The sequence below is a fragment of the Hyperolius riggenbachi genome, chromosome 5 (genome assembly GCF_040937935.1).
Source record: "Hyperolius riggenbachi isolate aHypRig1 chromosome 5, aHypRig1.pri, whole genome shotgun sequence".
NCBI classification, from domain to species: domain Eukaryota; kingdom Metazoa; phylum Chordata; class Amphibia; order Anura; family Hyperoliidae; genus Hyperolius; species Hyperolius riggenbachi.
The window spans coordinates 373,328,441-373,472,619 of record NC_090650.1 but is presented as its reverse complement, the minus strand read 5'-3'; the positions used below and the strand labels follow the sequence as shown (position 1 = coordinate 373,472,619).

The 144,179-nt window shown below is 44.7% G+C and overlaps 3 protein-coding genes across 3 annotated transcripts; 1 reads left to right on the top strand and 2 right to left on the bottom strand.

Annotated features, from left to right (window-relative positions):
* Positions 1 to 25,360: 25,360 nt before the first annotated feature.
* Positions 25,361 to 25,717, bottom strand: LOC137519433 (oocyte zinc finger protein XlCOF6.1-like). The gene has a single exon (XM_068238386.1). It carries the CDS (start codon positions 25,715 to 25,717, stop codon positions 25,361 to 25,363), a length of 357 nt encoding a protein of 118 aa, XP_068094487.1.
* Positions 25,718 to 25,933: 216 nt separating this feature from the next.
* LOC137519432 (solute carrier family 7 member 13-like) lies at positions 25,934 to 58,037 on the bottom strand. Its single transcript, XM_068238385.1, has 4 exons — positions 57,308 to 58,037; positions 34,828 to 34,959; positions 30,318 to 30,682; positions 25,934 to 26,216 (listed from the first exon to the last, which is right to left on the bottom strand). The coding sequence occupies exons 1-4, from the start codon at positions 58,035 to 58,037 to the stop codon at positions 25,971 to 25,973; spliced, it is 1,473 nt and encodes a 490-aa protein (XP_068094486.1). The 3' UTR covers positions 25,934 to 25,970.
* A 6,342-nt stretch (positions 58,038 to 64,379) lies between these two features.
* LOC137517811 (solute carrier family 7 member 13-like) lies at positions 64,380 to 141,155 on the top strand. Its single transcript, XM_068234864.1, has 5 exons — positions 64,380 to 65,075; positions 113,219 to 113,245; positions 123,208 to 123,339; positions 130,447 to 130,811; positions 140,248 to 141,155. Exons 1-5 carry the CDS (start codon positions 64,382 to 64,384, stop codon positions 140,491 to 140,493), a joined length of 1,464 nt encoding a protein of 487 aa, XP_068090965.1. The 5' UTR covers positions 64,380 to 64,381; the 3' UTR covers positions 140,494 to 141,155.
* Positions 141,156 to 144,179: the final 3,024 nt, after the last annotated feature.

Here is a 144,179-nt window from a genome sequence, read left to right as displayed (position 1 = left end):
AGAGGCAAGGCCCCCCTGAGGCCTAAACCTGTAAGCTTGCAGCAGCTGCCTGTCTCTAATGTAACACACAAGCTACTAACTAAAATACAATGTCTAACTAACTAACAACAATATAGGTGTGTATAGGAGGTGTATGTGAGCAAAAACGCTAGGTAAATGACCACAATAGAGCTCTTGCTAAGCCAAAGCACAAAGGAGCAACTCTCTCTCTGTACAAGTCTCAGGCAAGCACGGAGAAACGTAACATGGCGGCCGCTATTTATAGGGTAGGGGCTGGCCAGGGTCCCCCTCTGTGATTGGCTGCCGTCAGAGGGCCTGGGAGCCCTCTGATTGGCTCTAAGGACATCAATCTGGGCTATGACGCTATTCGAGCTCGGTACCGAGCTCGAATAGCGCCGGGTTGCTCGAATAGCTCGAATAGTGAATGGGCTATTCGAGTGTACTCGGATAGCCCATTCGAATAGCTCCAGCTATTCGGAGCTCGAATACCGAGCTCGAATAGCTGAAAAAGAGCTCGAATATTCGAGCTACTCGAATATTCGAGCTCTGCTGAGCACCACTGCTTGCCACCAGTTTGGCCATATTTCCGAGCTGCAACATCACTGGAGTGCCCAAAAGCACAAGGTGTGCAATACTCAGAGATATGGCCAAGGTAAGAAAGGCTGAAAGACGACCACCACTGAACAAGACACACAAGCTGAAACGTCAAGACTGGGCCAAGAAATATCTCAAGACTGATTTTTCTAAGGTTTTATGGACTGATGAAATGAGAGTGAGTCTTGATGGGCCAGATGGATGGGCTTGTGGCTGAATTGGTAAAGGGCAGAGAGCTCCAGTCCGACTCAGATGCCAGCAAGGTGGAGGTGGAGTACTGGTTTGGGCTGATATCATCAAAGATGAGCTTGTGGGGCCTTTTCTCGTTGAGGATGGAGTCAAGCTCAGCTCCCAGTCCTACTGCAAGTTTCTGGAAGACACCTTCTTCAAGCAGTGGTACAGGAAGAAGTCTGCATCCTTCAAGAAAAACATGATTTTCATGCAGGACACTGCTCCATCACACGTGTCCAAGTACTCCACAGCGTGGCTGGCAAGAAAGTGTATAAAAGAAGAAAAATTAATGACATGGCCTCCTTGTTCACCTGATCTGAACCCCATTGAGAACCTGTAGTCCATCATAAAATGTGAGATTTACAAGGAGGGAAAACAGTACACCTTTCTGAACAGTGTCTGGGAGGCTGTGGTTGCTGCTGCACACGCAATGTTGATGGTGAATAGATGAAAACACTGACAGAATCCATGGATGGCAGGCTTTTGAGTGTCCTTGCAAAGAAAGGTGGCTATATTGGTCGCTCATTTGTTTTTGTTTTTGAATGTCAGAAATGTATATTTGTGAATGTTGAGATGTTATATTGGTTTCACTGGTAAAAATACATAATTGAAATGGGTATATATTTGTTTTTTGTTAAGTTGCCTAAAAATTATGCACAGTAATAGTCACCTGCACACACAGATATCCCCCTAAAATAGCTAAAACTAAAAACAAACTAAAAACTACTTTCAAAAATATTCAGCTTTGATATTAATGAGTTATTTTGGTTCATTGAGAACATGGTTGTTGTTCAATAATAAAATTATTCCTCAAAAATACAACTTGCCTAATAATTCTGCACTCCCTGTAAATCCCTGGAGGCTGTGGTACAGTTCTCAATACAGTTATTTCTGTATTATTGCTAGTAGAAACAAAAAAGGAGAGAGCCTGTTTGGCATAATATTGCCAGGTAATGTTTGAAAGATAATGATGAGTAGAAAATATACTCCCAAATATGGGTTGCTCTAAGAGAGGCAACCACTTGTATGGGCATGTGGGGAGGTACCGCCCCACTCGGCCTGCAGGAAGAATGTTTTGGTCACTTCTCCCAAAAAGGTTCAAGCCACAGTCAAGTTGTGGGGTGAGCCCCCTACCAATACAGACTAATTAAGTAAGTAAACTTGTTACAACAGCAGGAGGCATACCAAAAATAGAGTATACTACAACTCTCAATGCAAAATAACAAATCCTGATCCTACCTTAAAAAGGAAGCTCGCCGTAGGTATTGTGTAAAAACGTTCTGATTTTTATTCAGCACTTAGGGCAATGCGTTTCACGGTCTAAGCCATTTCCTCAGGTCAGATAATGTGCCTATCTAATAAAAACGGCCATGCTGTGAAACTTGTTGCCCTAAGTGTTAGATAAAAATCGGAAAGTTTTTATATAATACTTACTCCTCCTTCTTAAGGTAGGATCAGGATTTGTTATTTTGCATTGAGAGTTGCAGTATATTTTATTTTTGGGCACCTCCTGCTGTTGTATCAAGTTTACTGTATTTATTGTATTACTACAGTAATTATTTCAGAGACATCTATCCTGAAAAATTGTAACGCTTCTCCCAGAGTAAAATGCCTGGTAAATTACTTTTGTTTAATGTTGCTGTCACTCATAGTAGGTAATAAAAAGTTGACAGGTTTTAGACTAGTCCATCTCCCCATGTGGCATTCTCAGTATTACAAAAGGCGAACACTTCCATTCCAGCGCAGGAGACTTGGGTGCAGCAGTGAGTAACTTCAGCGCTGTCAGAAGACGGAGCTGAAGTTGCTTATAAAACACTATAATTCGGCTGGAAGCCAAATTATTTCATTCCCCACCATCCATGAAGGCCTGGAGGGGGGAATAGTATTACACGGCCGGGAACTTGTGCAGCAGCAGGATCAGCCATATACCGGCTGTATCCTGCGCCCAAGTCTCCTGTGCCAATTCCTCTCGTACGCCACAAAAGGTGTTCCTGGACAGGATCCATACAAAGATGTCAGCCAGCTTTCCTACTCATTTGTAAACTATTTTTAGGAGTTGGACTGAGCAACTTCCATTAAGTAAGTGTTTTTATAATAGATAAAAGAAATATATAAATAAAAAAACACTAGAGAATCCCCAGTGATGAGATGCACTGGTCCAAAACCTGTCAGATTTTCAATAATTACTGTAATTGACAGTGACATAGGAAAAATGTAATTTATAGTACATTTTGCTCTGGGGAAAAAAATACTTTTTATACTTATGTATTTCAAAATGTACAATTTCTTTGTGATAGTTCTCCTTTAATATTCATTCATTATTTTATTTATTTATTCATTCATTCATTCATTCATTCATCCAGCAATAGTTATCCTATGGAGGAATTTTAGGAAAAACCACTGCCAGCAGCAATGATCGGCCATACTAATGGCCATGGCCAAGAAAACAGCACAAGGAACGGTGACAATGTGCGAGCTGCGAAAGCGAATGACAGGCAATCAGGCTGCAAACAGAATGATGTTGAATTAGAGAAAGATACAGTTGTAGCAGATCCACACGGCAGTCTCGTTTCAAGCTTCAAGGCACAGCTTTATTGCATCAGCAGGGCCACCATCTTTATGCTATACATGGATGCCTTGTTGATGCAATAAAACTCTGCTTTGAAGCTTGAAATAGGAGTCTGAAGTGCTGCGACTGCGTATGAATGTTGATGGTGACACCATCCATGAGAATACTGATCCTGCACCCAGCCTATGGACTCATCTTTTTATCTCAGATCGCTTGCGTGATGTGGGGTCACGTGCGTCACGCATGTTTGAATGGTGTGCGCCAGTTCCCTAGAGCCCGTTAGTAAGTGGACCGGCTTAACTGGTTGCTTTGAGTTAATGTAGTTTGTGCATTTTACTTTGACTTGTAATAAGCCTATAAAATCTTGTCATGTCACAGATTGCACTAGGAGAGCATTCTCCCTCCACCTCAATAAGCTAAAATCTCTATAATCTTCCACTGAAACCTTGTAGGCCAGGGGTCTGGAACTCTAATATAAAGTGGGCCGAAATTGAGCTCTGGGACCAAGTCACGGGCCAACCTCAATGTCTAGTAGCCACCTCTCTCCCTTATGAAGTTCACTGGTGTCTAATAACCCCCCTCCATCCTCTATACAGTTCCCTGATGCTTAGTGGTCCTCCTCCCCATCTGTACAATTCCCTGAAGTTTAGTGATCCTCCCCTATACCTCCCCAGGTGTCTAGTGGCCTTCTTCCCTCTCATATACAGTTCCCTGGTATCTAGTGCTGTCCCCCTCCCCATATGGCTTCCCTGGTGATATAGGGCTTACCCTCCAATATACTGTAGCTTCTCTGGTGGTCTAGAGTGGGCCAAACATAGTGCACAGTGGGGAAACCACTTGAGGGCCAAATCTGATGTCTCCGTGGGCCAGATGTGGCTCGCGGGCCAGAGTTTGACGTGTATGTTCTAGGCCAAGAGTCTCTGCGTGATTGAACTCATCTCAGTTGCACCACAGCACCTCAAAGCAGCAAACATTACTGATACTGTAGCATAGCTCCCAAGTGTCCCTCTTTTGGAGGGACAGTCCCTCTTTGGGAGCCCTGTCCCTCTTTCCTCCTCATTTGTCCCTCTTTCAGGACTTTGTCCCTCTTTTTCCAACTGCCAAGCAAGCAGCTCCCTGTGTGCATATACCGTATTTCGCGCCGTATAAGACGCTCCGGAATATAAGACGCACCCAGGTTTAGAGGGCAAAATCCAGGAAAAAAAAATAATAATACTAAACCTGGTGCGTCCATATTCCCGGAGCGTCTTGTACATGTTATCCCTCAAATGGTAGCCTCTTGTGTCCCCCATGTATCCTCCATGTCTGCCCCATGTGTCCTGTGTCCCCATGTCTCCCCCATGTGTCCGCATGTCTGCCCCATGTGTATTCCTGTCTCCCCCACCATGTCTCCTCCTGTCTCTTATGTGCCTCCCATGGTCCTCCTGTCACCCCATGCATATTCCCATCACCCCACCATGTCTCCTCCTGTCTCTTCCATCTCCCCCATGGTCCTCCTGTCACCCCCATCATGTCTCCTTCTGTCCCTTCCGTCTCCCCCATGGTCCTCCTGTCACCCCCATCATGTCTCCTCCTGTCCCTTCTGTCTCCCCCATGGTCCTCCTGTCACCCCCATTATGTCTCCTCCTGTCCCTTCTGTCTCCCCCATGGTCCTTTTGTAACCCCCGACTATGTCAGCTGCCGTGTCTTAAGTCCCCGCTATGGTCCTGACTCCCGCATGTGTCCGCGCCCCCCCCCCCCCGCGTGTTTCCGCTACCTCCCCTGTGTTGTATGTCCCCCCGGGTGTTTCCGCCCCCTCCCCTTGTGTGGTCTGGCCCCCCGGGTGTTTAGCGGCAGCTTCTTACCTCTTCCACCATGCCCGCGTGGACTGCAGACCTCCGGCTTCTGTGTGCGGCTTCCTCTAGTGACGGCTTCTAATGACGCGTCACAAGTCGGGGATTCCCTGCCTTTGCCGTATAAGACGCAGGGACTTTTTCTCCCCATTTTTTGGGGAGAAAAAGTGCGTCTTATACGGCGGAAAATACGGTACTTCAGACAGTGGTGGGGAACGAGCAAGCGGAACGCGTATGTACGCGCATTGCGGGGGGTAGCGGCTGTGACCTAGCACCCATTTTTTACTAGTATGTCTATATTGTGTAGTATATGTGTCATGTAATGTATGTATCGTAGCCTAGGGCCAATTTTAGGGGGAAGCCAGATAACGTATCTGTATGGTTTTTGGAGGAAACCAGAGTGCCCAGGGGAAACCCACACAGACACGGGGAGAACATACAAACTTCTTACAGATGTTGACCTCGCTGGGATTTTGAACCGAGTACCCAGAGCGGCAAGGCAAGTGCGCTACCCACTACGCCACCGTGCTGCCCGTCATCTGTATGGCTTATATTGGTGTGAAACTCCTCCTACAGTGTGATGCCAGGGCCATGCCCCTGACAGTTTCCTGTCTGTGAGCCTTGTTGCATTGTGGGAAATAATAGCTGTTTCCAACTGCCAAGCAAGCAGTATCTCCTTCTGTGCATAGAACTCTCAGTAAACAAACATTCTGTATAACATTCAGATTACCTGGCAGAACTAATGATGTCACCACCAGCGATAAATTTCAGAACATGAATCAGGGAGAGGAACAATTTTTAATGGTCAAAAACTGACTAAATAATCTATGCATGAATATTGTAAAATATAAGCCGTTTTATTAATTATGTTATTTTCACTACAGTTCCTCTTTAAGTTGTTCTTGGATTATATGTTTGTCATAGGGACTACCCTTTCACAGTACTTCACTTCTGCTCTGTATAACAAAAGCCTGGCATTGCACTCAATAATTCTCCCACCATTTTGATGGTTTAAACACCAAACCCCAGATCTCCAAGTGTGATCTTCCTAGGCAGTATAGGTAAGCAAGGGAGAAGCAGCCAGCCACCTATACCATGCACTTCATATGGTAGGAAATAGCTTCAAAGTGACACTTAAGTCAGGAAAAAAAAATGAGTTTTACTCACCCGGGGCTTTCCTCAGCCCCCTGCAGCTGATCGGTGCCCACGTAGAGTCGCTCTGATCCTCCTGGACCCGCCGGCGGCCACTTCCGGTTTCGCCGTCAGGACCCAACAGGCTGGGAACGCGAGTGATTCTTCGCGTTCCCAGCCACAATAGCTCCCCCTATACTGCTATTGCGGCCTTCCTTGCCTGGGGGCTGAGGAAAGCCCCAGGTGAGTTAAACTCATTTTTTTTTTCCTGACTTAGGGCCCGTTCTCACCTGAGCGGGAAACACGCGATTCCCACTCACGGCAAACCGCTAGCGGTTCTGCAAAAACTGCTACACAATGTAGCGAGTGGCAGTGTTCTCACTGCCGCGGTTGCGGTTAGCGATAGCTGCAACTGCGCTGCATGCAGCGGTTTGCCGGCGACGAGCGTTCCGCGATTAGCGATTGTCAATCGCGATCGCTCCAAAACCGCTGCAGTGTCCAGTGATTTTTCTGCGCTAATTGCAGGAAAATCACTCCCGCAACGGCGTTCTGTGATTATAAGTGTGAACTTAAGGTTACCTTTAATCAGATCCTACAATTATCTGAAACGTGCTCAAGACAACTCTTATACTCTCTTTTTTCCAACCACTTGTCCTCACTTCCTTCCTCTACATTATACTGCATAGTATGAGCTTATTGTTTACATACACTTGATAGTTGAACCTGTGTTGCCTTTTGTCTATCTTAACCCGTGTGTAATATCTATATAGCCTGGAATAGTACATGCGCAGTGCCCTGCAACCCAGCTGCATTGTGTGGACTTCACAGGAACACAACGGATTGGACTAAAACAGTATCAAGGGAGCTGATGGATTACATGGGGCTAATTGGAGCCCCAGGTAACTGTCTAAAGCCCCATCAACACCAATTTTTTGTGTGATTCGTTTCATCGATTCGATTCAATCCGATATGTCCGATCAGAATTTGATTCGATTTGACCGGTAGTGTGATCGATTTGCCATTGTTTTGCAATGACATTTGACCACACTAACGAATCGAAACGAATACCGATCGGACATGTCGGATTGAATCGAATCGTGAATCAAATCAAATCGCACAAAAAATTGTATGGTGTAGATGGGGCTAAAAATCCTTTTCTCCGATTCATCTCAGGTTTACTCTAATCGCTAATTGAGTAAGGTAACTCCTGGATGAGCCTCCCGACACCTCTCATCACGTTATTGGGCAGAAAGGAGGACAGAAATAGACAGACACAGTGCAGCAGGAACCCTTATGTGGCACTGTTTGCCGGGCCCCAGATTCACTCAGGCCCCATACAGCAGTCCCCCTCTGTGATGCCCTGAAGGCGGCCCTGTATGTGGCCATTCTGCAAATCTAATTTGTGGAGGCAGCAGTGGAGGAAATGTTCATAAAACTTTATAAACCCTCCATACACTTGAAAGAAAGCACTGTATCAAAATAGATAACTGTGGCCTCTGGTCAAGGCTAGAGCGGTATTGCTGCACACCCTGCAAACATTACCATTTTCATTTTCGGTGGGAGTGATTTGTTAACATTCCGTGCGGAAGATCTGGCCGCATGGTCGACTTTGGAAAGCAGCATGCCCCACTCGAAACTAATTTTATTGCATTCATTATCTGATCATTAGATTTTATTACCTGCACCTTCCTATTCCCGAAATGCTGACTTCATAGCAGATTTCATGCAATGAGCACTTATCACCCCGGCCAGTAAATCAGAATTATCCGGTCATGCAGCCACAGCCGGGCAGTTTGTTTCAACCATAGCTTGGATTAAAAACATCATTTTTATAGACCAAGAGCCATCAACAATTGCTGTCTACTGGACCATTGAAACCTCATTACCCTGAGTAGTGGCTTTTTATATTAAATTAAAAGTGCAACTTGCTCTGTCATTTTAATTGAGCTGTCCTCTTTCATTTTTCTGGGATATTAATAGTCGCTTTCAGTTGCTGATAGCAGCAACCTTTCATTTCCCCAGGTGAATATAAATATAGATTGTTTGGTGCCTCACAGCTGTCTCATGCACCATGAAAAGTTGCAATGCAAATGACAAAACGCGTAAGCACGAAATGAGAATAAAGATTTTACATTCATCAGAACGAAGAGCCACATGCTGAGAACAATGAGAATAACTCGCTCAGTAATTCGATGCTTATAGCTTTATTATGGTCTTTGATTTTTCCCTCCCCAAATAGCTGGTAGACTACGCATTTCATATAATGTAGAAAGCGCATTCAAGTCATGTATGAAAAATCTGTATTAAAAGTGAAAACAAGGGTGGGAGGGAGCAAAGGGTCTTCGGTGTGCCATTGCCTAAGGCCACAGTACCAAGTGGCCAACTAGCATAAAAGTCCACAGAGGCAGGCATCACCAATAGTAAAATTAATGGTAAATCCAAAGATTCGCACACTCACATGAAGACCAAGTCTGCATTTAATTCCATGAACATGACATAATTCCACTCCATGACCAACGATTCGTTTCAGGGCCCCGAGGGGCCCCTTTTGTTAAGGTAAGAACACAGAATGGCATTCTGTGTTCTTACCTTAACAAAGGGGACCCCTCGGGGCCCCGAAACAAAACGTTGGTCATGGAGTGGAATTGTGTCACGTTCATGGAATAAAAAGCAGACTTGGTCTTCATGTGAGTGTGCGGATCTTTGGATTTACCATTGACTGTTTGTTTCGGTTCTACGCCTCAACAGTGGTGTGCGGTTCTTCCTCGGATCACTTACAATAGTAAAATTAAGCGCTTTATTCAAAAAATTCTTAAAATTACATCCAAAAGTCAGTTAAAATGGCCCTCGCAAAGGCCCAGCCATTTCAAGCCCATATGCTCTTATTTATGCCGTTTAGCCCTACAACTAAGGGCTGGTTCAGACGGACGTTTGCAGAGCGTTTACAGCCAGCGTTCAGGGCTTGGTGTTAAACGCTCCCATTCAAGTGAATGGGAGCGTTTGTACCAAGCTTTCAAGCGCGTTTACACAAACGCGGCGTTTGGGTCCCGATTTTCCCTGGCGTTCAAGGAGCCCCTGGAAGCTACATGTAGCTTCCAGGGGAGGTTAACCGCGACGGCTAATGTCCCCCTAGGGGAAGAAAAAACGCGACCGCATCCAAACGCACACAAACGCTGCTGAACGCGACGCCAGCAAACGCAACGCCTTCAAACGTCCGTCTGAACCAGCCCTAAAACAGGGCAATAACCCCACCTGTAAGGAATTATGCTTTGCCTTCTCCTGCCTGCTGGTGGCAGTATTTACTTGGATTATGCTGGACTTTCCCTGTGCCACCAGCAGAGGGCTTTATGGATATACAGCAGCCCTGAAGTTCTGCCTTCCACCAGCAGGTGGCTGTATGCTGCCTGTACTAAGGACTTGCAATTCTTTGTCTGCCCTGCAGAGGCCTCTAATGGGACTTTGGTCAATTACCACCAGCTGCTTCCTGTTTGTTATGTAAGGCTGCCTCTTCCTCCAAGTAATTGCCAGAACTTCGTTCATTATAGGTCTAAATTCCTGTTCCTTGTACCTTGCTCGCTGATCTGTTTACCTGTTGCTGAACCTTTGTTAGTCCTGACTATGCCTCTGCTCATTCCTCTGTACCTTGTTCATATCTGATTTACCGCTGCTGACCCTGATACAGGGACGGATCTAGACCAAGTTGCCCCAAGTTGCGCCTGGGGCAAGGTCAGGTTTTGGCGCCTAAACTGCCAATCCCCATCCAAATTTTGGCGCCTTTTTAAGAATTACACAAACTGCGCCTGGGGCAAGAGACCCGCTTGCCCCCCCCTAGATCCGTCCCTGCCCTGATACTCCGTGTTGACCTGTCTTTGTCTGCTCCCTTTGATACCGCGCTAATGTATATATTATCCTATGTATACATACCTCCCAACTTTTTGAGATGAGAAAGAGGGACACTTAAGCCACACCCCTGCCACACCCCTGATCATGCCCCCACCACACTCCTAGTCACACATACCATAAAGATTTCATAAGAAAAATATGTTGTTTTATAATTCAAGCCACACTGATCCTTTCTATCCTGATTCATTTTCCTTCATATTAACATTTAAAAATTAGTAATTTATCAATTTAAAGGATGGGAATAAAGTTTAGAGTCAATCACACTCATTTTAAGTAGATAAATATATATATTTACATAGAAAAAGGAACAGAGTCCTTAAAGAGGGACAAATAAGGAGAAAAGAGGGACAGAGGGACAGGGCTCCCAAAGAGGGACTGTCCCTCCAAAAGAGGGACAGTTGGGAGCTATGTGTATATTTGCTTGGAAATAGTTAGTCAGATAGTCAGGGTTTCGTTGTATGTGTGTTTTGTCTGGTTTGTGGAAGTTTCACTGTATATATTGTGTTTGCATATGGCTTGCATCTTATTTGCATGATATGATTTATAATAAACACCTTTTGCACACTACAATTCCTGCCTCAGTGTCAGTATTCTGCAAACTGTGCTCATTCCGTGTAATACCTCTTTGTTCCGTAACACCGCCTTAGGGCCTGTATACACTGAAAATCACCAAGCGCAATCGCAAGCACAGTGCGATGCAATCATGTTTTTTTCAAAATTTTACTTGAGATTTGTGTGTGTTTGCGATGCGATTGCAATTTTGCTGATCTTATCCTGGTTTCTTGATTGTTTACCTCAAAAAGGAAATATAAATCGCATGCACTGCGTTTTCTTTGCGCTGTACAAACGCAAGTGCTCAAAAGGTGCTGCAGGTACTGCGATTGCAATTTTCTAAAATCTCATTGCATCACTGTGTACAGAACCTCACGATTTTCTTTATTTTCAAGAAGGCTTTGCGATTCAAAAATTTCAGCGCAAGGCAGCCAGTGTGTTCAGGTCCTTGTATAGTATGATACTGTAAGGATTCCTCCTGTGGTGTGTTCTGTTCGCTGTAGTGGAGCCGCAAATGGACAGTTCTGGCTTGTCTGCCTGCATTCGGTTGTGCATTTGCAATGTGTCACATTGTCATTTGCAATTGCTCTGCAGTTCTGGGCAGCTCAGGATGCTGTCATCATTTCACCAATTGCTTGTTGCAGCTGAGCTGCGGCCAGATAGCCCTGGATTTCCTGCAGGCATGTTGTTACATAATACTGCATGTATTTCCTATGGGAGACCTTTGCATTCACAACCAGCTAGCAAATGGTAATCAAGCCAGCTCAGGATTTTAATGATTACCGTTCAGCTGTGTGGAGATTTGCATGCTTGCATCCAATGGTCAATGCCGGCATAAAAGTCTGTCTCCCCTTTTAGACCTCGCCCATCATAGCGGTCAGCACGCTGTCTGCTGGGCACTGTGCTACTCTGTATAGTTCTGTTATTGTAGTTCAACGTGACCTTATTACTTGTGCTTTAGCTAGTTCTTGATAAATATATATGCAGACTTGCTAATATATATTTATCCATTAGTTGAGCCGGTTGTTATTTTTCTGTATTATTGTTTATTGCCTAGTTTCCATGCCTGATGGATGTTCGCTGCATTCGCGGTGGGTCAGTGAAGACCATTTACCTGATAGCTTGGATTCTGCCATCACCACGTTGGTGACTGGTAGTATTCCTGCTATTCTAGCTCTGGGAATGTAACTGATAGGCTGCGGTTGCTATTAGTTACGTTCTTTCCTGTAGTTTTGTCTGTGTGGATGCTTGCTGGTGACTGTTGTTAGCCTGCTTGCTCTGCTTCGGTGGACATGACTGTGAGCTGCGGTTGCTACTAGTTACGCTCCAATTTAGTCCTGTATTGTACCTGTCTGAATGCTTGCTATCGGTAAGGCAGCGCAACATCGCACTGCGCTGCCATTGTGTTTTACTTGTCTAGTTACACTTCAATTTATAGTCCTGTCTTGTACCTGTCTGAATGCTTGCTATCGCAAAGGCAGCGCAACATCACACTGCGCTGCCCAGTGGCGGACACAGCCAGCAGTGGGCCCCTGTGCAAAATTGTAATCGTGGGCCCACTATGACCTGCGGCGCGCTTAGCGCGCCGCGGCAAAAATATGGGCGTGGCTACAACCTGCGGCGCGCTAAGCGCGCCGCGGCAAAAAATAGTGGATAGAACCTGCGGCGCATAGCGCCGCGGCAAAAAAATGGGCGTGGCAATGACCGGATGAGGGCAGAGCTAACTGTAACTTAAAGCGAACCCGGGGTGAGGGTTTATTTCCTTTTAAACAATACTAGTTGCCTGGCGGCCCTGCTGATCTATTTGGCTGCAGTAATAAACTGAATTACACCAGCAACAAGCATGCAGCTAATCTTCTCAGTTCTGACAATATTGTCAGAAACCCCTGACCTGCTGCATGCTTGTTCAGGGTCTATGGTTGAAAGAATAAGAGGCAGAGGACCAGCACGGCAGCCAGGCAACTGGTATTGCTTAAAAGGAGAGAAATATGGCAGCCTCAATATTATTCTCACCTCAGGTTCCCTTGAAAAGTGCAACGCAAAGACAGTGGGCCCAAGTTTTGGTGACCCTTTCCCCAGAAAATTCACATAATTGTGCAGGTTTTCTCAAGAAAATACACATATATGCCCAGAAAATACGTGCAATCATGTCGGCAGATATGCCCAGAAAATACGTGCAATCATGTCGGCAGATATGCCCAGAAAATACGTGCAATCAAGTCGGCAGATATGCCCAGAAAATACGTGCAATCAAGTCGGCAGATATGCCCAGAAAATACGTGCAATCAAGTCGGCAGATATGCCCAGAAAATACGTGCAAACAAGTCGGCAGATATGCCCAGAAAATACATGCAATCAAGTCGGCAGATATGCCCAGAAAATACGTGCAAACAAGTCGGCAGATATGCCCAGAAAATACGTGCAATCATGTCGGCAGATATGCCCAGAAAATACATGCAATCATGTCGGCAGATTTGCGAAGAAAATACATGCAATCATGTGGCAGACCTGCCCAGAACATACACCTGCTAATATAAATAAAACAAAAACATTTACTCACCTGCAGCAGCAGACCTCCTGTCCCAGCCTCCATCCGGCGCGCAGCTCCCATGGGTGGTTGGGTGGATAGGTAGCCTAGTGGGTGGGTGAGTGGGTGGGTGGGTTGGTAGCCTGGTGGGTGGGTGGGTAGGTAGCCTGGTGGGTAGGTAGCCTGGTGGGTGGGTGGGTAACTAGCCCGGTAGGTAGGTAGGTAGCCCGGTGGGTGGGTAGGTAGGTAGGTAGCCTGGTGGGTGGGTGGGTAACTAGCCCGGTAGGTAGCCGGGTGGGTGGGTAGGTAGGTAGCCTGGTGGGTGGGTTGGTAACTAGCCCGGTAGGTAGCCGGGTGGGTGGTTAGGTAGGTAGCCGGGTGGGTGGTTAGGTAGGTAGCCAGGTGGGTGGTTAGGTAGGTAGCCTGGTGGGTGCGTGGGTAGCCGGGTGGGTGGGTAGGTAGCCTGGTGGGTGGGTTGGTAACTAGCCCGGTAGGTAGCCGGGTGGGTGGTTAGGTAGGTAGCCGGGTGGGTGGTTAGGTAGGTAGCTGGGTGGGTAGGTAGGTAGGAAGCCTGGTGGGTGGGTAGCCGGGTGGGTGGGTAGGTAGGTAGCCGGGTGGGTGGTTAGGTAGGTAGCCGGGTGGGTAGGTAGGAAGCCTGGTGGGTGGGTAGGTAGCCGGGTGGGTAGGTAGGTAGCCGGGTGGGTAGGTAGGTAGCCGGGTGGGTAGGTAGGAAGCCTGGTGGGTAGGTAGGAAGCCTGGTGGGTGGGTAGGTAGGTAGCCTGGTGGGTGGGTAGGTAGCCTGGTGGGTGGGTTGGTAACTAGCCCGGTAGGTAGCCGGGTGGGTGGTTAGGTAGGTAGCCAGGTGGGTGGTTAGGTAGGTAGCCGGGTGGGTGGTTAGGTAGGTAGCCGGGTGGGTAGGTAGGTAGGTAGCCTGGTGGGTGGGTGGGTAGCCGGGTAGGTGGGTAGGTAGCCTGGTGGGTGGGTTGGTAACTAGCCCGGTAGGTAGCCGGGTGGGTGGTTAGGTAGGTAGCCGGGTGGGTGGTTAGGTAGGTAGCCGGGTGGGTAGGTAGGTAGGTAGCCGGGTGGGTAGGTAGCCGGGTGGGTAGGTAGCCGGGTGGGTGGTTAGGTAGTTGGGTGGTGATAGCAGCAACCTTTCATTTCCCCAGGTGAATATAAATATAGATTGTTTGGTGCCATACAGCTGTCTCATGCACCATGAAAAGTTGCAATGCAAATGACAAAACACGTAAGCACGAAATGAGAATAAAGATTTTACGTTCATCAGAATGAAGAGCCACATGCTGAGAACAATGAGAATAACTTGCTCAGTAATTCGATGCTTTATTAACGTCATTTTTATTCCCCTCCCCAAATATCTGGAAGTCTACGCATTTCATATAATGTAGAATGCAGCTGCTATAGGACCTTCCAGCAGGGGAAGTCTAGGTGGCCTTTAATGTCTTCACCACTCTCTTCATTTTTCTTGAACCATCTGCCCTGTTGGATTACATCTCTGTGTCCATCCACGGCCGTATGTACGTACATTGCACACGATTTGCCATGTCCACTCATATGTATGGGCAAGATGTAATTTCTTAAGTTTGCCCAGCTCAGGGATCCCATCAAAATTCACTAAGGTGCCCCACAATTTCTATTTTTTTATATTGGATTAAATTAAATGATTGATCCTTGTCAGTGGCATTGCAACTGGCAGCGGTTTAACTACAATCCATGGGGCCCCCCAGCAAAAACGTTGATGCCCCCCTAATATTCCCTTCCCTTGCCTCCCCTTGGTGCCCTTCATGGCCTGGGGGACCATCTCACAAGGGTCATGAAACAAGTGTGGCCATCATGATCTTCATACCCATAACAAGTGTAGCCACAAAAACACCCGATCTGAAGTATAGTCCCCTGTATCGGAGGAAGGATAGTAGTTGCCCCCCCAACAGCTCTGATCCCCCCCCCCCCCCCTGCGATTGCAGGTGCTGCTCCTCTCTAGTTACATCCCTGGCAACTGGTATCACAGAGGTCACATTGATGAACAATCTTTCTGGTAGGATAGTATCACTCAAAGATGGCTGTGAGCCCGGCCCTGCTTAAATATAACCCCTCACCTCTGTAAGAAGGAATACCCAAAAAAGCTCATGGTCACTCAGAACTAGGTGAGTATATGGGGCTAAAAGAGACAGACAAGCCATCTTAGTAATAAGTGATGTTAAGTATAATTTTCCCTTCTTCCTCTATTTCCCTGATATCAGGCTCCAAGGTTGTATCAAACTGGCAGAAGCTTATACAAGACATGTGGCCCCATACAAAATAATTCATTGAAGGGTCCCAAAGTGGTGGCAAAAAAAAAAAGAAGAATACTGGTTGCACCTGGTACTTCCTCCTGCCCACCGTAGCCCACTAGGTCCCCCGGCATCCTGGCCCCTTCTGCGGTCCCGCTGGTGGCTCCGGTAAAGCGGAGACTTTGGGTGAAGTCGAACATGTGTGCCACCATCGCGAATCCATCGCACCAATGATGCGCAGGGTGCACGGCAGGGACGCGCAACTTCACCTGAAGTCGCCGCTTTACCGGAGCCGGCAGCGGGACCAGGAAAGGGGCCAGGAGGATACTGGAGGACCTCGCGGGCTACGGTGGGCTGAAGAAAGCCCCAGGTAGGTCTAGTTTTCTACTTTTTGCCACTGCTCAGGGTCCCTTTACGCCCAGGGCTTAGGCATATTTAAATGATGACTCTCTTTTTGCCTTCTTTCCCCTTGCATACAAGTGGATATGAAATTCTACTACCATGCCATCATGCATACAGAATGTGGATAGGGATATGTGTGGGCAATTTCCTCCCAGTTCGATAGTGATAAGTCTGACAGATACAGAGCCTGCAGGAAAGCTGTGTGGGGTAGCATGTTTTTAGAAAAAGTGCTAGTTTCTCTCATGTGCAATCATGTGATCAGTAGCATCACGTACTGCAGGGGAGGTAATGATGTGCAATATTTAAAAAAAAATGATCAACGCTGCTTCCCTCCAGGCTCTCTGCACACATACTGCAAATCCTCTTTGATCTACTCAACGAAATTTAAAAAACTCTGAAGAAAGTGTGGATCAAGGGTAGCTACTATTATAGCAGTATGGCCAGGGAACTATCTGATTAGTTTGTATGTGGCTGTGTGGGTTTCTTCTGGGCACTTCGGTTTTCTCCCACATCCCAAAAACATACAGATAAGTTAATTCGCTTCCCACTAAATTGTCCCTAGTCTACAATACATACACTATAGAATTCATACATAAACATATGACTATGGCAGGGATTAGATTGTGAGCCCCTCTGAGGGACAGTTTAGTGGACAGTGTACTCAGTACGGTGCTGCAGAAGATGTTGGCGCAATGTATATACAAAATAATAATAATATGGCCTTAGGTGTCCAGGCGGTCTGGTCTATAAGGTGTGGTGTGTGAGAGGATCCAGGAACACAAATGCACTATCACAAATTTGACAAAACGTAAAAAAGAATATGAACCCCCCCCCCGTACCCGTTTGGAGGCATTATGAGATGCATGCAGGTCTGGATTTACATCAAGGGAGCCTATAGGCACAGATGTCCAGGCACTCTTGACTCCGCCCTCCATGAACCTACAAACAACCGCCAAACTCCACCGCAAGTGTGCTGGCTGTCCCAGCTGTCACTTATCCCCTACTTCCCTTACCTGTCATAGTTAGCTACAGGTGCCCCTTAGTATTAGGTAGCCAACGGTACCCTCAGTATTAAGTAGCTAATGGTACCCCAGACTGATTGGAGATCTTGTCAGTGGAATTCCAAGAGCTGGGTGTGTAACCTCTCATTAACGCTCTGCTTGGGACTCTGTATAGGGAAGGAGGCACGAGGGGAGGGGAGTGCGTCGCTTTTCCATCATCAGGCACCTGTAGACATGTGTCTACAGTGCCGTATGGTAAATAGGGCCCTGGATGCATGCCCGTACTGCAGCGCAATTACGTTGGTTCGTGATAGGCAAAAGTGCAGTCTGCCATGACTGCACAAACTTCCTTCGCCATCAACATCTTATGTAATTGCTGCCCACAATAATACATATTCTGTACCTGTGTGATAAATGATCTGCAAACTTTAAGTCCCATTTTACACTTGCATTGGTATGTGTGTGTTCCATTGCCCTTTTATACCACAGGGTGACGCAACAGCAATGCAAGTGACTGGGGCCATTCGCACTTGTGGCGCTGTGTCGCGGTGCGCCGGAAGTATCCAATCCCCCACAATCCTGACGCACAGCCTGCATCGTGTTACCGCAAGCACCGCACTTAACACTCAGTGCTTGAGGCAATGGAAGTTTATGGGCAAGCAGGTAGTGTAAACGACAGAGCATGGTGCGTTGCGGCGCGCATGCGCGGATCAGTGGGAATCCCAGTGATGTAAGCACTGAGAGGGGGACGCCGCTATGCATATGACGCTGTTTGTGCATTCTGCCCACAGGGTCATATTATTGTAGTTGTTTGCGTTGCTGTGGAATGTGGCAGGGACATCGCACCACAACACAAAAAACAAGTGTAAAACCGCCCCCAGGTCTGGAACCTACTAAAGAGGGTTTTTTTTGGAAAGTTTAGGGAGTGCTTTCAATTGCTAGCGAATTCCCTAAGCTCTCTGCCAATGTAAATGGATGGGACAGATTCCACTAGAGCGAATGAAATTAAGGAAATCGCAATCGCAGGACATGCAGCATTTTAGGAGCGTTTCCATTCCAATGAATTGCATAGTAGCAGGGAAATCGCTCCCAAAATTGCTTGCAAAACGCTATCACAAATCACTAGCGATTGCGATAGCGCTTTGCGCTTTCTAGTGGGTTCCGGGCCTCAATGTCTTTTCCAAGCTGATAATGAAAAGCTGAATGCTTTTCCTAAGCATACTGGACATTGCAATTTTTTTTTTCCTATTCTATTTACAAACCCGGCTGTTGCTCTTTAATCTGCATTAATTTATTGCATAAAATGAATGAGTAGCGTGTCTCAAATGGTGAAATGGCTATTGAGTGGCACTCCAATCTCTCTTCAATAAATGTGTTGTGTAACGCACTCTGCATTTATGTGGGATCTACAGCCAGGCTTTTTGTTTACCCAAGAGTGAAATCCTGCAGTGTGCATTCCATTTACATCCAGCAGAAAAAGCTGCGCTGCTTTCTGATCCACAAAATTGCTTCATCTATATACAAAACTGCAGGCAGAAAACACTGAAGTCATGGAATGACTTGTATATTATTAGCGGGATTGAGTGCTTTGCTTCCCTGCTTAGGTAGATTGATGCTGGGCGCTGCTGTGTCACATTGATTCACACATGCCGAGGTGAAAAACAATATACAGCTTAATGAAAAATCACTAGCACTGAAGAAATAGAGCGTTGCTGGTGGAACGTAAATATGTTATAGACTGGAAGGGGTGATGGCTTTTTGTGTGGCCAGAGATACAGATGGGCAACCAAAGGATCCTGATGAAAATATTATTGGTAGCAAGTGTTAAAGCAAACCTAAAGCAAAAAAAAAACCATTATGATATAATGAATTGTATGTGTAGCATGGATAATGAATAGAACATTTGTAGCAAAGAAAAGAGTGTCATATTTTTATTTTCAGTTATATAGCTTTATTTATAATATTGCATCATATTGTCACAGTTGCAGTTTAGAAACCACACTCTGGCCCATATGCAATAAACTTTTTCTCCTAGGAGATAATTTTCATCTTCTTATTAAAGTAGCTTTTCAGCACTTTTTCAGCAGCAATTGAAAAAGTACCTAAAAGACGATGAAAAAGTACTATTAAAACTATTTTGAGTATTTTCTTCCTTGCTGATGGTTTAAATGTGTTTTTTTTTTTTTTAATAAGTGTAAAAATATCACCTAGGAGAAAGCTCAGGAGTCCTTACAGCACATTCACAGGCTTTGTCTCCTCTAATTCTCCCCCCCCCCACCCCCGCACGGAGTATGTCATAGTTCCGTGCATGGAACTATGATGTGCGGTGGGCGGGGGGATTAGAGAAGACAGAGCCTACGCATGCTCTGTAAGGACCCACATACGTAATTTTCTGGGTCACAGCGACTTTCTGTAAGAGTCGTGGTTTCAATACAATTGAGAGCAGGCATAGCGGGATGCAGAGGGATTAAGAGAGGGGCTGGTGAGTGTATACTCCTCCTCATATTGACAAAGGTATGCTTAAGCATGCCCAGTGACACTGCTCAGTGACACTTTCAGCAGTGTGCTCAATAAAGCTTTATTACATGCATTCTTCAAAACAGTTCTGTTTCAACGTCAGCTTCATGTAGTTTTTTTTAACTTGAACTCCGAGGGCTGTCTTGTGAGCCAACCAGGCTCTGCTGTTTGGCACTTTAGCTTAACTACAGGATAGTAAGATAGAATGATGACTCATCAATTGTTTTTTTAACTGGTCTCTGCAGAATCGAAATCCAGAGAGGGGCTGGAGCGCAAGTGGATTAGCGCCAATGGGAGCCTGATGCTTCTGATGGGGCTCTGGGATTGGTATACTGGCGTATCTAGCATCAGAATCATAATCAGAAACGTTTATTTCGCCAAGTATGACTGGGTCCTGCCTGGAATTGGGTTTGGCACAGTACATACGCAGCTCGAAAAAAACATGGTTACAAAAGATAGGTTTAAGTACGCAGTTAACAGAGCTAGAAAGGAGAAACAGAACAAAAATACAGTATACAACACAGATCAAAAATCACAGTATGCATAAAAAGTGCGCAAAAGTACACCAAAATCTGCATGGGGAAGATCGAACAGTTAGTCTGGAGAGCAGGTTGACTGGGGGGGGGCAGTATGTGAAGGGAGTTCAGGAGGCTGACGGCTGAGGGAAAAAAAGAGTTTCTGTGTCTGGTGGTTCGGGTTGGGATGGCCCGTAGCCTCTGGCCTAGTGGAAGTGAGCTGAAGAAGCAATGACCTGGGTGAGAGGGGTCGCTGGCAATCTTCACTTCACTAGTGCGCATTCTTGAGCTGTATAGGAGGGCCAGTGAGGGTAGGGGCATACCAATGATCTTTTCCGCCGACCTGATGACCCTCTGTAGTTTATTCCTGTCATCAGTGGTGGCTCCAGCATACCAGACCAAGATGGAAGAGCAGAGGATCGACTCGGTGGTGGCGGAGTAGAAGCATGTAAGGATCTCTTGGGTCATGCTGAACTTCTTTAGTTGCTGGAGGAAAAATAGCCTCTGCTGGGCTTTCCGCTGGATTGCCATGATTTTGGGTCGCCAGCTGAGCCCACTGGAAATAGTGGTGCCCAGGAGGCGGGCGCAGGGTACTCTGGCCACCTCAGTGCCGTCGATGTAAAGTGGAGGTGGGGTGTGGGCAGACATCCTGAAGTCAATGATCAGTTCGACAGTTTTCGCAGTATTGAGCACTAGCCTGTTCTTGCACCAGTGACAGATTCTCTCCACCTGCTGACAGTACTCCTGGACGTTGTCCTTGGTGATGAGGCCGACAATGGTGGTGTCATCAGCGAACTTAATGACCTTAACCGAGTCTGCCGTTGACCTGCAATTATTCGTATAAAGGGAGAACAGCAGTGGAGACAGGACGCAGCCCTGGGGTGCCCCCGTGTTGGTGACCATTTCTTGTGAGTAGATGGTCCCCAGCTTAACGACCTGGGTCCTATTGGAAAGGAAGTCCATGATCCAGTTGGGCAGGGTGGGATGAACCCCCAGTATGGCAAGGTCTTCCAGGAGAATGCGTGGGCAGATGGTATTGAAGGCAGAGCTAAAATCCAGCAGTAATATTCTGGCATATGTGTTTGGTCTGTCCAGGTGGTTGTAGATGTGCTCCAGTCCGATATTTATGGCATCATCAGAGGACCTATTTGCCCTGTAGGCGAATTGGAAGGGGTCTAGCAGGGGCAAAGTGGAGAGCTTAAGGATAGATAGGACCACCTTCTCCTGGGTCTTCATGATAACCGATGTCAGGGCCACGGGTCTAAAGTTGTTAAGGTCAGAGACCCCCTGTTTCTTAGGAACGGGTATGATGGTAGAACTCTTGAAACATGCTGGGACCTTTCCATCCTCCAGAGACTTGGAGAAGATAGCAGAGAGGATGGGGGAAAGTTGCAGTGCACAGGTTTTAAGACAGGCTGGAGACACGCCATCGGGGCCCGAGGCTTTCCTGGCATTTAGTGTGGATAGGAGGCGCAGGACATCGGCCTCGCTCGCCTCCAAAGAGGGTGTGCCGATGTACTCGGGGGCTGAGGAGGGGGTGGGTGGAGGCAGGTGTCGTTCTGGAGCTGCCTGGCTCTCAAATCTGCAGTAGTGGAGGAACGCAAATATGGTGGTGACAGGTACTGAGCTGGTGTCGACACAAAGACAAAATAGACAAAACCGAATAAAAAACTGATGTCACTGTATAAAAAAAAAACATTTACATGAAATATGAATCCGTTTTTCAATCCAACCTTACTTGTGAAGTCTGTTGGATCTGACTAGAGAGAATACAGAGCGTTACTACATCAGACAACATGTTTAAAATATAATAACTACAGTATATGGTCAATAAGGACATGGCAGACTGATGTTAATTTTATGCTATTCCGCTTTAAGCAGCTTCTAAATGTAATTCATTAAGAACTGTCCAGTCAGGACGCATTGCTTCTTTACATAGTAGAGGAAGTCCAGGGCTGGGAATAGTATCGACATGCACAGCGCCATTGGATTGGACAAGGGCTCTGGGGGAGAGGGGCTGCTTGGCCAGCCCTCTCTTCCAAAGCCCTCACATACCATGGACCATGCGGGCTGGTATAGCTAAGGCTGCGGAGCTCCATGCGGTTTGAGCTACGCAATCTGCCTATCCCAGTCTGCATTGGGGACAAGGGGTTAAAGAGCCTCCGGAGGGGGGAATCCACATGTGAGACATGAATAAAGACACTCAACGATGGGTCTTCTCTGATGTGTAAGAAAATCAGATTTCTGAAGGAAACATTTCCTTTGATGTGTAAGAAGAATAGATTTTTAACAGAAACATTTCCCACACTCTGAAAATAAATAAGGATGATCTCCTGTGTGACTTCTCTGATGTGTAAGGAGATCTACTTTTGGACTGAAACATTTCCCACACTTTGGACATATTTAAGGACCCTCATCTGTGTAACTTCTCTGAAGTCTACGAAAATCACCTCTCCAACTGAAACATTTCCCACACTTTGGACACAAGGGGCCATATGCAATTCCCTTTTTCACCTAAGTTTTCTCCTAGGAGATAATTTTTCATCTTCAATTTAAAATAACTTTCCAGCACTTTTCAACTTAAAAAGTACCAAAAAGTAGGTGAGAAAGTACTATTAAAATTATTTTGAGTATTTTCTTGCTTGCTGGTGGCCTAAAAGAAATTTTATTGGCAAGTTTAAAATTATCACCTAGGAGAAAACTCAGGTGAAAAAGTGAATTGCATATGGGCCAAGGGGCCATATGCACTTTTTCACCTGAGTTTTCTCCTAGGTGATATTTTTAAATTTGTCAATAAAATGCCTTTCAGGGCCCGTTTCCACTTGTGCGTAAAAATTTGCATGCGGATGCGAATTCGCATGGATGACGATATATGCAAATTTAACCATGGCAGTGCTGGTGTGTTTTTCCATTGTTTCTACGCGAATTCGCATTAAAATTCGCATACGCAAACCACATGCGAATTTCCTATTAACCACTTCAGCCTACAGCTTTGAAAATCTTATGCATCCGAGCAATGTTCACCTCCCATTCATTCGCTAATAACTTTATCGCTACTTATCAAAATTAATTGATCTATATCTCGTTTTTTCCGCCACTAATTAGGCTTTCTTTGGGGGTACATTTTGCTAAGAGCCACTTTACTGTAAATGCATTTTAACAGGAAGATTAAGATAGAAATGGAAAAAAATCATTATTTCTTAGTTTTTGGCCATTAAAGTTTAAAATTAATACATGCTACAGTAATTAAAACCCATGCATTTTATGTGCCCATTTGTCCCGCTTATTACACCATTTAAATTACGTCCCTATCACAATTTATGGCGCCGATATTTTATTTAGAAATAAAGGGGCATTTTTTCAATTTGCGTCCATCACTATTTACAAGCTTATAATTTTAAAAAATTTAATAAGATACTCTCTTGACATGTATATTTAAAAAGTTCAGACCCTTAGGTAACTATTTATGTAGTTTTTTGGTTTTTTTTATTGTAATTTTTTTTATTTTTTTTTTAATACAAAAATGTATTTGGGTAATTTTAGTTTGTGAGGGAAACTGCTAATTTTAGATGTAATATAATGTATTTTTTTATTTAATAAAAGTATGTGGTTGCAGTTTACTATTTGGCCACATTCAAAAAGTTACTGGATGCGAACAATGTCGCATCTAGGAACTAAAATGAAGAGAAAAAGTTTCCTGGGGGCAGAAATACCACGCTCTCTGATGAGAAAGCGTCGGTATTTCTGCCGGGGACTTAGATCGGTGAATGGGAATTATATTCCCATTCACTGATTGGGGGGGCAGCGGGAGGCAGTGGGGACGTGCGCAGGCGCGCGCCCGATCGCGCGCACCACACGGCTGCAGCACCACTACCTATCTGGACGGATATATTCGTCCAGATATGACGAAGTGGTTAAATACATTGTATGCGATTCGCATAGCGGTATGCGGCATGCGAATTCTGATGGCTCTGCCATGCAAATTTTTTCGGCACAGAAAACCGCAAAGGAATCCTGACAAGTGGAAACAGTCCCATTCACTTGTATTGCTATGCGAATTTGCATGCGAAAAACGCATGCGAAAAACGCATGCGAATTCACGATAGTGGAAATGGGCCCTCAAGCCACCAGCAAGCAAGAAAATACTCAGAATAATTTTAATAATACTTTAGCACTTACTTCTCAGTACTTTTTCACTTGAAAAGTGCTGGAAAATTATTTAAAATAGAAGATGAAAAATTACCTCCTAGGAGAAAACGTAGGAGAAAACTGGAATTGCATATGGGCCTCAGTACACTCTTCTGTGTCACTTCTCTGATGTGAAATGAGATTAGCTTAAAGGGAACCTAAACTGAGAAGGATATGGATTTTTCCTTTTTAAAATAATACCAGTTGCCTGACTCTCCTGCTGATCCTGGTTCTCGAATACTTTCAGCCACCGCCCCTGAACAAGCATGCAGCTCAGGTGCTCTGACTGAAGTCAGGCTGGATTAGCTGCATGCTTGTTTCAGGTGTGTGATACAGCCACTACTGCAGCCAAAGAGATCAGCAGGACTGCCAGACAACTGGTATTGTTGGAGGGCTCGTTTCTACTATCGCGAATCTGCATGCGTCCAACGCATGCAGATTCGCACATGTAATGCAAGTGGATGGGCCTGTTTCCACTGTAGCGTTGTTGAGGTGCGTTTTTTTCAGCGGTCAAAAAACGCACAAAAGAGCCAACGAATTCGCCTGCGAGTGGAATGCATGCGAATCGCCGCTAATGTATTTAATAGTAAAAACGCATGCGTTTGTTACATGCGTTTTTACCCGCGATTTCGCGTGCGATTTCGCACCTTTTTCAATTTTATTTTGCCCTGGCAGTGTCATGGTTAATTTCGCATGGCACCCTGCCATGCGAAATCGCACGCAAAATCGCGGGTAAAAACGCATGCGGAAACGCATCCGCATGCGTTTTTACAAGCGTCGGAATGCCGGCGAAATCGCGTCGCAACAGTGGAAACAAACCCTAAAAGGAAACATTCATATCCCTCTCAGTTTAGGTTCCCTTTAATGCCTGAAACATTTCCCTCACTCAGGACACAAATAAGGGTGCTCTTCCGTGTGACTTCTCTGATGTGAAATGAGATCAGATTTCCCACTGTAACATTTCCCACACTCAGGACATAACTAAGGACGATCTCCTGTGTGACTTTTCAGATGTATAATGAGATCTGCTTTTGGGGTGAAATATTTCCCACACTTTGGACATGAATAAGGACCCTCATCTGTGTGACTTCTCTGATGAAGATCACCTCTTCAACTGAAACATTTCCCACCCTCTGGAAACAAAACAAAAAAACACTCTTCTGTCTGACTTCTCTGATGTGAAATGAGATTAGATTTCCTGCTGAAACATTTCCCACATTCTGAATATGAATAAGGACACTTATCTGTGTGACTTCTATGATGTCTACAAAGATTGCTTCTCCAACTGAAACATTTCCCACATTCAGGACACAAATAATGACATTCAGGTGTGTGACTTCTCTGATCTGCAAGAAGGTCAGCTTTCTGCCTGAAACATTTTCCAAACTCGGGACATAAATAACACTCTTCTGTGTGACCTCTCTGATGTTTAAGAAGATCACATTTCCTACATCCCTTGTCACCCATGTAGGCTGGGATAGCCAGATTGCGGAGCCCAGATCTGTTTGCATGTACAGTATGTGGCGCCCAACTGTCCTGGTGGTACAATCAGCTGCTTTGTTACCAATTCCATATCAGTTCTGATATTCAGACAAAAGCACTGGACATTTGCATTTATGCATCATTATTTTATCTCACCTTTCTCTGTCACACAAATGAAAACAGCCTTAGTTCTGTCAAAGCTATTCTTTATATACATTTATTTCATAACAACATACATTTATTCAATTTTGGGGTCCTCATAAATGTCAGGTGGGGAGACCTCAAGCAATAGCTGCAAATAACAGGTGACTTTTTCAAAGTATGGGATGTGCAGTTTGAAGTGGACAAAAGGTATATAAACAAGGATACCGCTCAGCATAAATAGCAGAGCATAGAAGTATTGCACTTTTGGAGTCTGCACAATTGGAGCCAGGACCAGGAATGCTGAAATTCCAACAACTATATAGGCAATGGGAAGGAAGACCTGAAAAACAAAACAAACATTAGTTAGTTTATTCAGATAAGTGACTAGTTGGGATGCTTGATAAGGTATTTGAGTACAGTACTATTTCTTTATAGGCATGATGTACAGTAAAGGTAGCCATACGTCTAGCGGTTCAATCGACAAAGTGATGGACTTTATTAGCGATTGACTTCAGTATGGTTGATCGACTAGTGGCCCACACACTACAGGCGATAGCCTATGCGAATTACCTTCACTGATCGATCTGAGCAATGTTGGGTCTTCATGCTTCAAATGCCGAATTCGATTCAGAGTCGATTGAATGTCTTGTGAACAGTAGCCGATTCCTGTGCAATCAACCGATATCTTGCATCCGGCTCCATCGACTAAGCTGGTCGATTTGACATGATATCAGCCACTTTTCATCAAGAGGGCATATTGGAACACACTTGTTTCTCTCTCGATTCTATGAAATGATCGAATCAAATGGTCGATCATACAGTCGATCATACAGCCAAAGCGCTAGATGTATGGCTACCTTAACTTTTAATCCAACCAAGATGCATTAGTCTCAGGACATCTTGTCCTAAGTTGGAAGGACAGAAGGAAGGGAGTGATTTGCAGCTCCCACGACCTTTCGAATATTATTGTATATTCAAAAAGCGAGCACAAAAGTGATAGCAACAATCCTAGCCATCGAGATAGCTACACTGAACAATCAAAACCGAAATCCATGGCTATCACAATGATACTATGAAAACACCACTATGCAAATCCAAATGGAGAAATAAACAATAAATCTTTATTTAAAAACAATTAAAAAAGGAGAGCTACAGAAAGCACACACGGGAGAATTAATAAATGAAAAAAGAATCAGTAATACTGGCTAAACCCAGTAAAGAGTACCACAACAAAATGCACTAATGTGCAAAGAGAAAATCTTCCTGGCAACCAGTGCTGCAGCACCACTGGAATGAAGGGATATGTGATTGATGGCAAAAAATGTAGACACGTGGGCCATGGGCTGTGCTGAGCTTCAGATGACTGGGTCTGGAAACTGAGCAGTGCAGCCAGCATTCAGCGCATGTGTACAAACACCCACTGTGACTGGGTTACGCCAGTGGCAGCAGGAAATTCAAACAGGCTAACTTTAATGAAATGTTCCCGCTGGTGTAACCAGGCTGTGTCACCTTGCTGTATCATCTAGCGGAGTGTATAAATATAGACAGGGCCAGTGGGAATACATCAGTTTAGCCTCACAGCTCAGAGAGGATAGAGGTGGCCGCATATCTACAATCAGCATGAAAGACCGCAAGCCAGTGATGATTGTAATCAGCTAATTACAATTATGCCAAATTTTGCATACATTTTTTCTATTACGTCTATACGTAATTACGATTTGTAAGTTCAATTGATTTTGTGTAATAATTTATTAATTTGCGTACATTTTCGCGTGATTTTCCCATCATTTTGTGCCGACTTTAGCAGTGAGTAGCAAAGCTCCATACATGCTATTGACACCAAAATGTCTACATGTGTTAAAGGATACCAGATGCGAAAATAAAAACATGCAAAAGAGAGAGCGCTCTGAGTGACAAATAAATAGGAGCATCCACCCTGCCAAAGACAGGTCTCACCTGTTCAGAAATGGCTGCTCGTAGGACACAGCCTCTGATAGCGTTTCTCCCTTTAGGGGCCAGGGACCAGGCTCACGGTCCAGCTCCAGGCGGGGAATCCGGAGGGCCACCAGGGAGTCACGTACTCTGTTTAGATACTTCCAGGGAGGCTGTAGGCAGGCCAAACATTAGATCCTGGCGCACGCTCACCTTTCGGGAGGAAACGAGACCAAACAACGCGTTTCTCACAGAAAACGTTCTCTGTTTCATCAGGCCAATTGTTATTAGCCTGATGAAACAGAGAATGTTTTCTCTGAGAAACGCATTGTGTTTATTAATAAATAAGCCCCTTTTTATACCTTACTACCTCACCACTCTATTTTATTTGCGGCAAGTCACAGCGGTTATATCTGCTAGCCGCACAATACTACTCAGTACGCTACTGACATCACATAGGTGCCGCTCACTCTCGTTTGGTCCCGCAAGGTGAGCGTGTGCCAGGATCTAATGTTTGGCCTGCCTACAGCCTCCCTGGAAGTGTCTAAACTGAGAACGTGACTCCCTGGTGGCCCTCCGGATTACCCGCCTGGAGCTGGATCGTGAGCCTGGTCCCTGGCCTCTAAAGGGACAAACGCTATCAGAGGCTCTGTCCTACGAGCAGAACGTGACTCCCTGGTGGCCCTCCGGATTCCCCGCCTGGAGCTGGATCGTGAGCCTGGTCCCTGGCCCCTAAAGGGACAAACGCTATCAGAGGCTGTGTCCTACGAGCAGAACGTGACTCCCTGGTGGCCCTCCGGATTCCCCGCCTGGAGCTGGATCGTGAGCCTGGTCCCTGGCCCCTAAAGGGACAAACGCTATCAGAGGCTGTGTCCTACGAGCAGCCATTTCTGAACAGGTGAGACCTGTCTTTGGCAGGGTGGATGCTCCTATTTATTTGTCACTCAGAGCGCTCTCTCTTTTGCATGTTTTTACTTTCTCTAGTGGATACTGAGAGCTGCCTAAGGAGGATTGCCAGATGGCACCAACAGGGAACTGTCTACATTCCCGATTTGCAGATGCAAAAATAGTAAGAGAAACGGGGGCCGGTCTGCGCATTTCCTACGGCGTGCGTCGGTGGCCGGGAGTGCACTGCGCATGCGTATGACGCCATGTGAATGACGTAGTGATGTCATACGCATGCGCAGATCGCTCCTGGCCAATGAGCGCTCCTCACACTAACCCTCCCTCTATCAATGCCTATCCGATTCCTCCCCCCCCATTACCCCACCACAATATCCACTGATACCTGCGCCACCTTTCCTGCTGAATAACCGCTCCGCTGATATCACCTAAAACAAAAATTATCATGCATCACAGTTGTCCAAATTACCCAGTGGGGGCCGCTATAGCCACAATTAACATTGCGGTCAATGCAGCGCCCATTTAACCAAAGCGCCGCTGGCGCCAAAATTGCCTTCTTAACACTGGGCGTGCTGGCAACAAACAAGATGACATGATTCTAGCAACAAAGAAGATTTCTAGTAGGGCAAAGATTACCAATCAAGACAACGGTCCCAGAGAAAAACTATGAAGTGAATGACCATTTAGCAACATAATCCATCCACATAACTTCATCTTCTTTTAGGGCATTCCAAAGTGGGAATAAGTCGCAGTTTCTGAACATTGGAAGCTACTAGCTGTCAATCGCTGTCATCATCAACAGGAACATGAACTAAGAGGAAGCATCCTTTTGTAATATGGGTGTGGCCATATTATTATGCCCACTTCCTGCATTGCCTTACAAGAGGACTGGGCTGTGCTCCAAGATATCCAAATTCCTATGTGTTTCCAAAATACTAACTTTCTGACATACTGATCAAATTTAGGTTTGTGCTGCAAAATTCAATAATACGTTTTTCCTCTAAAGCAGCAGGGACAGCCATATTAACCAGAGACGAAGCACCCAGGAAAAAAAACACATACTGTATATAAGTAGATAAATACTTCTTTTACTTACATAACATTTGTACTGTACTGTCCACATTTTGATTTCAGTGAATTATATATAGTAAATAAAGAGAAAACTGTTCCTGGCATTTTCCATTTTTACGTCTTCTGACTGAAGCCAGTCCTAATGTAATGTACTCCCTTACTTTTTTTCTCTCCATGAAACTGCACTGTCATATCTAGCTTGTTTTGTAAACAAATGTGAGCACAGCATAGATCATATTTCAGCAGCTTTTCCCTTCTCAGCCTCGAGTCATACTGAACTGCCCTCAGCCAATCAGTGAAGAGCATGAATGTGGGAGGGGAGATGTCAAGCAATGTACCAAATAGAGCTAGGTTGACTGTGATAAGATTTATTACAGCAGAAACATTTATAATTAAATTAAAATGCTTGCAATGCAGGGTCGGGTTGCAGAATGCATAATAAACACAGAGAAATTGGTAAATGGAATTTGATTTTGTGGCTGACAATCCCACTTAAACAAAAACAAACTCTACTTTGCGTTATATGTTGCCTTACCTTGTAAGGCCGTTCCAAATTAGGCTCCCGGTGGCGTAGGACAATCAGGCTAGTGCATGTCAGTCCAATTATGAGCTGAGAGGCAAACCCAAAGTAGTTAGTCAATGCAATGAGATCAGATGGTATGACAAACACACAAGCTGTCAATGTGGAGATGATCATCGCAGGGGCTGGAGTCAAATAATGCACATGAAGCATTGAGATGAGGCCTGGCAAATGTCCCTCTTTGCTCCCGGCGTAGTTTAACCTTCCAAGCCTAAACATTCCACCGTTCAGAGAACCAAATATGGAGACGGCCACTGAGACCGGCATAATCCAGGCCCACGTTGGGATCATTCTGTCAGCCCAGGTGACAGACACAGCAGCTGCAAATAGAGAAGCACACAACATTGGTATACAACCAACAGTATTTCATTGAAATACAATGACATTACCGGTAGATGTATTTTGGTGGTGCTCATCTTCACGACTGTATGATTAGAATATGACTTGGAATGATTTGTAAATGTCATGTTATAGCACAATATAGCTAGTTTCTAGTAATATTCTTCCTCAAAAAGGGATGTTCTATTGGTAGCATACATATGTTTAAAGCACTGGTGTCCTCTGTAACTTGGTGAAGGATGCTGTCATTATTATTTGATATCACAATGTCCTGATTTTTCAGTCTTAACTCTCTAGCCCTTAGTCCCTCCAACTAGCCTACCCCCTGGCCTATGCTAAACTGCTCTGTTTAGCTCTTCCTAACCCTCTTTCCCCTGTAGCTCAAACTTTACTCTTCCACCTAAGCTTCAAGGGACCCTGAACTCCACTAAAAACGGAAATCTGGACTCACCTTGGGCTTCCTCCAGCCTCCAACCCCCCGCAGCCTGCGATGTCCCTCTGTGTCCTCTGGGTCCCGCTTGTGGCTCTGTTAAACTGGCGACTTCGGCCAAAGTGGCGTATGCACAACCCATCCAGTCTCAAAAGACTGAACTGCACTTGTTCAGGATGCTTATGGTGATGGGCGCATGATCACGCCGGATGCGCAGACGGGCCAGGCATGCGCTACTTCAGCTGTAAGGTGCCAGGGCAAAGGAGCTCAGGGGACACAGAGGACGTCAAGGGACCTCACAGGCTACATGGCTGGAGTCCCGGGTTGTTGTGTGTAGAATTCTGAGGAAAAAAATAAATCTAATCCACTTTGGAATAAGGTTATAATGCAAAATTTGAGAGTCCCATGAAAGCTGCTATATTTATTTCCCCTTAAAAATACCAGTTGCCTGGCAGTTCTACTGATCTTTCTGGTCAGTAGGGCCTAAAGGCCCATTTCAACTAGCCGGGAATTCGCACCACATGTCAAGGGAGTAGTTTCTATTGCATGCAAATGTTCAGATGTGATGCAATGCGACCCGGGAAAATTGTGGATGGCATGCTGCAGATATCCACAGCATGCATCCGATTCCCCTAGGCAGAAACAGACAGCCGCAGCCGCACTCCCGAAAGACAACTGGAAGTCACCCGTGGTGAGATGCGGCGCAATGTGATTGCATCCGGGCAGTGGAAACGGGCCCTAAATCACACATCTGAAACAAGCATGCAGCTAATCTTGTCAGATTTGTCATAGACATCTGATCTGCATGCTTCTTCTGGGTCTATGGCTTAAAGTGAACCAGAGACGAACCCCCCTTATGTATTTTACCCTATATATATCGGTGGGAACATAAGAGAAAACACGTACCCTGCTCTCTGTTTCATTCTTCACTGCTTAGCCTGCTTGTTATCAGCCCTGATACAATCCCTGACTGAGCATTCAGTCTGGCTTTGCTCAGGAATCATTATAGCTGAGTCTGTCTTCTCTGATATCTTTTCAAGCCCGAGCCTGCCCCCTTCTGGCTCTGCTATAATGACTCAACTATAATGATTCCTTAGCAAAGCCAGACGGAATGCTCAGTCAGGGATTTTATCAGGGCTGATAACAAGCAGGCTATACAGTGAAGAATGAAACAGAGAGCAGGGTAGGTGTTTTCTCTAATGTTCCCACTGATATATATGGTAAAATACATGAGGGTGCTTCTTCTCTGGTTCACTTTAAAGCATTAGAGGCAGAGGATCAGCAGAACAGCCGGGCAATGTGCATTATTTAAAAGAAAATAAATATGTCAGCCTCCATACCCCTCTTACCTCGGGATTCCTTTAATGTAACGTTAAAGGATAACTGTAACAAGAGGGATATGGAGCCTGCCATATTTATCTCCTTTCAAACAATACCAGTTGCCTGGCAGCCCTGCTGATCATCTGACTTATTGTCAGAACTGACAAGATTAGCTGCATGCTTGTTTCTGGTATGATTTAGACACTTCTGCAGCCACATAGACCAATAGGGCTGTCATGCAACTGGTATTGTTTACGAGGAAATAAATATGGCAACCTTCATATCCCTCTTGTTACAGTTGTCCTTTAACTCATAGAGCCACAGGAAGTCTATTATATTGAGATCTGTAAATGAGCTGTAAAGTACTTGTTCCAAGTTAGTACTTTACTTAGGAACCTGTTGTTGGTTAATATTAAAAAACAACACTGACGATAGAAATTACTTTAGTTGCTTATTGAGCTATAATAAAAAATAAACTAAATATTTCAAGGGGAACCTATCCCCACCATCAGTTTGGAATATATTTGAAATGCACAAGATATGTATTTCTGAGTATATTCATACACTTGGATTTACAGTACATCCAGTGTATAGTACACAGCCTAGCTAGTGGCACAAATTTAACGTACATTTAAAAAAGGTTAATTAGAGTGCAGGATCAGAACATATGTAATGTTGCTGATATTCCACTATTACCCTCTCTAAACCATTTATCACACTAACCATCCGCTACTTAGCGCAACACTAATCCCTACCACCTACTCCTAACACTAACCCCCCCACCTATGCTTAACACTAACCTTCCCACATCTATGCCTAACGCTAATTCTTCCCACCTACTCATAACACTAAACTCTATGCTAAGCACTAACTGATAGTCATTGCGGGGTTTAGCTACCTAATAGCAGAACATCTATTTGAAAAGGGCGCTTGGAAAAAAGGGTGCCTGGTATAGCCCATATATTCCAAATTCGGCTACAAAAAGGGCACCTGGTGTAGCCCATATACCAATTTCAGCTACAAAGGGCGCCTGGTGTAGCCCACATACCAACTTTGGCTATAGAGGGTGCCTGGTGTAGCCCATATAATCAAAATTCGGCTACAAAGGGCGTCCGGTGTAGCCCATATATGTCAAATTCGGCTACAAAGGGCGCCTGGTGTAGTCCATATATGTCAAATTCGGCTACAAAGGATGCCTGTTGTAGCCCATATACGCCATATAGTTTTAGTTTATAAAAAGGATGCTGTTATAGGCAACATTTTTTGGGCTATAAAAGGGTTCTAGATATAGCTGAGAAAAGTGATTACTATGACCTAACTCCTCCCTACCCTAACACAGAACCCTCCCCTAATGGTGCCTAACCCTTACCCTTCCTTGGTGGTGCCTAACCCTAACCCCTCCCTGGTAGTGCCTAACCCTAAGACAGCCCCTGGTGATTACTATGACCTAACTTCTCCCTACTCTCACAAAGAACCCTCTCCTAACCCTCACCCACCTGGTGGTGCCTAACCCTAAACCCCCCTAGTGGTTCCTAACCCTTAGACCCCCCCCCCCACCCCCGCTTGTGATGCATAATCCTAACCTTTCCTGCACCCATGAATCAAAAATATTGGCTATAAAAGGGTGCCCTTTTGTAGCAGAATCAAAAACCTTGTAGCCGAATAAAAAATATGGGCTACAAAGGGGTGCCCTACTGTAGTCGAAAAAATATGGGCTACAAAGGGACGCCCGCTTGTAGCCTATATCAAAACTTGTGCGCCCTTTTCACCACCTTGTAGCCCATATTTCCAGAAATAACATTGATGTCTATGGAGGCGCCCTTTTCATGCAGGCAGCTCAGGCGCCCTTTTCAACGGATCCCTTAGCTACCTGATAGCAGAACCCTGGGCCTTCTATTATTTATCTCTCCCACTGCTTCTGCTGATATCTAGAGTTCTTCTAAATGATAGCCAAACTCTATGCACTATTTACTGACCTCCACCACAACTATCATGTAGCTGAAACCCGACACTGCTTACAGACATCTGACACTGTTTGGAGTTAGGCTGTATGATAGCCAAACTCTGTGTTGGAACCACCGCTATCTCTGCCGGCATCTTGAACTCAGCTACTTGGTACCCAAACTGTGCGGCACCACTTGCTGATCTCCAACAATAGTCAGAGTTTGGCTATATAAAAGCTGAACTCTGATGCCTTCAGTGCCAAAGTTATATAGTGGGCAGCCTCAGTTTATGTACCCAAATTAACTGCTTCATGATTTGTTGTGTATTTTCACTATACTTTGTTCAGGAGCTCGCTAATGTCAGAGGAGGCCTACGCTTTTATTCGTGTCTGGACCTCTTTCCCAGAAAGCAGGGTTACTGGCTAAATAGTACCTGAGGATATGAGCTCTCTTGGAGTCAGAACAGTGAGATACGATATGTTCACCAGTAAGTAGAAGACAATCACAGTACATATGGCTGTCATTATGCTGCGAGGAATATTCTTACTTGGGTTTTTCACCTCCTCTGAAACACAGGAAGAAGAATTTTACAACATGATGCTACAAGTGATACAAAAGATCCTTTTAGTAAACTTTTTTTCATACTTCATCCAATTCAAAACCAAAGCATTATGAACATTCCCAGTAGGAAACTCTTTTATACTTCAAATTTCAAGCCCAGTTCTAGGAAATGTATTGAAAATCTCGGCGCACCTGCCGGGTCTCTCAGGCCATGCAGTGTAGCCCACTTTCACCTTTCCACCACATGGCCCCAGTTTCTTACCTACTTTCCGGCTGCTCCTACTTGTGTGTTCACACCTGTGGCACTTGTGTGATGTTGTATGCTATAGAGGACAAACACTAGGGGCACTGTGGCGCTATCCTTACGTGACCACAAAAGGCCTCCTGTATTTGAATTCTAGCATTTGGGACCTCACGCAGGTGCCTGGGACTTGGGATTGAAGAGAGTAAGCCAGTGGGGAGTGAAGAGACCAGAACAGATGAACAGGTGAGAATAGTGTTACCGCTCCCCACCTGGGCTCAATCGACCAAAACGCTCCATCTTGCGCTATTGACCGAATTGAGTGATTTGAGCTGATCGGAAATCATTTGCAGCATCGATTTCTAGCGGATCGAATCGGCTAGATATCGATACATCGATAAGTGTATGGCCACTGCAAATGTAACATTTGTTTTAGTTGCCTGAATTATAGTTATAGGACAAAATAACCAATTTTTGCTTTTGATTACATTCGAACTCTGGACATTCAAGGTTATAATGACTCACTCTTTCATAGTTTCTAGATAAATGTTACCCCAATTAATATGCACACAATTTCTTGCCTTGTTATAAAAAAACAGCAGAAAATTCCTTGAGATTAAGCACTTAGGTCTATCTGGACAGATATATCTGTCCAGATAGCCTGCACAGCTTCTGCGGCGCCACACACGCGATCCCACCGCCATCCGCTACCCCTGAGATCAATGAATGGGTATACAGATCCCATTCATGAATCTATGCCCCCCTAAGAAAAACCGACGGCTTTCTCTGAAAAGACGCAATTTTTTAATGTCCCACGTCACCCCTTCAGTTCCTGTAAGCGAGAGCTCTCGCTTACAGGATGAAAAATCAAAAAACCCCTGTGGCCATCTTGTGGCCAAATAGTAAAACTACATCTACATACATTTTTAAAAAAAATATATACACAATCAATTACATTTAAAATTACCTGTTTACCTCCCCACTACAAAAAAACCCAAATCAATTTTTTAATAAAAAAATGTAAAAAAAAAAAATTACAATTAAAAAAACAACAGAACAACATAAATAGTAACCTAAGGTTCTAAACTTTTTTAATATGCATGTCAAGCAAGTATATTACTATCATTTTTTTAAATTATAAGCAGGGCTGCTCAAATCCGGATCCGGGAGACATCCAGATAGTTCTATCTGGATATCTCCCAGTTATGTGGGCGAGGGGGTCAATCTTACCTGTCTGACGTCTTCTTCGGTCCGTCCCTTGGCGCCTCCCACGATGCAGTCCAAGCGGCGGTCATGTGATTACAAACACTTCCTCCTTCCGGGTTGAAGGAGGAAGTGTTTGTAATAATGTGACGCACGTGGAGCGCATCGTGGGAGGCACCGAGGGACAGACGAAGAAGACGTCAGACAGGTAAGATTGGCTCACCCGGCACAGGTTTACTGGGAGATATCCAGATAGCAACTATCCAGGTATCTCCCGGATCCGCATATAAGCTTGTAAGTAGTAATTGCTGAAAACTGAGAAATTAATTTAATTTTTTTCCATTTTCTTCTTAATATTCCCATTAAAATGCATTTAGAAAAAAATAATTCGGAAATGAAACGTCAAATAGTGTCTATAACAAAAAACGATATTTACACTTGTATTAAGCATAGTAATACAATGGTAAATTTTACAGGTATTTTACTGCAATTATACCAAACTGTAGGCTCTCTTTATCCCTATCCCTAACCCCTAGACCCCCCCCCCTTTTGTGTAAATATACATAATTTAATAAATTGTATATATTACAAATATTGTACTGCAACTATACCTATCCCTACTCTCACACAGCACCCTCCCTGTACCTATCCCTAACCCCTAGACCCCCCTGGAGGCGCCTAACCCTAACCACCCCTCTGGTGGTGTATATTGTACTGTAACTATACCTATCCCTACTCTCACACAGAACCCTCCCTGTACCTATCCCTAACCCCTAGACCCCCCTGGTGGTATCTAACCCTAACACCCACCTCTGGTGGTGCCTAACCCTAACCACCCCCCTGGTGGTGCCTAACCCTAACCACCACCTCTGGTGGTGCCTAACCCTAAGACCCCCCTGGTGGTGCCTAACCCTAACCACCCCCTAGTGGTGTATATTGTACTGTAACTATACCTATCCCTACTCTCACACAGAACCCTCCCTGTACCTATCCCTAACCCTTAGACCCCCCTGTGGTACCTAACCCTAACCACCACCTCTGGTGGTGCCTAACCCTAACCACCCCCCTGGTGGTGCCTAACCCTAACCACCACCCCTGGTGGTGCCTAAGGCCCGGTTCACATTAGCGGTTGCTATCCGGAATCGCCGTGCCGGAGCCGTGCCGGAGCCGGACCGCATGCGGACCGGACGAAACGGACGCACGGCATAGCAATGAAAGTCTATGCGACCGTTCACATGCGTCCGTTCCAACATGCGCTATTTTTTGGTCCGGCTGGTCCGGCTGACGTATCCGGACCGGAGCCGGAATGTTGCATCCGGCCAATGGAAACCAATGAGAACCGGAGAGCGCACAACACACTGGCTATAAAAACCGGATGTTATACCACACTTCCTATGCTGACTCTATGGTATGGTGGCCATTTTGGATGGGGAGCACATGGCACCAGCGTTCACAGAGTGGAGCAGCAGTGACTTCATGCTGGAGCTCTTTGGCAGCAACATGTCTGACGATATGTCTGATAACGAGGGGGTGAGGCCCTACACATCAGAAGACCTCATCCTACAGGTGCAGCAGGTACCAGCCCTGTGGGACAAGGGGGATGCGGACCACAGCAACATCAAAAAATGCAGAGGCCTGTGGAAAAAAATTGCCAAGCTGTATGTGGAGGACTTTGAGCACTTGAGCAAGAGACAGCAAGGCACAGAGGGTATGTTGACTAGAACTTTTTGGGGGGGCTTGTGGTTAGCTTGTGATGTATTCCACTTTTGCTATGGATTTGTGTCACCCACGTGTTGCCCACCCACCCGTGGCCCACCCACCTGTTCCCCACCCACCTGTACCCCACCTGTGATGTATCCCACCCACCTGTGATGTATCCCACCCACCTGTACCCCACCTGTGATGTATCCCACCCACCTGTGATGTATCCCACCCACCTGTGATGTATCCCACCCACCTGTGATGTATCCCACCCACCTGTACCCCACCTGTGATGTATCCCACCCACCTGTGATGTATCCCACCCACCTGTACCCCACCTGTGATGTATCCCACCCACCTGTACCCCACCTGTGATGTATCCCACCCACCTGTGATGTATCCCACCCACCTGTGATGTATCCCACCCACCTGTACCCCACCTGTGATGTATCCCACCCACCTGTGATGTATCCCACCCACCTGTGGTGTATCCCACCCACCTGTGATGTATCCCACCCACCTGTACCCCACCTGTGATGTATCCCACCCACCTGTGATGTATCCCACCCACCTGTACCCCACCTGTGATGTATCCCACCCACCTGTACCCCACCTGTGATGTATCCCACCCACCTGCGATGTATCCCACCCACCTGTGATGTATCCCACCCACCTGTACCCCACCTGTGATGTATCCCACCCACCTGCGATGTATCCCACCCACCTGTGATGTATCCCACCCACCTGTACCCCACCTGTGATGTATCCCACCCACCTGTGATGTATCCCACCCACCTGTGATGTATCCCACCCACCTGTACCCCACCTGTGATGTATCCCACCCACCTGTGATGTCTCCCACCCACCTGTGATGTCTCCCACCCACCTGTGATGTCTCCCACCCACCTGCGATGTACCCCACCTGTGCACATAAAACATACACAATGACCAATTATTAAACATCAATTTATTGTAAAAAATTAAGACATTTAAAATCACTTAAAAACTTGAAACTCCAAAATAAACACATTTCAACAAAACATATTAAAAACCAAACATTCACCCTCGTCCTGGTGGTGTGGTAAAATAAAGTCTCAGTTGGTCCCTGTTCCGCAGTGACACTACCCTTGGCCTGGTTGCATACCTCCGCAGGGGCATTAGTGGAAGCACATTCGGGGGTTCCGGAGTCTCTCTTTCCTCCTGCCGCACAAAGTTGTGGAGGATGCATGCTGCCTTCACCACGACAACTGCGTTGCCCGGTTTCAGCAGCATGGGCGTGTGGAACACCCTCCACTTTGACACCAGGATCCCAAATGTGCACTCCACCATTCTCCTTGCACGGCTCAACCGAGCATTGAAGTGTAGCTGGCTGGCATCAAGTCCCCTGTCTGGGTACGGACGCATTACATGGTCGGACAGGGCGAAGGCCTCGTCCCCCACAAACACATAGGGGTAGGCCGGTGCCCTTGTCCCAGGCCAGGGTCTGTCACGGGGGAGACGCAGTCTGCCTTCCTCCATCAGCCGGCAAAGGGTCGTACGCTGGAAAATTCCAGAGTCATTGGAACTACCGTACGACCCCACGTCCACGTACACAAACTTGTAGTCCGCATCTGCCACTGCCATTAGAACAATGCTGAAGTATTTTTTATAGTTGAAATAATGGCTGCCACTCCCCACGGGTTTCTGAATCCGGATGTGTTTCCCATCCAGTGCGCCAACACAATTAGGAAACTTGCACTCGGTCCAGAAGCCCTGGGCGATCTCCTCCCATTTCGTGGTGTCCGGCACAGGCATGTATCTGGCCCTCAGTCGCGTCCAAAGGATCCTCGAAGTCCTCACGACGATGCCTGCCACCGTGCTCTTCCCAATACGAAATGTGACATGTAGCGATGTATATGTTTGTCCAGTTGCGATGTACCTACAAGAGAAATAATCGAAATCAATTTTTCATGTCGTTACAGGAGAAAGGTTCAAGACAAGGTGGCGCAATATACGTGATGCATACGTGAAATGGCTACGGAAGAAAAAACTTGCCGAACGAAGTGGCAGTGGCGGGGGAAAGCGACAAAAAGACTACCAATTTGCCAAGCAATTGTCTTTCATCAATGCAAGCCTGGAACCTAGACTGTAAGTACCACTACTGTGGGCAGGAACTGAGAGCTCATTTTAGCAGACAACTACCATGACTTCGGCCATGTATTGCTATAAACTGGCCTCAATTCCCATGGCTAGCGAACTTTTCTCACAAGCTTTATCAAATGTTTGGTAGAAACGGTTGATAAAGTGTTTGCTATTGTTTGCTAGCTCTGTGAATTGACGCCACATGCTGTTTGGCACACCAATAAATATTGTTTTTATCTACAGGACTGAAGACAATTTGGAGCAAGAGGAACCGACCCAGGAGGCACGGTTCAGCAGTGAGGAGAGCTTGGTGGATGATGACGTCGCCGATGTAACCTATTTCCCCGAGGAGAGGAGTAGGAGGAGGGAGTCCTTAGCTATCCCAGCTCTCTCCTTTGACGATGACTTGGGAGAAGAGAGCTTGGATGTTGAGGTTGCAGGACCGAGTGTGGAAGAAGCTGCACCTCCACAATCGACCGCTATGGAAGCTCCAGGGGAACAAGAACAAAGTGAGGAGCACCGAGAGACTGCAGCACAACCAGCGCGCAGGGCAACCCCGACACAGGCCAGAGGACGGGAAGATGCTGCCACACCACCAGTGAGGACCACCCCACCAGTGAGGCGTCGAGGTACCCTCCCCCCAACAAGGAGAGAGACAGAGTCCGAGATGTCCGGGGCTGTCTCCGGACTTCTCGGGATTCTTCAGAGCCACCAAACTCTCATAACCCGGCAGTTGCAAGATGAGGACAGCGGCCATATCATGGAGCAGTACAAGTCCCACATCACTTCACTGCAATGTGAGCTCGACGCTGTACATGGTCACTACAGGGACGAGCTTAAAATGATGCATGAGATGCACAGAGGAGAAATCGACCAACTGCGTGCGCAGCATCATCAGTCGGTGGGCCAGCTGCAGAACATGATGCAGCAAATGCATCAACAAAGCAAGGAACTACTGAAATTGCAGGCACACCCGTGTTTTCACACTGTGATGTCTCTAATACCATATTTGGAAAAGGTGCCTTCCCAAAACATGATGGCGTGCCATTCCACTTTGCTGGAGGTGATCAAACAACACATGGACACGCCATTATTGCAACCACCAATTTTTAGACCCCCACAACCAACAGCGGTGCCTACCTGGCAATCATCACAGATGTACACCGGCTACAGAGGCAGTCAATATGGGCCACCGCTGTCAGGGTCCAGCTCATCCACGACCAGCACCCAAGAGAGTCCAGATTTCCAGGCAGCAACTCCCACCTTTTCTAGTAGTGGTGCCGATACAATTTGAAAAAAAAAGTCAAATTGTTCCTGGACATGCTCCTCTGAATACCTCCGATCCTCGGAGGAAGGATACCATCACAGGGCTTTTTAGCCCAACCTTTTCCCTGCCCCATCTCCTTCAACCAAGGTTCAGAGGTGTTCAGATGACCATGTCAGGGAACTTTTGTTTTTGCTGGACTTGAACTTTAGGGCCTGGTGTCCCCGAAAGACACTACCTGGGTCACAACCTTGTGCCTGTTGCACTGCACCTGTAGTCCTGCACCTGTGCCTTTGATTCCTCTTGTTCCTTACTTTGTTGTTCCTAATCACTTGCACAAGACCCTTGGAGCCATGGGTGAAGGACACCTTCACTGGTCGGTGAGAGGCCTAGCCTTTTCACTGACCTGTGTCCTTCATCCATGGCTCAGAGGGTCCTGTGCCAGTGGTTAGGTTTTTAAAACACTTCAATTTTAGGGCCTGGTGTCCCCGAAAGACACTACCTGGGTCACAACCTTGTGCCTGTTGCACTGCACCTGTAGTCATGCACCTCTGCCATCGGTTCCTCTTGCTCCTCACTTTGTTCTTGTTCCTAACCACTTGCACAAGACCCTTTGAACCATGGATGAAGGACACCTTGACTGGTCGGTGAGAGGCCTAGCCTTTTCACTGACCTGTGTCCTTCATCCATGGCTCAGAGGGTCCTGTGCCAGTGGTTAGGTTTTAGAAGCACTAATAATTTAGGGCCTGGTGTCCCCGAAAGACACTACCTGTAGTCCTGCTCCTCTGCCATCGGTTCCTCTTGCTCCTCACTTTGTTATTGTTCCTAATCACTTGAACAAGACCCTTGAAACCATGGATGAAGGACACCTACACTGGTCGGTGAGAGGCCTAGCCTTTTCACTGACCTGTGTCCTTCATCCATGGCTCAGAGGGTCATGTGCCAGTGGTTAGGTTTTTGAAGCACTTCAATTTACTAGGGCCTGGTGTCCCCAAAAGACACTACCTGTAGTCCTGCTCCTCTGCCATCGGTTCCTCTTGCTCCTCACTTTGTTCTTGTTCCTAATCACTTGAACAAGACCCTTGAAACCATGGATGAAGGACACCTACACTGGTCGGTGAGAGGCCTAGCCTTTTCACTGACCTGTGTCCTTCATCCATGGCTCAGAGGGTCATGTGCCAGTGGTTAGGTTTTTGAAGCACTTCAATTTATTAGGGCCTGGTGTCCCCGAAAGACACTACCTGGGTCACAACCTTGTGCCTGTTGCACTGCACCTGTAGTCCTGCTCCTCTGCCATCGGTTCCTCTTGCTCCTCACTTTGTTCTTGTTCCTAATCACTTGCACAAGACCCTTGAAACCATGGATGAAGGACACCTACACTGGTCGGTGAGAGGCCTAGCCTTTTCACTGACCTGTGTCCTTCATCCATGGCTCAGAGGGTCCTGTGCCAGTGGTTAGGTTTTAGAAGCACTAATAATTTAGGGCCTGGTGTCCCCGAAAGACACTACCTGTAGTCCTGCTCCTCTGCCATCGGTTCCTCTTGCTCCTCACTTTGTTCTTGTTCCTAATCACTTGCACAAGACCCTTGGAGCCATGGATGAAGGACACCTACACTGGTCGGTGAGAGGCCTAGCCTTTTCACTGACCTGTGTCCTTCATCCATGGCTCAGAGGGTCCTGTGCCAGTGGTTAGGTTTTTGAAGCACTTTAATATTAGGGACTGGTGTCCCCGAAAGACACTTGGGCAGCTATGCCCTGCAACTCTTCCAGCACAAAGTTGGTGGTTGGTGTTCCTTAAAACTGACCGGGCTATACCATAGATATGTTATTTTTTGTCTTCCATGTTGGAAGAATGTTTCCATGTTGGAAAGTGGTTGTTTTTGCAATAAAAAAATTTGTTTTTACATACCTCAGTGTGATGAGTAGTTGTTCTTGTGGTGTGACTGCTCTCCTGAACGTGGTATCCTTCTTCCTAAGGTCATCCTTCACCATCTCCAAAAGGGTATCAAACCTGTCAGGAGATGGAAAGGAAGAAGCTGTAAAGTATGTTGTGGGACAAGGTGTTGGGTGGAGGATGGGGGAGGTGTGTTTACAGAGGTTTGGGAGTGTTGTGGAGGGTGGGGGTGTAGTGTATAGCTAGGTATACAGGGGTGTGGGGGTCAGGGTGGTGTGTTTAGCTAGGTATACAGGGATGAGGTGTTGTGGGGGTGAGGGTGGGGTGTTTAGGGATGGTGGGGGTTGGTGTATTTAGGCCTAGATACTTACAGGGGAATAGACATGCGAGTGTAGCTGTAGAACTTCTGTGGGTGTCGTCTGAGGTCCCGGTAGAGGGCCTGGAACTCTCCCTTCCTCTGCCTCCTGGCTAGTAGAGGGTGCACCCACCATCTCCTGCAAGGAGCACGCCTTCTCCCCACATAGTAGTAGGTAAACAACAGGAAGGAGAGAATTCCCAGGTAATAAGCGTAAAAAATGACTGGATCCATGGTCCCAACTGCTGTCTCTGTATCCAAGGATGGTCTCCACACGTCCAGCTGTCTCCAACAATGACCCAAGAGCTTCTGCTGACCTCCCAGAACCCCAGGTATTTATACAGGTTGTTATCTCTTTAAGAATCCGGATCCGGACCGCAACCGTGTTCATACCGCACGGAAACCGTATGCAACCGGACCGGATCCGGACAGGAACCGTACGGTTCAGGTCCGATCCGGCTCCGGTGCGGTCCGGACATCCGGTGCGGTTTTCGCAAAGCCGCAAGTGTGAACGGGGCCTAACCCTAAGACCCCCCTGGTGGTGCCTAACCCTAACCACCCCCCTAGTGGTGTATATTGTACTGTAACCACACCTATCCCTACTCTCAAACAGAACCCTCCCTGTACCTATCCCTAACCCCTAGACCCCCTTGGTGGTACCTAACCCTAACCACCCCTGCTGGTGGTGCCTAACCCTAAGACCCCCCTGGTGGTGCCTAACCCTAAGACCCCCCTGGTGGTGCCTAATCCTAAGACCTCCATGGTGGTGCCTTACCCTTAATCTCCCCTGGTGGTGCCTAACCCTCTCCATCCCCCTGGTCGTGCCTAACCATCCCCACTGCACAAACACCCTTACACACATATAAACAAGAAGTTTTGAATCAGGATGATACCATTTATTGGCTAACTTAGAGATGGATAAACAGTGAGCTTTCGACTTATAAAAAGCCTTCGTCGGACTGGTTCCTGACCAGAACTGAAAAACACAGCTTATATACACTGACATACAGAGGAGAAACATTCTTTAGCAAACATAAATGTTTAATCCTTAAAATACTTCACTATAAATAACATGAAATAGATAGCCTTACAATCACGTATGCATTAAAAATCTTAAAATAACGGTAATATTAAAAGAGATATATTAGAAAACTATAATCAACGCATTATAAGTGTAAAAAACAAAGTTAATACCAAAAGCGATGTATTTCCAATAGAACAAGGTTGAAAACGATATTTAAGCATTATACGTATCAAAACGAATTTTAAATGATAAAATAAGTGTAAACAAAAATTTACTTGTTACAGCCCTGAAAGCGAAATTTAAAAATGGAAAAATAAGTAAAAGCTCCTATAAGCGAAATTTAAAAATGAAAAAATAAATAAACCACAAAGTTAAAACAAACTTGTAAATTATATTTGTAATAAACCTTATTCTGTAAACGAAAACCTTTGTTAACACGATCCCTGCAACCGCTATTTCTCGGGCGCCCTTATTTCCTGTCGGGCACCCAATAGCCGATATTTTGCATTGCAGTCTATGGCGGCACCCTTTTTGTCCACTAGCCACATGCGCCCTTTTTTACGGCCTTGAATGGGAGGTGAAAGTTGCTCGGATTCATAAGGTGAAACGACACTGTAGGCTGAAGTGGTTAAAATAAGCTTGTCTTCAGATGTTAGTGGCTGGATAGTGTAATGGTTAAGGGCACTGCCTCTGACACAGGAGACCTGGGTTCGAATTCTGCCTGTTCAGTAAACTGTGCCTATTTCAGTAAGACGTTTCTTGGGCAAGACTCCCTAACACTGCTACTGCCTACTGAGTGCGCTCTAATGGCTGCCTCGCAATCGCTTTGAGTCAGGAAAAAGGCGCTATACAAATACTGGAATTATTATCATAGCAATTATACATACCTGCCATACTGTTTAGGTAGTTCCATCCTCCATATGCGTACAGACCTTGGTAGAAAGCCTCTGCAATTTGGGCTGCATTTGGGACGTCTGAAGTGAATGCATCTTGAAAGGGTTTAGTAGCCTCTGAATTAGTTCCCAACTCAAAAACGCCAAAAACAATAATAAGGAGCAATGCCGTCATTTTGAGAACCATGAATATCTTCTGCACCCAAGCAGCCATGTTGATACTCTTACAATTTATGACGCACAGTACCAAAAGAACTGCAGCAGCTAAAGATTTTTTCAGCAAATCGGGAGGAGAGCAACCAGCGTAAAATGGGCGACTGATGTATTCAGAAAAACCCAGAGCTCTTGTGGCCATGGAAGCTGGTACTATAAACAGGACGGAAGTCCAGATGGTGATGAAAGCTGGTAGAGCTCCAAGTCCTCTCTTTATGTGGTAGTACTCACCACCAGAGAATGGCAGTGCTGCACCCAGCTCTCCATAGCATAGGCTGAACAGGATGCTTGCCACTCCACAAGCTGCCCAGATGCACAGTGCTACTCCAATATTGAGCTGAGAGAGCTCTAGCACGGCTTTGGGAGAGACAAATATTCCGGCACCTACAATACTGCCCACCAGAAAGCTCACACTGTCAAAAAAGCCCAAACATCGTTTCAAACACACTTTTCCATCTGTTTGGAGGGAGACCTCTGGCTTTGGCATTCTGCTATTGCTCTTGCTACCAGTGTCAGGTGCTGCTTCATTTATGGCTTTTAAAAATGCAAGGCTGCTTATTTATTAACTGCCTCAATCCAATGCCTTTACTGGAGTTTAAATATTTTGGTCAATTTTCAGTCTGTATTTTCAGACACGGTGTGAAGTATACTAATGAGTCACACCAAAGATTATTCAGTTACTTCTTCAGTTTAAAGCAATGAGCAGGAAAAACAGGAGCTCTTCACCACACAAGCAGAAGACTCAAGTAGCAATCAGCTGCCAGAAGATCTAATTTCCACATATGGTACAATGAAAATTCCAAAATATTCCTCAGCACTTCCCTGCCCTCCAGTCCACCCAGAATCTCAGACTACCTGCTGCCACCTGGTGAAAAGGGAGACACAGACTCACAGGTATCAGTGCCATGTCACATGGGCAAGAGCAAGTTGTGCGTTTAGTGGATGCTAAATGCTTTTCTGCAATCAAGCAGAAAAGTGTTTGGCATCAGTTCCCATCGTTGCATTGCGTTTTGAGTCCTATTGGGGGACACAGAACTACCAAACGCTACCGCCACTAGATGGTACATGCAATGTATCAGGAAACTCTATCGACCATGGCATTCACCCAATTGCTGGAAATCTATGGTAAATGCATTGGGCTTGATTCATTAAGCTTCGCTGCTAAAGCAGGGCAGCTTAATATGCAGGAGTGTGCGCTATGCACTCTTTACTTAGCATCGCTCCCTGCCATGTAAGGAGAGTCGGTTTGGTTGTTATGTGGAATTCTGGAAAATTTTGTCTACTTGTGTGTCCGCAACTATGAAGACTCTTTGATATGAAGAAATAAAAAAGACAAATATTTGTTCATTTAAAGCCCCATTTTTTGCTGTGTTGGTTAAAATTGACATGTAAGGAGAGTGCCTTCCCTTAATTACGTGAGCTGCTTCCGTAGCAACGCACGTAACTATAAATGTGGCTGGTCCTGTGAAGTATTGCTACTGCGATACTTCACTACCAGCCTCTACTATGTCAATTAACTAATTTTCATAGTAGCAGCCACTATTGAAGTATCGCGGTAACGATACTTCACAGGACTGGCCGCATTTAAAGTTACACATGTTGCTATGTAAGCAGCGCACGTAACTAAGGGAAGGCACACTCCTTACATGGCAGGGAGCGCTGCTATGTAAGCAGTGCAAAGCACACGTTCCTGCTTTAGCATTCAAGCCCATTGAGATGAACACTGCCATTCATCTCAATGCGGGGCGCGTTGGATTCCAGTGTTTAATGACGAGGATGGATGCCATTGCCGACTGTCGTTGGTCTCAATCAGCCCTTAAAATGTTCCAGCAATAGAAACTTGCATACAGGATCCTTTTGCATAAAATCGCATAACAATATATTGCACAGCCAAAGTGCTATGTGCAGATTACAGAACAACATGCCCACTGTTCAACCTGTGAGTCTGTGTCTCTCTGTGCACTGCATGGCGTGGGTACAAATGTACAAATAGGACCAGTTCAACGGCGCATTCGCGCGTTTATCACATGCAAGACCAGGTTCGTGGTATATGCCCTGTGGTGCCCCTGCGGCAGGTTCTACATTGGAGAGACCACCCGATCCCTAGGAGAAAGATTCCGAGAGCATTACAATTCTATAAGCTCCGGGAAGGGATCACCAAGAGTAGTGGAGCATATAAGAAACAATCATGAAGGGGACCCTAATGCATTGACTTTTGCAGGTTTACTACAGGTCATGCCCCTCTCCAGAGGGGGAGTCCGGGAAAAGAAACTGAAACGTGAAGAAGTTTTATTAATTTTGAGAACTAATGCAATGGGCCCATTAGGTCTAAATGACTACATTGATCTATCATGCTTTTTGGACCCTTGAATTCAGTAACTTTTGTTCTACTCTGAAACAGTAAATAGATAACTATTATGCCACCAGATGTGTATTTTTACACCTGGTATTAACTATGCCTGAGTTTTACTAGCCGCCCATGACTTTACCTTCCATGTCTTCTTCGCTAATACCCTTCCATAGAATAGGTTGTCTTGGCATTTGACTCCTATGGGTATTTTTTACCACTTTAGGATCGGTGCAAATGGCAACCTCTTCTGTATTGATTTTAAATCACTTTCTTTCTTTAACTGTATTACGTTTTAGCAGTACACTGCTATTTCACTAATAGCACTGTTGCATTTGTTAGCAGTATTTCTGCGGCTGGGACAGCATCCTGCAATGATGGTGTAAGGGCACTGATTCTTTTCCACCTGATTTTTCCCACTTTTCTAGTTACTGAATTCATATCCTTCACCTTTTCTTCTGCACTGCACTTACCCTGAAACCGCATTGGAGATGCTTTCTCTTTTTTCGCCACAAGATGGTGCCAGACAGGCCCAACTTGTGCTTAAGGCGTGATATCGAGGCGTAATATACGCTACACTGACCAATTGATTCAGTGCGTCCTCGCCGCCATGACGTCAGACGCTACTGGCACGCAATGCGTTCCAGTCGCCTTCTGACGCGAGTAGGAAGTGAAGGGGCGGAACGGGCGAGCGGCATGTCACCGCTATGCGCGCAAGTTATATATACCGGCAGCCCGCCCCCCCACAATGCAGCCTCCGTAGATGCGCAGACGTGAGCGAAACGTCCGTCAGGCTTAAGCACCCAGCACCCACCACACCACAACAGGTATTCCACTAGCTACTTGAACTTTGCTTTTTTTGTACCACAGCGCTAACAGCCTGTTTTATTGCATACGCATGTACCACTTATTTATTGGATAATAAATACAGCTTCCAGCAGTGCCGGTTTCCTCCATTTCCTGCCTCCTCTGCCACTATGAACATGCCTTATAACCTGAGCACGCTAGGCTGATAGTGGGAATACCGTTACACCACCGCAAGACACCCGCTCCTGCAGTAGTGCCAACCTGCTTCTTCCCTCCTAGACTGTTATTGCATTACTCTCATTGAGGTTAGAGCACACTGTCATGTCGACCACGTCTGGTCACGATTATGATGTGCGTACAGAGTCAGATGACGACGATACATCAAGTGAAGATGAGCGAGAGGAACTAGCGGTGGTGAGTGGAAGATGTGATGTTACAAGCTTTTTTAAAAATACAGCAGCATCAACGACATCTAACAAAACGGTGGGTGCACGGGTTGCGGAAATCAACTTGGAAAGGTTAAGCGAAAAGGAAGTAAAGCTGTTCTGGACGGTTACCACTCTACAGCAGTATAAAGAAGATAAGATAGTGGCACGAGGCTTTAGGCGCTATGTCGAGCCATCTGAATATCAAGATGACGAAGCGTTTGTTAAAAAATGGAAAAATGCTTACTTACTTCATGCCGCTAATCTGCAAGACATAGTTTTAGAACGAACAAGGGAAGAACATGTTAAAACTGTCAAAGAGATAGAGTCTGTCAAGAGTCAATATCAGAGTATGGTAGAGAGAAAACAATTCTCCAAGACCATCAGGAGGATCGACCGCAGACTCACGGGGATACAGGATACAATCAAGGAGAGGAAATTAAAGAAATTTCAAAGGGATAAAGAGGACCATCTTCTCAAGAGATACTTTTCCTGGCAAAGAGGGGGGAAAGCCAAACCCCCCAAAAAAGGAAAGGGTTACTGGACCACGGACACTGAGTCCAGTGAAGACGAAATTAAAGTTGGCCCAAAAAAACCTGATACACGTGGACAACAGAGTGGCAGTGATCCCCAGACCCCCGCTCGCCCTTTAGGGGGGGCACACGGAGGGGGAGAGGAAAGAATAAAACCAAAAAAGAAAAGCAAGCGTCTATCATGGGAGGACAAGAAGGCCCGCAAACGAAGGAGGAATTAAAAATGGATGGTGAGATACCGCAACCTTTAGAAATATTAAACCTATCCAATCAAGTCCTACCGGAAGGAACGGAATCATTACTCCAAAAGGGTCTTAATTTCTCCCTAGCCACAGATTTCGACTTTGCGAAATTCAAGATTGAGCTTTATAAAAACATCAGACGTTTGAATATCAAATGGCACTTCGCCAAAAGAGAGACGGCAGTAATTCGGGAAGATACTATATGGGGGCACGCCAAAATAAGCCCCTTAGGCTTTAGCCCAAGTATATCATGGGATGACCAGGACTTGGCTAATTTAGAAATCTTAAAAGAACTGGAGCTTGGATTCAGCAGCGCCCAAAGGGATACGGGGGACGGCCAGGGGCCCTCTGTAGGCGACACTGCCACCTTCAGACCATGTAAATCCACAACCCCGTATTCTGTTCAACCAGGATCGTGCCTGGACGTTTTTCAAAAGATGATCGAAAGGGACTTGAAAGCAGAAATGTACCCAAAAGCTGTTAAAAATATATCAAAGAAGGAGGATCAAGCTCTAAAATGGCTGCGCGCAAGAGCCGATTTATTAATTAAAAGGGCAGATAAAGGAGGTACAATCGTAGTGATGACTGCAGAACAATATAAAAGTGAAGCCCTTAGACAATTACATGACAGGAGTACCTATCAGCCTCTAACCGAGGACCCCACCAACCGCCATCTGAATTCCCTAAGATCCCTCCTGAAGAAAGGAGTTGAATTGGGAGTACTTACCTCCACATTAGCCAATGGTTTATTACCCACTTGCCCAACCAAGCCAGTCTGGTATCATATCCCAAAGGTCCACAAGTCCCGGACCAGTCCTCCGGGTCGGCCCATTGTCTCTGGCATTGGGTCGACGACGGAGAGACTGTCCAGATACCTGGACCACATCCTCAGGCCGCTTATGGAGGAAATTCCGTCCCACCTTTCCGACACGGTTGACGTGTTAAGGGGCCTTGAGGACCTTACTTGGAACAAAGGCGATCTTTTGGCGACGATAGACGTTGAAAGCCTTTATAGCCGCATACCCCACGACTTGGGGGTGCAGGCGGTAAGGCTCTTTTTGGACAAGACGGACAAAAATGAGGAGTGGAAGGCATACATCTGTGAATGCCTTATGTTTGTCTTGACGCACAACGCCTTCCTATTTGACAGGAAGTGGTACTGGCAGGTGTCTGGCACCGCCATGGGCACAGCAGTCTCCTGCACCTATGCCAATCTTTTTTTGGCATGGTGGGAAGAGCTGCACATTCACTCCACATGTAACCCGTTTAGGCAACAACTCAGGATGTGGTCCAGGTATGTGGACGACATCCTTGTCTTCTGGTCCGGGACTTGTGAATCCTTTTCCGAATTTTTAGGGTTTATTAATTTGAATAAATGCAACATGCTATTCACGGCCACCATGAGTTATGAGAGGGTGGCCTTCTTAGACCTGGAACTGGAGGTGGAAAACGACAAACTGATGCCAAAGGGCTACAGGAAACCCACCGCATCCAATTCTCTGCTACATAGGTCAAGCTTTCACCCTGAGCATGTAACCAAGGCGATACCCTATGGCCAGTTCCTCAGACTTCGCCAGAACAACGCGAGCGACGTAGAGTTTCGTCGCCAGTCTGAGGAGCTGGGATCTAGGCTTATCGCCAGAGGTTATGAAAAGGAATTAATTCAGGAAGCCTTCAAGAGGGCCTCATCCCAAAGCAGGCAGACCCTCCTCCAAAGAAAAATAACTAAAAAGGAATATGAGAAAAAGAGAAAAATCCCCTTTTCTTTTGAATACACCGCCATGGCGGATGTTATAAAGGAATCGATAATTAACCATTGGGACATTCTGACCAAGGATGCAATTCTCAAACCCCTGGTGGAGGAAGGACCATTATTCTCCTTTAAGAAATGTCCTACTATTGGATCCTTCGTGAGCCGGAGTGAGTTCAATTCCCCTGATGGGAGTGCCTGGCTATGCAGGGGTCAACCGCAGGGCAACCACAGATGTGGCCGATATAAGTCATGTAAGCAGATGGTCGTGGGTACAAATGTACAAATAGGACCAGTTCAACGGCGCATTCGCGCGTTTATCACATGCAAGACCAGGTTCGTGGTATATGCCCTGTGGTGCCCCTGCGGCAGGTTCTACATTGGAGAGACCACCCGATCCCTAGGAGAAAGATTCCGAGAGCATTACAATTCTATAAGCTCCGGGAAGGGATCACCAAGAGTAGTGGAGCATATGAGAAACAATCATGAAGGGGACCCTAATGCATTGACTTTTGCAGGTTTACTACAGGTCATGCCCCTCTCCAGAGCTGGAGTCCGGGAAAAGAAACTGAAACGTGAAGAAGTTTTATTAATTTTGAGAACTAATGCAATGGGCCCATTAGGTCTAAATGACTACACTGATCTATCATGCTTTTTGGACCCTTGAATTCAGTAACTTTTGTTCTACTCTGAAACAGTAAATAGATAACTATTATGCCACCAGATGTGTATTTTTACACCTGGTATTAACTATGCCTGAGTTTTACTAGCCGCCCATGACTTTACCTTCCATGTCTTCTTCGCTAATACCCTTCCATAGAATAGGTTGTCTTGGCATTTGACTCCTATGGGTATTTTTTACCACTTTAGGATCGGTGCAAATGGCAACCTCTTCTGTATTGATTTTAAATCACTTTCTTTCTTTAACTGTATTACGTTTTAGCAGTACACTGCTATTTCACTAATAGCACTGTTGCATTTGTTAGCAGTATTTCTGCGGCTGGGACAGCATCCTGCAATGATGGTGTAAGGGCACTGATTCTTTTCCACCTGATTTTTCCCACTTTTCTAGTTACTGAATTCATATCCTTCACCTTTTCTTCTGCACTGCACTTACCCTGAAACCGCATTGGAGATGCTTTCTCTTTTTTCGCCACAAGATGGTGCCAGACAGGCCCAACTTGTGCTTAAGGCGTGATATCGAGGCGTAATATACGCTACACTGACCAATTGATTCAGTGCGTCCTCGCCGCCATGACGTCAGACGCTACTGGCACGCAATGCGTTCCAGTCGCCTTCTGACGCGAGTAGGAAGTGAAGGGGCGGAACGGGCGAGCGGCATGTCACCGCTATGCGCGCAAGTTATATATACCGGCAGCCCGCCCCCCCACAATGCAGCCTCCGTAGATGCGCAGACGTGAGCGAAACGTCCGTCAGGCTTAAGCACCCAGCACCCACCACACCACAACAGGTATTCCACTAGCTACTTGAACTTTGCTTTTTTTGTACCACAGCGCTAACAGCCTGTTTTATTGCATACGCATGTACCACTTATTTATTGGATAATAAATACAGCTTCCAGCAGTGCCGGTTTCCTCCATTTCCTGCCTCATCTGCCACTATGAACATGCCTTATAACCTGAGCACGCTAGGCTGATAGTGGGAATACCGTTACACCACCGCAAGACACCCGCTCCTGCAGTAGTGCCAACCTGCTTCTTCCCTCCTAGACTGTTGTGACACTCCTTACATGGCAGGGAGCGCTGCTATGTAAGCAGTGCAAAGCACGCGTTCCTGCTTTAGCATTCAAGCCCATTGAGATGAACACTGCCATTCATCTCAATGCGGGGCGCGTTGGATTCCAGTGTTTAATGACGAGGATGGATGCCATTGCCGACTGTCGTTGGTCTCAATCAGCCCTTAAAATGTTGCAGCAATAGAAACTTGCATACAGGATCCTTTTGCATAAAATCGCATAACAATATATTGCACAGCCAAAGTGCTATGTGCAGATTACAGAACAACATGCCCACTGTTCAACCTGTGAGTCTGTGTCTCCCTGTGCACTGCATGGCTGCAGGTAGTCTGAGATTTTGATTGGATAGCAGTGAAGCACTGAGGATTTTTTGGGGAACTTCTTCAGAATAAACTGATACCCCAGATTTGTAGCTAGTTTGTTTGTGGGGCACATTGCCAGGGCCAGAAAAATACAAGACATTTGACCTTTCAGAGAACGCATATTAAAATGCTGCTTTTTTGCACTACATAAAAGCTCTGATGCTCTATAATAGTACAAATCCCACCAAAATGACACCATTTAGTAATCTAGACTCTTTAAGAGGTCCATTCTAAATCAGAATAATGTTTAGTAAGAGAGAAGGATAAAGAAGACCAGCACTAGATGGGGATTGGCAGGCTTTTGGGGGGTAAAGGTGATAACTCACTGTGCCTCCGGTTAAAGTTCAATTATGCAATCAGAAGAGAAGAATCCGGGCACCAGATGAGCTGCAAGATTCACCGTTTTATTTCATCCCACCACAGACAAATACACACACTCAGGCAGGGCCTGACAGCTTTGTGTTACAACTTGCGAAACAGCTGTCAGGCCCTGCCTGAGTGTGTGTATTTGTCTGTGGTGGGATGAAATAAAACGGTGAATCTTGCAGCTCATCTGGTGCCCGGATTCTTCTCTCAGAATAATGTTTATTTTACAAGTACAGGGGTACAAGGAATTGTTTTTTGCACAGACAGCTCAGAGATGAACACACATAGATACATAATTAAATACACTGTTACATATTAGGGAGTACACATGTTACACATTGGCCTCGATTCATAAAAAGCAGTGTGATAAAAAAATCTTGTCGGGAAAATACCACACTCTGTATTTTCCCGGTCTGTGTGCTAATTCATAAAGATTCTTCATAAAGATTTCCCCAGCTGCCCTTGGAGGTCGTTAAATTTTTTCTAGCCGTCTCTGGCCAAATGTAGCAAAACTTACTTAATTTAATGAAATGAAGCTAGCGGCTTCAGTTTTCTCTCCTCCCCCTGCCTCCGCTCCTCCCCAATACTAGCAGCCGGATGGGGGGGGGGGGCATGTGTCCCCCAAAGTCGTTCGTCGTGGCAGGCAATCCTGCCGTTCCTGCAGAGCGGGTGCTGGCAGAAGCGATGTCTGCAGCCTCCCCGCTCTGCTTCCCTGCAGCCACGAACGACTCTGGGGGGACACGAGTGCCCCCCCCCCCCCCCCCCCGCAGCGCCCATAGGAGAGAGAGAGAGAGAGAGAGAGAGAGAGAGAGGCAGGGGGGAGGAGAGATAGTTAAAGCCGGCGGCTTCATCTGTTACATTGCCGCCAGCTTCATTTCATTAAATTAAGTACGTTTTGCTACATTTGGCCAGAGACGGCTAGAAAACACATTAATCTTCACAGGGAAACATTCCATTTCTAACATTGGCCGCAGCGCAGCGGCCAGTTCGCACATTGGCCGGCCAGAACCCGAAGTGGCCGGTTAGAACGCGAAGTGACCACACTTCGGGTTCTGGCCGTAACATATACACAAAATGTACCACTTGTTAACCAGTTTTTCAGTCCAACAATATTTTTGTTAAAAGAACACCGATGGGCTAATAATTGGCCATTACACTATGTGACCAAAGTTGAAATCAACAAAATTTAGGTAAATGTTTACGGGTGTATCCTATACATGAATGAAAATTTAGCAAATTATTATTTTATATAATAAATATTCATGCACTGTGAAACTGCTCTAGAAATAGTACTGGCTGGATAGTGTACTGATTCAGGCTGTGCCTTTGACATGGGAGACCAGGGTTCAAATCCTGGTTTAAGTCAGTAGCTATTCAGTAAGGAGTCCTTGGTCAAGACTCCCTAACACTCCAGGGTGGCCTCTTGCAGCTGTTGAGCGTTTTTAATCTCCCCAATGTGCATTTTCTCCTTTCCCTATAAGTATGCACACTGACTTAACATGCTGATGGGTCACAGGGACAGAAATGCCACTGCCGGGAACCATGGAGAGCAGAAGACATGCTGAGAAAGGAACAAGAAGGAGTGCACTACCTGTAAAGGTGAGCTATTATGCACCTCTGTGCTTACTTTGCATTAACTCACAGGTATCTGGTCTCTGATGGGGCTGCACCCCCTACACTCCCATAGTCACTGATAGGGACTTGGAGGCCTCTAAGGTTCTCTGAGACCCACGGCAATTGCTCAGTTTGCCCTTATGGAAGTCCTAGTACTGTTGGGATATTATTCTGGTAATCCTGAGATGTAAAATAAGTAATAGCCTCTTAGCCACTATCCATTCTATAGCACTTTATTGTTTCATGAGTTTGTTCAAGCTTGACCAGCCGACTAAAGCTCCACATTTACCACCCAGAGCCAGTGGTGGAATTATGGGGAAGCATGGGTGCTCGGCTGAGAAGGGGGCCTGGATATCTTCCTTCTCTCCTCCACTAAGGCCCCCCTCATGTGCTCCCTTGGCTCATCCACCCTCTAAAAGACCCACAGATCAGCCCAGCCTCTTCCACTACTGCACTCCCACTGCAGTCACCTAGGTCTCCTGTGTCTACCTTCCGGTACTTATGGGGACTGCTTAATTAGTTGCATTGCACAGTGATATACAATGGGATTACTGTTACTGGTTGGGACTTTGAGCATTTTCTTGAACTTTGATAATTGTGCTCACTGGCACAGTATAATATAACAAATGACACAGAATTATGGGTTTCTCTGCTAACTGCAACATGGACACCACCAGCTCCATCAATGGCTGCCATCAGAGGTCTTTCTAGGCCCCATGCTAGGAAAACATAATGAAAAATGAAAGGGAGTGAAACAAAAGAGACAAATAGCAAAGTTGGTGGAGAGGGAAAGGAACATTTGGTGCAAGACAGAGGAGAGAAAAAGATGATAGAGTCAACAAAGAGGAGGGGGTAAGAAGCTGGAAGTAAATAAAGGAAAGATGGAGGAGCAAGCAGGAAAATGTCCGAGTAACAGTGACGGCTAAATGGCAAAGCAAAAGAGAAGGACAAAACAAAAAGACAAAAGAAAGGTACAAAAGAAAGGGGAAAGATGGATGAGTAAAAGAGATGCCTATGATGGATAGGTTAGAGAGAGATGAGGTGGGAGAGCTAGAGAGGGGTGAATTGGGAGTAGTACAGAAGGGCTGATGCAAGATTTAGGGGCATATGCAATAAATTGAAACAACACTATACTAATGACTACAGAATTTTGTAGACAACAAAAAGTTAATCATAAACTTCTGTGAATACAAATACATTTATTTTGAAATAACTTCAATAATAGCAGTTATGGAAACCCACCTGCCATGTAGTTTAGATAGTTCCATCCACCATATGCGTACAGACCTTGGTAAAACGCCTCTGCAATTTGGGCTGCATTTGGGACGTCTGCACTAAATGCATCTTGGAAGGGTTTTGAGGCATGTGGATTTGTTCTCAATTCATGGAGACCATAAGCAATAATAAGGAACAATGACATCATTTTAAGAACCATAAATATTTTCTGTACCCAAGTGGACATCTTGATACTTTTACAGTTTATGACCCCCAATGTCAAAAGAACTCCAATAGCTAGAGATTTCTTGAGCAGAACCGGAGGAGAACAGCCCACGTAGAATGGGCGGCTGATGTACTCTGCAAAAGTTAGCGCTCTCGCGGCGTTGGACGCTGGTATTCGGAACAGTATTAAAGTCCAGATGGTGATGAAAGCTGGTAAAGATCCAAGTCCTCTCCTGATGTGGTAGTACTCACCACCGGAGAACGGCAGTGCTGAACCCAGCTCTCCATAGCAGAGACTCATCAGTATGCAGACCACTCCACAAGCTGCCCAGATGCACAGTGCTACTCCAACATTGAGCTGAGAAAACTCTAGCACGGCTTTAGGAGAGACAAATATTCCAGCTCCTATAATGCTGCCCACAAGGAAACTTACACTGTCAAAAAAGCCCAAACACCTTTGCAAATGAACTTTTCCAGCTGCTTGGAGGGAAACATCAGATGCCATCATCTTATTGTTAATTTTGCTACCCATACCAGTTGATGGGAGGGTGACAGCTTAGATTGTAGGGCTAGGAGTCTCAGAGTAATTTATTACTTAAGCAGCAGTCATTAGAAAGTGTATGCTTTCCTATAGACTTAAGAATAGTCTCTGGTAAACACTCATAGGTATCTGTCACTCACAAAAAGTGACCAGACATAATGAAGGTAAATGTGTAAGCGTGTGTGCTACACATTAGTGACATTTTAACAAAGCATTGCATCCTAAATATTCATTGTTACACACAATCATCTATAAGAATGGTGATGTATTTGTGAAGTGTTGGTTTTGGTAAGCATGTCAGGCAATTAAGGAGTCAATATTTTCCCTTGAAATCTGACCACTTTGATCCTTTTTTAAATCTGCTAGGAATCGATGTTGCAAACAATTGTTACAATTGTTGATAGCGCTGGACAGATGATATTGCTCCATCAGTGGATTTCATGCTGAAATCGATTGAAAATCTGTGTACAGTGCGTTGAGGGATTCGATCAGATCCCACTCTGATAAGATAATGATCTATCTGTTGCTAATAACGATTAGTGAATGGCCACTTTAGCCACTTCCATACCAGTAGTCTCTGGCCCCCTAAGGATCATAGGCTTACCAACCCACGCCCCCCCCCCCCCCCCTAGTAACCAGGCTATTTTTTTTACAACTTAGGCCACTGCAGCCTTCAGGGCTCACTGCAGGGCCGTACAACTGTGCACACAAGTGATTCCCTCCCTTTTCTGCCCACCAACAGAGCTCTCTGTTGGTGGACTCTGATCACTCCCAGAATGTTTATTTATTAATTTTTTTTTAACACATTTACATTTTTTTTTTTACTACAAGCCCTTACTCCCTCTCCCCACGAGCCAATCACTGCGACCAGCTGTCATAGGAATCAGCCTATAACAGTCAATCGCGCCTGTTGCTCTGTAGGGGACAGCCGACATGACTGTCCCCAGTACAGCGCTGCCTTAGATTGCAGCACTGTACATTGTAAATAGACAGCATGTGTAGTGGGCTCTCCTCATGCCCACAGCTCCCCCATTCTCCTCCACCCCCCTCCATTAGTATATCTGACCCCCCAAACTTACTTACTGGTTCAGGAGGGTAAGTGTGGACTGCATCCTTGATCCCATGGCCGGGAACGTGATTAAGGATGCAAGTCGTGGGGCAGGTCCTGTGCAGTCCGCACCTATCCTCCCAAACCAGGAAGTATGTTCGGGGGGTCGGTATAGAGTAACGGAGGGGAACAGAGGAGAACGGGTGGAGCGGTGGGCATGAGGAGACCCCACTACACATGCCTGCCCCTGTTTTTAAATTTATATTTGAGCTAAGGTATCCTTTTAAACGTTGTCCTGTGGAAGAATCCTTACAGTATAGCGCCATCCATATACGGTGTGAAGACACACGCACCTGTATGTATTTAAATTAAAGAGGAACTGCAGTGAAAATAACATAATTAATAAAATTGCTAATTGTTTTACAATATTTATAGATGATTTACGCAGTGTTTTCACATCGTAAAATCTTTCCTATCCATGATTTACATTCTAAAATGTATCACCGGTGGTGACATCTTTAGTTTTGCCAGGTTAACCCGAATGTTCATTACTGAGAGTTCTATGCACAGAGGGAGATATTGCTTGCTTGGCAGTTGGAAAAAGTCCTTATTTCCAACAATGCACTAAGGTTCCCAGACAGCTGTTAGGACCATGGTCATGACATCACACTGTGGGTGGAGTTTCACCACAATAAATATCAGCCATACAGACCCCCCAGATTATCTATTTGAGGAGAGGAAAAGATTTCTCATGGGAAAGAAGGTATCAGCTACTGATTGGGATGAAGTTCAATCCTGTGTTAAAGTTCCTCTTTAATAGATAAAATTATAAAATGAATGCTATATTTGTAGCACACAAATACACACTAGAGCTGTTGATTCTGCACTTGAATAATAAATCACTTCTAGAATCTCAGTAAAGGAGATTTATAAGAATGCTTAGAGCTAACAAAGCAAGATTTTCTGCTACCCGTCTATCTAATAAAGGCCAAAGGGATCGTATCTCTTCCCTGAATCATGAAACTGTGTTTATTTGTTATTATATGACCCACCGAGGCTCTTAAATCTATTTTAAGCAGCAACTGCTTGGTGTCTTTGGGCAGAAATTGTGACTGATTATCTGAGTCTATAGATTCCAAATACACAGGAAAATACTGCACAACAGTTGTGTAAATAGAGGGGTCTCCTGCCCTGGAGCTCTGCAGACTGCACCTTTGTGTACGCCATCTGGAAGACTGCTACAAGACGCCTGCAGTGGCAAGGACGTTTTTAATCCTGGGCTGTTTGTTTGTTTTTGTTTTGTTTTTTTCAGAAGTCAGAAAAATAAAGGGAAAATGATCAAAATGACATTAATTAACTAACTCTAAAGAACAGAGGAGAACGCTGGAGAACGAAAGTGATCCAGCAAATCTGGATTTTTTTAAATAAAGTCTAAGGTTATTGAGTAGTGATGAGCACACATTTTGCATAATCATAATTTGGCATTGTAATTCACAATTACAAATGCAAAATCATCATGCAAAATTTTGGTAAAATTCATAATGAATTTTCCATGTCAATGTAATCAGGAACCATAATTTCCCTTCCTGTGACAACTTTAGAGGTTAATAGCAGAGCCCCCCATATGTGCTATTGTCACCAAAATTGCTATATATGTTAAGGGGAGCAGTGGAAATAAGTCAAATATTTTTTTCAAAAAAACCTTGTCGTTTTTGAGATAATTGATTTTGAAAATTTTCAAGTCAATTATCTCAAAAACTGCAAGTTCTTTTTCAAAAATGTAGGTGATGATAGCATGTACGGGGCCTTTGTTATTAACTGCTAAAGTTGGCACTAAATTATGCAAAACTTTGTGTAATCACATGGAATTATGGATGGATTACACAAAATCAATTGCATGCCCAAATGGTAATTACATATAGCCGTTATTGCGAAAAATTACGCATAATTTCACGCAATCTGTAATTAGAAGATTATGCTCATCATTATTATTGAGGCCCCTTTCACATACACCATTACCAACATTTTGCTCACTTCAAAAGTCTGCGCCGACAAGGAAATCGCTAAGACCCTGAAACTCCCACAAACATCTACGCTAGTGACGTCAGAAACATCTAATCCCTCTGTCACATGCACACTTCAGGACAGGAAGTGCATCATGTGAATTTGGCCATATGCCATTCACAGCTTTAAAATTCATTGCTGTGCCGCTGACTTACATTGCGTCGTGTACCTTGCTCAGCTCTCCCCAACACCCCAACTCACTGCAGCTTCTGCGTCAGCCAGGCCACTACCGTCCCATTATGTTACAACTACTGAAACATGTCCAATTGATTTTGATGTCCACAGCAACAAAGCTGCGGTACTGGAGAGTACAGAATCATGACATGGTAAGTATGAAAGGGCCTTGAAGTCAACTTATGAGGATTACTGAAATGTTTGTAAGTTAGCGAGGGTTCACACTTATGGACGATTTTTCATTTCTGGGGGGTTTAATGTGCATCATTCACAATCAGCTGACAGCAGCTGATTATGTGGGCTATGGGAATCACACGCAGTGTGCAACATTATGCTGCCGACACCAACTTTGTTCTTCTGCATGTGGTGTAAGCGAGTCACATTTAGTGTCTTTCGGGGATGTAGTGCATGTGGGGAACCCCAAGTGTGACCCCTGCCTAAGGCGAGAAAATACAGCACGCCATCCAATTTTTTTTCTGCATGCGAATGGGCCTGCAGTATACAGTATATCAATAGACTTCGTTTCCCTTTCCGAATTCACATGCAGGGAAATGCTGTACATTTGCATCAATGAAAATGGAAAGTCATGTTCATCAGCTACAGCAAGAATAATAATAATAAAAAAATAAGTTTATACAGATACACTGCAATAACACATACTGGACAGGCAACAAAATTAATCAGAGGGATTGTATTGTATTCTAAAGCTGTGAGAACACCATCAGCAGCTCCGTTTCTAGGGGCAGGTCAGGCGAGCGACTGCCCTGAGCGCAGTGATGGAGGGGGAGCCACGGCCACACTGAGACTCACCCGCGTGGAGGGGGCCCGACTTCTCCCTCTCCTTGCGGCTCCCCTCCATGCTTCCCCAGAGAGTAAGCACAGTGGGAAGCCTCATATATGTGCAACTCACCTCCCTGCCCCTTCCAATTGTGGCTCACTTGCCGCTGATCTCCTCCATCTGCATAGCTGCTGATACACTCTCTCTACTTCCTGCTACCTATACCGAAGGCACCTATACCTAGCTACCTATACTGAAGGCACCTATACCTAGCTACCTATACTGAAGGCACCTATACCTAGCTACCTATACTGAAGGCACCTAAACCTAGCTACTGTACCTATACTGAAGGCACCTATACCTAGCTACCTATACTGAAGGCACCTATACCTAGCTACCTATACTGGCTGCACCTATACCTTGCTAATCTATACTGAAGGCACCTGTACCTAGCTAACCTATGCTGGTGGCACCTATACCTTGTTAACCTATACTGGCAGCACCTATACATAGCTAACTTATACTGATGGCACCTATACCTAGCTTACCTATACTGACAACAACTATACCTAGCTAACCTATACTGGGAGCACCTATAGCTAGCTATCTATACTGGGGGCACCTACAGCTGGCTACCTATACTGGGCGCACCTATGCCTGGCTACCTGTACTGGGCGAACCCATACCTGACTACCTATACTGGGGGCGTAGTATGGGTTCGTGAGTCCACAGGCCATGGGCAGATGCAATTCTCACACCCTCATCCTGGGTATAATTTAGCCTAGAAACTGCCCTGACCATCAGCTCTTCACTGCAGATTCACTTAGACTAGAACTTTGGACAGAAGTTATTTGTCCTCCTCCACGCATACTGCAGCTTGTGTGCTGCAGCAACAGCATTTCTTTATTGTTCAACTCCAGGCACGGAGAACATCAGGAACCCCAACAACAACATGCAGTCTCTGAAGACTCAGGAGGAGGTAAACTAGTCCACCATGGGCTTCAATCAATAATTTTTTCCTCAATTCTGGCCACTTGCACACATAGAATGTTGCATTGTGGTTGCAGTAGTCTCCCCATTGCTCCCCTACCACAGCTCATTGCTGTGGCCATTGATCTCAATCAGACAGGCCACAGTGCTTGCAGTGCAATGCGATGCAATGGAAGTAGTCCGGCTGGCACAGAAGCTGTAGCGTGCTGCGTGGCGCACAACTCTATGGAAGTCTATAGCACAACAATCAATCTTACTGAGGAGTCAGACATTCCTGACATCACTGGCTTACACATGGGGGGTGGGGCCATGCAGATTTCCCTATCGGGGCAGTCTGCCGCAAACACAAGTCTGCCTACAATGGTGCATTGCGATGTGCTGCCGCATGCAAATCGCACTGCATCATGTGTAAACTAGCCTCAGGAGTACTTTACAGTACTTTTAAATTGAAGCAGTAAAAAAAGGAGCTTACGGCAAGTGGACCAATTGGGCACCGCTGTAGGCGCCAATGTTAAATATCGGTATTTGGGCATGGGTCAAGAAAATTTGGCGCTCAGTACAAGGTGGGCGCTGGTACAGTGCCCGATATATATCGGAATACACAGGTTTTTTTGCCGCGGATCGTCGCATTGCAGCTCACCGCGGCTAGTGGAAACGGGCCCTCAGGTAGCTGGCATGCAGGGGGTTTAGGGAGGCAGTGTGTGTGTGGGAGGGAGGTTTAAGGGTTAGGTAGGTAGTTTGTGGGGTGGGCATTTAAGGGTTAGGCATAGGTAGGAAGTGCGTGTGTGGGGGGAGGGGTGGGAGTTTAGGTTTATACATAAGGTAGATAGTTTGTGCAGGGGAAATGGTTTGGGAGTTTAGGTTTAGGCTTTTTAGGCATAGGTTTAGGGTAAGAGTTAAGTTTAGGCGTCAGGGGGGAGGGTTTTGTGTGAGAGTAGGGTTTGGTTTGGCCATAGTAAAATATTGGTATTTAATACAGATATTTTACACTTTAATAGTCAAATATTGGTATTTTACTATCTGCCTTACTGCGCCCAAATTTCCAGGCGCCTTTATTTGATAGACGCCTTTTAAATAATAGATGGCAACTGAGTTTAACATCATGTATTTTTTTTCTCACCCATCTGCAGTGACACTGATAGACTGAGCAAAGTACGGTGCTAAAGTCATTGCTTAGTCACTCATGTTGCAAAATTTGATGTGTCCAGCCAATACAAACATAACTGATACAGATATAAAAATCAGAGCATGAGACTGAGTGAGAAAAGAATGCAGGGGACAATGGATGAACAGCCAACAGCTAATGATGGTGGAGTTGCCCTGAAAAAAACGATTGGATACTTCAGTGCAGTTAACTTCATCTTCAATGTTATCCTGGGCACTGGCATCTTCATCTCTCCTGGAGCTGTGCTGCTGTATTCACAGCTCAATGTTGGGGTGTCTCTGGTGATATGGGCTGTATGTGGTTTAATATCCATAACTGGAGCGCTGTGTTATGCTGAACTAGGAACTACATTCCCTTCATCAGGTGGGGAATTTTTTTACATTAAGAGGAGCCTTGGACCTATCCCCGCCTTTATTTTTCTGTGGACCGCCACTATCTTCCTCAGACCAGCTATCATCACCGTCCAGGCATTAATGTTTGCAGAATACACTATCCAGCCATTTTTCCCAGGATGCCCCTCACCAGAAGCTATCAAAAAAATCGCTGCCATTGCAGTTATTTTGGTTGTCGGGATTATTAACTGCTTGAGTGTAAAATGGATTATCGTAATGCAAAATGTCTTTTCAGTGCTCAAGATGGCGTCCCTTAGTGCCATAGCTTTGTGTGGCATCGTCCAGCTGGCAATGGGCAAAACTAAGAACTTTCACAATGCATTTGCAGGGGGTGTCCCAAATGTGTCCCAGATTGGAGAAGCCTTTTACCAGGGCATGTTTGCTTACGGGGGCTGGAATGCGCTTAATTATGTTGTAGGTAGGTTTTAACTTTTTAAAGTAAATAGAAGTCTGGTAGCTACTGACGGAGTTCTGCCAGGGTCATTTACCGGTAAGTCCACATGCTCTTCAGGTTAATCTATTATCTGTGTATTTTGCTTACTGTGTTGAATTGTTCTTTATGTTTATAATCTCTTTATGATGAAAACAGCAAAAGAGCCAAAAAAGAAAGCACAATTTCTCTACGATAAGTGCCGTCATGGATGAATACTTATGCATAGAAACTCAAAAAATACATTTCTAAAAAATTTCAATGATGTTGCATATTTTGGAAATGTATTATATCCAAGGTGAATGTCTTTTTCGGGGGGTTTACATAATCTCTTTATGACACAGCGCTGTGCTATTATAACATTTTATGGTTATTGTGGTATCATATTCATTTTCAGAGGTGAATATACATATTTAATTTGTAAGTAAAGACTGTTACCTAGTAATTCTAGGTAAATACATTCAGTGCTACCATTAAGGGTGAACTTATAGGGCCTGATTCACAAAGCGGTGCTAACAGTTAGCACGCTGGTGAAAAGCCCTTTATCATGCCTAAACTCAGTTTAGGCATGATAAGTTTAGGTGTGATAAGTTTAGGCATGTTAAGTTTAGGTGTGATAAGTTAAGGCATGATAAGTTTAAGCACCAACTGGGTTAGCACCGCAGTGCACAGCTGATCAAAAGTTTTGCGCTAGCAAAGTCTGGTGCACTTCGCATAGAGTTTAACGGCGCTGCTTTGCGTGTGGGACTTTGCGTGTGATCTAAACTTATCTAAACTTAGCATGCCTAAACTTATCACTTCTAAACTTATCACACCTAAACTGGCTTTTCACCAGCGTGGTGCAATGGTTATTACGCCTAAAGTCTCTAACTGGGTTAGCACCGCTTTGTGAATCGAGCCCATAGAGTTATAGGGCTTGATTCACAAAGCTGTGATGAGTCATAGCACGGCCACGCTATGCTATACAACTTTACGCGCGCTATAAGAAACGTTTGCGCGCGTTCACGCGACACACCGCAGCAAAAGTACGAATGTGCGCAAACGTTTGTTATAGCATGTGTTTTCCACACTTCGATTGATAATGCCGATTTCCAATCGGAAATCCAGCAATTTTAATTCCGCAGAATCCACATGCGCATCCCTAGTAGATATATCAGCTAGGCTGTGTTAGGGACATTAGATGAGTCGAGGAATGGTTATTGCCATTAGTTGTACTCTACAAATGTACGTTAGCGTTATACAAATACATAATAACAATAATAATCATTATTTTTGTGACTACTGCTATTATTTTCTGCCAAATCCTTATGTTTAATTCACTAAATGTTCCATCCTAGGTGGGCTTCCTGGTGTGCGTTCCACCAGCTTGTAGATTATAAGCTTGCTTGAGCGACGTCCTTATCCCTCCTCTCCTCCCCCTGCTTCTTTTGTGCGCAGTTTTTAATCTAGAGCTTTACATAATATCTTAATGCTTCATAAATGCAATATAATTACAATAATTAGCAGTGAATTTGTGTAAATTCTTTGCAAGGTACATAAATGACCTGAATGAGATTTTTGTTTCTTCACACCATGACTATAGTTTCACCTTAACTGCTCTGAAGTGCAAAATATTCCTATCCAGAGGCGAAGTCTTATTCTTCCACTAGGGGCAGTATGAGACAGGTTTCTAAACTCAGCTCCTCACACTTCCTACAGCCACCAAGCACAAGTTAAGCCATGAAGATATGCAGGTTGATTAATGCAGGGACTCTAGTAACAATAACAGCTGTGCTTGTTAACCTCTTGAGTACCAGAAGTCTCTGGCCCCTTAACCCTTTGCGGACTGGCTGCCTAACCCCCCTTAAGGACCAGGCCATTTTACATGTGGGGGGGGGGTGCATTTGGGGGGCCAGGCGGATCCCTAGTATGGCTAGCTGGGCATGGTGTCCCCAGTGTGGCCAGGTGTCCCCCGTAATGCCAGCAGCCTTTACTCACCTCCCAGGCTCCAGCGATGAGCAGCTCTAGCCCCCTCTGCTCTGGCCGCATCCCCACTCACACTGCCGTTAAGTTCCGGGTCACGGCTTGATGACGTCATCAAGCCGGGACCCAACACTTAACGCAGAGCGAGTGGGGATGCCGGCCAGAGCAGAGGGGAGCGACGATTGCCAGGGAAACGTCAGGAAGGTGAGTCCCCATCCTCTTCTTCTCCTCAGACTGCCGCTGCCAACAGGGATCACTATGATCCGCCGGCGATTGTAGTTATCACGATCAGGAGCCAATCGTGATGGCTCCTGATCACTGAGAGGGGAGATGTCAGCCACAAGTGTGGCGTAGGATTTACTATCAGTGGTCCCCAAAAGGTTAAAGAAAACCTGTACTGAAAATTAAAAGTCAAAATAAGCATACACAAGTCATACTTACCTTCCATGTAGTCTAATCCTCAGTGTCTTTCTTCTGTGCCGCATCCTGTTTGTTCACTGTGATCAAGGGAATTTTCCGTCCTCCATTTTGAAAATGGCCATTACCCATAACAGCTTTCTGGTCAGCACACAGTTAAACTGTAACATCGCCCACTTGAGCCATGGGGAAACATGGACATTACCTGGTACATCAGTTTTTCTCTCAGCTATAACTGACAGCAACTGATATTTTACTGACAGCAACTAATATATTTCAGATCTGACAAAATATTGTCAGAACTGGAAGGGATTATTGTCATAAGAAAATGGTGAGCTTCTAAGAGGAACTGATGGCAAGGTAACTATGTAATGTTCATTTGAAGTTACCTCGTGTGTTTATTTTAAATATTTTTACTCAGCACAGGTTCTCTTTAAGGACCAGAGACTGCTGGTACCACAAAACGGCGCTTACCGACGAATCGCCACATATACCCGCCACCCTCACTGGTTACGCTGCTCTCCCATCACCACAGGACCCTTTTTATGCCATCGTCATGACAGCAGAGATCTGTGTGCCGGTCAGGAGCTTATTTCACTTGCTCCACACCCTGTCCATCAATGTAAGCCAATGTGATTGGCTCACAGTGATCACGTGGTCAGGAGCCCATGAAATCGGCTCCTGAACGGCTCACAGAGCTCTGCCTTCTAATAGACGGCTGGGCAAGTGGACTGTGGCAGGGAGAGAGAGTGATACGATCAGCGGTAGGGGCGGGAGTGCGTGGCGGGGTAGTTGAAGTCTATGTCCTGTCAGATCAGAACAGCCACCTGCCGGACGTAGATTTTAACCAACACGGTCTGGAAGCAGTGAAAATGAAATTCCACATTTGTTGTTCAAAAAAGCAGCCACCTCCTTAAACATCTAAACCATGCAAGGAGTTTTGCGAATGTTATTTTAGGCTCCTTATATTGTCTTTATTTGCAGATACAAATACAATCCTGGCCCATGATTGCAGCAAGTATTGTTGGAATGTGTATTTAGCAACATCAGTCTATTTTGTTTATGCATTATCAGCTATAACCACATGGTGGCAGTGTGTTCTAGTAACAAAGTTATTTCTACATCCTGTGTCTGCAAAAGGAAGTTGTGAATAAAACTTGTTGATATTGGTGTCAATGGTGTGTTTTAGCCAAGAGCCATTAGCCACGAGGTGTTATTATTAACCACTTAACGACCACCTAACGCCGATAGGCATCGGCAGGTCGTTAGTGGTATTGCATGGAAACGGCCGCTCGACCGAGCGACCTTTCCATGCCAGTTCACGGAGGGTGTCTCCGTGAACAGTGTGCGAGCCGCTGATCGCGCCTCGCACGCGTAATGTAAACACGCGGGAAGAAATCCCCGCTGTTTACATCATACGGCGCTGCTGCGCAGCAGCGCCGTAAAGGAAATCGGCGATCCCCGGCCTTTGATCAGACCCCCCAGCAGGACATCCCCCTAGTGGGGAAAAAAGGGGGGAAGTCTGATCGCCATGCTGCCAACATGATCTGTGCTGTGGGCTGAAAAGCCCACGCAGCACAGACAAGGGGAAAATCCCCTGGTCCTATCGGGTTCTCCTGCATTCTACATTGCTGTGCACTAAGAAGCTAATTTATATGTATAATTTCTAAGTATCTTATTTATATTGACTATAGGGTGCATCGGTTTGCTTATTATACCAGGTGATTACTACAGAGTTGCCAGGATTCCCTCTCTTCATTGCTAAGTTGAATAAGACAATACAAATAACATTTATATCACACTTTTCTCCTGGCGGACTCAAAGCGCCAGAGCTGACGCTACTAGGACGCGCTCTATAGGCAGTAGCAGTGTTAGGGAGACTTGCCTAAGGTCTCCTACTGAATAGGTGCTGGCTTACTGAACAGACAGAGCCGAGATTTGAACCTTGGTCTCCTGTGTCAGAGGCAGAGCCCTTAACCATTACACCATCCAGCCAATAAGGAGGGGAGTTACTGGGGAGTCTGTACCTTAGAGAGTTTAAGCTTCAAATCTGTATGGGATGCCACTACACTAATCCTCCACAGTGGGGGCAGTGCTAGCCACTACATCACAGGTGTCAGACTTCAGTCCTGTTGGGTCATATCTATGCCAGTGTTTAGGATGGACTGAGAAATGTTTTCTGCTTGATGAACCACACATTTCCTGATTCAGTTCCATCAATCTGAGCTGTGCCCTTGAGGACTGGAGTTCGAGATCCCTGCAGTACATATATCTAATACAGTCTAATACAGCCACTAGAGTCACTAAATAGCTACTAAAAGCAGCGGATCGCTCAGGAACTGCCGTATCAGTCCGCCGACAGACTGTACACACGCCGGACTGTCGCTGGAACGTCCACCCAGCGGGAGGTGACGACGGACCCGTCGTTGCCTCCAGTCCGGCGTGTGTACGGACCTATAGACTTCACGTCATTACAAAATGTGCATAACAAGTGAGGAACTAACAGGTGGAGTTTACGGTACAATATATTGGTATTTTACTAGATTTAGTCACACTATTACAGATTATGTTTTACATATTATGACTCCTATAATCCCCTCTACTGGTTCCTCAGCTGTGCCGTAGATTGCTAATTTATGCAAATTTACCATTACATTATAGGGAACAGCCAAGATGGATGGTGCTGGGTCATCTTCAAGATTCCTTATACTGTATATTATATGCATAAAACACAGGAGGCTGAGCAAGGGCTTAAAAATGCAGGATATTAGGATGCAGCACAAAGCAAATTTTTGTCAAAGCCACTACAAATGAGAATTTACATCTCTTGACTAGACAGCATTAAATATTTAAACATTATGTTCAAGATCCTGCCACAGAGCTTCATAAATGCTTGTTGGAAACAAAATATAAATTCCTGTGTACAAAAAGCCCTATGCCTCAGCCTACTCTGCCAGCTAAATCTATGTAGAGCAGCAAGCATTACATGGGTCAAGTTTAAATCCTAACATAGAGGCCTGTATCAGCATTTACAAGCCTTGTTCTCTTAAAGGATACCCGAGATGACATGTGACATGATGAGATAGACATGTGTATGTACAGTGCCTAGTACACAAATAACTATGCTGTGTTCCTTTTTTTCTTTCTCTGTCTGAGTTAAAGGAGTTATCAGGCAATTTGAATCAAAATAAGTGCTACTTGCTCGGGGCTTCGTCCAGCCCCAAGCTCCCAGCATGTCCCTCGTCGCAGCTCCGCCGTCAGCCGTTCGCCGCCGCTGCCTCCCGCTCCCTGCCGATGACCTCACGCTGACCTCCAAATCGGTACTGCGCCTGTGCAAGCGGCGCTGTCAATCACGGCCACGTGGACCATTATTTCAACTGTAACTGCACACTTTGTGCAGTTACTGAGCTCTGTGCAGCCGCCGTACAGCGCAGAACGGTGCCGTACGGCTTCATACTTTCACGCTGAGGACCCCTTATTTGAAGCTGGCACAGCGACGGACACCTATTGTTGTCTGTTGCTGTGGTAACCAGCAATCGGCTTTTCAAGTGCGCATTCTGCACAGACAGCGAGCCGCTGCGTAGTATTGCAGACACAAGCGCTATTGCTGTGTTCTGCGCTGTACGGCGGCTGCACAGATCTCAGTAACTGCACAAAGTGTGCAGTCGTTGGAATAATTCTCACTGAGCGGACCAGAGGGGGGGAAACAAATGGCAAAACAGACAAACGTCAGATGCCTCCTACAACGAAATGGATTATGCTGATTGGCGTCAGTAAGGTTAATCTTCTGACGTGACCCATTAGCAATGAATGGATATTTGCCAGTGTAAAAAAAAACAAAAACCAATCAGCCCCATTAAATGTCAATAACATTGCTCCAAAAACAAATATTTATGTTAAAGTGACTAAAATAGAAGAATTTAGCCATAGTGCCCCTTTAATACTGATATTTTTCTATCCTTCTTTACACTTTAATAACAGAATATCTGTAAATTTACCAATATTCTACTATCGGCTTTCCTGGGTGCCCAAATTTCCAGGCGCCCTTTTATTATGTACGCTCTATCAGGGATAACATACCTTTTGACATCAGTTCAGTTGTCATTTTATTTTTAGGCAACTGCAGTTGAAGTCACCTGCTGCCTCAGTATGACTTGAGATTAAAGTCAGAAAGTAACCTGCATTCAGAAGCCCTGAGCACACTAACCTTAAAGATCTCACACAAAAGAATAAATGCATGCTTTTGGTAGGGTAGAGAAGGTGTAGAGTTTCTGTTATCGTATATACTTGCATATAAGCCGACCCGCGTATAAACTGAGGTACCCACTTTTCCCTCAGAAACCAGGAAAAAGTGATTGACTCACGTATAAGCCCCCTCCCCAGTAGCCAGATGTGCCCCCAGTACAAGTCATTCCTTCTCCCCATAGTCAGATGTGCCCCAAGGATGATACAGTTGTGTCTCAAGATGCCACTAGATGGTGTCATAGATATGAGACACAGCAATTGCCACACAGGAAGAATCACCGATCATTGCACAACTGACAAATCTTGCAGCACGCTCCGCTTCACAAGCCAGGGGACACAGGTAGTCTTGATAATCACACTCTGCACACCATGTTGCAGGGGATGGGGGGCGCGGACACAGCAAGGAGCCAGCTGGCAAGAGGAGGATACAAAATCTTTACGCTCCAATGCCAGTAACAAAACCTGCCCCACCAATCATTCCGCTCCACTGACTCGCATATAAGCTGAGGGGGGAACTTTTCAGCACATTATTTGTGCTGGAAAATGTGGCTTATATGTGAGTATATAAGGTATTTTTCTTTTCTTTTTTTTGCTGTTTATTTCCCTGTTGTGAGAGTTCCCTTTACGTCTTCTTCCAGTGACAACTGTCTCTGAGAAAAGGAACTGAAGGGGCTATCCCCAAGATCAATGCAGACTGTGGTAAAAGCATGACAGAGGTTCTTACTTTCCATTTCTGTAACAACATTTTAAAAAATGGCAGTTTCACTACGAATAAGTCACATTTCTTGTCGGGCCTGCCTTATAGCAATCTACCCAGAAATAGATTGAGATGGGGCCCTAGGCAAGATAGCAGTCTTTTCCCATCTGCTGGTCACCTGGCTTTTTTTTTTTGTGAGATTTGGTGGGGGCTAGCATCCACCAGGCCCCTAGACTCTCTTCAGGCCCTAGGCAACTGCCTAGAATTGCCTTGTGGATGATCCAGCTCTGCATCTACCTGAAACAACAGTTTTCCCCCAGAATGGTAATATACTCTGGATTTTTCAACATTAGGACCTGGCAGAAACATGACCTCCTCATCTATCCCCATTGACACTAGTTAGGCTTAGTTCAAATATAAAAAGGCGTCCAGTCCCGTACATCAAAGAAAGGCGCACGGAAGTTTGGACGCCCAGTAAAATCAATAGTAAAATATCAGTATTTAATATCAATATTTTACTATAAAGTGTGAAATATCGATATTAAATACCAATATTTTACTATAGCTAAACCTAACCCTACTCTCACAAAGAACGCACCCCCCGATGCCTAACTCTTAACCCCCCCCCTATCTGCATAAACTACCTGCCGGACACCCAACCCTTAAAGCCCCTCTAACTGCACCAACTGCCTACCTGACACCTAACCCTTAACCCCCACCGCACAAACTACCCCCCCCCCCCCCCCCAAAAAAAAAAAAACTACCTCCCTGACACCTAACCTAAACATAAAAAACCTGCAAATTCTCAGGCGTCGCCATAGGTCCCTATACAAATATCGGCTTTTGGGTGTTTGCGGTGCCTGATATATAGCGGGTGCCGTACCAATGTCCGCTATTTACTGGGTGCCCAAATTTCCGCTCTGGCACCCAAATACCGATAAAATGCATTGGCGCCTATGGCTGCTCCCAATGAGTCCACTTGCAAACACCATGGCAAAGAGGCCTTAACTAGAGACATGTTATTAACATATCACACTTTAAAATTATTATGGTTTAAAAAAAAATAAAAAGCTCTACTAGCAGTGTTAACAATTAGTCCACTTGCCACATGCGTCCACATTTACTGTGTGTGTGACAGCTTACATCAGCTTTGCATGTGTTTCTATGGATGTGTTTACACATAAAAGGTGTACATTTTTGGTCCAGTGAGGTAAAACTGAAAACTGATGCAAAGCTGACAGGACAGGCCAGTACTGGACTGGACTGGAAGTATTCAGATTTAACAATAAATATAACAATAATATTTTTTATAGCGCTTTTCTCCCTGGGGACTCAAAGCGCTGATTTATGTGTCAACCAGGCCTTAAACCACAAGGGTAATATACTCCGGATTCTTTACCATCAGGACCTGGCAGGCCAGGCACACAACCTCCTCATCTACCCCCATCGACACCAGTTAAACCTGGAAAAGGTTAGAACATTATGCTGCCTCCTCTATATTGCTTTCTGAATGCAATGCAACAATTGCTGTCTATTTTTATTGCTGTCTGAACATAATAAAACACTTGATTTAGCAGTGTGGGGAAGAGTTAGAACATCTGTCAAGCTTTTATTGCAGTAAATAACCCTGCTTGAGTGATTCTCTCAGTACTTGATGAGCCCAGAGCACACAGACAGCAAAATCAGACTAAGTTGTAATTTCTCTCCATTCCCTTAAAGAGGAACTGTAACCAAGGATTGAACTTCATCCCAATCAGAAGCTGATACTCCCTTTTCCACAAGAAAGTTTTACTTTTTCTCGAATAGGTCATCATGGGGGTCTGTATGGCTGATATTGTGGTGAAGCCCCTCCCACAGTGTGATGTCAGGACCTGCTCCCCGAGGCAGTGCATGTTTGGTAGTTCAGCTACCTTGAAACATCTCACCTGTCTCGGCGGCTGCTCCATACCGATCTCTGTCTTAAGTCACTCTGCCTGCCTTTTTTTCCTATGTCCTCTTTTCTATGTCTATTTACACATAACATGCGCCAGTTGGAGAAGACGCAAGCTACTGGGATGAAAACAAAGGTCGGGACGGAGCAGCAAATGAGAGATTTCAAGGCAGCTGAACTACCGACTGAGGGCCACAAGGAGCAGTCTGGGGAGGTCACTGGGAGGTCCGATGGCGTGGGGGCCCTGGTAGCTGACTTTTAATGGGAGGTCCAAGTTACTTTTGTCCCAGGGCACCTATGTGGTTTAAACTGGCCCTTCCCACGGGGCTATTGCTACGCCACTGGGAGTGATTTATTTAGTTATTATTTATTTATTTATTGTATTTATAAAGCGCCAACATATTACGCGGCGCTGGACATTAGTTTAGGTTACAGACAATATTTAGGGGTGACATACAGCAAAATGACAATACAGGAATACAAGAAAGACCAGTTCACGCAGCACAGTATGAGTACAAGGTAATGCTCGGTCAGTCACTGGATGGAAGCATGGAGATTAGGCAAGTTAGGATCACTCAGATCCATAGCATGGGTTCACAGTAATGGAGGTACATGATCAGGTTGGACACAAAAGGAGGAGGACCCTGCCCAAAGGCTTACAAACTAGAGGGAGAGGTAAGGACATGAAAGGTAGGGGACCAGAGTTCAGCTGTGGGTTTAGAGCACTTGTGAGGGGTAGTAGGTCAGAGTGAAAAGGTGAGTTTTGAGGGCCTTCTTGAAGATGTTGAAGGAGGGAGCTGCCCTAATGGGTGGAGGTAGGGAGTTCCATAGTGTTGGAGCAGCTCTTGAGAAATCCTGGAGGCGTGCATGGGACTGGGTGATGCGGGGGGCGGTCAGGCGAAGTTCATTGGAAGAGCGGAGTGAGCGGCTAGGTGTGTACCTCTGAGTAAGATTGGAAATGTAGGTTGGACAGGTTTTGTGGACAGATTTGTAGGTCAGACACAGTATCTTGAATCTGATTCTGGACTGGATAAGAAGCCAGTGGAGGAATTCAAGGAGGGGATAGACCGTGGTGGAGCAATGGAAGCAGTGGATAATTCTGGCTGCCGCATTCATGATGGACTGCAGTGGGGCTATTCGGGTCATAGGGAGACCAGACAGAAGGGCATTGCAGTAGTCAAGGCGGGAAATTATGAGGGCATGAATGAGGAGTTTGGTTGTGGCAGAGGTCAGGAAAGGGCGAATCTTACAGATGTTACAAAGGTGGAAGTTGCAGGACTTTGTGAGGTTTTGGATGTGGGGAGTGAAGGAGAGTGCGGAGTCCAGGGTGACACCCAGACAGCGGGCTTGAGAGGTAGGGTGAATGGTAGTGTGGTTAACCGTGACATGGACATCTGGGAGGTTCATGGATGGCCGGGGTGGGAAGATCATAAATTCCGTTTTGTCTAGATTTAGTTTCAGGAACCTAGCGGACATGCAGGAGGAGATGGCTGATAGGCAGGAGGAAACCTTGTCCATGGTAGTGGTGGATATGTCAGGGGTGTCATCTGCATACAGATGATTGTTAAAACCCATGGAGGAGATAACCTTGCCAATGGAGGATGTGTATAGGGTGAACAGTAGGGGGCCAAGGACCAAGCCTTGCGGGACTCCCACCGAGAGGTGGTTGGGGGTGGACGAGGACTGATTCAAGGCGGTCGTGAAGGAACTGTTGGAGAGGTAGGATGAAAGCTAGATCAGGGCGAGATCGTGAATGCCCATGGACTGGAGGGACTGGAGGAGTAGGGGATGATCTACTGTGTCAAAAGCTGCTGAAAGGTCAAGGAGGAGGAGAATGGTGTATTTACCTTCAGCTTTAGCTAAGGCAAGTTCATTGACCACTTTGGTGAGAGCAGTTTCGGTTGAGTGGGCAGGCCGAAATCCAGACTGCAGTCGGTCTAGCAGTGAGTTGGCATTGAGGTACTGGGTCAGGCGTTTGTGAACCAGACGCTCAAGGAGTTTTGAGGAAAAGGGAAGGAGGGAGATAGAGATTGGAGGGTAGCGAGGGGTCGAGGGAGGGTTTCTTGAGCAGGGGTAGTACAGTGGCCTGCTTGAAGTCTGAGGGGAAGGTGCCTGTGGCTAGGGAGAGGTTAAACAGGGTAGTGAGGACTGGGGCCAATTCCGTGAAGTGAGGCTGGAGAAATCAGAAGGGATGGGGTCAAGGGGGGGAAGTAGTGGTATGGGAAGTCTGCAGTAGGTGGTTGACTTCCTTGGTGGTAGTAGGAGTGAAGGAGGTGAGAGGAGGATAGGGTGGAGGAGGAGCTGATTGGGAGGGGGTGGGAGGTGAAGATTGAAGATTGGTTATTTCCTGACGGATGGAGACAATTTTGTTGGTGAAGTGGGTGGCTAAATCTGTGGCAGAGAGGGAGGAAACGGAGGGGGGGGGGGGGATTAAGCTGGGAGTTGAAAGTGGCAAAAAGACACCGGGGGTTGGAAGCTTGTGCTCCGATGAGCTTGGTGAAGTATTCCTGCTTCGCACGAGCAAGGGCAGTGTGGAACTGCAGCAGGTTAGTCTTGTACTGTAGGAAATCCTGGTTAAGTCTAGTTTTCCTCCATTTCCGTTCAGTGGCGCGTGTTTTCCTCTGGAGGATGCGAGTATGGGTAGTGCGCCAAGGCTGGGGGTTAGGGGGTCGGTTGCGGCGGAATATTGGTGGAGCAGCTTTTTCTATGGCTGATGAGAGAGTTTGGCGATACTGAGTTGCAGTTTAACTTTGACAACCTCTCCCCCCTCCCTCTTGTGAAGCAGTCTTCTTCTCTCTGTCGAAAGAGTCCACCTCACCCTCCTCAGAACAGTTGATGTACTTATTAAACTATTCAGTCAAAACAATGACTTAAGGAATTCAGGTTAAAGAATCTGTTCAGTTCCTAATGTTATGAGCCAGGAGGACCTCATGCTTCACTGAATTTTAACTCTTCTCTTCACGCCAATGAATTTTATTTGCTGCGCTGAGGACTGTAAATGTGAACTCTTGGCAGGAGCTGAGGCTGATCACTCAGTGCTCCGGCCCTTCAAGGCACTTAGACTGGCGGTAATCATTCTTGGAGTGCTTTTATGCCTTCCTTATCTTTTTCCGGTTAGGGCTACATTTCGTTATATATATTTCTAGTTTGCATTAATGCTAATGAGATGCAAATGAAAAGTCTGCAATAATCATTTTCTTCACATCGCTCTGGTAATGTTAACAAAGGCTAATAATGTCGCATGGCAGCGTGAGGCGTTCTGCTTGAGCCAAATGCATTTAGACTATGCTGCAGTCCATTAAATATGCACTTGCATAAATAGAGCTGCTTACAATGCAAGGTGTAATGAGACAAGAGGTCTGATGACTCAGATTATTCAGTATTCCTCTGATCAAATACTCAGGGCACATTAATACAAACTGTAACCAAATCAAATTACAGATGTTGTCCTTTGTAATCAGAGTCTAACATCCGCTTTCGACATTTTCTCATCTCAACTTAAACACCCACCTTTTACCAGAACAGGTCTTTTCAAATGATTAGTATTTGAACAGAGATGCCAGAGAGTAAAATACTTAAAATCAATTTAATAAGGGAGGCAGTGGTGGACTTACTTTTCCCAGTAGACTCAAAACAGTCAATTATCAGTAAAATACTTTATGCGTAGCTCCAAAATTTGCAGCGCATTTCACGGGTCTGCGTCTGCTTCCTCAGGCTATTACAGGAGTAACTGTTATATGAATCAGAGCCAGTAAAAGCCCCTCCTCAATGTAGAAAACCCACCCAGACACAGGGAGAGCACAGAAACTCTGTGCAGACAGTGCCCTCTGCTGGGATTCAAACCAGGGACTTGAATAGCAGGACTGTTGCTATGGTAATGAGCGTTACAAAGGGTAATGCTACTGTAGCACCAGTTATGCTACTTGAGTAATGCGGGTCGTGCTTATAGAGTACTGTATTTTTTGGACTATAAGCCGCTCCTGACCATAAGACGCACCTAGGTTTACAGGACAAAAACCAGGGGAAAAATATATATAATAAACCTGGTGCATCCATGATGAAGGGGCATCTTGTGGATTATGCCTCTTTGTACCTCTTGCCCCGTTGTACCTCTTGTGTCTCCCTGCATCCTCCTCTGTCCCCTTTGTGTCCCCCTGTGTCCTTCTGTGTCCACCTCTGTCCTCCCTGTGTCCCCCTCTATGTCCCCCTGTGTCCTCCTTGTGTTCTCCTTTGTGTCCTCTTCTATGACCCGTTGTGTCCTCCTGTGTCCTCCGTTTGTCCCCCTGTATCCTCCTTTGAATGGGCACAGTACAGGGAGTCCCCGACATTGCGGCGTGTTGGAGGTTCGTATTAGCAGGCATTCCCTGCATTTGGACTACAAGACGCAGTGGCCTCAATTCACTAAGCTTATCTCCTGTCTTTAATAACATTTCTAGAGTGGTCACCATGGTGACGAGGCATGTCGTATTCAGGAAACATTTTACCTCAGGCAAACCTAAAGTTAACTCTTCTGTCTTTAACCACTTGAGGACCGCCCCCAGCCGATGGGCGGCGGCAAAGTCCGGGCCCAAACGACCGCAATACGCCCATCGGCGGGGGCGGCTGCGGGAGTGGCTATGCGGCGATCGCGTCATTCGTGACGCGATCAGCCGCCGGGGACTGGCTCCGCCCACCGCTCGTAGTAACCCGCCGGCCGTTCGGAAGCGCCGGCGGGTTACTACCACCCGGATCGCCGCTGCACATATGTATAATAGGCTTTGTAATGTATACAAAGCCTATTATACTGGCTGCCTCCTGCCCTGGTGGTCCCAGTGTCCGAGGGACCACCAGGGCAGGCTGCAGCCACCCTAGTCTGCACCCAAGCACACTGATTTCCCCCCCCCCTGCCCCCTGATCGCCCACAGCACCCCTCAGACCCCCCCCTGCCCACCCCCCAGACCACTGTTTGCACCCAGTCACCCCCCTAATCACCCATCAATCACTCCCTGTCACTATCTGTCAACGCTTTTTTTTTTTTTTTCCCCTCCCCCTGCCCACTGCCCCCTCCTGATCACCCCCCACCCCTCAGATTCTCCCCAGACCCCCCCCCCCAGACACCCCCCCCCCCGTGTACTATATGCATCTATCCCCCCTGATCACCTGTCAATCACCTGTCAATCACCTGTCAATCACCTGTCAATCACCCGTCAATCACCCCCTGTCACTGCCACCCATCAATCAGCCCCTAACCTGCCCCTTGCGGGCAATCTGATCACCCCCCCACACCAATAGATCGCCCGCAGATCCGACATCAGATCACCTCCCAAATCCATTGTTTACATCTATTCTCTCCTCTAAACACCCACTAATTACCCATCAATCACCCATCAATCACCCCCTATCACCACCTGTCACTGTTACCCATCAGATTAGACCCTAATCTACCCCTTGCGGGCACCCAATCACCCGCCCACACGCTCAGATTGCCCTCAGACCCCCCCTTATCAATTCGCCAGTGCAATATTTACATCTGTTATTCCCTGTAATAACCCACTGATCACCTGTCAATCACCTATCAATCACCCCCTGTCACTGCCACCCATCAATCACCCCCTGTCACTGCCACCCATCAATCAGCCCCTAACCTGCCCCTTGCGGGCAATCTGATCACCCACCCACACCAATAGATCGCCCGCAGATCCGACATCAGATCACCTCCCAAGTGCAGTGTATACATCTCTTCTCTCCTCTAAACACCCACTAATTACCCATCAATCACCCCCTATCACCACCTGTCACTGTTACCCATCAGATTAGACCCTAATCTGCCCCTTGCGGGCACCCAATCACCCGCCCACACGCTCAGATTGCCCTCAGACCCCCCCTTATCAATTCGCCAGTGCAATATTTACATCTGTTATTCCCTGTAATAACCCACTGATCACCTGTCAATCACCTATCAATCACCCCCTGTCACTGCCACCCATCAATCACCCCCTGTCACTGCCACCCATCAATCAGCCCCTAACCTGCCCCTTGCGGGCAATCTGATCACCCACCCACACCAATAGATCGCCCGCAGATCCGACATCAGATCACCTCCCAAGTGCAGTGTTTACATCTCTTCTCTCCTCTAAACACCCACTTATTACCCATCAATCACCCCCTATCACCACCTGTCACGGTTACCCATCAGATTAGACCCTAATCTGCCCCTTGCGGGCACCCAATCACCCGCCCACACCTCAGAACGTCCTCAGACCCCAGCCCTGATCACCTCGCTAGTGCATTGCTTGCATCTATTTCCCCCCTCTAATCACACCTTGAGAAACCCATCAATCACCTCCTGTCACCCCCTAGCACACCTACCCATCAGATCAGGCCCTAATTTGCCCTGTGTGGGCTCCTGATCACTCGGCCAAACCCTCAGATCCCCCTCAGACCCCCTTCCGATCACCTCCCCAGTGCATTGATTGCATCTATTTTCCCCTCTAACCGCCCCCTGAGACACCCATCAATCACCTCCTGTCACCCCCCTAGCACTCCTATCCATCAGATCAGGCCCAAAACATCCTGTCATCTAAGAGGCCACCCTGCTTATGAAAGGTTCCACAAAATTTGCCCCCTCATAGACCACCTGTCATCAAAATTTGCAGATGCTTATACCCCTGAACAGTCATTTTGAGAAATTTGGTTTCCAGACTACTCACAGTTTTGGGCCCGTAAAATGCCAGGGCAGTATAGGAACCCCACAAGTGACCCCATTTTAGAAAGAAGACACCCCAAGGTATTCTGTTAGGTGTATGATGAGTTCATAGAAGATTTTATTTTTTGTCAAAAGTTAGCGGAAATTGGATTTTTATTGTTTTTTTCACAAAGTGTCATTTTTCACTAACTTGTGACAAAAAATAAAATCTTCTATGAACTCACCATACCCCTAACGGAATACCTTGGGGTGTCTTCTTTCTAAAATGGGGTCACTTGTGGGGTTCCTATACTGCCCTGGCATTTTAGGGGCCCTAAACCGTGAGGAGTAGTCTAGAAAACAAATGCCTCAAAATGACCTGTGAATAGGACGTTGGGCCCCTTAGCGCACCTAGGCTGCAAAAAAGTGTCACACATGTGGTATCGCCATACTCAGGAGAAGTAGTATAATGTGTTTTGTGGTGTATTTTTACACATATCCATGCTGGGTGGGAGAAATCTCTCTGTAAATGGACAATTGTGTGTAAAAAAAATCAAAAATGTGTCATTTACAGAGATATTTCTCCCACCCAGCATGGTTATATGTAAAAATACACCACAAAACACATTATACTACTTCTTCTGAGTACGGCGATACCACATGTGTGACACTTTTTTGCAGCCTAACTGTGCTAAGGGGCCCAAAGTCCAATGAGTACCTTTAGGATTTCACAGGTCATTTTGAGACATTTGGGTTCAAGACTACTCCTCACGGTTTAGGGCCCCTAAAATGCCAGGGCAGTATAGGAACCCCACAAGTGACCCCATTTTAGAAAGAAGACACCCAAGGTATTCTGTTAGGTGTATGATAAGTTCATAGAAGATTTTATTTTTTGTCACAAGTTAGCGGAAATTGATATGTATTGTTTTTTTTTTCACAAAGTGTCATTTTCCGCTAACTTGTGACAAAAAAAAAAATCTTCTATGAACTCACCATACTCCTAACAGAATACCTTGGGGTGTCTTCTTTCTAAAATGGGGTCACTTGTGGGGTTCCTATACTGCCCTGGCATTTTAGGGGCCCTAAACCGTGAGCAGTAGTCTAGAATCCAAATGCCTCAAAATGACCTGTGAATAGGACGTTAGGCCCCTTAGCGCACCTAGGTTGCAAAAAAGTGTCACACATGTGGTATCGCCGTACTCAGAAGAAGTAGTATATTGTGTTTTGGGGTGTATTTTTACACATACCCATGCTGGGTGGGAGAAATCTCTCTGTAAATGGACAATTGTGTGTAAAAAAAAATCAAACAATTGTCATTTACAGAGATATTTCTCCCACCCAGCATGGGTATGTGTAAAAATACACCCCAAAACACATTATACTACTTCTCCTGAGTACGGCGGTACCACATGTGTGGCACTTTTTTGCACCCTAAGTGCGCTAAGAGGCCCAAAGTCCAATGAGTACCTTTAGGATTTCACAGGTCATTTTGCGACATTTGGTTTCAAGACTACTCCTCACGGTTTAGGGCCCCTAAAATGCCAGGGCAGTATAGGAACCCCACAAATGACCCCATTTTAGAAAGAAGACACCCCAAGGTATTCCGTTAGGAGTATGGTGAGTTCATAGAAGATTTTATTTTTTGTCACAAGTTAGCGGAAAATGACACTTTGTGAAAAAAAACAATTAAAATCAATTTCCGCTAACTTGTGACAAAAAAAAAAAATCTTCTATGAACTCACCATCCTCCTAACGGAATACCTTGGGGTGTCTTCTTTCTAAAATGGGGTAATTTGTGGGGTTCCTATACTGTCCTGGCATTTTAGGGGCCCTAAACCGTGAGGAGTAGTCTTGAAACGAAATTTCTCAAAATGACCTGTGAAATCCTAAAGGTACTCATTGAACTTTGGGCCCCTTAGCGCAGTTAGGGTGCAAAAAAGTGCCACACATGTGGTATCGCCGTACTCAGGAGAAGTAGTATAATGTGTTTTGGGGTGTATTTTTACACATACCCATGCTGAGTGGGAGAAATATCTCTATAAATAGACAATTGTGTGTAAAAAAAATTAAACAATTGTCATTTACGGAGATATTTCTCCCACCCAGCATGGGTATGTGTAAAAATACACCCCAAAACACATTATACTACTTCTCCTGAGTATGGCAATACCACATGTGTGGCACTTTTTTACAGCCTAACTGCGCTAAGGGGCCAAAAGTCCAATGAGCATCTTTAGGCTTTACAGGGGTGCTTACAATTAGGCACCCCCCAAAATGCCAGGACAGTGAACACACCCCACAAATGACCCCATTTTGGAAAGTAGACACTTCAAGGTATTCAGAGAGGAGCATAGTGAGTCTGTGGCAGATTTCATTTTTTTTTGTCGCAAGTTAGAAGAAATGGAAACTTTTTTTTTTCTTTTTTTTGTCAGAAAGTGTCATTTTCCGCTAACTTGTGACAAAAAATAAAATCTTCTATGAACTCACCATGCCTCTCACTGAATACTTTGGGATGTCTTCTTTCCAAAATGGGGTCATTTGGGGGGTATTTGTACTATCCTGGAATTTTAGCCCCTCATGAAACCTGACAGGTGCGCAGAAAAGTCAGAGATGCTTGAAAATGGGAAAATTCACTTTTGGCACCATAGTTTGTAAACGCTATAACTTTTACCCAATCCAATAAATATACACTGAATGGTTTTTTTTTTATCAAAGACATGTAGCAGAATAACTTTCGCGCTCAAATGTATAGGAAATTTTACTTTATTTGAAAAATGTCAGCACAGCAAGTTAAAAAAGTCATTTTTTTGCCAAAATTCATGTCTTTTTTGATGAATATAATAAAAACTAAAACTCGCAGCAGCAAACAAATAGCAGCAAAAGAAAGCTGTATTAGTGACAAGAAAAGGAGGTAAAATTCATTTAGGTGGTAGGTTGTATGACCGAGCAATAAACCGTGAAAGCTGCAGTGGTCTGAATGGAGAAAAAGGCTCTGGTCCTTAAGGGGCGAAAAGACTGTGGTCCTGAAGTGGTTAAGTTAACTCTTCAATCCTTAAAATAACTCCACAGTTAAAGACAGGCTGTTTAATAACTGCGTGTGAAAATAACTACAGAGGAGGTAAATTAACTACAGAGGAGGTAACTTAACTACAGAGGAGGTAACTTAAAGAATGAAGAGATAAGATAAATCTCTTACTGTGTGGAGGTAAGTTTTCTCTTGCCTTATTATCTCCAGCATGATCTTAGTGAATTGAGGCCAGTGACTTTTTTTCCCACTTTTGGGGAGAAAAAGTGAGTCTCATAGTCCAAAAAATACAGTAACTCACGGTACATGCTGCAAAAAGTAGTAGTAATATTGTCTACACTGTCTATGCATGGTTATATTACTGCAAGCTAGTGTATAAATCCCAAGTGTAGTCTGGAATTTATTAGTATATTGATGAGAGTGCAATCAAGTAATAAACTTGTAAAGAAGACAAAGGTTGCAAAGTAGATAGTACTTCTTAAAGTAGTTTTTTTTATTCCTCCATAAATTTTCCATGATTTCCATGATGATATACACATATCAGTTAATGTAATATGTAACAGCTAAACTGTAAGCCTGTTACAATAACAGGTGCTATAACTCGCGGCAGCTCTATCTCCTCACCCTGAGGGCAGCAACATTGCCCCCCTTGTTCTTCCTCCCTCTTCCTTCCGCACACAGTCTTTTCTCCATCCCCTGCTCTCCCAGACTGCTTCTTCTGCCTGGGAGCCAATCAGGACCTGCGGCAAACCCGGAGACTTTGGCCTTGTTCACATTAGGCAATTGGCCGTGCGATCAGAATGCAACGCCTGCAATCACGTGCCACCTACGCTGCACTGCTGATCCCATTTACTACAAAAATGAATGCAGCATTGCGATAGCGCATCCCACTGCTGCGCAACACATCACAGTGCATGCAGTCTGAACACCAGACAGGGCAGTTTATGCACTTCTGATGTTCCTGCTTGTCACACACTATACACGATGCTGAAATGCACACAGCAACGCATATAGGGTGAACGAGGCCTTAAAGAGGAACTGTCGCAAAAATCTTAAAATTTAAAACACATACAAATAAGAAGTACATTTCTTCCAGAGTATAATGAGCCATAAATGACTTTTGCTGTCTGTTGCTGTCACTTACAGTAGGTAGTAGAAATCTGACATTACTGACAGATTTTGGGCTAGTCCATCTCTCCAATCTCCATAGGTGATTGTCAGCATGGCCTTTATTCTTTATAAAGACATTCTCTGAAAATGATTAATACAAAGATGCTGGCCAGCCTCCCTGCTCGTTGCACACTATTTTGACAGTTGGTAATCAGTCGGTAATGTCAGATTTCTACTATCTACTGTAAGTGACAGCAACATACATAGGAGAAAAGTAACGTATGGCTCATTTAACTCAGGAAGAAGTTTACTTCTTATTTGTACGTGTTTTAAATATTAAGATTTTTGCCACAGTTCCTCTTTAACCACTTCACCCCAAAGCGGTTTTTACCCTAAAGGACAAGAGCAATTTTCACCTTTCAGTGCTCATCCCTTTCTTTTGCCAATAGCTTAATCACTACTAATCACAATGAAATGATTTATATCTGGTTTTTTTCACCACCAATTAGGCTTTTTGGGGTTGATCTTTGTTTTCAGTAATTACTTTATTTTCTATGCATTTTAAAGAGAAAAACAAGGAAAAAATGAAAAAATACACTATTTCTCCAATTTCATCCCCTATAGTTGTAATATAAACACTGCTGCTGTACATAAAACACACACATTTTATCGCGTACGTTAAAAAGGGGCGCTGGGAAAAAAGGGCGCCGGGTTTTTAACGATAAGCATGGATAACGTTTAAAAATGTATTGTACTGTATTTCGTTTAAAATTAATGTTTTATAAAGTTATAAATCATTAAATAATGTGCATTAAATCGGCAATTGTAAAAACGTTAATCTTTCGTTTAAATAGTGAAACGTATAATAACGTTTAAAAAAAAAATTACTAAGTAACCCTCCCTGTACCTACCCCTAACCCCTAGACCCCCCTGTTGATGCCTAAACCTAAGACCCCCCCTGTTGGTGCCTAAGTAACCCTCCCTGTACCTACCCCTAACCCCTAGACCCCCCTGTTAGTGCCTAAACCTAAGTCTCCGGGCGCCGCTTTTAAAACGTTATTTTTCTCCGGCGCCCTTTTTTCCTATCGGGCGCCCATTAAACGATATTTATTATAGGAGTGAATGGCGGCGCCCGATTTGTCCACTAGCCTCAGGCGCCCGAATTTACTGTTACCCATTTTATCTGCCTATTTGTTCTGATTATCACAAGTCTTTAATTATGTCCCTAGTACAAAGTATGGTGACAAAATAGTATTTAGAAATAAAGGTGTATTTTTTCTTTGGTATTTTTTTTTTCATTATTTTCAAGTGCATGTGCACAGGACTGCACAGGAATGCACAGGAATGCACGGAAATGCACAGGAATGCACGGGAATGCACAGGAATGCACAAGAATGCACAGGAATGCACAGGAATGCACGTTCACGCACGGGAGCAGCACTGTCTGACTTATAAAAATGTCCTGGAGCCATTAAGAGGCTCTAGCAGGACAAGTCAGCTTGTCATGAAGTGGTTAAGGAGTGGCCGTAGCGCATGCGCGTCTTGCATGCACAGAACAAATGGTACCTGACACGGATGAAGAGGGTGCAGCTGCCCTGGGATTTTATTATATAGGATTATGTGTTTTCTATTTCAGTTTACATTCAGCTAAGAATTTCCAAAACCCCTAATTAGGAATAAGAAAGGAAAGTTCCTACGTTCGACCTTGCGGTGCATTGGTCATTTTTTACGGACCAGATTTTGCATTTTATATCGAAGTCAATGGTCCTGACTTCTTTGGTTAATAGCAGTGCCCCCAAACATGCCATCATCACCAAATGTCATAAGTATTTGGAGCTCTATCCCTTTAAATCATAATTTACACATTTGCATATTTTTATCTTGATGCTGACAGTGACAGGTAAGCAAGTCTTTTAATTATCTCTACTGAGGCTAACAACTTTTTCATGATAGAAGCAGACAATTCATTACACTTTGATGGGTTTGGATGGTAATTGAGTTGTTCCCTTGCATCCATAATACGCCAGTCTAGTGACTATCTCTTGCTTGTAATTGCCTCTGATCACATTAATTTGCAGTTAGTGTCCCTTTAGTTGCCAATACTTCATAATAAGTAACACACTTATCATGCACAGTGTCAGGATGAGTATAAAATTACAGATGTCACCCAAAAGTTGATAAAACTGAGGAAATCAACTGGCAAGATTACATCGAGTGACAAACAAGCTTAAGTTAATCAGAAAGTACAAAATAAAACTTGATTGAAAATTCTGATTTTAATATGTAACCTTTGGGTAGAGTTGGCAAGGTTACAATCCCTGTCAGGTTTTAAGGGGTACCTGAAGGGACATGTAACACGATTAAAGAAACATGTGTATTTACAGTTCAATCTTACTTTGAACTAGGCTTTGTTGTTTTTTTTCTCACGGTGGGGCATATTCACTAAATACACAATCACGATAGACGGCTCTTTCTCCAACCTCCTGCTATGGATACTATTCCGCATTGCTGTGCGCAGGTAGCGCAATACATGTGTTGTTACAACACGGGTTGCGCTAATTGGGCAATACATACCATATTACATAGCTAGTGTAAGTAATGGGTAAAGCGGATCCGAGATGAAAAACTATCTATAACAAGTAACTTGTCTATATATGTTACTTAAAGTTTAGATGGTTTACACAGAAAATCTAGCTGCAAACAGCTTTAATAGAATATGATCATTTCTTCCTGTGATACAATGACAGCAGCCATGTTGTTTGTAAACATTACACAGAGGCAGGCTTATCTGTATCTTGAGCAAAAAAACCTAATCACCCCTCCTCCCCCCCTTCTCCCCTCTGCCTCTGAAATCTCTGGCTAGTAATACCTCCCCCTCCTCCTGCCCAGACTGAGCTCCCATGAGCCCTTGCTACTGTCTGAAAGTGCCTTGGCTCTCTGAAAACCTGTGGGCGTGGTTTGTTTAGTTTATAGGGAATTAGAGTATTAAAACAAAAAAGTATTTGGCTTGAGGAATGCCCTATAAACAATAGGACAGGAACACAATTATGCAATGAGTATAAAGTTAATCTCGGATCCACTTTGGATGTGTGTCGATGTGTGTTGTCTGAGCATTCTGAGCATGGCCATTTTAATGATATTTAGCGAATATGCCATTGGTAATGAGAGAGAGAGAGAGAGAGAGAGACTTTTGGAAGGATTTTGTTGTGATGTGAGACATATTTTGAATGTTAAAACTTTCCTGGGAGATCTTCAAAATCTGGAAGTATTGTACCTCTAGAAAGTACCTCAGCTTGACAAGGATACATAGGTTAGCTTTGCATGCGGAGCAGGTTCAGCAACAACAGCTGCAATTCAGAGAAAATAATGAGATGTGACTTAGCTTTTAAACTCAATGAACCTAACTCATCTAGCACACCTTTTCTATCTATAGACATAACAAAGGTCAAGTAATGAAGAACTACAGATCATATATTGTATAGGTATTACATTCTTAGAGTTTAGGCCCGATAGATTATAAATATTACATTACTGTGTTAACAATTTGCTTCTGGGTTCATAAAACGATGTAATTGGGTGAGCAATGCTGTACATGTAATACATTTGTCAAGAAAAATAATCGCCAGGAAATTTTACCAATGTTCAGCTATCTCCGATAATAGAATATCTGTAATTATACCAATCATGATATTAAGTCCTGTAGGTTAACTACTTAAAGACCGCCCCATGCCAATGGGCGTGGTCACGGCGGCAGCCCCAGGACCACCTAATGCCAATTGGCGTCAAGTCCTGGGGCTGGGATTTTCAGGAGATCGCGCACAGGCTGCGTGCGCATCTCCTGCTTGAGGGGCAGAGAACCCGAAGTTTGCCCACTTCCAGTTCTGGCCGGCCACTTCGGGTTCTGGCCGGCCAATGTGCGAACTGGCCGCTGCGGCCAATATGAGAAATGGAATGATTCCTGTAACGGTAATGTATGTTCTGGCCGCAGTGCAGCGGGCAAGTGTATCACATCTTAGTTAATTTAAAGAAATTAAGCCGGCGGCAATGTACCAGATGGAGCCGCCGGCTTTTTCTCTGCCTCTCTGTCCTCCGCCTCTCTCTCCTTCTCTTATGGCCAGCCGGGGAAGGGGGGATACACACGCGTGTCCCTCCAGAGTCGTTCGTCGCGGCAGGGAATCCTGCCGTTCTTGCAGAGCGGGTGCTGGCAGAAGCAATGTCTGCAGCCTCCCCGCCCTGCTCTCCTGCCACGACGAATGACTCTGTCCCCCCCCCCCCCCCCGGCTGCCCATAAGAGAAGGAGAGAGAGGCGGGGGGAGGAGAGAGAGGCAGAGCAAAAGCCGGCGGCTTCATCTGTTACATTGCCGCCGGCTTAATTTCATTATATTAACTAAGATGTGATACATTTGCCCGCTGCGCTGCGGCCAGAAGATACATTAACGTTACAGGAATTATTCCATTTCTCGCACATTGGCCGGCCAGAACCCGAAGTGTCCGGCCAGAACTAGAAGTGGCCAAACTTCGGATTCTGGCCGTAACATATACAATCGTCGCTTGTATACAACTGTCATTGCTGGAGACTTTCAACTGTTGCTTGTCTCCATGCAACTGCAGACATCCGTGCCTCGTGTGTATGTAGCTTTAGAATCACAGCCAAATTATTTGCAACAGTGCAGTAATTAGTGCTGTGCATAAACTTTTTTATTTATGCTCTTCACTTGTTTAGGGCATATTTCCCTGGCTGCCATGTCTGTTTCTGTATCGGACGCGGTACCCATGCTGCTGCAAAGCCGCAGTGGGATTGCTGTAGCCGCGCAATGCACAGCTATAGGGATTTGGAGGTGCACTATGTCCTCCACCGGCATGCTATTCGGATGGCAAGCCTATTGTCTGAATAGGCAGCGTTTCCCCATCTGGTTCGCATGCAGGGAAATGCTACATATTCAGACATAGTGGAAATGGGCCTTAAGCATGCCAGAAACAAACAAAAACAAATAGCCAAGTCCCAGATTCATGCTATAGGATTGTGTAATTCACTCTTATTAGCCTTGACTTGCTTTTCTTGAACTCAGTTCAAAGGCTATTGTGTAGCTGCTCTATCATAAATTTAAATTAAGGCAATAAATCACAGTCAGAAGACAGCAACAGTTAACATGTATGAATAAGAACAATGATGCTATGGGACACAGGCAGTTCAAAAAGCTCAGTTTATGTTCTTGGAACTGAACGACACAGGCAGGAGTGAGGCATCTAGGAGATTACACTCAAGCATACGTTTTATCCACTACAAAAGCAGTAACCAGCATGCTTAATGCTTTGATGCACTGGACTATGAAACTCTCACACTCTTGATGGATAGTGGTGACCAGATCACTGGGCCAATTTTCCATACTCTCTAGAAACCAGATCATCGGGAAGTTTCTCCACACTCACTGGAAACCAGATCACCAGGCCATTTCTCCAGACTCACAGGAAACCAGGTCAGCAGGTTATTTCTCCAGACTCACTGTAAACCAGATCACCAGGCCATTTCTCCAGACTCACTGGAAACCAGGTCAGCAGGCCATTTCTCCAGACTCCCTGGAAACCAGAAAATCGGGCCATTTCTCCAGACTCACTGGAAGCCAGATCAGCAGGCCATTTCCCCAGAATCCCTGGAAACCAGATCATCAGGCCATTTCTCCAGACTCCCTGGAAACCAGATCATCGGGGCATTTCTCCAGACTCACTGGAAGCCAGATCAGCAGGCCATTTCTCCACAATCACTAGAAACCACTTGGACAGTGGACAACACTCACAGAGGAAGCAGATCAGCAGATGAACTGTATCAACAGGATTATACCATGCTCTCATATCAGACAAGATAAGGATAAGATAAGATAGGAACGAGAGGAAGTATTTAATAGGAGAGCATTTTCATTCCATTCAAGAACATAATACTGGTTGAGCTATCTTTTTTCCTGAGTGCGTAACTCGTCTCACATAAAAGACAGGTAATAACAGCCACGAGTCTCACAAGAACCTGGTATTAGTCCTGAGACGGGGCACTACAGCTGTTTAACAGTCAAGCTCACCTATAAAAAAAAAATCTGTGGTTACACATAGCCACTGCTCTAGTGGCAAAATGACCAAAACTGTGCCATTGTCGCAAAACCAAGACAAGGATGAAATGGATGGAGGAGTTTGTTTGAAAAGACGTTTAGGAGTTTTTGACAGTGTGAGCTTTATGGTGGGCAGTGTAATAGGAGCTGGAATATTTGTTTCCCCTAAAGGGGTTCTTGAATACTCACAGCTTAACATTGGAGTTGCCCTGTGCATTTGGGCAGCCAGTGGTCTGATATGCATAATGTGCTGTTTTTGTTATGCAGAACTTGGTACAACTTTGCCTTACTCTGGTGGGGAATATATCCATGTGAAGCGAGGACTCGGATCTGTGCCAGCTTTCATCACTATCTGGACTTTAACATTGTTTATAAGGCCAGCTTCCAATGCTGCAAGGGCTCTGAGCTTTGCCGAGTATGTCAGCCACCCATTTTACGGGTCATGTCCTCCTCCTGATCTTCTCAAAAAGTCTATCGCTATTGGAATTCTCCTGATTTTGGGAGTCATAAACTGTAAAAGCATCACGTTGGCCACGTGGGTTCAGAAAATATTCACTGTTCTCAAACTGATGGCCTTGACACTCATTATTGTCTATGGTATAATTGAGCTCATAACTAATGAAGATGCTTCGAAACCTTTTCAAGATTCATTTAATGGATCAGTACCGAATGCAGCACAAATTGCAGAGGCCTTCTTCCAGGGACTGTATGCATACGGAGGATGGAATTTCCTAAACTACATGGCAGGTAAGCGATATTATTACATCTTGTGGATAACGATAGTTTAGGACACAAGAGCCATTTAATTCACTTTTTCTCCTGATCTTTCTCACAGGAGAGGTTATCACACCTTATCTACCAAATACATTTTCAGGGTCCAGAAAAAAAGTACATGTCCCAAATTAAAGGGAACCTTAACTGAGGAATAAAAAAAAGTTTCACTTACCTGGGGCTTCCCCCACCTGTGCCAGTATGCGTGCTACGTGTACATATGTACGTAATACGTGTACTGCTCCTGCGCAGGACAACCACAGCGGCGGGAGCACGATCAAGTGCGCATGAAAACAAAAGTATCTGCGTGCGGGGGACCAGAGGATCGGTTTGAGACGGCCTGGGCACAGGACATCTGCAGGGGGCTGGGAGAAGCCCCAGATAAATAACTTTTTTTTATTACTCAGTTAAGGTTCCCTTAAGCATAGTTTGCATATTTATTTCCTTCCCTACCTTAAATCCCAATCAGTAGGTGATACCCCCTTTCCCATGAGAAATCTTTTCCTTTTCACAAATGGATCATCAGGGGGCTCTGTATGGCTGATATTGTGGTGAAACCCCTCCCACAGTGTGATGTCAGGACCATGGTTCTGACATCACACTGGGGGAGCCTTGTTGCATTGTGAGAAATAACAGCTGTTTACAGCTGTTTCCAACTGCCAAAAAAGCAAGCAGCATCTCCTTCCACTGACATCGCCTGCCAGCAGTAAAAATGTCACCATGTGATAAATGTCAGAATGTAAATCAGGGAGAGGAAATGTTTTACAATGGGCAAACACTGACTAAATCATTTATACATAAGCACCTCTTTAAGTGGCCCTATTTCCTCCACTCAGAAATGAAACCTTGCCTGTAGCTGCAGCCTGCAGAGGAGTTTGTTTGAATAGCGCTGAGTAAGCTGGCCCACCTTTCTTTTTTCCCTGAGAAGGTGACCTTTGGAAGGTAAGGATTGCAACTCTGCAGGGAGGAGAGGGGGTTGGAATGTAAAGAATGCAGTCCACAGCATGTGGCCCGGGCCGCATTAAGACTGCCCAGCCCTGGTTCATACAGTATAGAGGAAATGGACTATCTGAATTAACAAGGAGCAGTTCTGTCTAAGGTTAGGTCCACACTAGGCCCGTTTGCAGAACCAACCCTCCCCCAAAAATGGATGGCTGCAGCTAAGAACCCACTAGGTGTCCCCCAGGTAGCCTGAGGGGGTAGCAGCCAGCGGCGGGGAGGGGGGTCGCCCCCCCTCCCTCACCTGGGTCCCCACTCCCTCCTCCAGCTATTTGCGGCAAAATTGTAGCGAGCGAGTGAGCGACTTCCTGCGATGCTGCCCTCTAGTGGGCGGCATTGCCAGAAGTCACACGGCATGCAGAGGAAGAAAGGTAAACTGCCCCTCTCACTCGTTCGCTACACTTTTACCACAAATAGCTGGAGGGGGGAGCAGGGACGGGGGGACCTAGATGAGGGAAGGGGGGGCGACCCCCTACCTGCCGCTGTGCCTGCTGCCCCCTGTCCTGGCTGCTACTCTCTCAGGCTGCCTGGGGGACACCTATTAGGTGACGTGAAGGGGAGGAGCAGGCAGTAGGCAATGCGGATCTCCCTCCGTTTTGTGTGCAAGAATAGCCTGTGTAGAGGGAGATCCATTTTTGCACTGCCCTCCACTACCCCTGCGTGTATCAGGATCCATGTGCATTGCGGGAAGATGCAGCCGATCCGGACCTTCCGTTTAGGTTTTGAAAATGGGTCCCCGCAAACGCAGATGGATCCGTTTTTTGTTTGGGTGAAGACGGCTGCTATTCTTAACATTGCTATCCGTGGCTCCATTTTTGATCAGGTTTTAAAAGCGGAGCCACGGATACGTTTCCGGACCTAGTGTGAACGAGTCCTTAATGTCAGGGCCGACGCTACTACAGAGGGAAAGGGCGCAATTGTCTCAGGGCCCCAGAGCCTGTAGGGGCCCCCAAGGTGTCTTCCCCATCTTAACTGTTGCTCCCCGGGCCTCTGTAGACTTTTTGGCAGAGTAGCGTTTCACCTGTGTTGGCTGGCAGGTGAGACACTACACTGCCAAAGACTCTGCAGGGGCCCCAAGGTTCACAGTTAAGTTGGGAGGGAGGGTCAGCAGCTGGCTCAGGGGCCCTGGATGGAAATTTGACTGTAACAAAGGGGCCCTAATGCCACTTTTTGGTCAGTGGGTGGGGGGCATTTGAAGGCCCCCCTGGGCTAATTTTTCCCTGGGACCCCATTGTTACTACAACCGGCATCGCTTAATGTGGAACAATAGACAACATTTTTCAGCTGCTTCAACTGATAAGTCACATTATAAGAACCTTTAGGGAAAAATCATTTGATAAAAGGATGCTTAAATAGTGAATAGTCTGTGATTCACTTTGCTGGGAAGGCCACAAACAGCAACTCTCCAGATTGTTCTTTGGGCACTGAATGCTGTAGATAAGACACAGTAGAAGGATTTTTTTTCTGCTTGATTCAACCCCTGTCAGCAGAGGGATTAATCATTCAAGAACTTTTTAAAACAAACTCAATGATATGACATGCACATGCCATGGCAGATTCCAGCCCTGTAGCTAGAGGACTCTTTTACACATATTGGTTTTTATGCAGATGGCATTACTTTGGGACAAAAGAAGGTAGGATAAAAATGTGGACAATTAAGAGTAGCAACACAAGTTTATATTGTATGTAATAAAAGTCTGTAATTTCACCATAAAGCTAAACTAAAATCAAATAAACAAAAGCAGCCTAGGATATACCAGAATGGCTTCATAAAAATGTTTTAAATTATTATAAAGCCTATTTAATGCTGTTCTTTGGAAAAAATGTGTAGACCATTTATTAGCTAGCAGCCCCAGGTTTTAACTACCGTATTTTTCGAACTATAAGACGCTCCTGACCGTTAGATGCACCTAGGTTTAGAGGACTAAAACCAGGGGAAATAAATATATACTAAACCTGGTTCATCTATGGTGAAGGGCCCCCTTGTACCTCTTGTGTCTCCCTGTGTTCTCCTTGGTCCCACTTGTGTCCTCCTGTTTCTGCCTCTGTCCTCCTTGTGATATTCTCTGTGCTCCTTTGTATCCCTGTGTCCTCCATTTGCCCCTGTGACTTCCTCTGCACAGTACAGGGAGTGCCCGACATTACTGCGGGTTGGAGATTCGTACTGGCAGGCATTTACAAGTCAGAAACTCCCTGTATTTGGACTATAAGACGCAGTGACTTTTTTTCCCCACTTTTGGGGGAGAAAAATTGAGTCTTATAGTCCAAAAAATACAGTATGTTTAATTGTCAGTTAGTGTCAGGTCTCTTCCGAGAGGGCACGTCATCGTCGTGGAAGAGTTTAGCTTTGAACAGTCTGCGCACAGGATGTTTTTGAAGCCAACGTCCTCCTTTACTGCATCTGTTTTGAATGAAAGTTGTGTAAGTTGCCTATGTTTGAGCTCTGCAGATCTTTGCAGCTGGTCAATTCGGGTGCAGCCTAAATTTGAAAGCGCTGCCATTTCCTCCTGTTGTACAATAATGTAAGTCTACTTCTGGCTAGCTCTATTCATGTGTATCAATTTGCATTAAATTTATTTAGTAAAGAGATTAGTTTGCATCTGATTTGTATTCAAGGTGTGTATAAGTCGGGACAGGAAAAAATGTCGCACAGCGCTAAAGGTAACTTTCCAGGGTGCTATAAGAAATAACGATGAACGATATTTACTGTTTTCAAATGCAACCTTCTGGCGCGCGGCCGCGGCTGCCATAGAAAGTGACTGTGAACAGTATTTACCGTTTTGATGCTTGCCCCTTGTCCGCACTGGAAATCTATGCCCCCGTCCCCGCGCGGTAGTTGCAGTTAAAACCGCAGTGTGAGCTGTCACCTGTTCATCCAGGGCACTTTGTGTCCTCCACCCCGTGGCTTCTTCCTGCTTTGTATGGCCGCTTGCTTCCTCTTACTGTGATAGATGAACAGATGACAGCTCACACTGCGGTTTTAACTGCAGCTGCCGCGCCGGGACGGGGGCATATATTTCTAGCGCGGGCAAGGGGCAGGGTGTAAAGGCAGGCATTGAAAAAGTATTTTTTAAACAAAATAACATTAAAATGCTAAATAGCGTTTTAAGTGCATTATCGGTCGCAACCGTGTGCCATTTTTTCCCCGGCGCCACTTTTGACTGCATGCTGTATAAGTCCCTGGGGGCTGTTGGTTTCATTTCATTTGCAGCCTAGGAGCGCTGCCTATTTTTTGCTGTTAAAGTATTATATGTCAAAAAACTCTATTTGAAAGAATAGAAACCAAGAGTATTTTCCATTCACCCATTCTGCTGCAACACAATAGAGGAGAGACATGAAATCACAGCTTCACAGATAGACAGTAGCTGTTACCTTAGTGACCACCATTAACAACAACAACTCAAGACTAAAGGTCATTCAGCACTAAGCTTTTACAACAATAGGAAAGTTTTGAATGTATAGATTGAGGAAAAATGTGTTTTTTTTTCCTAAAACGTTACATGGATGTTTGCTACTTTTCTCTCTCCTGAAAGAAACAAGACATAACACTGAAATGTGGTAGAACACATGAAAAACATAATGTATTGTTTAACAACTAGTGATTTTATCAATCCCTGTTAGCTTCCTCACTAACAGTATTGCAAGCAAATGGATCATTTGAAGGCAAATAATATTTTGGGTTTGTCGAGGTGCATAAACAATGCACAAATAATGTTGCCTGCAGGCGCAATGGCGCGGCTCATGATAGAGCAGCTTCCAGCAGAAGGGGTGAGGAGGGGAGCAATGGGCTTGGCCAAGACAGCCAGAGACTCTGGATTTCACACCAATGCATCGGGGGTAGGCTGTATGCACTTTAGATTGTCAGCAGAGATGGCCGACCACCCCTCTGCCTTGTGTGAGAACTTTCTAGTGAGTGTACGAGGCTTTAGTTTTTAAAAGACCTAAAGCTTTCCGAAAACAATCCCTACTGGTGTAATTAACTTTTGGGACTGCCATTTGCAAAGCCCCCATACATGCTAGCAACACCAAATTTGCCAGGTCAAGGACAATTGTAGGAGCATGTCAAGAAAGACTCTGGTAAAAACTGAATGTGCAGTGGGTAGGGTTTATAAGCTAATAAAATTCTATTTTTGGACACTTGGATCTAGGTTGATGATCAGGGTCGCCTGTCGACGGGTCTCTATAGGAAGGAGACGGCCACAAATGCCCTCCTTCGAGCAGATAGTTTTCACCCCGAACATACAATTCGGGGCATCCCTGTGGGCCAGTATCTCCGTGTGAAACGAAATTGTTCTGAAGCCTCCACATTTGAAATGGAGGCAGCAGACCTACGCTCCCATTTTAGGGAGCGTGGATATCCAGATGATATGTTGAGGAGGGCATACCAACGAGCGAGTGCGGCTGATCGCACGGCTTTGATTCTGAGGGGTGGGCCCCGGAGGGAGGACAATGAGGGCATACGGTTCTGTACCAAATATTCTGCTCAACATAAAGAGATTATGCGTATTTTTGAACGCCATTGGTAAATTTTGATAAATGATTCCAAAATTAACCCTTTGGTGCCATCTGAGCCCAAAATTGGCTTCAAAAGGGCGCCCTCCCTCCGTGACCTTACAGTCAGGAGTCATTTCCGTGGGATTGAATCTATACGCCCCCATTGCAGAGTGACTGGCACATACAGCTGTGGTGGATGTGGTATTTGTCGGTTTCTATCCGTGGGGTGGGAGGTTGCACTCCCCAATGGACATCAGTGGCGATTGCAACATTTTGTCAATTGCAACACCCTATTTGTGGTGTACCTCCTTTCTTGCCAGTGTGGGGCCTTCTACATTGGCAAAACGGGACGGGATTTGAAAAGTAGGATTGGTGAACATCTCACCAATATCAGAAGTACCACATCAACCACGCCTGTGGCCAGACATTTTAAATCTATGCATAGGGGCGACTATCATGGCCTACGAGTTGTTGGCCTCGATTGTATACATACAACGATCAGGGGAGGGAACTATGATCGGTTACTTCTCCAAAAAGAATCCCGATGGATTTTTGAATTAAGAGCCACTGACCCTCCGGGTCTAAACGATTCAATTGGATTCTCAGCATTTTTACCAACTTAATCGAGGTCCATGTGTATTATGGGCCCCTCACCCTTCTCCCTTCCCTGTGTCCCGGCTCCCCCTATTGCGTCCCTCCCGGTCAGCTCTGTGCGCCCTGTGTCTGTGGGCGGGTCGCTGTGATCGGTTTGGGGTCTGGGTCCTCCCCCTGTGGCATGGCTGCATATGACGCGATTAATTCAATGAAATTGATATCTTGTTCCTCCCCCCCCCCCTCTATTTCCTTTGGATCACAGTTTGATATGGGGTAGTACACCCAATATTGGTCATCTTGATTGATGCCTTACAATTGTATACTAATAAGCCTTTTTCCCAAGCGTCTGCTCCATCTATTTATGAGAATATATTTCTGACTCTATATGTATTGCTGAAGTTCAACATCAATTCAGACAGAGGCGCTCAAACTTATTGCTTGACCCACTGAGTTGTGCTCCCATTTTTGCCTGAGGAAGCGGGGTCACGCCCGCGAAACGCGTTGCATTTGTGGAGTTGAATAAATTACTTGACAATTCTATTTTATTGAGACTCAAGTGAGTTTTCTTTTTTTGTAAGAGGGAGGTGAGTCTACCTTAACATCCCCCTCTCCTTTTAAGCGGTTTTTAAAATGTTTTACTCTACTCTGGCGCCTCTGTATACCGAGTTTTTGCTGATCTTCTAGTCCACCCTGGGTGGAGGGGTGCATCCCCATCTACTATCTACAGAGAGCGACTTCTTAACCTGAGTGGGGTCAGGTCCTAATGCTCCCCACCTGCATTTAAAGTGGTTGCCTATTGGTAACCCGTGTTTGTGAGTATATATATACATAAAATTGTATTGAACTCTTCATTTTACCTGACAATACTGCACCATATTGGGCTCTCGATTCTCTTCTTGTTTTTAAGCATCAATTCAGCAATTGATGTATTCTGATTGATTGAGATGTGTATGTTTGAATATGTTTGAATATGGTCTGCCTGCACCCTCCCAGTTGGTAGCCATCCATTATCGGGCACTATATGCCATCAGCGTGTGATCAGCTTCACACGCCGGAGCTGTTTACCTGGTTCGGCTCCGCCTCTGTGTCTGGCTCTGGTCCGTCTGTGATGAGGATGACGCGTACGCCTGCCGCTTGGATGGCGGCGTGACGCGTATTTAGGCAGCGCACAGAGACGAGGTTAATCATGCCTCCCTTTGAGAAAGCCGGAAGTGGCCGGCAAAACATGTCAGGGCGTCTGGCGTGACACAGGCCTCCGCATATGCCGCTCAGCCAGACCTATCCCTTGCTGCTCTCTGCCATCTCTCCACGACTACTGTGAACCATCCTGTGGTCCTGCTACTCCCAGCATCAGTCGCCATAAGCATCGGCAGGGGACCATGCCTGGAAATCCGCTCTAGCACCACTGGATCCATTTGGGCTGTTTTGGGTTCCTCCCCTAGCCGTGAGCTCCGGCGGTGGGTTGAGGGACTTTTGAGTACAAGCACCTGCGTGGATCACCGTCGCCCGGAGTGGGTATAGTATACGGCTCCATATGCAGTTATTACATCTGTGAACTGTCCTGATGTGGAATCTACATGTGGATTTACTGCTGCAATCTGCCATGCTTGCTTAAGCTTTCACTTATTCCTGGACCTGAACTGTATGTCTGGGTCACCTGCTGGTCTTTGGCTTGCAATTAACACTGTGCGTCTGCTGCCCTTATGCTATTGCTGCAACTTTACCTATGCCAATTGTCTCTAAGCAAGCTTTCATCTATCTGGCATACTTTTCTGGCAAAATTGAAAGCCTTTTTTGGGGATCCCTAACCACAGTAGGTGGTTCAAGCTAGGAGTTGTGGTGTGTGGCTATGTAAGAGGGTCGCGGTGTGGTAGCTATCTGGTGAACGGTGTATGCGTGGGTCTTTTTATGGTTTATCTATTTTGACAATAATTAATAAAGTTTTTGTATTTTTATATATTTTGGTGTTTATAGTGAACTTATTACACATGCCTCCCAACCCCCCATTTCCCTTGTTTTTTACGTGACTTTATAAGCTAATACTTACCACGCCTCCTGGTCCCCTCCATCACACGCTGTTCTACTACACTCAGTCCCATTATCCTCGGCGTCTCCAACCCCAGACATACTTCGCTGCGCATGTGCAGTATGTCCGTTCTGCTTCCTGGTAGCCGTGCAGTGATGTCACAGAACCGAAGGGCGCTCCTACATCCTGGCATGTGCCCTCCGCTGCAGTGACCATCACATGCTGAGTGGAGACGCTGGGGGAGCGAGCGTGATCCTGTCCTGTGACATCACTCTGCGCGGGCACACAGAGGAGCAGAACAGACACACTGCGCATGCACTCCACAGTAGGCCTCTGTTTGGAGTCGCCGAGGATAACAGGGCTGAGTGTAGGAGAACGGCAAGTGATGGAGGGGAACGGGAAGCGCGTTTGCTATTTGCTTATACCCCCTACCCGCCATACCTCCTACCCACCACTGCATCTTCATTATTTACCAGAGCCTTTTTTTTGGGTAAAAATAGATTTTAAATGTTTGGTGAGAAAACACATTTTTAATGAGGTGCAATGTTATATTGCTGCGTTTTTGGTCTCATTCTCTTCATCACGCTTTAATCTATAAAAGATTGTTTTCTTGTGTCAGTTGGTGAAACTTTTAAAATATAAAGTGAAGGTACACATTTTATTTAATGATTTTAAAAAAGCCCCAGCTTCCAAGCACTGTTAACCCCTCGTCCCCATGCAGGCTGTTATTTCAGAGCTCCACCAAAATTCCAGCTTCCAAGCACTGTTAACCCCTCGTCCTTATGCAGGCTGTTATTTCAGAGATCCACCCTGTAACCAATAATAACCCGCTTGGTCCGTGACCATTATGTCTGTTGCAGTGACGAAACACCAAGACCTGATGGTGCGTGACTTTTCAGGTGCATGCTATGGGATCATACATCGAATACAATTAAAAGATCAAATTTAACACCAATTTGATTAGTTTAGATTCGAAATTTTCGATCAGTTGTCCCAAAATATCAAAAGCTTTTATTTTATCCTTTAGAGAAATCTGATCGAATTTCTCATTTTTATTCGATAAAAGAAGAAGATAAAAGGGAGTGTTGGATTTTTCTGATCAATTTTTAGCAAAATTGTATGGTGTGTGGTAGATTTTCAATTACTTGATGTACAGACCCAAGCAATTTTTTCATTATTGGGTTAAAAATTGAACACACGTGTGATACATTGGTCAGATTTTTGAAATGTTACAATCAGTCAGAAAAAAATGATTGCAATTCTTGAACTTTAAAAGATATTTAAAAAATGGTGTGGTGTGTGGCCACCTTTATGGTGGCCACTAATGATCCAATCTTTTTTGTCCAATCTTATCAAATTTATGTAGTAGATTGGTAGATTGGTAAACGGAGTAAATATGCTTTGAGTGGATACTGTAGGCTGTCCCTTATATTACATAGAAATGAAGAAATGGTAAGATTGGACGAAAACGATTAGATCATTAGTAGGCACTTTTAAAGGTAGCCTGAGACGAAGGATGTAAAAGAATTGATACTTACCTGGTGCTTCCTTCCTCCCACAACCACCTCTGCCTCCTTCACCAACCTCCCGGTGGCTCCATTTGCCCGCTATCAGCCCCGGTAATCTTCTTTCAGTTATGTCAGTCAGGCTCTTGTGCCCATGCGCAGCCCAGCCACGTGCACGCACCCGTCGCGTTCACATGCACACAAAGGTGCCTGGCTCTTCTACTGACCACATATGCTATTGCTCCGTTGTTATTGCCTGATGAAGCGGGATCAAATCTGCGAAACGCGTTGCATATTTGGAGTTCATAAATAAAATATGTTGACTGTCTTTACTACAGTCGTTGTGTGTCTACTTGGAGGAGGTAAGTCCACCACTACCTCCTCTATTTACCAAGAATTTGGTTTTTAAGCTCATTTAGCTTCCTTTTATCCTTTTGGCACCTCTGTTCTCCTACATAATATTGAGTCCACCCTGGTGGAGGGTTGAACCCCCTTTTTCTCATCTACAGAGAGCGACTTCTTATTCCTGAGTGGAGTCAGGAAAATCTCCCCACCTGCCTTTACAGTGGTTGCCTAATGGAACCCTGGTTTGTGAATATTAATATTTACTCTATCTAGTAACCATTTACCAGTACATATTACACTATTGGGGCTCTTGGTGTTCCTTGTTTTTACATGCTTGGGTGTGTTCTGTATCTGCACAGTACTACCGCAGGTTCTCTTTTAAAAGGCAACAGCAAATTGTAATGATCCGCTCAGCTGGCTGCACAGGCAGCCAGCTGTTTGACCATTCCTTATGTCTGAGAGATGCAGGTCTCTGGAAAAGAGACGTGGCTTCATCTTGCAACTTTCAGAGTTGCTTTGCTGAGAGATTTGCATACATGCAAATTGCTCAGCTGTCTCGTTTGAGGGCTGGCAGTATAAAAGCCTGTTGCTGACCAGAAGGCTTCGCTGGTCATAACGGTTTGTAACACACTCCTGGAGTGTCAGCCTTCTCTGTTGGATTGTTAGCTAACTTAGAGTAATTCTGGGGGCCGTATTAGACACCCCTCTAGTTCAGTCAGGTTGTATATTTGTATTGCCTGTTCTGTCTGTCTGTTGGGTGCTAACCAGAGCAGCGGTTGCTACTGGTAGCTCCTTCTGTTTCTATACTTGGATCACACTCGCTCTGGCGGAAAGAGCAGTGGATCTTGCTAAGCTCTGTTGCTTTACTTGGATCACACTTGCTCTGGCGGAAAGAGCAGTGGATCCTGCTAGCTCTGTTGCTTTGCTTGGATCGCACTTGCTCTGGCGGAAAGAGCAGTGGATCCTGCTAGCTCTGTTGCTTTACTTGGATCACACTCGCTCTGGCGGAAAGAGCAGTGGATCCTGCTAACTCTGTTTCCCTTTTTAGATCGCACTCGCTCTGGCGGAAGAGCGGTGGATCGTATCTCTCACTTATTCCTGTTTTCGTTTATCTGTCTTGTCTGATACAAACGCTTGCTGGAGGCTTGGTGAGGTAACCGTTAAGCAAGCGCTCGCGTCCTCTGTTTCGTGTTTGTCTGTCGGTGGTTAGTTAGGCGTGCTTGTCTCTGTTGTGCTTAACATGCAGAGATCGCGCTGTAAACGCATTCGCTTTTCTTCGAATGAGTGCGGTCTTCACGTTTAGTTAGCGTTATCTTCTCATTGTATGATTTGCTGTGCCTTTGCTACTCTTATGCCCTGTCTTGCTTTAGCCTTGTGTCACCTCTGGCAATCGCCTCTCTCGCGATTGCGTTCCTACTTCGTATCTGCTGTTGTGTGTGCACCGTCGCGGGTTGGCGACTAGATTGGTGCACACACATACATTCTGTCCCTGTGCTCATTCTCATTCGCAATCGCTTCTCTTGCGATTGCGTTCTCACTTGGTTTCCTCTGTTGTAAGTCCACCGTCGCAGGTTGGCGACTAGATTGGTGGACATTATTATTAATGTTATTTTTATTTATTTATATAGCGCCAGCATCTTCTGTAGCACTGTACATAATACAAACAAATAAAGGGGAACAAATATACATAAGAAATACAAGACACTGTACAGTCATGACATTGAATAGAATAAATATAGATACATACATAGTTGATATGTAGTTGGTACATGTACATATGTTAAAATAACATCAGTATGAGAAACACTAGGAGGAGGTCCCTGCCCTTGCGGGCTTACAATCTAGAGGGTAGTGGGGAGGAAACAAAAGGGAAGGAAGCACAAGGATTAGTGGGTGAGCCAGTGTGCCTTCAGTGCTGCCTATAGCAAATTATAGGCTTGTCTGAATAAGTGTGTTTTCAGAGTACGTTTGAAGGTTTCCAGACTCGTGGCATGACGAACCGGCTGAGGGAGGGAGTTCCAAAAGAAAGGGATAGCCCGTGAGAAGTCTTGGATGCGAGAGTGAGAGGAGGTGACTAGGCTGGAGGTCAAAAGGGTCTCCTGTGAGGAACGGAGGGTCCGGGCGGGGAGGTATCTGGAGATTAAAGAGGAAATGTATGGAGGCGATAGCTTGTGTAGAGCTTTGTATGCAAGTGTGAGAAGTTTAAACTGGATCCTTTGGGCAACTGGTAGCCAATGGAGGGATTGGCAGAGAGGGGCTGCCTTAGAGGATCTAGAAGAGAGGTGGATGAGACGGGCCGCAGAGTTTAGTAGGGATTGGAGAGGTGCCAGTCTGCTTTTTGGTAGACCACAGAGTAGGGTGTTGCAGTAGTCAAGACGGGAGATGATTAGGGCATGCACAAGCATTTTAGTTGCTTCTTGTGAAAGGAAGGGACGGATTCTGGAAATGTTTTTGAGATGGAAGTAGCAGGAGGTAGTTAAGTGTTAATATGTGGTTTAAAGGAGAGCTCAGAGTCCAGAGTTACCCCTAGGCAACAAGCTTTGGGGGTTGATGCTATTGGGGTGTTATCTACATTGATTGTGACAATGGGAGGTGGAATAGAGAGTGAAGGTGGAAATATCACAATCTCCGTTTTGCTCATATTGAGTTTAAGGAAGCGGGATGACATAATTGTAGATACAGCAGATAGACATTCAGGGACTTTTGATAGTAGTGTGGAGAGGTCTGGGGCAGAACAATAAATTTGGGTGTCATCAGCATAGAGGTGATATTAAAACCCAAAAGAGCTTATTATCTGTCCCAAGCCATGGGTGTAAATGGAAAAGAGGAGGGGTCCAAGGACTGACCCTTGTGGTACTCCCACAGACAGTGGGCGTGGAGAGGAGTTGGTATTGGCATAGGAGACCATGAAAGAACGTCCACACAGGTAAGAGTTGAGCCAGGAGTGTGCTAGGCCCTTGATTCCCAGTGTTGAGAGGGTCTGGAGAAGTAGGGTATGATCAACAGTGTCGAAGGCAGAGGACAGATCTAGGAGTATTAGTACCGAAAACCTGCCTTTGGCTTTAGCAGCTAGGAGGTCATTGGCAACCTTAATGAGAACGGTTTCCGTAGAGTGTTGAGGGCGGAAGCCAGACTGGAAGGGGTCCAACAGGGAATTAGCAGAGAGAAAGTTAGACAACTCTGAGTAAATGTGGCATTCCAGAAGTTTGGAGGCAAAGGGAAGGAGAGAGACTGGGCGGTAATTAGAAAGGGCAGTAGAATCTAAAGAGGTTTTTTTGATTAGTGGTGTTATGATAGCTTGTTTAAATGAAGAAGGAAAAATGCCAGTAGAGATGGAAAGGTTAAACAGTGTTGTTAAAGCAGGAATGAGGGGGGAGGAGAGCTGGGGGATAAGATGAGAGGGAATAGGATCTGAGGCGCATGTAGTAAGATTATCTTTAGAGATTAGTGAAGAAAGACGCTGTTCAGTTAAGGCTGAGAAGATTGTTAGCGGGCAGGAGGTTTGAGTGGGTGAGTGGGTATGTGGAGAGGGATAGTTGATAGTAGGGGAGCTGCCGGGCAGAGAGGAAAAAGGAAGAGGTGATTGGACCGGTGAAAAGGGTTGCTTTTGAAAGTTGTTCTGTAGTGTTTCAATTTTGCTCACAAAATATGCTGCAAAGTCTTCTGCAGACAAGCTTGTGGTTGTAGGGGGAGGCGGGGGGGTGGAGAAGAGAGCTGAAGGTGTTGAAAAGTTGTTTAGGGTTATGGGATTGTGAAGAAATGAGTGTAAAGAAGTATGACTGCTTTGCAAGTGAGAGAGCGTCCCTGAGCTGCAGCAGCGTGTTTTTATAGTGGGCGAAGTCATCTGCATTGGAGCTTTTCCTCCACTGCCGTTCTGCTGCCCTGGACTGTCTTTTCAGTTGTTTGATGGGTTCAGTCAGCCAGGGCTGTCTGTTGATGCTGCGGCGGAGGAAGTTGGTGAGAGGGGCGGCTGTGTTCATGACAGCGGTGACTGTGGTGGAGTAGTAGATGGATGCTGACTCGGGGTCAGTGTAGGATGACAGGGAGCCCAGGGGTTTTAGAGAGTCAGCTAGGGAGCAGAGGTTGAGGTTGCGATAATTCCTGCATAGGTGTGATGGCTGCACTATGGTAGCTGGAGGAGGCAGGGAGGGGCTGATTTTAAAAGTTATGAGATTGTGATCTGAAAGGGGGAATAAAGAGTTATTAAATGTGGAAACTGGGCAGAGCCGGGTAAAAACTAGGTCCAAAGTGTGACATGCATACAATCCTCCTCTGTGCTTATTCAGTCTTGTGTCGCAGTTAGCAATCGCCATCCCTTGCGATTGCCTTCTCACCTGATTTTCATGGTTGTGTGTTCATCGTCGCCGGGTGGCGACTAAATTGGTGGACACACATACACTCTGTCGCTTTACTCTCTCTCTTTAAGGGCTATCTTGCCCTGCATTCTTCCCTTCGTACAATTCCTGTCTGGCGTCTGTGACAGGGCAGAGGATCTGTTCCTCTGCACTCCACAGCTCCATCTGCCGACAGGAATCTCCCTCTACAGGTGCGTTGCACCTTTTGCTGGGTTCTCTCAAATTATACACTTGTGGAGGATTTCCGCAGTGTCAGCGCGCGTCCTGGGCGCTGACCACGGAGAGAATTCCACAATCGTTACACAAATTGACTATAATTTCCATGATGGCTTTTATGTGAATTTTAGCTCTCTACTGAACATATAGGAGGGAATATTTAAAGGATTAACTGGGAACAAGCATAAATTTCAGTAAGGATGTTACCAATGTATTGGCTAACTCCATAGACTGAACAAAACAACATTTAATAATAGTGTAACATGCTTTTTCCTCAGGCTGCCAGTCTGTAAACTGAACTAAATACAAAAAACAAACTAAAAAAACCCCAAAAAACGAAATAAAAAAACCCAAAAAACTATGCACGTACTTTATGAATCTTTGAAGGGAACACAGATTATTTTGGTAATGTAGATTGATAGCATTAGAAGTTTTTTTATGATACTTTATAAATTATTAAAGTGAGTTCTCTTGAGGAATTGCCAAGTACCTTGGAATATGTCACCTGGCATGGCCAACTTTATTGTACATGTACAGTACTTGTGAGCTGTGTTTCTAATGAAGGACTGTAAATTCCAGTGTTACTTAGATAATGTTGTTTAACTGCTTCCAGACCGGCCTAATTGAAATCTATGCCCTGTTTGGGATCTGTTATCCCTGCCACGGCATAGATTTCAATTTCCGCACTGCTACTGATCGTGCCTTTCTCTTGATGCTGCAGGCCATGTGCTCTGCTGTCGCTATGAGCTGGTCAGGCCTGAGATCAATGTGAGGCAATCACATTTGTTCACAGCGATCACAGGGTCAGGAGCCAATGAAATCGGCTCCTGACTGGCTCACAGACCTCTGCTGTCATAGCGACGGCAGAGCATGTGGCAGAGTGTTTGGGCTTCAGGGATGGGTGAGTAGCATGAACGGCAAGAGCAACAGGTCCTTGCGGTGTGATACCGGTAGCCCTTTTTTTGTACCAGTAGTCTCTGGTCCTTAAGGGGCCAGAGACTGCTGGTACTGAAGTGGTTAAGTTAATAGAAAAATTCAGGCAGGCTTTATAGGAATCCTGTAATGCCCTAGGAAAACAAGGTACATACAGTACTTACTGATGTAGAGGGAAGCTCCTCACGAGCTCCTCCACACCACCACTGCTGACCAGGATGCTCCTCCTTATAAAGTGGACCTAAGCTCAGATCTTCCTCTCTGCTCTAAAAGATAAGCCACAACATATTAAACTTTAAAGAAAAACATTTTTGTTTCAATTTATAGAAATCCCCCCCGCCCGAAAGTGTTAACTTCCCGGATGTTCCTGGGAGCACAGAAAGGGTTAACCTTCAGTGTTTACATATTATCACAGAACCTTGGCACACGTGACACAGCTGGGACACAGCTCACAGCTCTCATTCACACTTGCTGATAAAGGCTTATTAGAGAGGCTGCTGTCCTTAAAGAAAACCTGAACTGAAAATTAAAAGTCAAAATTAACATACACAAGTCATACTTACCTCCTGTGTAGTCTACTCCTCAATCTATTTTTCCTCTCCTGCGTCCTGTTTGTCCACTGTAATCAATGGAATTCTCCGTCCTCCATTTTGAAAATGACCATTACCCCATAACAGCTTCCTGGTCAGCACACTGTTAAAGTGTAACATCGCCAACTTGAGCCATAGGGAAACATGGACACATCAGTTCTCCTCTCAGCTGTAACTGACAGCAACTGATATATTTCAGTTCTGACAAAATGTTGTCAGAACTGGAATGGATTATTGTCAAAAGAAAATGGTGCGCTTCTGAGAGGAACTGATGGCAAGGTAACTATGTAATGTTCATTTGAAGTTACTTCATGTGTTTATTTTAAATAATTTTACTCAGTACAGGTTCTCTTTAAACAAACACAGAGTGAATATCTTAGCAACTATATCTGTTTTCATTGAAGTTTGGGGCCACTTTAATTGAAATACCTTTCCCTTACCAAAGTCATATTGCATCAATTCTAGTCATCCTGTAACTTCCAAATGAAAAATGTGTTATACTTACCTCAGTAAAGCCTCTGAATGGTCCAGAAGCTTCCCAATCCCTCTTGGAGCTCAGGTCCCCTCTGAACATATCTGACAAGCTGTCTCAGTTTTGTTTTGTGCACCCTCTATGAGCGAGTCATAGCCTTCTACAGAAATTCCTTCAGGTCCTTGCAAAGCTTCATCTTGTATTCGGGTATTGCTGGGCCTTAAGGTGGCCTTGAGATGGCCATATACTCATCGATTTTTCAAGTGATTACCCATCCAATTGTTCAATTTGGGGGTGGAAAATTTAAACCAATCGGGGTGGGGCAAGAGTATTGGCAGATCTATAGCCTATAGCTTTGCACTGCATTGAACAGTGCAACTCTGACGTTCAATCGATTTTCAATAGATTAAGTGGAAATCTATAAGAACATTGGGCGGAAATCTATGGGCCCGTTTCCACTAGAGCGAATCTGCATGCAGATTTGCATAACCAATACAAGTGGATGGTGGTGTTTCCACTGGTCAGGAATTCTGTCCGTCAGAATTCGTATGCCGCACACCCGCACGCGAATCGCCGGTAATGTAATTTAATAGGAAAACCGCAAGCGTTTTTTGTCTTGCGGTTTTCCATGCGTTTTCGCGTGCGTCGTGGCATAAAAACCCATGTCAATGCTTACCGGCATTGACATGGTTAATATCGCATAGCGCAAACCGCGAGCGATTCCGTGTGAAAATCCGCATGCGGATTCGTTGACGATGGTTGACGCTTTTCCACGATGGTATCGCAACGCACAAGTGGAAACAGGCCTTTAAAGAACATTGGGTGGAAATCTATAAGTGTATGGCCAGCTTTATCTGGCTTCTCTGGTTTTGCATGGTCTTCAGTTTTACCCACAATTTTAATAAGAGACAGATCTTCCAGATCTACAATGGTTACTAGAAATTGCCTGAACAGGAGCTCAAAGAAAGGCGATGTCGATGAACTCTTATGTTTTAAAGTAAATTAAGCCCATTCTTCTAGCATTGTTGTTCTTTAACCCGTGGACATCACAGGAGAAAGGACATGTTACAGAAAAGATCAGTTCTTTTATTTTATAGTTCAATTATAATCTTATTACCAAAACCATCACTTAAAAAGAATGGCTTACTTATATTTCTAGAAAATATATTGTAGAAGGCTGATCTGCATATTTTATCCGGTTGCCATTTGGAAAAGTGTTGGTTTTCTCTTTTCGTTTATTTATTAGGTTTCGTATTATGAAACAGAATTAAAGGACAACTGGAGTGAGAGGTATATGGAGGCTGCCATATTGATTTCCTTTTAACCTCCTTGGCGGTAACCCCGTGTGTGACACGGGGTAAGCCGCCGGAGGGTGCCGCTCAGGCCCTGCTGGGCCGATTTACATAATTTTTTTTTTGCTGGATGCAGCTAGCACTTTGCTAGCTGCACCAGCACACCGATCGCCGCCGCCCCGCTCCCGATCGCCGCTATCCGTTGCGGCGCGTGCCCCCCCCCCCCAGACCCTGTGCGCTGCCTGGCCAATCAGTGCCAGGCAGCGCCGAGGGGTGGATCGGGACTCCCAATGACGTGACGATGTCGCTGACGTCACCCCGCCCCGTCGCCATGGTGATGGGGGAAGCCCTCCAGGAAATCCCATTCTTTGAACGGGATGTCCTGATCGGAGATCGCCGAAGGCGATCGAAGCGGGCGGGGGGATGCCGCTGAGCAGCGGCTATCATGTAGCGAGCCCTGGGCTCGCTATATGATTTAAAATACAAACAAAAAAAAACTGCTGAGCTGCCTCCTGGCAGAATGTTTCATGCCGCCAGGAGGGTTAAAGAGACTCTGAAGTAAATCTAAATTTACTTTACTAAATTTACTAAATTTACTTTTTTAACATGCAGTCATGTGAAGCAGTATAACCTCTGATAAAATGCCGCTATCCCGCGGCAAAACAAGGGGGTTTTAACCCCCAAATCCCCTCCATGGTGCCCGGTGAGCGCTTCCTGAAGAGGCAGAGCTTTCAGCTGCAGCTCTGCCTCTCAGCACATCAATCCCCGCTGATCGCCGCCTCTCCCCGCCCCTCTCAATCTTCCTTTACATAGAGGGGCGGGGAGAGGCGGAGATCCGCCGGCAGATTGACACGCATGGAGGGAGAGCTACAGCTGAAAGCTCTGCCTCCATGTGCAGCAAAATCCACGACCAAGAAAGTTGTGGATTTTGCAGGGGGGATTTGGGGGGTATAAACCCCTCGTTTTGCCGCGGGATAGCAGCGTTGTAGCAGAGGTTATACGGCTTCACATGACTGCATGTTAAAAAAGTAAATTTAGACTCGCTTCAGAGTCTCTTTAAATAATACCAGTTGCCTGGCAGCACTGCTGATCTCTTTGGCTGTAACAAGCATGCAGTTAAACTTTCAACTATTTGTCAGAAACATCTATTCTGCATGCTTGCTCGGGGTCTATGGCAAAAGTATTAGAAGCAGTGGATCAGCAGAGCAGTGTTGCTTGCGGATTTTCACCAAAGTCATTTTCGTATCAAAACTGCTATTTTAAATTTTGAAAGAAGATGGCAAAATGGTCCAAACAAATTTGCAAAAATTTGCAAAAAACTGGAAAAATTTTATTTTACTGCAAAACCTTGCAAAAAGCGTGAAATCGTTTATTTCTAGCACTAAAATTTGCAAAAATTCACAAAAAACGCGAAACCAATCACAAACTTATTACAAAATAGTGGTATTTTGGTTAGGAAGTCGAATTTAACATTATTTTCGTGAAAATGAATGCGAAAAAGAATATCGGCATTTTCGTTCACCGTTTCATAAACACAGTTAAACAAATGTGCTAATCATTATACCCTTCCTTTAATGTTATAAAGAGATTTTCTGTGTCATTTGGATCAACTGGAATTCCAGAGAATTCAAGTTTTTTTTTACCTTTTTTATTTTATTTATCCTTTTCAAACTAATGCCTGGTACACACCATGCAAATTCTCATTAGATAGACAGTTGAATAGATCATTTCCGACACGTGCGATCTGATTACCTATCGTTTTTCTGATCAATGTATAGAAGTTATTGGAAAATCGATCAAAAAAAACGATCGGAAATCAGATCGGACCTGTCAGAAATGATCTATTTGACCATCTATCTGACAGGAAATTGCATGGTGTTGCTGTGGCTGGATAGTGTAAGCTGTGGCTGGAAAGTGTAATGGTTAAGGGCTCTGCCTCTGACGTGGGAGACCAGGGTTCGAATCTTGGCATTGCCTGTTCTGTAAGCCAGCACCTATTCAGTAGGAGACCTTAGGCAAGTCTCCCTAACACTGCTCCTGCCTATAGAGCGCGTCCTTGTGGCTGCAGCTCTGGCGCTTTGAGTCCGCTGTGGCTGGAAAGTGTAATGGTTAAGGGCTCTGCCTCTGACGTGGGAGACCAGGGTTCGAATCTTGGCTCTGCCTGTTCTGTAAGCCAGCACCTATTCAGTAGGAGACCTTAGGCAAGTCTCCCCAACACTGCTCCTGCCTATAGAGCGCGTCCTTGTGGCTGCAGCTCTGGCGCTTTGAGTCCGCCAGGAGAAAAGCGCGATATAAATGTTATTTGTCTTGTCTTGTCTGGTGTGTACCAGGCATAACTAGTTAGGTGTAAATCTTTAAGTAGGTTTCCTCTAAACAGTTTGATTCCTGTAAACATTAACTTTAGTGGTATTTAATCTGTAAACAATTCTACTACTGTTTAATCTTCAGGCATCTTAACCCTTCTGTCTTTATATATTTACTTGCTATATTTACCTGCTATTGGCCATTTTAAAACTAGTTTTTGGGAGGAACAGTCAGTGTGGTCATTTATGTTGTGAAAAAGTTGTCTCTGAGCTCATTGAAATGTAGAACGATTAATGAGTGATAAAGGTTGGGTAATGAACAAGCAGGTCCATTTTTTCCAGTCGCTGCTTTCTCAGTATTAGCAAGACTGGTAGCAATACCGGTAGCGAGATGTCCAAGGCGGAAACATTATTTCAGAACAAAGACTCAGATGAAACAGAAGGAAAAGTTTCCTTGAAAAGACGTTTGGGTTTTTCTGACAGTGTGAGCTTCCTGGTGGGACGCATTATAGGTTCCGGAATATTTATCTCTCCTAAAGCGGTTTTTGAATATTCACAGCTCAATACTGGCATTGCTCTCTGCATATGGGCGGCTTGTGGACTGATGTCTACAATGTGCAGCTTTTGCTATGCAGAGTTAGGAGTAGCTTTGCCTATCTCTGGTGGAGAGTACTACCATGTCAGACGAGGGCTTGGATCGTTACCAGCTTTCATCACTATCTGGACATTAACGCTGTTCATAAGGCCAGCTTCCTGTGCTGTAAGAGCCTTGGCCATTGCCGAGTACAACAGTTGTCCATTTTATTTGGCTTGTCCTTCTCCTGATCTTCTCAAAAAATCTTTGTCTATTGGTATCCTTCTGGTTTTGGGAGTCATCAATTCTAAAAGTATAACATTTTCCGCATGAGTTCAGAATGTATTATCTGTCCTTAAAGTCATGTCCTTGACCTTTATTGTTATTTGTGGTTTGAACGAGCTGGCAACTAGGGCAGATGATACCAAATTCTTTGACGATGCATTTAGTGGGCAAGTACCGAATGCAGCACAAACTGCAGAAGCCTTTTACCATGGTCTCTTTGCATTTGCAGGATGGAACAGCTTAAACTACATGGCTGGTGAGTGCATGTCTTTCTCTTATTACCTACTGAAGACACCAAAAGTTTGGCACCCAAAACCTGGTTACACAATCACATTTTTGTCCTTAAAAATATATTAGGTGACCCTGACATAAACTTGAGCAATATAAAATTAGTTGAGTTCCTCAGCATCCCACCTGTCCAGTAAATCTGCCCATCACAATAAAGGATCAATTGGTATGCTTAAAAAAGGTCAGAAGAGTGGAAACTCTTTAACAGGGTCATAAACGGCAATGAAAACCGGAGAGTGGTTATAACCCTTTTGTGCTCTCACAGCTAAAACATCAATATGGTTTAGAGTTCTTCTTTAACGTTTTAACTATTTTTACCAGATTGGAAACATTCATTCAATGATGTGATAATGTTCTGTCAACTGTGTGTGTGAGTGAGGTTATCTGTATATCAAAATAATATTCTCAACATGAACTAGTGTTTTAAAAACCTGATCGACCCTTAACGGTGTTTACAATGGTTTTATCTCAAGGCTATGGACAAAGATATATTGGAAGATTGTAACTTAAAACAATATACTCTACGAATCATAACCACTATTTGAGTTTCTCACAGTAGTTTGAGTTTCTCGCAGTAGTTCAACAACCATTAAGAGAGGTTCAACAAGGGTGTCACTTTCAGATAAATGTTTGTCTAGTCCTGTGCAGAAATCAAGGTTTATTTTCCTCTTAGGTTTTGGTTTTATTTACTTACACTGTTCTAATGTCTAGATAGGTCCTTGGGTCCTTTAGTGATGGCAAGGATACTTCAGTCCACCAATCTCCCATCTATCCTTCTGCCATCCCCCCATCCCCCAAACACACACACTTCTCCCCTTCCTTTTCCTTCCTCTGACCAATAGAAAATGAAAAGGTAAATCCTACCCAATAAGCGTCTATAAGAAGATTGAGAAGCTACAACCCCACCAAACCAAATTGGTACAGTATCTGATGTGCCATGAGTGAAGAGAAAGTTGAGTAGGGGTTCTTATGTCCTTTCTCCTGTGGGGAATTGCTGTGGTAATGTACATTTCTTCCTCTACCTACATTAAAGTGAACCCCCAAACTAAAAATCTACTCAGCAGAACTGAAAAGGCTTGGTGTTTCTTTAACAGTTTCACAGCATCAGAACTTTGTTTTTCTCACCAAAGCATCATTTTTAGCTGCATTTTTAGCTACGCTCCACCCATCAAAGAAAAAAAGCCTGGGCTTTTTTTCCCTGATGCTGTGCAGAGCATGATGGGATTTCCTATGTTGTTATTCACGTTGCCTAGCAACTGGGAGAGGTGCTCAGGACACAGGACAGTTGGAACTGTGTCTCATGCTCCCTGTCACCTCCTTTCAACCAAAAAGATGGCTGCCATCATGAAATCAAACATTTGCCTGTTCTTTTAAAACAGTGTGGGTAAGAGATTATATTACCTATCTATTTTAATTAACATAACTAATGTAACTTAATGACAGTATGTTTGTTTAGGCTGGAGTTCCTCTTTAAGCCATATATTATCATAGGGAGGCAAATGGCATTGGCAAAATACTTGCCAGAAGGCAGTGGGAAGAGGCTGACAGTAGGGTCAAGGAGATTAGGACATTGTACTTCTTATACAAGCATTTTAATTAATGTCTACAACACATTTTTTGGCTTCAGGCTAGGCTCCTCAAACAACTTATCTGCCCATTGCACTCTCCAGAACCACGAGGCACCACCAACCCTGCCCACAAAATCAGTTGTGCACTTCTTCAGATGTACTGTTTCTTGAGAAAATTTTCAGTACAAGATTTAGCACTAGAGATGGCCCGAACGGTTCGCATGCGAACGTATTTGCGCGAACAACTGTGGTTCGCATTCGCGGTGAACCGCGAACTATATGCGAGTTCGACCCGCCCCGTATACTACATCATAAGGCTCAAATTCGACCCTCTACATCACAGTCAGCAGACACATGGTAGCCAATCAGGCTACACTCCCTCCTGGAGCCCCCCCCCCCCCTTCCTTATAAAAGGCAGGCAGCGTCAGCCATTTCACTCACTCGTGTGGCTGCAGTAATTAGAGAAGGGAGAGGAACCTGCTGTAGACATAGGTAAAGCTTAGTTAGACTCTAGTGTTTACTGTCATTTTATACACTATACATTTTATGTGGCTGTCTGCTTATATCTTTAGGGTAGCAGAGGTTGCTGCAGTGTGCCTAGATCTTAGGGGTCCATCCAGATCTTGTTATAGGACCCTTTAATTTCTAGTTGCACTATTGTGATCACATGGTCTATTTAAAGTCCAAGTGCCAAGTTGAACATTGTAGATGATAATTTCAGCAGTGTGTCCCAATTGTTTTAGCTGTTTTATTTAATCTATTATCTGGCTGGCTGGATTTGCAAAACTTAATTTCTGTGCAAAGATGCCAATCTGTCTTCCCTGGCAGCACAGAGCCTATTAGTTACCTGTCCTTGCCCTCCTCTCCTCTCCTTTCTATTGCTGAGAGATTAACTCTTTGTGGCCAGCACTGCAGCTACAGCTCAGCAGAGTCTCATCATCTCTCTGTCTATATCCTTCCTGCTCAGTATGCAGTGAAACATTTAAACTTCCTCACTTTCTAAATAGTGTCTTTCTGATTGAGTTAAATAATAGAACAGTGAGAAATGTTTTATTTATTTACACATCGAGGCTGGTGTGGTAATGGCTAAATGGTTTCTCACACAATAAGTACTGAGGATCTGAAGAGGAAATAGCTGAGACTTACACAGTGCATCGCCGCTTGCAGAGTATTCAGCTGCATTGACACAAACCAGCCAAAATGCCCATGACTCCTGTTTACTGCTGAACAAACCGAGGTCTGATTTATACTATGTCTACCCACAGGTCAACTTTTTCATTGCTCCCTTTCTGTGTGTTGCTGTATTTCTTCAGCCCCACTTTCAGGTGTAACATCCATATACAGTAGGCCCTCACATACATCTCCCTTGGGCAGTAGATTTCCCTTTCATGTGTTGTTCCCCAATTATAGCCCTCCATTTCCATTTGCAGCCTCCATGTCCTTCTACCATGAAGAGCCCAACCCCCGGGCAGGAGTCACCCTAGGCCTGGGCCTCTGTGACCTTACCAGAAATCCAGCCCTAAAAATACCTAGACATGGGCACATAAGGATCAGAATTGGACCATGGAGAAATGGAAGATGGCCTGCTTTAACAAAGCAGGATGTTATTTTGATATGTACAACCTAACCTACGATTGTTCCAGAGACCACATCCACCTCTTCCTGGCAGATGTATTCCTTGATGATGTATTCCAGATGCCTTAAAGAGAATCTAAAATTCTTACAATAAAAAGCATACCATTCTATTCATTATGTTCTCCTGGGCCCCTCTGTGCTGTTACTCCCTGCTGCAATCCTGGCTTGTAATTGCCATTTTTAGGCAGTGTTTACAAACAAAAGACATGGCTCCTAACTACAGTGTGATAGGCTTGAGAGTAGCTCAGTCTCTGACTCATACAGAGCTTGGAGAGGGTGTGTATAGCTTCTGCCAATGACAAGCAGTGCAGCACATTCCACACATTCCAGTCTAAGCCGACAGAAGAGAGAAGATTAGATCATATAACAGAGATAACACAGCCACTGAGCAACTAATAAAGGCTGCAGTAAGACAGATCACATTAGAACAGGTATAGGAACTTATAAGATAGAAGAAATAAGGCTGAACATTTTGTTACAGAGTCTCTTTAAAGAAAACATGAAGTGAAAAAAAAACCTTATGATTAAATTATATATGAATTTATAATTTATGATTATGATATAATCAATGGTATGTGTAGTACGGACAATGAATAGAACATTAGTAGCAAAGAAAAGAGTCTTATATCTTTGTTTTCAGTTATACCTTTTTTCTTTTTTATAACATTGCATCATTTTGTCATATTTGCAGTTTACAAACTACACTTTGTATTTTAAACTATAAACCAGAGCAGAGCTAATGACCCTTTGAACTATCCTGCATTAAAACCTTATCTCACAATCTCTCTAAATGTTAACTTGGCTGTTTAAGTGCGTGCAGAAACAGGACTTTATTTAACCACCCTGGCGTTCTGATTAAATCGCCAGGGTGGCTGCGGGAGGGTTTTTTTTAAATAAAAAAAAAACTATTTCATGCAGCCAACTGAAAGTTGGCTGCATGAAAGCCCACTAGAGGGCGCTCCGGAGGCGATCTTCCGATCGCCTCCGGCGCCCAGAATAAACAAGGAAGGCCGCAATGAGCGGCCTTCCTTGTTTTGCTTATATCGTCGCCATAGCGACGAGCGGAGTGACGTCATCGACGTCAGCCGACGTCCTGACGTCAGCCGCCTCCGATCCAGCCCTTAGCGCTGGCCGGAACTTTTTTACAAACTACACTTTGTATTTTAAACTATAAACCAGAGCAGAGCTAATGACCCTTTGAACTATCCTGCATTAAAACCTTATCTCACAATCTCTCTAAATGTTAACTTGGCTGTTTAAGTGCGTGCAGAAACAGGACTTTATTTAACCACCCTGGCGTTCTGATTAAATCGCCAGGGTGGCTGCGGGAGGGTTTTTTTTAAATAAAAAAAAAACTATTTCATGCAGCCAACTGAAAGTTGGCTGCATGAAAGCCCACTAGAGGGCGCTCCGGAGGCGATCTTCCGATCGCCTCCGGCGCCCAGAATAAACAAGGAAGGCCGCAATGAGCGGCCTTCCTTGTTTTGCTTATATCGTCGCCATAGCGACGAGCGGAGTGACGTCATCGACGTCAGCCGACGTCCTGACGTCAGCCGCCTCCGATCCAGCCCTTAGCGCTGGCCGGAACTTTTTGTTCCGGCTGCGCAGGGCTCAGGCGGCTAGGGGGGCCCTCTTTCGCCGCTGCTCGCGGCGAATCGCCGCAGAGCGGCGGCGATCAGGCAGCACACGCGGCTGGCAAAGTGCCGGCTGCGTGTGCTGCTTTTTATTTCATTAAAATCGGCCCAGCAGGGCCTGAGCGGCAGCCGCTGGCGGTGTTGGACGAGCTGAGCTCGTCCAGACCGCTCAGCTGGTTAACCCAAGTTGGGTCAAAGACCTCAGAGAAGCTCTTTTGCATAGATAACAACTGACTTTTTTTAAACTCTTCCTGTGCTGGAAAACAATATGAGACTCTTTTCTTAGCCACTAATGTTCTATTTATTAGCTGTACTACGCATACAATTCATTATCTCCTAAGTTTATTTTTGTTACAGGTTTGCTTTAAAGGGACACTGTAGGGGGGTCAGGAGAAAATGAGTTGAAGTTAATGGTCCCCCACAGACATCCTGTGCCCGTGAAGCCACTCCCCAATGCTTCGGCCCCGTCTCTGGTTCACTTCTGGAATTTCAGACTTTAAAGTCTGAAAACCACTGCGCCTGCGTTGCCGTGTCCTCACTCCCGCTGATGGCACCAGGAACGTACTGCGCAGGCCCAGTATGGTCTGGGCCTACGCAGTATGCTCCTGGTGACATCAGGGGAAGCGAGGACACGGCAACGCAGGCACAGTGGTTTTCAGACTTTAAAGTCTGAAATTCCAGAAGTGAACCGGAGGTGGGGCCGGTGCATCGGTGAGTGGCTGCGCGGGCACAGGATGCCTGCAGGGGACCATTAGAAGCCCCGGGTAAGTTCAACTCATTTTCCCTCGACCCCCCCTACAGTATCCCTTTAAATGATCTGCTGATTACATCTTGGGACTAGATACTGCAGGACACCTTCAGCGATCTTGTGAGTTCAATACCCCAGCTGCTCAAAGCTCTTTCTGGTGGCCCAAGAGGAACTTACACAATATCAGACATGGTTTTAGTGCTTTAGCTAATCAGTAAACCTCTAACTATCCATTAAGTGGAGTCACCACAGTCCCTATAAGGCCTCTTTTTTTATTTACAACATCCATAACATGATTGCAATAAGAAAGGACAACTCGCTTAAGAGACACACCAAAAGTAAATCATGAACTGAGCAGAGTTATTGGTTGTGTAAGTGGCACTATATACAGACAGGCACAGAATGAAAGCACAAGGCTGGTGCACTCCTTGCCCGCCGAACCCATTCATCAGGGAGGAACTATCATGCAGGAAATCATGGAAGGACTCACGCTATCCATTAAGATCTAGGAAATATAAAAGCAGACAGCACAATTAAAATGATCCATCTTTGCTATGGGCCTGTGCTTTTAATTTAATGAAAAGCAACTGCTCAAGTTAATGTAGTTTCATCTCTTGATAAGGAAGCAATTGCAGAGTGTGTCACTGTGCTTTATAACAACTATAACTTTTTCTTCACCTTTTTTGTACCTGTCTGACCTGTGACTTAAAAAAACAGGTCAGATGTTAATGTTCTCTGCTTTGATTGCTGCTAACAGCTTAGATCGATTTATACAGTGGGGCCAATTATCAATGAAGAGGCAATTACTGCTGCTTTGGCCATACCATAATTACCATAATTATTCAAGTGGACCTGAACTCTTGCACAGGACAGAAGGAAAACATAGTAAAAAGCACCCTGTATGTATTTAGAGAGTTTAATTCCACCTCATTTCAGTCTAATCACAAACTGTAATTTGATCTCTCCCGTGCCACGTGACTACTGTGGCAGAGATGGCAGATAAGCTCATTTGAAAGCACATGATGTTAACAATATGTCTGCTTCCATGAATCAAGTAATAGAAACAGTGCAGATTTATTTTAGGGTTTGTATCAGCTGTAACAAAAAAAATGTTTTTTGTTTTTTTTTCGTTTAAAGGTTATTATGCTGTTGTGTATCTTTTAGAGCAGAGAGGATGTTTTGAGTTCAGGTCTGCTTTAAAAAACAGAGCAATTTTCACATTTCCACTCTGCTTTCATTCATTGGACAATAACTTTATCAATACTTATCACACCATAAATGGTCTATCCATTTTTTTTTCATCATTAACTTGGCTTTGTTTGGGTGGTACTTTTTGCTAATATTCATTTTATTTTATATGCATTTTAAAGGGAATAAGAAATTAAAAAAAATAATTATTTCTCACATTTCAGCCATTAATTATAGTTTTAAAATAAAACGTGCTACAGTAATAAAACCCCACACATTGTATTTGCCCGTTTGTCCCAGTAATTACAACATTTATATTGTGTCCCTAGTACAATGTATAATGAAAATATTTTATTTGTTTTTCTGATTGTACTATCATTGCAAACCCTTATTTTCAAAAAAAACTCTCATGGAATACATATTTAAAAATTGAAGTCCCTAAGGTAACAATTTATGTATTGTCCATTAAATTACATAACTGTGTTATATGGGAGGCAGGGAGATTGCATAAGGGGTTGATGGGCTTGTTATATGTATTGGAAATTAATATTGTAATATTTTTTGGGCCACATTTTTTCTGGTTAGAATGCAGAATAGCTGCGTTCCAACCATGGAATGGAATGATCACTGTTGCTTCTGGCAACAGCAATTATTCCTAAAAAGACATTTTGATTGGCTTTGGGAACATACGTTCCCATTCCCCAGTCTGTGCACTACTGTGTACGTGTGTGTATGTACACCCCTGAGAGCTCAAGTGCAGATATTAGGGAAATACTGTAGATACTCATCCAGCATGAGGGCAAGTGGTTAAAGGACACCTGAACTGAGACAGATACGGAGGGTGCCATATTTATTTTGTTTAAGGCCACACTCATAGTGGTGCAATGCGGTGTGGTTTAACGGCTGCTTTGTAACGTGGATTACTGACACCATCTATATGACATTACGGTATAACGGGTTGCAGCATCGCAACGCACTTCATGCACTGTATTGTTTTGTACATGGTGTACCTGTACACCAAAGCTATTTAACTTATGCATGCAGTGCGTTACCGCTGAATGTGCACGTTAACAGTAAAAATGAAGCATACATTTTATTGACTGTATGCTTCACTGTATCCTACCCAACGCAAGCATAACATGCGGCGCCCCTGTCCTGATCAGTTGCGTTGAGTTTCTGCTGTCACAGGGAATGCAGTGCAACAGTCACTGTGAACATAGCCTGATTTAAACTCTGTTAAAAACTTAATTTTGCTGCACGGTCTTCCTTCACTAACTTTTTCAATTCGGTTATTCTTGCCAAATTTTATTTATTAAGACAATGCCCTGGTATGGGGCTTGATGTATTTAAATAAAAAGCTATTTCCAGCATTTATTCACAGATGGGAAATTCTCTAATGATATTGTAAATGAGACTCATTGCTTTTAAGTACGTTTTATGGCGAAGTAAAATATGCTGCACTTTAATTGCACAATCAAAGCGCAGACTATTTACCCCCTAGGTAGAAAAAGAATTAGTTTTCCAACCGAGTGCTTTCTTCCTAAATGTACATATGTTCAGCTATAACGTTGTACACATGCCAATGATTGCCTAGTATGGCAACAGTACGTATTGTAAAGCTATAATTAGATGTAATCAGTACCTCTAAAATGTTCTGGGATTGCGCTGGGTTGTTTTGTACGTGGTGTACCTGTCTATTTCACTAACGCTGTCAGACAAACAAAGACTCTGCAGTGATAAAATCTCAGAGTTCAGAATTAGTTTCACTCTATGTCAAACGTCTTTGTGTTAATTCTATATTGAGTGATATGTGCGCATTGGTAGCCAAGAGAAACTAGATCTCTGTTTCCTGGGTTTAGTTGTTCGTTAAACAAGTTAGATTCAGTTAATTTTACTTGCTTCAATGTGTAGGAGTGCTCCCACCTTTACAGTATTTTATGCTGCTGTGAGTGACGTTCCATAGGAGGTACGGTATGTACAGTACAGTATGTTACATGGCCAAAAGTTGGTGAGCATTTCATTTCAAAACCACAGGCAATAAAGTAAACCTACTGTGGGTCACTCCGTACCTATCTGGTAGTAGTGGCGCTGTCTCATAGATGACTGTGGTCAGTCACACGGGGACTTGGATCAATGTGTTCCCATTCATTGATCTAACGGCTAACGATCGGCAGCGGTAACGTGCGGCATGGAGGGGTGTGATAGCTACGTCCCTGCAAACAGGTATGGCATTTTACAGGGACGTAGTTACTCATCCCAGGGGAGGGAAAGTGGTTAAAGTGAAGGAAAACTACAGTGTGGTCTGAATGATAAACTACGTCTCTGGATCCTGATGTGTTTGTAACATGCATTGCGAGGGGTGTTGTGGGACGTGGTTAGAGGTGTGGCACGGGTGTGCCTTATAGTGTCCCTCTTTCTTATTTCAGAAAGTTGAGAGGTATGTAACTCAGCAACATTGGCCAGCAAATAAAGCTCTGTCAACTACCTGTTGTTGGATGAAAATTCGACTATAGGCTTAGCTGCCTATTCCCTTAAACAATGGCCACGTTGCTTGCCGCTTAGGTGCTGTCCATTCAAATGAATGGACAGTCATTGGTACAATCGCTTACTGTTGTCTGTGCACTTAACTCCATCGTTTAGAAAATGTCTCTTTTCATCCTGGATGTAGCATATAACATCCAGGATCGGCTATCTGGCTAACTGCGTCTACCTTCTCCCCATTCGTGGTCAAAAAGTGATGCATTTGCCAAACAACAAGAAGCCCTACCGAAGGTTGCCAAATGCTTTTCTGCTCGCTAGAGTTTCTTTTTAAAACTTTTAATGGTGTGACTATTTTATTGGGGCAAAAAGAAATGTTGACAGTTATTCCTCTTTAAATAGTACATTATTCCTTGAGTCTAGGCTGAACAAAATATTCCTAAACCTGCCTGTGGTTCCTGGAATTACAAAGCGCTGCACAAAATATTAAAGATTCAGAAGCTGTGAAGTTATTCATTTCTCTTTTAACAGTTTTCAGTCACTTCAGCAAGAACATTGATGAAAAGCTTTAATGCTCAGATGGCTCCTTCCTTGTTCTCCATATATCACTTTTCTGGTATTTTCTTATGCTGAGGGTTGCACTATATTCTATTGATTATTTCTAGTTTCTATTTTCCAGAGGAGATAAAGAACCCCAGTAAAAATATTCCTCGCAGTATAATAACCTCCATGTGTACCGTGATGGTCTTCTACCTGCTGGTAAACATCTCATACCTCACTGTTCTGACACCCAAGGAGCTGGTTTCCTCAGGTAAGGACATTTCTTTTTTTTATATTTATTAAAAAACGCTTCAGAGGTTAAGCCACTTCCACAGATATGCTGCTTTGGCATTCATGTGACTTTAAAGGAAAACTGATGATTTATGTTGGGTTGGAGGTAACATTTATAACGGGGTATTTGGAAAATTATCCCATCCAGTGAAGAAGACTGTGAACTGACTTTCACAAAACAGCTGTTTTAAGTCAGAGCAATCAATATCCAGGGTTTGTATGAAGTGTTGCTCCTGTAGCAGTTATATACCTTCTACACATGTATAGAATTTTTTGAAAGTTGGTGTCTGTGATTTGACTTTCTTTTTTGCCGCTTGAGGCTTCATCAAAACAGGTAAACAGCATTGGGCAGCACGGTGGCGTAGTGGTTAGCGCTCTTGCCTCGCAGTGCTGGGTCCCTGGTTTGAATCCTAGCCAGGTCAACATCTGCAAGGAGTTTGTATGTTCTCCCTGTGTCTGAATGATTTTTCTCTGGGCACTATGGTTTTTCTCTCACATCCCAAAAACGGATTTGTTAATTGGCTTCCCCCTAAACTGGCCCTAGACTATGATACATGCACTACGCGATACATACATAGACATATGACTGTGGTAGGGATTAGATTGTGAGCCCCTCTGAGGCACAGTTAGTGACAAGGCAATATACTCTGTACAGTGCTGTGTAGTATGTCAGCGCTATATAAATACTTACAGTAAATAAATATAAATAAATAAATAGTTGCTGACATGAATGAGGTGTTAGTGCCCCACACTGAAAATTGCAGTTGTGTTTTTTTACTAACATACGATTGAGCATTTTGCCACGTTACGTGTGCGATACGATTCCTGATGAGGAGCTATGGACCAGGGTTGCTCGTAAACTACGCCAGCGAGAATCTACGCGTCGTAGTACGCAACTACGCATCGTAGTTCGTAGGCGAAGTTAAAGATCTACACATACGCATTTCCGCATAGTCGTAGTCCCGCTATGCGAAGCTTCGCCCGCTGCATCTATATGGATCATTGTGCATGCACAGAAATATTATTGCCTTTTTATACGCATACAATTCCGCATTGGAAGGTGGAATGTACGCTTACATTAGTTTATATATGCACATAGGTAGCAGATTATTGCAGACATTTTTTCGCACTACGCGAAGCTTGCGTATTTTAACGCGTAGTATTCGGAATGCTAATGTAGCAAAGTGTCTGATTTTGTAGCCGTAGTTTGCGAAGCGTATTTGCGTAAAAATACGCGTAGTTCCAGCGTAGCGAAGTTGGCTGACTACGACCATCCCTGCTATGGACTAGTGTGAATGTTGCAAAGGTAATGTCTGGTACTAACAGTAATGCTTGTTAGTAACGTGCGGTACCATAGCAACAGTCATGCTAGTTAAGTACCACAGGTCATGCTATTAGCGTGACTCGCAGTACACAGTGCCTGTAGTAAGGTTAGTATTGCCACGGCCCTGTAATAACAGCGCAGGAGATTTGGGCGCCACCATAGGAATTATGGCTATATCGCCGCACAGTGAGTAACTTTGGCGCCGCCAGAAGACGGAGCTGAAGTTACTTACATTTTTAAAACACTGTAATTCGGCCACCAGCAATAGCTGGAAGCTGAATGATAACATTCCCCACCATCCACGTGGACCTGGAGGGAGAATAGTAATTAACGCCGCCGGGACTTGTGCAGCAGCAGGATAAGCCAGTATCCCGTCGGCCATTTCATACGTATCCATATTGCCGTGCGAGGTCTGTGCATGCCAATATTATCGTGCTTTTCTGCAACAGGCCCATAATGTCCAATACACATGGTAACATTAAGTCCATAGACTTTCATGTTTTCACATTACAGTGTGCGTTTCATGTGCGTTGAGTTGTTCCATGGCAGGGAACATCTTAGAGATGCAAGCATTTTCCTTTGGGTTTCAGTCGTATCAAAGCTGCCAGCATCCATATTGTACTACGCGCATTGGAAAAGCATGCACAAAATCACTTTTGCAAGAATGAGCCCTTTAGCATTAATTGAATAGCTAGTTTGTTTTATTTGCTGCCTTAGTTTGATCTTCACAGTCATGCAGAAGGCTGCAGCTTGATGCAGCAAAGTTACTGACAATGGCCAGCAGTCATTGTGAACCATGTAAGTGACCATACTGTTACCAGGAAGCTAAATGAGCTTAAAAACCAAATTCTTGGTAAATAGAGGAGGTAGTGGTGGACTACCTCCTCTATTTACCAAGAATTTGGTTTTTAAGCTCATTTAGCTTCCTTTTATCCTCTTGGCGCCTCTGTTCTCCTGCATAATATTGAGTCCACCCCGGGTGGAGGGTTGAACCCCTTTTTCTCATCTACAGAGAGCGACTTCTTATTCCTGAGTGGGGTCAGGAAAATCTCCCCACCTGCCTTTACAGTGGTTGCCTAATGGTAACCCTGGTTTGTGAGTAGTAATATTTACTCTATCTAGTAACCATTTACCCAGGGGCGTAGCAATAGGGGTTGCAACCGCATCGGGGCCCTTGAGCCAGAGGGGCCCCAAAGGGCCCTCCTTCAACTGCAGTATTAGCTCTCTATTGGACCTGTGCTCATAATAATCACTTCTATAGATACTTTAAATAGTAGTAACCATTGATAAGCTGTTTCCCATAACCTTCTTGCACCTCTGACACTGTAGTTTCCATTCGCAGGTTTTGGTGCGCCGTATCAATTGTTATTTATAGAGTGCGTGGGGGGGCCCCATTGTCAAACTTGCATCGGGGCCCAGAGCTCCTTAGCTACGCCACTGCATTTACCAGTACATATTACACTATTGGGGCTCTTGGTGTTCCTTGTTTTTATACTGTTACCAGGACACAAAGGAGTTAACTGCATCTGAGTCTCATTTTGTGTTGGCTTACTGTTATGTCATCCAGAATATCTTCTTCTTGCTACATTAATATTTATGTTTCCCACACTAATGACAGTTGCAGCGTACAGTAGTAGCTGGAATAGATTTGCTTCCTGTGGTGTTCCAATACATCCAGCTAATTATACTGCCTATGAACTGTATGAAGGGCTGCAGAGGATTTGGGAGAATCTTTATTCAATTAAAAACTGATTTTAATATTTATTAATGCCCCCTTTTTTTACAGTTCAACCAGATGTTCATTAATTTTTGGAATGGCAGTGATAGCAGTTTGGTGTTTATCCAAGCTCAGTAAAGACTGAATAACCTGTACAGTAATACTACTTTTTGCTGCTCCTTATGGCCTGAAATCCACTAGAAAGTGCAAAGAGCTATTGCAATTGCTAGCGATCTGTGATAGCGTTTTGCAATCGATTTTGGGAGCGATTTTCCTGCTCCTATACAATTAATTTGAATGGAAACGCTCCCTAAATGCTGCAAGTACTGCAATTTCGATTTCCTTAATCGCAATCTCTCTAGTGGACACTGTCAAATCTATTTACATTGGCATAGTGTTTAGGGAAATCGCAAGCAATTGAAAGCGATCCCTAAACACTCAATAAATGCTCTAGTGTGTCCCAGGCCTCTAGGACACTTGCTTCACTTTACTAACTTAAAGCGGAACTGTAAATTCCTTAAAAAAAAACAGTTTCACTTACCTGGGGCTTCCCCCGAGCCCCCAGCAGCCGTCCTGTCCCATTCTAGGAATGCTTTGATGTCTCTCTGCCAGCAGAAAATATAGAAACTGAAAGCAGAAGTCCTCTGTTATTGTCTCACACTGCCCGCTAGTGACAAGTGGCCATAAATAAACATTACAGCAGTACTAATTAGTAGCAAGGAAATGTAAAAAATAAGAAATAAAAACTTGCTAAAATAAATTGGCCTGGAGCATTTGAAAGCCTCTAAATAAATTGGCTGCTAAAGGGTTAAAGTAAAACTGAAGTGGGAGGGGGGGGGGGGAATTAGATACAGACCTCTGGATCATATTGAGCCTTCTCTGTCCCCTCTCAGTTCCCTGGTTCGAGCGCTGTCAACCCACGTTACAGCTATTTGGCCAGGTGGTCGAAATACACTTCCATAAGCCCTCGGGAGGCTTTGGCAGCACTCATGTTCCCAAGTGCTCTCAAAGATGGACGGGCTCTGTACTGGGCATACCCGAGTGCACACGCACATCCAACTGGTCAAATAGCTGTAACGGGGGGTGACAGGAATGGAACAAGGGGACAGGGAAAGTTCAATAGAATCCAAAGCCTTCTCTCTCTATAGGAAAGTATCTGACTTTTTTCTCACTACAGATTTTCTTTAATGCAGAGAAGAAACTGTCCAAAGTGCTGAGCACATTTACCACTCATTCTCTTTCAGGATCAGACCGCCATGCATATCCCACTGATGTGTAGAATTACCTGTCGGCACTGGAAAGAAGGAGAGTGGGATACACAGAAAAAGAGACTAGACAGCACACAAACTACCACCACATCCAAAACATATACATACAGGTTAATTGGTCCCCTCCAAACATTGGTTATAGCCTTTAATCGGAACATAAGATAATGACTTGGCTTAGTAGGCAGGGCCAGATTTACCATAAGACACTGTAGTCACATGCCTACAGGCGCCTGATGATGGAAAGGTGGCTCACTTCCCTCCCTTAGTGCCTCCATCTTTACCTATGCAGATTCCCGAGCAGAACATTAATGAGAGGGTAAGTGTCCAGCTCTCAGAATTCCACTGATGAGATCTGCCTTCAGTCTTAGTACGGAGGGTATCTCTGGCTACCTAATGCTAAGGGAAACCTGGCTGTGGTGGGCAGGGGAAGTAAGGGAGAAGTGACAGTTAGGCCAGTCAGCACACTTGGTTTGAAGGTTCATGGAGGGTAAAGTCTAGGGTGCCAGGGCTTGTGTGCCTATGGGCTCCTGTGATGTAAATCCAGGCCTGTAAGTAGGAATTAGATTACCGGTATGAGCTCCTAAAGGACAGGCAGTGAAATGACTATGTATTCTGTAAAATCATTGTGAAGAAGTCATTTCTACCGTGTTTCCCCGAAAAAAAGACACTGTCTTATATTAATTTTTGCTCTAAAAGATATGCTAGGGCTTATTTTCAGAGGATGTCTTATTTTTGGGCCAACACTGGTAGTTTTCCAATACAAAATGTACATACTGCATGCCATGCTGAAAGACGTGCAACATACACAGAGCGTGTGGTTTGCAGATATTGGCTGTCACTTACAAGAAATTGATTCTGCTGTTCATGTGGGTAAGAGTCTATTTCTTGCAGGCAGAGAACTCTGTCAGGCTCCCCAGAGCTATAATAGGATAAGCTGTGTGTGTGTGTCCTGGGAAGAGATGAAGTGCTGCTGATGCTTATCACAACCGGAGGGCTGGCTCCAACAAAAACACAAATTGTCTGACACATTATATAGGACTGTGTAGAACTCATACTATACTGCTGCTCTCCTTTATCCAGGCTTTGCATTCAGTGTGACTTTCTGGTGTCATGTGGGCTGCTGCCTAGCTAGGGCTTAAATTTGGGGGGTGTTTTACATTTCAAGCATTCTTGAAATTCCTGCTAGGTCTTATTCTCAGGGGATGTCATACTTTAGGGGAAACACACGTATAGAAGTATACAATAATAATAGCAATAAGACCAATGGAAAATGATTGCCATGACTATTGTGACTGCTGCCTTGATCTGTTACTCAAAAGTAGATGACATTGTTTTTGTTTTTATAACATAATCTTTAGCACCTACTTTCAGCATCTACTTTTGCCTAACAGATAATGGTAACAGTCACATAATTATGGTAATATTTGCCCCCAGATAGGCCAAAACATGTTATCTGCTTTTTGTGTATGAGTTTTATTAGCATTTGTTGGCTCTATGCCTGCTTCAGCCTTTTTAAACTGTTTACTAACTCCCCACCCCAGTTCAATAGTCCCCCAGTACATTCTCTTACCCCATTGTGACTGTAGTTATGTAGTCATTAGAAATGTATATACTATAAATGAGAAACACCTGATCTGTTGCATGGTAGTTCAGGGTCAATGGCTAAAAGGATGGCCCCTTTCACACGAGCAACTGACAGTCAGCTGCTCTCCTGCACCAGCCAGGTGCTTGTTAGCACTTGGTACCAGCGGTAGACAGACCCCCCCCCCCCCCCCCAGCCGCACTCTCATAGCACGTGGTACCAGTCCCAGACACCTGTATTTCAATTGCACCAGAATTGCACTGGCAGGCAGCAGAACGGAGACTGAACTGCTCAGCAAGCCTCCTGTCTAAAAAGAGGCCTATTAGAGGCAGATGATCAGCAGGATAGCCAGGCAACTGGTATTGTTTAAAGGGGAATACATATGGCAGCTTCTACATACCCCTCGCTTCAGGTTCCCTTTAAAGCGGAACTGGACTCAAAACTTCCTCTACTGCTCTAAAAGATAAGCAACATCATAATAAACTTTAAAGGAAAACATTTCTTTGTTACAGCGGATACAAATCCTGCAAGAAATCTGCAGTGTGCCTACTTCCTGCTTTCAATGAAGCAGGCATAGGGTTATCATTGTGTGTTTACAAATTAGCTGCTCTGCTGAGGCAGCCAGCTGGCATAGCTGAGATATCAAATTACACTGTGATTAGTCACAGATGAGGGTGAATTAGATAGGCTTAGCTCTCTAAATACATACAGGGCATATTTTGGTACTTTTCCGTTAGCCGGGAGCATCCAGTAGGTGGCGATAAAACTCCACCAGAATTACATCTTTCCCTACTATCCATGGCGAGCTGGAAGGAGAATAGTAATTAACACCACCTAGTGGATGCGCCCGGCTAACGGAAAAGTACCCACATCTCTCTCTGTTTTCCTTCTGGATGGATTGTGCAATGGTTAAGGGCTCTGCCTCTGACACAGGAGACCAAGGTTTGAATCTCGGCTCTGCCTGTTCAGTAAGCCAGCACTTATTCAGTAGGAGACCTTAGGCAAGTCTCCCTAACACTGCTACTACCTAAAGAGCGTGCCCTAGTGGCTGCAGCTCTGGCCCTTTGAGTCCGCCAGGAGAAAAGCGCGATATAAATGTTATTTGTCTTGTCTTCTGTCCTGTGCAAGAGTTCAGGTCCACTTTTACTATCATTCTGCACAGATTGAGTTATAACTTTGCCTTTGTGTCATTGCAGCTGCCGTCTCTGTTACCTGGGCTGACAGAATGATCCCCACGTGGGCCTGGATCATCCCCGTCTCTGTGGCTCTCTCCATATTCGGCTCCCTCAACGGTGGCATGTTTATGCTGGGAAGGTTAAATTATGCAGGAAGCAAAGAGGGACATTTACCATCAATCATCTCCATGCTCCATGTCCATTACTTAACACCGGCACCAGCCATGATCATCTCCACCATTATTGCATGTGTATTCGTTATTCCTTCTGACCTCATCTCATTAACCAATTACTTTAGTTTCTGCACCTGGCTTTTAGTTGGACTGACCTGCATTAGCCTGATTGTTCTCCGATTCAGGGAGCCCCACCTGGAGCGGCCATACAAGGTGAGCCAGATAGAAAAGCATGAACATTAATAAGGGTGATAACAGTATTATTGCATAGATAGGCTTCCTAATACACGTAATTAACAGAGATGATTCATGAGATTTTGAGTTGATGCAAATGTTAATGGAAAGTGCGTGCAGCTGCAATTGGACACGTTCAAATTGGCAACAACCAAATATGATTGGCCCAATTCAAAGCAGCATGCAATCTGCCACAAAATGTGCACCAGACTTCAAAATTAACATCCCATTGATCATCTCTAATTATTATTGTGCGATTATAACTTACATTATGGTGTGAGCATACCCTAACATACATGTCAAACTCTGACCCATGGCCACATTTGGCCCACAGAGCCATCATATTTGGCCCACAGAGCCATCAAATTTGGCCCACAAGTGGTCTCCCCACTCTAGACCACCAGGGGAGCTATATTGGGGGTGAATTCCTAGATCACCAGGGAAGCCATATGGGGGAGGGAGAGGGAAAGCACAAGACACCAAGGTGCTGTTTAGGGGTGCGAGGGGGGACCATTAGACACCAAGGAATTGTTTAGGGATGCAAGGGAGGACCACCAGACACTAGGGAACTGTATAGGGGTGGGAGGGGAACCAATAGACACCAGGGAACTGTATAGAGGAGGGCCACTGGACACCAGGGAACTGTATAGGGGAGGGACGGGGGCAACTCGAACACAAGGAACTGTATAGGGGAGGGAGGGAGTCCATTAGACACCAGATAACTTTATAAGGGACAATCAAAAAGAGCTGGTACATCCAAGGTGAATCTTTATTAGTTCCATGTAAAACAAATAGCCAAGTGCTGCTGCCACCCACTGAGTACGCATCACTGTGCGTGTCTAGAGGAGTATTCTCCCATTAACCCCACAGGAGCTTGTTTACAGCGGCAGACCGATTTTTGCCCTTGAGCAAATTGTATAATGATAAAGGCGCCTTACATGGCTCTGAAACATTGACTATGGGCTCGATTCACAAAGCCTTGATAACCCAGTTAAAGACTTTAGGCGTGATAACCATTTTATCATGCGTAAACTCAGTTTAGGCATGATAAGTTTAGGCATGATAAGTTTAGATAAGTTTAGATCGCGCGCAAAGTCCCGCACGCAAAGCAGCGCCATTAAACATCTATGCAAAGTGCACCAGACTTTGCTAGCGCAAAACAGCAGTTGGTGCTTAAACTTATCACGCCTAAAAACTTATCACACCTAAACTTATCATGCCTAAACTTATCACACCTAAACTTATCACACCTAAACTTATCATGCCCAAACTGAGTTCAGGCGTGATAAAGGGCTTTTCACCAGCGTGCTAACTGTTAGCACCGCTTTGTGAATCAGGCCCTATGTGGTTTACATAAAACTAATAAAGATTTACAGTGGACGAGCAAGCTCTTTTTGATTGAACATTGTACAGAGGGTCTATTCCCTCTATCTCCAGCTGTTGCCCTATCCCTAGAGACAATGGTTTGGATCCTTTAGTGTGTGTGAGACAACACAATAACTGTTATGAACTTTATAAGGGAGGGAGATGGTCACTAGACATTGAGGTTGGCCTTTGAGACTTGGTCCCAGTGTTCACTTTGGGCCCACTTTGTTTTTGACTTTGACACCCCTGAATTTAGACTAATAGTCTAAAAGCTTAATTGCCTGTGACTTAGGAAGCACTAGTTTCTAGAGGGGTGCAGGCATCGCTTGTGCCATGGGCGCCAGAGCACTATGGGTGCCATGCCTGCTCCTGTGCTGCACCGCCTTGCCTTCCCCCGTGCCTCCCCATCACTCAGACCTCAGATCAGATTAAATCTGTAATCTGGCTACTTCATTTATGCATATAGGGCACATTTGGCTATTTAACTATTTTCTCTTGACAGCTGGCTATTTAATTTGTTTATCGTGATGCACCTGGCTACTTGATTATCTTATTGGAGGTGTATGACTACATAATTATGTTATCGGGGTGCTTGTGACCACCTAATATTTGTATTGTGGGGCATGTGAATACTTGATTATTTTATCTGGAGGCATAGAATGATTTGATTCTTTTATCTGGAATTATGGGACTACTTTATTCTTTTATTTGGGAGCATGTGACTATTCATTTATTTATTTAATTTTGGCGCACATGGCTACTGAATTCTAATATAGGGGACCATGGCTTCTCAATGTATGTATCCAAGGGCATATTAAACTCTGGTACAGGGGCGTAACTAGACATCACTGGGCCCCCCTGTGAAACTTTGGATGGGGCCCCCTGCGAAACTTTGGATGGGGCCCCCCCACCCCCACCCCCCTCACTTTCTGCACAGGAAAACTGAGGACCAATGTGTTTTCCCCTTGCAGATAAAAACACTTAGACTTAAAGAGACACTGAAGCGAAAAAAAAATGATGATATTATGATTTGTATGTGTAGCACAGCTAAGAAATAAAACATTAAGATCAGATACATCCGTCTAATTGTTTCCAGTACAGGAAGAGTTAAGAAACTCTAGTTGTTATCTCTATGCAAAAAAGCCATAAGCTCTACGACTTTCAAAGTCGTGGAGAGGGCTGTCTTCTGACTTTTATTATCTCAACTGTAAGTGAACTAATTACTTTTTATCTGCCAGAGGAGAGGTCATTAGTTCACAGACTGCTCTGAAAGAATCATTTTGAATGCTGAGTGTTGTGTAATCTGCACATATTATAGAATGATGCAATGTTCGAAAAAACACTGTATACCTGAAAATAAAAATATGAGAATATTTTCTTTGCTGCTAATCTTCTAGTAATTATTCATAGTACACAGCCAATTCACTATATCATATATTTTTTTTTTTGCTTCAGTGTCTCTTTAAAGGAAATGTCAGGCAATTATGCTACCCCTAGATCTACTTACCCGGGGCTTCTTCCAGCCCCTTGCAGCTGACAAGTCCCTCGTTGCAGCTCTGCTCCCAGTATATACATACACACACAGCCGTATTATTTTACTACATGAGAGCACATGCTATATGGAGGTGCTGAACATAAGATATAGTATTCATTTACTGTAACTTTGGCAAAACATTCAGAATGTCACTGATTGATACTGTTATTAGGGGATCTTGGACTCTGTATGAGACAACAAGCTCTCAATGAGGCAGTGACAGTCAGACATCAATCTTACCCACTGCTGTGTTGTAAAAGTAATCAGACACCCCAAGGTCATCATTAGCCTGCGTGTGATAAGAATCTAGAAATCTCTTTGGAGTGATTGCTGATTAAGGGACAGTCTACAACTTTTGCAGTCAATATAACAATGGTGAGAGAGCAGAATACGTTTTTTCTCTCATTGCCCTTAGTTGTCAGTCTCTCAAACATTTCCCCCCACGGGCCCCCTGTGGCTTCTGGGCCCCCCTGCAGAGGCATCCCTTGCAGGGTCTATTGTTACGCCCCTGCTCTGGTATCTGGGTACAACACAATTGTCAAGAGTACAGAGAGGGAATAAGAAGTGAGATTTCCAAAAATTGTAAGTTTGGCAATATCCAGAGCCAAAAAGCAAAGGCAGCCATAACAAATGTTCTCGAGAAAGGATGCTTTTTTTTATAGGGGAAGGGGGCTCTGACCGGGAGGGGGTGGGGCGCAATTTCAGTGTTTTTTATAGGCACTGTATAGCCCAGATACGCCCCTGTATTTAACCCCCCCAGCCTAAATAATTTTACTTTTTTGATAACTTTTTAAGGTTGTCTTAAGAAAATAGAAAAAAGAAAACTTGTCCTAGCCATAAAATATATAAATCAATAATTTTATGTGCGCACTCCCAAAAGTCTGGATGCATTTTCACTCATTATTTATTTAGTTCTTTTTTGAGACTGCTCCGCAGGAACTAACAAGTTAGCCATTGATTTTTCTCTCTTAAAAGAACTTAACAATGTCCATGGTTTGCTCTGCCTTGTAAATGCATTTCTTTGTATCTGGAGTTGTTTCACATCCACTGTCCACTGTCAGTCTCACAGACAGTAAAAACTAAACAACTTTATCTTGTTAAGCAGTACAAATTCTAGTTTATTAATCGGCTTGAATGAGATCTCAGATAAAGAAGAAGCTTAGCTGTGTTGGGCAAAAATTTGATCATCTGTCATTAGTTAACTGTTTTCAGTGTTTTAAAGGGCATTTGAAATGAGAGGGATATGGAGGCTGCCATATTTATTTCCTTTTAAACCATTCTTGCCTGGCAGTCCTGCTAAACTCTTTGGCTGCAGTAGTATCTGTATCACACACCTGAAACAAACATGCAGCTTACAGCTGACGTCTGACTAGATTAACCCTTTCGGGACTGGCTGCCTAACCCACCTTAAAAGGAACCTTAACTGAGAGGGATATGGATGTTTCCTTTTAAACAATCCCAGTTGCTTGGCAGTCCTGCTGATCTCTTTGGCTGCAGTAGTGGCTGAATCACACACCTGAAACAAGCATGCAACTTAGGCCCGGTTCACATTAGCGGTGGCCGTCCGGAATCGCCGTGCCGGAGCCGCACCGCTTGCAGAACGGACGGAACGGACGCACGGCATAGCAATGAAAGCCTATGCGTCCGTTCACATGCGTCCGTTCTGCCGGACCGGAGCCGGACCGGATCCGGGCCGGATCCGGACTCCGGCCTCCGTTCCAACATGCGCTATTTTTTGATCCGGCTCCTCCGGCAGCCGTATCCGGGGCGGAGCCGGACTGCACCATCCGGCCAATACAAACCAATGGGAACCGGAGAGCGCACAACACACTGGCTGAGAAATCCGGATGTTCTACCCCACTTCCTATGCGGATTGTTGCGGCGATATTGGATGGGGACACGTGGGCAAGCATTTTGGAGTGGAGCAGCACAGCTGGATCCGGATCCGGAGATGTTGGCAGCATGTCGCAGGTGGAGGTGAGTGCTAAACAGCAGAGGGCCTGATTCCACAGGTCCCCCTTCTGCTGACCTCCCAGACCCCAACATTTTTTTTTTTTTTTACGTTACTTTTGCCAAACGGATCCGGATCGCATCCTGATGAACACCTGATGCAACCTGACCGGATCCGGATCGGATCCGGATCAGAACCGTACGGTTCCGATCCGGATCCGGTCCGGATCCGGTCAGGTCATCCGGTCCGTTTGGCAAACAACCGCAAGTGTGAACGGGGCCTAATCCAGTCTGACTTCAGTCAGAGCACCTGATCTGCATGCTTGTTAAGGGGCTGTGGCTGAAAGTATTAGTGACACAGGATCAGCAGGAGAGTCAGGCAACTGGTATTATTTTAAAAGGAAAAATCCATATCCTTCTCAGTTTAGATTCCCTTTAAGGACCAGGGGATTTTGCATGGGGAGGGGGCACGTTTGGGGGGGTCAGGCAGTCGGATCCCTGGTAGGGCTATGCCAGTGTGGCCAGATGTCCCCCGTATTGCAGGCAGCCTTTACTCACCTCCCAGGCTCCAGCGATGAGCAGCTGTTGACCCCTCCACTCTGGCCGGCATTCCCGCTCGTACTACCGCTAAGTCCCGAGTCGCGGCTTGATGACGTCAGAGCGAGCGGGGATGCCGGCCAGAGTGGAGGGGAGCGCCGATCGCAAGGGTAAAGTCAGGAAGGTGAGTGGATCTTCTTCTCCTTCCCACCCCCCCCTACCGCCGCAGCTCTAACAGTGATCACTATGATCCGCCGCCGATCCTAGTGATCAGGAGCCAATTGCGATGGCTCCTGATCATTGAGGGGAGATGTCAGCTGTCATATGACAGCTTAATCTCCCCTCTCGGGTGCGAATGATCGCGTCGGCAGTGGAAACAGCGGGCGGCATAAGTCCTATGCCGCATCAGGCTTAGACAGCCACAAGTGTGGCATAGGATTTACTTCGGGGGGTCCGGAAATGGTTAACTCAGACTTCCATGAGAAACATCTGATCTGCATGCTTCTTCAGAATCTATGTCTAAACGTTTTAGAGACAGAGGATCAATAGGACAGCCAGGCAACTGGTATTGTTAAAAAAAGGAAATAAATATGGCATCCTCCATATCCCTCTCCATTCAGTTCAGGTGTCATTTAATCTAAGTGCACATGGTGGATTAAACTTGTCAGAGAAATATGTTAATGAACAGCTCAGCCAAGAATCTTGTATGTGTACAGGAGCCCACCCCCAAAGTTTCCCAAAGATCCTTGTCACATTTTTAGTGACATCAAATGGCTGACCAACTCCTGCTCACCCTACTCACCCTGCTTGCTGGAAGCCTCCTCCTGGAGGAGGGATGCTTTGTGTGCACCCCTCCTCCACCCCCCCCCCCCCCAGGGATGCAGTTGGTCGGGGCTGTCTCTAAAGTATGTGTAGAGCCTCCACATTCTTGCCCAATGTATCACGATGAGATCTGAGGTGCCATACTATATTGGCCATCTACCCTCATTACCCATAGTTCCCCCTGACACTGGAAGCCACTTTGACATGTGTGCAGCAGTGTAGTTTCTCCTGCTTCTCTGTCCATAGCAACAGAATGCATTGCAGAGCTGTACAGCACTAAACCCCAAACTGTTTTCTGAGGGATCAAGTCGTCAGATGTACAGTATGCATAGGTAATGGTCCAAAAACAATTTAGGGCCGGTTCACACAGCCGGCTGCCCATTTCTCCATGACTAAACACTTTTTTGCTACTGTGCAGAAAAAAAACGTTTGACATAATTTACCATTGATTTGTTATTGTGTCCTGTTTGAGCCCTTGGAGGACAGACCTTAAGTGCAAAAGCCAGAAGCCGCATGTAGTGTTTGGGAATTCTCAATCGACACCAGCACTTGACTAAAAAACGGCAATCAGTGATACAGTGGGATGCGAAATTTTGGGCAACCTTGTTAATCATCATGATTTTCCTGTATAAATCGTTGGTTGTTACGATAAAAAATGTCAGTTAAATATATCATACAGGAGACACACATGGTGATATTTGAGAAGTAAAATGAAGTTTATTGGATTTACAGAAAGTGTGCAATAATTGTTTGAATAAAATTAGGCAGGTGCATAAATTTGGGCACTGTTGTCATTTTATTGATTCCAAAACCTTTAGAACTAATTATTGGAACTCAAATTGGCTTGGTAAGCTCAGTGACCCCTGACCAACATACACAGGTGAATCCAATTATGAGAAAGAGTATTTAAGGGGGTCAATTGTAAGTTTCCCTCCTATTCTAATTTTCTTTGAAGAGTAGCAACATGGGGGTCTCAAAACAACTCTCAAAATGACCTGAAGATAAAGATTGTTCACCATCATGGTTTAGGGGAAGGATACAGAAAGGTGTCTCACATATTTTAACTGTCTGTTTCCACAGTTAGAAACATATTGAGGAAATGGAAGACCACAGGCTCAGTTCAAGTTAAGGTTAAAAGTGGCAGACCAAGAAAAATATTGGAAGCGACAAATGGTGAGAACAGTCAACCCACAGACCAGCACCAAAGACCTACAACATCATCTTGCTGCAGATGGTTATAGAAAAGGGGAAACCGAGAGCCCAATATAGTGTAGTATGTATTGTAAAAATGGATTAATGAAAGAGTACAAGATTTATACTCACAAAACAGGGTTATCTCCTAGGCAACCACTGTACAGGCAGGTGGGGAGATTGTCCTGTCCCCACTCAGGAATAAGAAGTCACTCTCTGTAGATAGGAAACAAGGGGTATCCCCCTCCACCAAGAGTTGATATTCAGTATTAAGTAGAGAATACAGAGGCAACAACAGGATCAGGGATGGTCGTAGTCAGCCAACTTCGCTACGCTGGAACTAGTTTTACGCAATTACGCTTCGCCAAACTACAGCTTCGAAATCAAATATTCGCTTCATATGCATTTCGTAGAATACGTGTTAAAATACGCAATTACGCGTAGTGCGAAGCGTAGTGTATGCGGATGCTTATGCCTGTATGCAGAAAATTTTACGCATTAATTCCTCTTTAGATGCTTATCCCGGGAACTCTTCTATGTGTACATTCCCCTTTCCAATGCGTAAATTTGTAAGCATACAATCGTACACGGAAAAATAGACGCGAGTAATGCACACGTAGTTCACTACGCAATACACATGTTAACTACACATAGTAAGCGTAAGCTACGCATAGCGGTACTTCACTACGCGTAAATTCGTAAGTGTAGTTCTGCAACTTCACCTACGAACTACGATGCGTAGATGCAAACTACGATGCGTAAATACGCAATGGCGTAGTTTCTGCTCATCCCTGAACAGGATAACATCAACACGATAAAAGGTTAAAAATGCTTTGGAGGCAGTTCTGGACTTACCTCCTACAAGCAGAGACTGAAAACTGTCTTATTCAAAATAAATATAGATTTTATTGGCATACTCCAAAAACGGGGGACTGCAATGCGTTTCACAGGCTTAAACCTGCTTCCTCAGGCAATAAACATAAAGGAGCATATAACAGCAGTAGGTCCGGAAAATCATTTTGGAATAAGGTGCTGTGCACTGATGAAACTAAAATTGCGTTATTTGGGCATAACAAGGGGCGTTATGCAAGCAGAAAAAAGAACACAACATTCCAAGAAAAACGCCTGCTACCTACAGTAAAATATGGTGGATGTTCCATTATGATGTGGGGCTGTGTGGCCAGTGCTGGGACTGGGAATCTTGTCAAAGTTGAGGGACGCATGGATTCCACTCAGTATCAGCAGATTCTGGAGACCAATGTCCAGGAATCAGTGACAAAGTTGAAGCTGTGCCGGGGCTGGATCTTTCAACAAGACAACGACCCTAAACACTGCTCAAAATCCACTAAGACATTCATGCAGAGGAATAAGTACAACGCTCTGGAATGGCCATCTCAGTCCCCAGACCTGTATATAATTGAAAATCTGTGGTGTGAGTTAAAGAGAGCTGTCCATGCTCAGAAGCCATCAAACCTGAATGAACTAGAGATGTTTTGTAAAGAGGAATGGTCCAAAATACCTTCAACCAGAATCCAGACTCTCATTGAAACCTACAGGAAGCATTTAGAGGCTGTAATTTCTACAAAAGGTGGATCTACTAAATATTAATTTCTTTTTTGTGGTGCCCAAATTTATGCACCTGCCTAATTTTGTTTAAACAATTATTGCACACTTTTTGTAAATCCATAAAACTTCATTTCACTTCTCAAATATCACTGTGTGTGTCTCCTACATGTTATATTTAACAGACATTTTTTATTGTAACAACCAACGATTTATACAAAAAAATCAGGACAATTACGGTAACAAGTTTGCTTAAACTTTCGCATCCCACTGTAAATGACATGAGATCAACACTCTGATTCATCTCAATACCTAATGCGCTAAACACTAGGGATGGATGCATGCATCCCCCAAGCCTGCATCCTGTTTTAAGATCCAGATGTTTGTTTTTGTTTGTTTTTACCACAGATCTAAAACATTTTCATTTGCTAACTTTTTTTTCTTTTCTTGAAGGTATTCCTGCCTATAGCCTTTGTTGTTGTTGGAGTTTCAGCATTTCTGGTCCTGGCTCCCATTGTACAGAATCCGAAGATTCAATATTTCTATGCCTTGCTGTTTATGTTTAGCGGTATCCTTGTCTACATCCCTTTTGTCCACTTCAAGCTAAAAATCCCATATATGGACAAAGTGACCTGCTATCTACAACTCCTGCTTGAGGTTTCCCCAACAGATATTTTTGAAGATGCCAAAACTGAATAATATTGTTGTTGTTTCTGAATAACAAACTGGATCATGTGTTTGTGGACTAATTTATGAAAGAACTTCCACATTTCAAGTTTTCAGTGTTCTTACAGAGACTCCGTAACAAAAATTGCATCCTGTTTTTTATCATCCTACAAGTCCCAAAAGCTATTCTAATGTGTTCTGGCTTACTGCAGCACGTTCTACTATCACCATCTCTGTAATAAATCAACTTATCTCTCTCTTGTCAGACTTGTCAGCCTGTGTCTGGAAGGCTGCCAAGTTCTTCAGTGTTGTGGTTCTGTGATGCATCTCCCCCCTCCAGGCCCCTCTCTGCACACTGCCTGTGTATTATTTAGATTAGGGCAGCTTCTCTCTTCTCTCTTATCTTTTACAAGCTGGATAAATCGTCCTTTGAGCTGGCTGGGCTTTCACATACTGAGGAATTACATACAGGCAGAGCTGTCTGCACTCTGCAGGAAGAAACAGCCTGACACTTCAGTAGAAGATAGCTGCACAGGGAAATAAACACACAAATGATCTCTTGAGATTCAAAAGGAAGGCTGTATACAGCCTGCTTGTGTATGGATGTATTTTCTATGTGTGGACATACTGTACATCAACCTACTTCCTGTTTTGGTGGCCATTTTGTTTGTTTATAAACAAACTTTTTAAAACTGTTTTTAACCACTTTTAATGGGGCGAGGAGCGGCGAAATTGTGACAGAGGGTAATAGGAGATGTCCCCTAACGCACTGGTATGTTTACTTTTGTGCAATTTTAACAATACAGATTCTCTTTAAGCTTAAGATCATGTAAAAGCAAGAAGCACTGGGTGGCTGAAAATCTTCAATACTTTTTGTCACGGGTCAGGAGGATTATTGTCCAATATGATGGAGTTTTGCCGGCTTTCAGATTTCACATTCACATGAGTGAGAAGTAATGTCCAGCAAGAAGTAACATCCATGATACAACATTTGGGGGCAATGGGTGGAATATGGAATCCTTCATATATAAGGGCTTATTTCCAAGATTTGATAACGGACGAGGCACCCAAGCTGCTGCGAAGTAGCAGCCGAATCACTACAGCCGTGTATGGCATATTCACGGCTATAGGGATTTGCACGCGTGCTATGCAAAACTGCTGCATGCCAGCCAGAATTGCACTGGCAAATGAAACAGATGGCATGCTGGTGTCTGAATAGGCAGCATTTCCTTGTGCAACTCGGATGCGGGGAAATGCTGTGTATTCGTTGTGAGTGGAAATGGGCCTTAAAGAGACTCTGTAACAAAATGTTCAGCCTTATTTCTTCTATCCTATAAGTTCTAATGTGGTCTGGATTACTGCAGCCTTTCTAGTTGCACTGTCTCTGTAACATATCTAATTTTCTTTTCTTTGTCAAGTTTTGTCAACCCAGAGAGGAATGGGCTGCCTCTGTTGTAGTGAATGCACGCCCCCCTGCAGGCTCTGTGTGCTTTATTTACTTATCACTCTCTGCTCTCAGCTTCTGATGCAGTCTGTGAGGCTGAGGGGAGAAAGAGCTGCCTGTCACATGCTAAAAACTGTGAGAATCCCAGACTGGAGTGCAGATAATTAACTATGTAACTTGTAGTATACTGTATATATATATATATATATATATATATATATATATATATATATATATATATATATATATATATAAATATGTATGTATGTATATACATACTGTATATTAACATCACTTCCTGGTTAGCGTCCATGTTTTTTGTTTGTACACACTGTCTAAAACTGGTAATTAAAATCCAGGATCGCGACGGGGAGCAGCGGAAACGGCAAAGAGGGATCCAGGAGATCACAGTGACTCCATTGGTATGTTTTTTATTGTACAAATTGGACAGTACAGATTACCTTTAACTGTTCATTTAAAACACACCTATGACCTGTTAATTTACAGAACCTTATGATTTAACTTACAGACAACCGTTTCTGGCTTCAGTATATGAATTGATATGGCTTTATGTATAGGGATTGTGAGATGGATGTTATGAGGCACCCAACCAGGATATGGAGAACAACATCCCTCATGGTTTTGGTGGAACTATGTAAAAAATAGTATAACATAATGAGCCCTAAAATCCCACCAATTAGGGATAGCGCTTCCTCACAGGCAAAGGGGACAATTGCCCCAGGGCCCCTGACCTCTGCAGGCCCAACCCTGCCAAATGCTTCTCTCCCCATTCTGCTCCCCAGTCCCTAGAGCAATTAATGCAGGTGTAGCTGCATTTATTACTCTCCGGGTCATAATCCATGCCATGCACTGATGAGGATCAACCAATCCGAAACAGCCAGTATGCATGTTGGATTATTGTGGCTCTGTACAATTAACAAGCTGACACATCATTGCATCCCAGCGGTTGTGGAGGTGTGGCTAGCTTACAGGGACAACAAAGGGATAATTTGCATATTCATCAGTGATGCATCGTGGGAGACCTCATATGCTCATTCCAACCTGAATTATCGCAAATTCCTTCTGTTTTAAGAAGGCAAACTTTTGTTTTGCGGGACATAGAGAAGAGGCAGACAGCGTGGCTAAGAGTGCTCGAACGGTGTAAATAATAAATGCAGCTACACATGCAGGGGGCCCCGGGGAGCAGTGGTATAATAAATGTAGAGGGGGGTAAGTAGGGGGGCTCAAATCAAGTTTGCCCCAGGGCCCCAGGAGCCCGTGAAACCAGCCCTACCAGCAGTAATTAATTTTGTTCCAACTTTCAAGGACATGAATGAATGATTTACTTATTTACACCATGTTTTTGAAATGTAGGGGTATTATCATCTTGCTCACACGGAGGTGAAACTTGCTAATACTTTCTTTTGTAATAAAGTCATATTGTCACTTGGCATAGCTTCTTCAGAACAGAGCTTCAGAGTACCTTTAGGCCCACTATACAGTAAATAATCAAGATGTTCCTGGTTCTCCAAAACTGAACTGGGTGCCATGTGGGCCATATAGAAGACAAATACTCCTTTCTGCTATGAGTAAACATGGCCCTATTGTTACTGCAGTTGATTAAGAAAATGATCACTAGTATTATTTCAGGAAGGATTCAGGTGCCAGATATTCTACCTTCAATTTACTGCCACTGTTGTCACCATGTATGCCCCCATATCTACTATGTTTGCATTTGGAAATATGAGTACAGGCCTGAACTAAAATGTGGGGTTATGCGTGTGAAACCATTAAAGCTGTAAAACTTCCTGCAGGTAACTAATAGCATATAAAAAGAGTTGTTTTTTGTTTTGTTTTGGAGGCAATATTGGAATGTTGAAGTACAAATCATTTTAGTCTCAATTAAAAAGCACCAAGTTTATTTTACTTTTTATGGGTACAATACTGTGTACCTGTTGTAATGTTGTGAACTAATGCTATAAAGCAGGGATTTTTTCAAAAACTATGCCATGAATGGACATTAGCAAAGAAACTTCAATGAGAGTGCAAAAATCAGGGAAGCATAAATGAACATATGGGCCCATATGCAATTCACTTTTTCACCTGAGATATCTCCAAGTTGACATTTTCACACCTTGTCATAAAATCCCCTTTAAGCCACCAGCAAACAAGAAAATATTCAAAATAATTTTGATAATAGTTTTTCTTTACTTTTTGGTACTTTTTAGATTACAAAATGCTGAAAAGTTATTTTAAAAAGAAGTTGAAAAATTAT

Bases quoted from the DNA above. Each gene is read 5' to 3' on its own strand.
- LOC137519433 (XM_068238386.1), bottom strand. From the start codon at position 25,717: ATGGGTGACAAGGGATGTAGGAAATGTGATCTTCTTAAACATCAGAGA.
- LOC137519432 (XM_068238385.1), bottom strand. From the start codon at position 58,037: ATGGGTAGCAAAATTAACAATAAGATGATGGCATCTGATGTTTCCCTC. The intron at 30,683-34,827 runs GTACTATTTAGC...CTCTATTTGCAG, and splicing joins AAGAGAGCTCATATCCTCAG to CTGCTGTGTCTGTCACCTGG. The intron at 26,217-30,317 runs GTAAGGCAACAT...TTTGTTTTTCAG, and splicing joins ATTTGGAACGGCCTTACAAG to GTCTTCCTTCCCATTGCCTA.
- LOC137517811 (XM_068234864.1), top strand. From the start codon at position 64,382: ATGGATGAACAGCCAACAGCTAATGATGGTGGAGTTGCCCTGAAAAAA. The intron at 65,076-113,218 runs GTAGGTTTTAAC...TTGCATTTGCAG, and splicing joins TGCGCTTAATTATGTTGTAG to GATGGAACAGCTTAAACTAC. The intron at 130,812-140,247 runs GTGAGCCAGATA...CTTTTCTTGAAG, and splicing joins ACCTGGAGCGGCCATACAAG to GTATTCCTGCCTATAGCCTT.